We start from the raw sequence: 124,038 nt of genomic DNA on the forward strand, positions 1-124,038 counted from the left end.
AAATTAATTTTCAGTAGTCTAAAACACAGTGTTTTTTGTATGTTTTACATTACTTTATTATTTTTTTATTTATAGTTATCTGCATTTTTTCCCATCACTCCACCCCACCCCACTCAAACCCACCTCCCTCCCTTGCTTCAACCCTGCCCCTTGGTTTTTTCTATGTCTTTTATAGTAATCCCTGAAAATCCTTTTCCCCACTGTCCCTTCCCCCCTCCTCTGTGGCTATTGTTAAATTGTTTTTAACTTTAATGTCTCTGGTAGTGCCCATCAGCAAATGAGTATATCAAGAAACTATGGTACATTTACACAATAGAATTCTACACAGCAGAGAGAGAGAAGGAGCTTATATCCTTTGTGACAGCATGAATGGAACTGAAGAGCATTATCCTGTGTGAAATAAGCCAGGTGGTGAGGAACAAATACCATATGATCTCACCTTTAACTGGAACATAGTCAACAAAATAAAACACACTGTTTTAAAATAAGATTATTCTCTTTTATTTATCTCATACCATATTTAATTATCAAAAGAAATCTTTGAAATAAATGCTTTTTGACCTTAGCATTACAGATGAGAAAGTAAAAGACCTTTTAGACACTGTAAATTCATAACACCATTAATAGCACATCCAATTTTTCACCCAGGAACTGTCTGTTTCCCCTATCATCCATATTACATAATAAAACAGTGGGCAGGTGGTTGAAATAGATTACCAAAATGGATGGGAAGTATATTATGTGGCACTAGCAAGGGGCTTTGTTGCAGTATTTTTAGAACTGACTCTGTGGGTCTGAAATTGACAGTGTCTAGCCACAGGTCGTCTATATGGAACAGGATGAAGATGATACAGTTGATCATGCAAAGGCATTAGAAAAAGGCCAGCGGAGAAGGTGTAAAGAAATGACAAAGCAGCAAAAATTTAGAACGGTGTTGGACCAAATCCAGGGTACTTTGAGGCCCTTCTACCTCAAAGTGCCATTCTCTCCCCCCGAGGATATGTACTATAAAAATGGGAGATGCTTTCTCTGGATTCTAAGATCACTAACCTTTACCTATTGTCTTGTGATCCTTCACTCAATTCCACATTTGAAAAATGCCTCCAGATACAAAGAATGCTAAGAAAATACCACATATGACATATGTGGAGAATACATCAAGTGACATGCCATTCAATGACCTGATCCTCCGACCAAAACTGAAGATCAGTTGTTGTGTCTGCTCTTTTTATTGAGTTATGGTAAGTCTTTCAGGGTGGGCTTGAATGAGGTATATAAGATACAGAGTTGAATGTGTGAACTGCATCCAAAATGATACCACATATTTGAGTGGGTCTGGTGATTTTCAGCTACCCCCAGAAAACTTTAAATAGGCCATACCAAAACCAAATACCTGGACTAGAAAAATGGCCTCTGAAACTCCTTGATAGTTTGTTTTCCAGGTGTTTTTTTTCCAACTGTGGAAGGCCAAGGAAAGGGAAGATGGAGGCAGAAGGCCTTTTATGAGTGAGTGAAAATTATGAAGATTAACCAGCACAGTAGCTCCAGCAATGTATTCTGCAAACCAAGTACCAGGTAAACACCAACCATAACTGATTCAATATAGCCATTCAAACTCATATAAAATATATTTTGTAACAACTTTCACAGAAGCAAACCGAGGTTCAGAGAGATGAGGGTTTAGCCCCAAGACACATCCTAAAAATGGGCAGTGTCACTATGAGACATGGAGTTGGCCAGTTCTCACTTAGTGAAATACTGGTCCAGATTATTTTGGGTGCTGTTGAATGTCACAAAGGAAAAAAGGCAGGTAGTCATGTAAACAAAGGTCCTACATGTGAAGTTGAGTACCATGGACACTCTGGGCACTTCAGCATTATCCCTTTGGAGAGACCTCATTGTGCAAGCATCATCTACTGAAGAATTGATGTCATTCTCACAGTTAATGATATGAAAAGGGACATAATAGAGCTACATTACATTTAACAAGCAGAAGTGTAAACTTCCGGAGGTCATCCTAGAACACTTAGCACTTCAGAAATGTTTTGCAGAGACAGATGTGCACAAGATGGAAAACCTCTTATCTATAAATGTATAATTTGAGTTTAATGGTGAGGAAAATTATTCAATTATTGTTTTCAAGTCATTTTTTTAGCTGAGGAATAACTGACCCACCTTTTTGGGTAGTTTGTATCAAGAGCATTGTCTCAGTGAATCTGAAACCCAAACCTGATTATAGAAATAGAAATGGGAAACAACTGTACTTGAAGAAAAATCTTGAAATGAGTAAAATAAAATTAAAGATAAATAAATACAGAGTGCAATAAAAAAGAAAGGCTTAGAGATTATTAAATAGAAAAAATGAGAGGCCTCAATATTTCGAATTGCCCCTCAAAGGCTTACAGGCCAGAACTACAAAACAAGTAAAATCTGGGTGAACCACATTTTGTTTCAGCTCTGAACCTTCTTCTACCTGTGAAAAGCAGGAAATATCTGCAGAATGCATTTCCTTCCCAATCTGGACACTGTGTGCAGGAACAGCACACATAATGAGAATCTTCTTGATCTCAGTGAAGATGCTGATTGTTTTTGTTAAACTGAATTTTGATACTCTTATTGTGGAGATTTTAAATTTTAAATTTTTATTTATTTTTAAAAACATTTTTGACTTTCATTATTGTTCAAGTACAGTTTTCTGCCTTTCCCCTCCCCATCCCACACAGCACTTCAGCCTTCCCCACTTCTCTCCCCTGTTTCTAACCCCTCTTTGTTATTGTCCATGTGTCCTTCATACTTCCTCCTGTAAACCCTTCACCCTTTTTCCCTATTATCTCCTCTCATCTTCCCTCTGGTCCCTGTCAGCTTGTACCAGCTTCCATGTGTGTAGTTATATTTTGTTTGCTTGTTCATTTTGTTGATTAGCTTCCATTTATAGGTGAGATCACATGGTATTTGTCTTTCACTGCCTGGCTTATTTCACTTAGCATAATGGTCTCCAATACCATCTATGCTCTCTCAATGGGTAGAAGCTCCTTCTTTCTTTCTGCCATGTAGTAATCCATTGTGTAAATGTACCATAGTTTTCTGATCCATTCATTCCCTGATGAGCACTTGGGTTGCTTCTGGCACTTGGCTATTATAAATTATGCTGCTATTAACTTTCACGTGCATGGGTTCTTCTAACTGTGTGTTTCAGAATTCTTAGAATATAATCCTAGTAGTGGAATTCACAGGACAAAAAGCAGTTCCATTTTTAGTTTTCTGAGGAAATTCCATAATGTTTTTCATAGTGGCTGCAACTGTCAGCAAACCCACAAACAGTGCAGTAGGGTTCCCTTTTCTCCACAACCTAACACTTGTGTTTGCTGATTGGTTTATAATGGCCATTCTCACTGGTGTGAAGTGGTCTCATTGTGGTTTTAATTTGCATCTCTCTGATGGCTAGTGATACCATCTTTTCATGTCTCTGGGCCCTCTGTATGTCCTCCTCAGAGAAGTGTCTATTCAAGTCCTTTGCCCATTTTTTAATTGGGTTGCTTGTCTTCTTACATTGGAGTCATGTGAGTCCTTTATATATTTTAGAGATCAAATCATTGTCTGAGGAATCATTGGCAAATATGTTTCCCTATATGATTGGTTAATTTTTAATTTTAATGCTTTTTTAAGCCGTGCAGATGCTTTTTATTTTGATGAGATCTCATTTGTTCATTCTCTTTTAAAATTTTTTAAAAAGATTTTATTCACTTATCTTTAGAGGGGAAGGGAAGGAGAGAGGGAGAAAAATATCAAAGTATGGTTGCCTCTCGTGTGTCCCCTGCTGGGAACTGGCCTGCAACCATGGCATGTGCCCTGACTGGGAATCCAACCACAATCCCTTAGTTTGCAGGCCCATGCTCAATCTGCTGAGCTACACCAGCCAGGGTTGTTCATTCTTTTCTTTATGTCTGTTGCTCCAGGTGATATATCAGTGAAAATATTGCTGCATGGAATATCTGAGTTTTTTTGCCTATATTCTCCTCTAGGACTTTCATGGTGTCATGACTTATTTTTTGCATGTAGATTTCCAGCTCTCCCAACACCATTTGTTGAGGAGGTTATTTTTGCTCCATTTTATGGTGCTGCCCCCTTGGTCAAGTATTAATTCACCATAAAATCTTGACTTTATCTATAGGTTCTCTATTCTGTTTCATTGGTCCATGTGTCTGTTCTTATGCCAGCACCAGGCTGTTTTGATTTCAGTGGCCTTGTAGTACAGTTTGATAACAGGTACTGTGATCCCTTCTTCTTCATTCTTCTTTCTCAAAATTGCTGCAGCTATTCAGGTTCATTTATGGTTCCATACAAATTTTTGAAGTGTTCCTTCTATATCTATGAAATATGCCATTATACTTTGTCAGGGATTGCATTGACTCTATAAATCTCTTTGGGTAGTATGGACACTTTGATGATGTTTATTCTTCTGATCCATGAACACTGTATATGTTTCCATTTGTTTTTGTCTTTCTTACTTTCTCTCTTCAGTGCTGTGTAATTTGCAGAGTACAGGTCTTTTACCTCCTTGGTTAGGTTTATTCCTACGTATTTTATTTTTCTTCTTGCTTTGTAAAATGGGATTTTATTCCTGACTCCTGTTTCTGATATTTCATTGCTGATGTACAAAAATGCCTTTGATTTCTTAATATTGACATTGTATCCTGCTGTTTTGCCAAGTTCATTTATTAGGTTGAGAAGTTTTGGGGTAGAGTCTATAGGATTTTCTTTATACACCATCATGTCATCTGAAAACAATAAGTTTTGTTTTCTCTTTCCCAATTTGGATGCCCTTTATTTCTTTTTCTTCTCTGATTGCTGGGGTAGGACTTCCAATACTATGTTGAATAGAAGTGGCAAAAATGGACAACCTTGTATGGTTCCTGATCTTAGTGGGAAAGATTTTAGTTTTTTCCCATTGAGTATGATGTTGACTACAGGTCTCTCATATATATGCCCTTCAGTATGTTGAGAAAAGTCCCCTCTATTCTCACTCTCCTGAGTGTTTTTATCATAATGGGTACTATGCCTTTTCATTTGTTTCTATAACCTTTTTTATTTCTTTCTTCATCTCATTCTTGACCCATTCACTGTTTAATAACATGCTATTGAATCTCTATTAGTTTGAATATTTTGGAGTTTTTTCCTTGAAGTTGGTTTGTACTTTCAGTCCCTTGTGGTAAAAGAAAATGCTTGACATAATTTTAATTTTCTTGAATTTGTTGAGGCTTTTTTGAATCCAATAATGTGGTCTATCTTTAAAAATGTTCCATGTGCATTTGAAAAGAATGTGTATTTTGCTTCTTTGAGATGAAAGGCTGTATGTGTATACACACACACACACACACATATATGCTATATATATGCTGTATATTATATATATCAGTTAAGTCCATTTGATCATGGGCATTGTTCATTGCCATAATATCTTTTTTAATATTTTGTTTGGAAGATGTATCCATTTTTAAAATTGGGGTGTTGAAATCCCCTACTATAATTGTGTTTCTGTCAATATCTTTTTTGAAGTCCTCCAAGATTTTCTTTATGTATTTGGGTGCTCCTATGTTGAATGCATGTATATTTACAATGTTTATGTCTTCTTGATGGATTCTTCCCCTGAGTATTATGAAGTCATCTTCTGGGTCTCTTTTATGGCCCTCTTCTCAATGTCTATTTGTCACATATGAGTATTGCTACCCTGGCTTTTCATCCCTGTCCTTTGACATTGGTTATGTGTTTCTAGCCCTTCACTTCCAGTCAGCATAGTTGTTTTTTTCTGAGGTGGGTCTTTTGTGAACAGCATATGCATGGGTCATGATTTCTTATCCATTCAGCTATTCTATGTCTTTTAATTGGAATGTCTAATCCATCTAAGTTCAAGGTTATTACTGATAGGTATTTATTGATTGTCATTTTTCATACCTGTGTTCCTCTCTCTCTCTCTCTCTCTCTTTCTCTGTGTGTGTGTGTGTGCGTGTGTGTGTGCGTGTGTGTGTGTTTCTTCCTTTTCTTAAAGCAATGTCTTTAGCGTTTCTTGCAGAGCTGCTTAAGTGGAGGTGTATTCTTTTAGACTTCTTTTTTTCTGGAAGCCCCTTATTTGGCCTTCCATTTTAATTGCGTGCCTTGCTGATTTAACTAGCCTTGTTTGCAGTCCTTTGGTTTTCATTATTTGAAATATTTCTTGCCATTCTCTTCCAGCCTGGAGCATTTCCATCGAGAAGTCAGCTGTTAGTCTTATCAGGACTCCCTTGTATGTTACTTCCTGTCTCTCCCTTCCTGCCTTTAAGATTTCTCTTTGTCTTGGAATTTTGCCATTTTAATTATGACGTGCCTTGAAGTGGCTTTCTTTGGGTTCCTCTTGAAGAGAATCTCTGTGTTTTCTGAATTTGTGTGACTACTTCTCTCATGAAATTAGGGAAGTTTTCCATCATTACTTTTTCAAACAGGTTTTCTATCCCTTGATCATCTTCTGCTGCTGGTATGCCTATTATATGGATATTATTATGTTTTGTGTTGTCTTGCAGTTCCCTTATCACCTCTTCATTCATTCTCAGTCTCTTTTTCATTTCAAGCTTCTTCTGGGTGTTTTTTCCTACCTTGTTGTCCAGCTCGCTGGTTCCATCCTCTGCTTCATCCAGTCTGTTTGCAATTCTTTCTACTATGTTTTTTTATTTCCAAGATTTTGTTATTCATTTCTTCCTGGTTTCTGTTTATGCTTTCTATTTCCTTTTTCATACTGTTATCATTCTTGCTTAGTTCCTTGTAGTTGTCTGTGACTTCCTTGAGCATCTTTATTACCATTATTTTGAACTCTATATCTCATAGTTTGGTTACTTCCATTTTATTTAAGTCTTTTAGTGGGGAGTCTTCTATTCCTTTTGATTGCATATTCTTTTTTTGTCTGCCCACTTTACGTGACTGTTTTTGTTTCATTCTGTGCTTCCTGACATTTCCCTTTGCTAGCTGTCATTGTAGGATGAACTACCATGGTAGGAAGTCTATGGGATTCATTGGTATGGTCTCCCTGACTTTCTTCTCTGGATGCTCTAGATTTGCTCTTTCTTCTGTTTGTATGAGCTCTGTTATTGTACTTGGATCTTTCTCTTTTGGTGGTTCCTTTGTTGGTGGTTTCTCTCCTCCAGCAGGTATACTGATATTTGCAGCTCCCAACTATTCTCGTATGTGATCAGTGGCAGGGGTTAGGCAAACTGGATTAAGACAGCAGGAGAGTATTTTATGGGGTTTAAAGTACCAGCAAGTAGAGAAGAGATAGGTGATTCTTTGGACAAGTACAGCATTAACTGTGATATTTCACCCCACTTGCCACTTTTTATAAAAGGTGAAAGAGAGATAAGATTCTTGTTAGAGGGGAGGAGGATTGTGAGCTGAATCCTGAAAACAGAGCTTGTGCAAGTTTAGATGATGAGATATAGTGAGAGTAAAGAATAGAAAGTAGGTGTGGTGTGAGGGAGAATAGAATTAACCAGAACAATAATAGTGCTCAGGATTAAAGTGAAGTGGGCTAAGATCAGGGAGGGTTGCTGTGTAGTATGTACAATTATATGGAAAAATTATTTAAAATAATACTTGAACAACAATAATTTGACAAGAAATAGATAACCAGGGTAGAAAGTACTCCATAAAGAGTAGTATGTTACTGGTACATGAGTGAAGTAAAAGAAAGAAAATTCAAATACAATTAAGAGAGAATAATGAAAATAGTCAAAGAATGTAATGAAACAGAGAAATAAGATGAGGAAAACTAAACATAAGGAAGAGAAATAAAAAATTAATAAACTAAAAAGTGGTAAAAATAATTAAAAATAACACACATAAACAATAAAATGCCAGCTCTATTTGATAGCAAAGTGTCATTTGTCTCAGTTTCTCAATTTGGGGGGTTAGCCTTGTGTTCTCCTTTTGGATCTGTCTCTGGTCCCTTTGTAAATTCACATTTATTGTCTCCCTTGAGGGAAGAAGAGAAGGAGAAAAAGGAGAGGAATCAAAAAAATAAGCCTCCCGCTGACTTTAAACCTGTTCAGTGAGTTCTGTTCTTTCTAGATGCCACATTAAGAAGGGGGCTGGGATTCCCCTTACTCCCTTCCTATGGTTTTGTGAGGATGGTGGCCAGATCAGGGCCACTATATTCACACTTGCCCAGCTTCTGGCCCAGGTTCTCCATGAACTTCCAGGCTCAAACCAGTGACTCAGTTTATGGGCGCATAGCATGAGTCAATCTCAGGTGCATGTCTCCAATCAGCTACTCAGTCTCTGGGGGCACAGCAGGAGTCAATTTTGGATACTCAGTTCCACTCAGCCACTCAGCCTAGGCTGCACAAAGCTGGTCAGCCTCAGGCACACAGCTCCACTCAGCCACTCAGTCTCTGGGTGCATGCCCCTCAAGTCACTTTCAGGACAAGGCAGCTGCTACTTGAGATTTCTTTACAAAGCAGCTGCCCACTGTTCTTAATAAGTGTGTGGCTTTTCACACAGCCCAACTTTCCAACCAGTCTGGAGACTCTCTGAGTCAGGGTCTGACACAGACCTACTTTTCTCTTCTTCAGATGTCGCCCAGTGCCTGAATTTCTCTGGTGCTGTGTATACAGTCCCAGTGGATGTGTACCACCTCTGTGTGTCTCCCACTTCGTCTCTATTACCCTAGTGAGTTCCAGCATCCAGGTCCCTGCTGGTTCCAGGTAACTCTTCCTGCTCTGATATTGGAGTGGACTGGTGATCTATCTATCCTCCACATATCTTGCAGCAGGTGCAGGTTTGGGTAGCCTCTGCAGGCTATGTCCCTGAGCTGATCCCAGGGATCTTACCATCCCAGCCCAATCTCTTCACCATCTGACTTGCAATATCCTCTACAATTTTTTACCTCAAACATCATAAAATATGGGATTCTGTTGGCTGTTCATTCTGTTCCTCAGAAGACCAGCTAGGTGTTCCAGCTGGGCACAAGGTGGACTGGGCACCTCTCCCACCTACCTTGCTACCATCTTCTCTGAAATTTCTCAAGATTCCAAATTTCTAAAAGTGGCAAATACTTAATCATTTCACAAAGAGAAATAACACATCCCAACAAAAAAATCTGTATGATGACTCAGTTAGCAGAAATCTGTCTTGCTGGTGTACCAGTTTACATGTGCTTCAAAGTTTCATTGAAACAAATGCTCATCAATGACCAAAGGAAAAAAAACATTTGAGGACTAGAACACAAGGGTGGTTTTCATTTCAAAAATAATAAATTAACAATCATACTGTTAGCAATAAAGTAGCTAAAATCAGAGAGAGAGAGTGACATTGTGAGAGCTATAGCCTATTCATTTTGGAATCAGGCTATAACTGTAAAAATATATATAAATATTTCATATGCCTATCTTTCCATGTGCAGCTTCATTTCTGAGTGAATTTGTTGAGATAATGTATGATATGGTACCAGAGGAATCATAATGTATGGTATGATACCAGTCTTCCTCTGCACAGCCATTGTTTATGTGACAACCTACTCGCTCACTTATCCGGCATAACATCAAACAACACATTCGAGAACTGCTTTTCAGAAAGTGGGCACTGGTGATCCCCTTGACTCAAGGTGACTCTGCTAACATCTAGTTTGTTTTATGGAATTAACCTCTCACTGGTGTGAGACAGTTTGCATCTCTGAAAAGTGGATGGTATAAAATAAATCTTGTGTAATTTTAGATGGCTTAAATGGATAAGTCATGGCAGGTTTTCTCCAGGCACTTCTTCCTGCAGAATATGCAGCTGGCCCAGCTGTGGTTATTGTATTTCATGAATTTCTACCTTCCCTAAGAATCACTTTTTCTTAATTTACCTGTGGCCCTTATAAGTTTGAAAATTACAGGAAAAGCAAATTTCAAAGAGCTCATGATGCTGTTTATGGGGTCATCACTTGTGTTTTGGGATAGCCAGGTTAGGCATTCATGCAGGCAGCAAAAATCCCAAGGCCCACTCAGATTTTTTGCATAATTTTGAATACACTTCATTCATAAAACTATATATTATACACTTGGTAATGCAGGCATATTCTGAGACAACTTGCATCATTAGTGAAAGATGCAGACAAAAATTTGAAGACAGTTGTAGATGACATTACTTGAAATCTCTTTGCCATAGGTTACTTATGATATTTTCATAGCCTTTGTTGAAGCTGGTGGCATTATTCGAATGGTGACTGGAAGGATGGAGTAGGATGGATCACAGGACCATATACAAAGGGATTGATTTTTGTGTTCGGAAGAAAACCACGTTTCTACAGAACATAGGTGGTTTTGAAAGCACTAGTTTGTGGGTGAGGAAGGCATGGTAGAGTCCTAGATTTGCTCCAAGTCCATCCTAATTTGTGTCTTCTTCTATTGATCTCACTTCAGGTGCTGGGTCCACCGTGGTGTCCATCACCATTACCTTCATCATCATTGGTTTGTGCCATAAAAGGATATGTTTGCAGAGTCTGTAAAATCAAGTTCCACAGAGTCATTTGTATAAAACCTGGTTAGAACCACTGGCAAGAAAGCCCATTTATTTTTTCCAGGCTTATCTGAACTCTATATTTTTATCTACAATTATAGAGGATATGAAGAGCTAAAAAGGTACATAGGTATAAGTCTAAAATTTTGAAATTGCCAGAGATAGGTGGTCATTTTAATGTACAAAACTTACCTTTTCAGATAGAAATACCGAGATTACAATGGACTTGACTCAAAATGTCCTTGTGATAATATACGTGGAATAACATTTTTAATGAGCAGTAATTTTCGTGTATAATACTATGTATTAATAACTTAATAATAATAGACTTAACTGCCACTTTAAAACTCAATATTATAAATATTTATAAAACATTTTATTGCCCTAGCTGGTGTGTCTCAGTGGATTGAGCATTGGCCTGTGAACTGAAACATTACTGGCACATGTGTGGGTTGCATGCAATGTCCCATTTGGGGAATAACTGAGGAAAACAATCAACATTTGTCTCACATTTATGTTGCTCTCCCTTTCTTTTCCCCTCTCTCTAAAAAAATAATAAACACAATATTTTTAAAAGGCTTTTGTTAACAACTTACTATGTGAATCACTGTGTAAGATTTATTGCCCAAAAAAACCCACTTCAAAACTCCTGGCATTTGAATATTAATATTGTTACCGAACAAGGGGTCCGAGGGGGGGGCAATACTTGGCCCACTGAGGGATGCCAAAAACTGCTACAGAAAACAGGGGCCCCTCCCAAGGAGGATACACTAATATCTATTGGGCTCTTCTGTCCGCCGCCAATTGGAAACACATCTCTCAATGCCAGAGATTTGTGAAAAGGAAACAAAATGTTTATTTAATGCTATTCAGGCCTAATGCCTTCCTTAAAATATTAAAGTCTTTAAGGATATACACCTACACACACACACACACACACACACACACACACACAGCGCTCCCTTCTCCCACTGTCCCAACTCCGGGTACCGTAAATCAGGAAAAGAGCACACGTCCGTTTTCCACCCAGGCCGCTGGCACGTGAGCTGTGTCGTCTGCCTGTCCAGGCAGGATCTCCAATTAATCCAAAGTCATGCGGCACCTTCCACTGGCAAGAGTTCTTTGTACCAAGTTCTAGTCAAAGTCTCTCCTGCTTTCCAGGCTACTCAGCCAAAGGGAGCACGCCAAAGCCGTGTGGGCCTCTTCTACCAAAGCCGCGTCTTTCTTCTTCACCTGGCCGCAGGGATCTCCATTCTGGCAAAGTTGCGTGGTTTTCTCTTCCACCTGGCCAAGAGGGGGTCTGCACTCTGCTGAAACTGCATGGCTCTCCCTCCTAATGGCTACAGGGGTCTACATCTTTCCAAAACAGCATAGCTCTCCCCCTCACCTGGCCAAGAGGGGGGTCCTCACTCTGCTAAAGCCACATGCCTCTCTTGCAGGCACTCTCTCAGAGAAGCAGCCCCCGTTTTCTAGCCTGGTTAGCCGCCACTCTGCTAAAGCCACATGGCTCTCAAGCAGGCCCTCTCTGAGAAGCAGCTCCCAATTCCAGCCTGGTTAGCTACTCACTTCTCCCTGGCCCAAAACTTGGCCACAGCTATTTAACATATCTATGAAACCAGTTAAAGGTTATAGATATGCTAAATGACCATTCCAGAGGTTAGCTGCAAAACTGTTGCTATGCAAAACAGCTCTCAATGGCCCTGCTCCATTTATTCCTTCCCTCAACTGACACCTGGGGGCGGGGGGGGGGGGGGGGAGGACATCCTAATATTTCCTCCAATATTCCTGTACACTTTGAGTTCTGGACACCATTCTAAATCTTTTCTGGGCCCCCCCTTGGCTGCACCCTGTATCAATATGAGGTTTTAGTTCTCTAATAATTAGTCACATTGAGAATCTTTTCGTAATTCTATTTATTAACCTTTTATGGCTTCCTTGAATAAGTGTTGAATAGACCTTAATAGGGTTCTTGTTCTATATTTTAAATTAGATTGCTTGTGTTTTGGTGTTGCTTTTCTACATTCTTTAAAATTCTGGATGTTTTATCAGATATATTGGCAATTTCCTTTTTTTCTATTTCCAGCCACACTGATCTGATCATGGGCCAGTCTGCACAGTCACCTTATGCAAACCCAGTCAGTGAGGAAATAGAGGATAAAGCGTGAGGGATGGCAAAGCTCGCTGGCCTTCCTCCCTCCCTCAGAGGCATCACATTTCTCTGAGAGACTCTAAATGATTTCTCAACAAATTCTCTGGTGATCATTTACACATCCACCTGTTGTCATTTTTTGTGTGTGAGTTCTTTGCCCAGACAGGATGAGAATAAGGTCAAATTGCCATCTGGCTATTAACTTGGTCCACACCTATATGCTATGCAAGGTAGTGATCCTGTAACAGGGCGTAGCCAGGAGGGGCGGTCCCCCCAAAAAAGGATTTGGGATGGGGTCCAGAGCTCAGGGTGTCCAGGAAATATTAATATGTCCTCACCCCACCCCCCACCCCCACCAGGTGTCAGTTGGGGGAAGGGACAAATGGAAGAGGGCCACTGAGAGCTGTTTTGCATAGCAAGTTTTGCAGCTAACCTCTGGAATGGTTAACATATCTATAACCTTTAACTGGTTTCATAGATATGTTAAACAGCTGTGGCCATGCTTAGAGCCAGGGAGAAGGGAGTGGCTTCTACCCAGGATGTAACTGGGGGGCAGGTACCCTGAGTTACAGCACCTGCATGAGAGCTTGGAATTGATTGTCTCCATGCCATGGGGACACACCTGCCCAGACTCACGATGGCAGCCCAGTAAACTTGCAATAATGCGGGAGTCCTGGCAGGTGTAACTGATTGTAGGAGGAAACGGAAATGGGGCTGCAAAGGAGGACTGGTGTGAGGATTTAAAATCAGACACAGCAGCCATTGGAGAGAGAGCCACGCAGTTTTGCCAGAGTGGGAACCCCTTCAGCCAGGTGAAGAAGAAAGCCACGTACTTTTGGCAGAGTGTGGACCCCTGCAGCTTTGGTAGAAGAGGCCCACGTGGCTTTGGGATGCTCCCTTTGGCTGCGTGGCCTGGGAAGCAGGAGAGACTTTGCCTGGAAGAAGAGTGAAATAACTCTTTGCCAGCGGTGAGAAGGTGCCACATGGCTTTGGAGTAATTAGAGATTCTGCCTGAATGGAGACACGGCTGACAGTACCAGCGGCCTGAAACACAGACATGTGCTTCTTTTCCTGAGATACGGTACTCCGAATTAGGGCAGGGGGAGAAGGAAGCGCTGTGGGCATATGTGGTTATCCTAAAGGACTTTGATATTTTTATGGGGACATCAGGTCACTACTTTAAGTCTATATAGCTTTAAACAAACCTTTCCTTTCCTTTTTACAAATCTCTCGCATTGAGAGAAGTCTTTCCTCTGGCAGCGTACAGAGGAGCCCAGTAGGTTATTAGTATACTGTCCTTGGGAAGGGCCCCTGTTTTCTGTAACAGTTTTCGGCATCCCTGGGTGGGCCAAATATTGCCCGCCCCGCCCCCGCCTTGGACCTCTGTTCTGTAACAAGTTGACTTATCGGCTGACAGAAAGGTCATTCAGCAGCTCTTTCGCTATCAAACTTATCACAAAAGTGACATTGTAGAAAAATACTTCCACCGAAGGGGTAAAAACACCATTCGTTTCCACTTTTCCTGAGACTGTGGGGTGGGCCCCTCACTGAGAAAGTAGGGGACCCTGTTACCTGAACTCTGGGTCCTGGGAGTATGGGAAGGGGCCTCTCCCTGACAGGAGTGGAGTCTTGTCACAGTGAAGAGGGACCCGACCTGGGAAAGACAGGCGTCCTGCCTGACAACCGAGTCCTGTGGACATGGGAAGAGCTGCCGCCAGAGTAGGGAGCCCGTCACACTGGCTCTGTCCCCTGTGTGTCTGGAAAACAGTCCCACCAGGGAGAACAGTGCTCATCACCTTGGCTCTGCGCCCCCCCCCCTCCGCCCCGAGTGCAGAAAAATGTCCCTCCTGGAGAGCGCAGGGGGTCCTGTCACATCTGCTCTGCATACTGTGACGCTGGGCTCAGGTCACACTGGAGACAGTAGAGGGCACGACAGCTTCAGCTTTTGCTCCTGTGACTGTAAGAAGGTGTTTGTCTTACCACAGAGTAAGGAGCTGGGTTCCCTCAGTGCTGGGTCTTATCGGTATGGCCAGGGGTCTCACCTAAGAGAACAGCAAGGCCTGTGACACCAAATCTGGGTCCTGTGTGCGAGTTGGGAGCCCCACCTGAGAGAGCCGAGTCCTGTGATGACAGCTCTGCCTCCTCGGAGTGCTGGGAGGAGTCTGGTCAGAGAGAACAGGGGTCGTGTGAGTCAGCTCAGGTTCAGGGAACGTGGGGCGGGGTTTCACCCAGAGAGAGCAGCAGGTCCCGTGATGTCAGCCCAGTGCCTATGAACATGTTGAGGGGCCCAGCTGCCAGAGTAAGGGGTAGCGTCACTTCAGCTCTGGGTTCTGTGACTGAGGACAGGGGTCCCTCTCTGGGAGAATAGGGGTCTTGTCAAATTAGTTTGGGGAAAGGTCCCATCAGCGGCAGTAGTGGGCCCTGTCATATGAGCTTTGGGTCCAACCACGACAGGCATCTAAGACCTGCTGAGCTGCGGATGGTGTGAGGTGCCCTGGAGATTCAGTGTCCTTGCAAAATGATCCGAGCAGGGGCTGAGTAAACAGATGCCATCCCCAGGATGTGCACTAGATGGCAGCAGAGGAGAGCATTTCCAAGTAGTGGGCTCTGCCAGCACAGAGGGACCTATCCCACCAGCTCTGGGTTCTCTGAGTGTGAGGAGGGGTCTCACCCAAGAGAATATGGAGCCCTGACACATCGGATCTGGGCCATGTGATTGGGAGAGGGGCCCCACCTGAGAGAGCAGGGGTCCTGTCACATCAGCTCTGGGTCATGGGACTATGTGGAGGAGTGGAGCCTGAGAGATTGGGGGTGCTGGGATGTCAGCGCTGAGTCCTGTGTGTGAGAGTGGGGGATCCAGTCACTGCTGCTCTGAGTCCTGTGAGTGCTGGGAGGGGTCTCACCTGGGTGACCAGGGTCCAGCCACATCGGCTCTGGGTCCATATGTGGTTGTCTCATCTTTGGTTCTTCTGACTGACACAATTGTCTTCTGGAGTAATCAAAGACCTGATTAAAACAGTAGGAAACGGAAACATGTTTTAAGGAAATGTTGTACCTCTGCTTTACGGGCAGAAAATGTTTCACACCATCTTATCCAATGTGGCACAACACAGGATAACTTTGTCCTTTTAACAAAGTAAAATAGAACCAACTGTGCTCCTATGTCAGCTTACTTTTCACATTTACACTCATTTACTCAATGAAATGTGTTCCCATCATGTTCAGCTTTTCCACATAAAAAATTTCCCCTCTCTACATTTCCCTCCACAGACCTTTCACTTTCCTTTTCACATTCCACGTTGTCCTGCTTTTCCTCTCACTCCAGAGCAACTGGCCTCTCTTAGGACACAATTAATTCCCTTTCTCTGAAAAACACATGCCCAGACCTCATACCATTTTATTCAATCGCAACATATCTTGTTTTTCTTGTATGCACCATTCTTTTCTCTATTGCTTTTTTCTACCTTTAATATTCTTATTTTTTTAATCTTAATTTCTCATTGAAGATTAGAGTAAGAAATTGTGAATTCTCTGTTATGCCAGTATTTTTAGATTGATATTTATAAACAAACTCAATCACTTCTACAGATACATTTATTCATAGCACAAAATTTTTAATGTTCCACAAAAGTTTACCAATAGTGTCAAATATTCCTAGTTCCTCTATAATTTGCAGCAAAACACAAATAACCCTGTGTTCCATCAGCCTAACCCTCACCCAAATGCTCTCTTACACCATATACACAAAAACCTTTAAAAAGAAACCCGTTTTCCTCACCCAGCCGACCTCTGGGGGTCCTCTGCAGACTGGTGCTCCCTCTGCCGCCCTCCTGCCAGGCTGCTGTAGCCGCTTAAACCATCTCAGCAAAAGGGTGCCACGTGAAGCCATAGGCACCATCTCTGGTGGCTTCCAGATAGGACAGACCTGTCCTGGGCATCGGGACAGGCCATCACCCCCACAGGTGCACAAGGGCCACGTGGGCCAGAAGGCAGGTGGGGCTCCTGAGGGGCCCTGCAGCTGGCACCTCACAGTTCAGCAACTGCCCCGGGCCCCCTCCAGCTGTCCTGCTTAAATCCATTACATTTGGGGAAATTCCAGCAGAAATTGAGCCACGTATTCTGTGACTTCTCCTAAAATAGTTACAATAAGATTGGAAACTACAGCCCCCAGGAGAAGAAACGTCTTGTCTCCATGTCACTCACCGCTGGAAAATAAGGACAAAGGCAGCCAGCGCTGTGGTCCCAGTTACTCGATAACGACAAGTCGACAAGTCGCAGAACAGCACCAGCTCCGAGAACTTCCAGACACAGTGACTCCTGGCAAGAAAAGTCCCAAATTTAACCACCAGGGGGAAAGCAATTACCCTCTGACACCTTCTACCTGATTCCTCAAGACCATGCGGGACCCGCCCAATTTTGTTGCAATTAAATCGTTAACTTTCGTCTGTAGGAAGAACTGGTCACTGTGGCTACAGCAAAGACCCTTTCTATCAGTCCTGTCACTTGATCCGACCAGAACTGTCCCCAAATGCTGTCTCAGCCCTTCCCCTGGCGGAGCAGACAGTGAGAACCAGACGTCCCCTGGGGTGGTGTCCGCTCAGACAGGGACGTTTGTCTCACTAGGGGCATTTCTGATGTTTGAATGCCGACTCTCCCTGCTGGCTCCGAACAGCCAAAGAAAGGTATGGAGAGAAAAGCGCGCGTGTAATGAGCCCGCTGCCCGGAGGCTGCTGTGCGCGCAGGTCCCTGGCTCAGGTGTCCTGAGCCTCCGCGTCCGCACGTGGGGTCCAGTGCACAGTGAGATTCTGTCCCGGTTCTCGCACTGCGGAAAATGGGAGAAGTCCTTCGCCCCTTTACCACGCTTCTTCGACGCCTGTTTTCCCTTTTTTTGTCTTCTTTTCATAACCAGGAAAAGAGAAGGATGAGCTAGGCGGCCTTGGAGAGTGCATCCATGTGAACCTCCAGACCCGCGGGCGCACCGTCCCCTCCTGAGAGGCCTGAGGCCGGGCGCGCGGAGTCCTTCGCGCTGAGGCCTCTCCATTCAGCTCTCTCCTCCTTCCCACGGGGGAGAGGGTCCCCCAAACTTGTACGAGCATGAGGCCCGGGAGCCCGGCTCCCACTGCATCGCCCTTCTCCGAAACCCTCCTGGAGTCTCTCCCGGTCTCCGTCACCTTCGCCCGCCCGCAGGTCTCATCCCCAAACCTCTGTCCTCTCTGTTCCACCCAAATTCCGCTCGGGCCCTTCCCCATCCCGCCCCCCAACGCAACCCGTTCAGACCTCCCGCAGGTATCTCCGGTCCAACCTCCCCCCCCCCCATACCCACTGCTTCCCAGCACCGTGCACCAGGGTCCAGTCCTTATACCAGACATTCGCCGCCCTTCCCTTCTCACCAGGGCTTCGCCCCTGAATCTCGACCCTCCAGGATCACAGCTCCGCGGGCACCCCCGTCCCCCATGATACCCCTTCCCGGCCCCGCCCGGGCCCCGTTTTCAGCCCCAACCCACCTTTTGCTCCCTCTTGGGCCCCTCCGTCCCTCACCAGGCACACCCCGGTCGTGCAGCCACTGGGAGCGAAGAGAAGACGGGAGGGACAGGGGAACAGGCTGGACCAGAGAAGGGCTCAGTACCCGGCTGGACCATCCGGACCATCAGGACCGCAGGGAAGCAGAGCTAAGCGCTGGTGCTGCCCCACCTGGGCGGGGCGCGGAGGGTGGGGGGCGGGACGTGGCCCGGAGAGCGGTGTGCGGGTTCACTCGGTAAACACATGAGAAGCATTCACTGGGGACGGGCGTCTGGTGCGTTAATACAGGACACACACTGGTGAGAGGGACACAAGTGCCTTTGCGGGGCGCACTGCTCACAGGGGAAGGAAATAAATATGTTACTTTACATGCAGGTGGGTGCTGTGAAGAGAATAGAAGAATATTAGGACCAAAAAATGAGTGATTGGGAGAAAAACCTCTCTCTGAAGAAGCAGTGTGGGCTCTGAGACATAAATAGCAGTAAAAAGCCGGGCATGTGGCTGAGCCGCAGTGGAAGCGTCCAGGCTGAGCAGGCACCTGCCGAGCGCAGCCGGCGGAAGGGACCGCACACCTGGGGAGACTGAGTCACGGTGGTGAAGCGCTGCAGGCTTGCGAGGATGACAGCTTTCTGGTCATTGCTCATATGTCACTCCTTAATAACTGTTCTGTCAGGTCACTAAAGGTAAATACTCTTGCTTTCTACATTCCAAAATTCACCATCTAAAATCTCCCTTACCGAAAATGTGCACATTTGCCATATCGCGTGTTCCTCATATGCCCTACAGGGGGCGCCATTTCACTCACAAAATTTTGTTTTTTGTGAGTTTCTGATTTCTACAAGACCAGGGGTCCAAGCCCTGAAATCATTTAAAAATAATTGTCTTATTCCTATTTTATTTCGTCACTAATGAACTTACCACCAACGAAAATTTTTCCTCACTCCCCACATTACCCCGTTTCTTTCTGTTTTCTTGCAAGCTTTATGTATTACATGTTTTTATGTAGCTAAAGTAACACAATTTTATTATTGTGTGATAGACCATTTACCTTGATAAATCATGAAAACTGACTTACTACAAATAATAGGATTAATCACAGTGTGGGGAAATAACATGCAGAAATATCCTTTATATGTATGTAGAAACAGTAAGTTAAAGGTATAATTGAAGAAAAGAACCAATAGCAACAAAACAGATAAAATACCTAACATTAACCTTAGCAAGAATGTGCATGATCTGTATGACCAAAATTTTAGAACGACACCCTGTGCAAGACCCTTGAACAAGTGGAGAGCAACTTCATGTTCTTGGATTTAAGAAAAAAAAAGGGTGTCAATATCCCAAAGTTGTTTATAAATTTAATGTGATGTAGATTAAAATATCAACATCTTTAAAGCTAAAACAAAGTCATTTTCAGTTCCCCTGTTAAAAGAAATAAGTGAGCTATAGCTGGTGTGGCTCAGTGGGTGGAGCACCCACCCGCAAACCAAAGGGTCGCCTTCTAGTCCCAGTCAGGGCCCAGGCCCGGCTTTAAGGCCAGGTCCCCAGTAGGGGGCGCGAGAGAGGGAACCGCACACTGATACTTCTCTCCCTCTCTCCCTCCCCCTCTCTCTAAAAATAAGTAAATAAGATCTTTTAGAAGATAATTAAAGAATTAAAAAGAGAATTCTGAAAAGGTAAAGTAATGGACAGAAGCTAGCCCAACCAGATATAAAACTGTATTCACTGCTTGTCAGTAACTCCCTGTATTGTATTATATTGTATTATAAACCTACAGAAATTAGCCCTGGTTGGTATAGCTCAGTGAATTGAGCATGGGCCTGCGAACCCCACGAATGCGGTTCAATTCCCAGTCAGGGCACATGCCTGGGTTGCAGGCCAGTTCCCAGCAGGGGACTCACAAGAAGCAACCATACATTTATGTTTCTCTCCTTCTCTCCTTCCCTTCCCCTCTAAAGATAAATAAATAAAATATTTTTAAAAAAACCTACAGTAATTAAAAGAGCAGGGTAATGCCTTGTGACTACATGAATCAATGGGAATAGAAAATACAGTGATAAATGCAAAACTGGAGGAAACTTTCTATGATAAAGATGTCCCCTTAGATTAGGTGAAAAATATTCATTATGTAATAAATAGTGTCAGGACAGCTGAATGGGAAAAAATATTGGACCCTCTATATCATACCCTCCATCCAAATCAATCCTTATTGATTTTAATAACCACTCATGGCTAATATAAAACACTGAGAGCTATTTGAAACATACAAAGAGGTCAAAAGTGAAACAGTGGGAAAAGATATACTATTCAACCATTAACCAAGTGAAAAGTATATAATAACATATAGTACACTCAAAGGGAAAAAATTCACTACCACAAATAAAGAGCAGTACTTCGTATCAATAATTTCAGTTTACCAGTTCCAAATTTGCATTCACATAACACAAACTCAATGATGCAGAACAGAGCTACATGGGGAAATAGACAAATTCACAGGAAATTTAACATCTCTCTTATTCAGGGATAAAGCACATCTGTTTCAGAACCAATAAACCCCACCAAAAAATTAGTAAAAATATAAAAAATCACATGAGAAGCAAATTGGACTCAACATGCATAAATACTTCACTATTCCCCCAAACTGCAAATTATGGATGCTTTCCAAGCACCCTGGGAACTTTTTAAAAACTGACCACATTGTGATATACGGTAAGTTTCAATACAGTTCAAAGGACTGAAATTTATATATATAAAATATTTCTTGTTCTCATTTCCATTAATCTAGAAATCAAGTAACAAAAGATAACTAGAAAGTACTTTAATTTTTAAGTTATGGAATACATTTCTAAATAACCCCCCAAAATAAATCACAATTGGAATTAGAAAATAATTTTTGCACAGAATGATGATGAAAATGCTGCATATTAAGGTGAGTCAGGTTCCAAAGATGATCAAAGCTTCCAGATCAGTGGTTTTCAACCTAAATTGATTTGGTTGAAATCAACCCCTCAGGGTTGACTGTGCCCCTGAGGGGGCATTTGGTGACCTTTCAGATTGTCCTTAGGGTGGGGTTAGGCAGGGAGTTACTGACAAGCAGTGAATAGAGGTAGTGAATGCTAATAAGCACCTGCAATGCAGAGGAAAATCTTCCAGCAGAAAGAAGTAACCATAGCAATGAGAAACCCCACTCTATATGGAGCAGGATGAAGAGTCCATTAGCCTAGAAACAGCATGTGACTTTGCACCCTAGATCTGAAATCACACCTCTCTCAGGACAGGCAGCCTGAAGGCTGAGAGCTAAAGAACAACAACAAAAAGCAAGCCATCTTGCAAAGATTGGGGAGGAGTGTCCTTGGGGAAGAAGACAACAGCAAAAGCTCAGAGGCCAAGGAAGACTTGACACCTCAGGTTAAAACTTGACTCAGTTCTTCAAGGATGAGCTATGCAGAGGGTAGGGCTTCACCTGTGTTCAACCCTCACCTCTGCCCGTAGGAGTAAGAAGAACTGTGTGGCTATCACAGAGCCTGTGGTACCCAGACCAGAGCAGAGCATCACCACGGTAAGTGGTCTCCAGTCGTTACTAATGTCACAGGGAAAAGTAGCAACACCGGATATCATATTTCAGAGCTCAGCACGATAATGGGAAGAAACCTAGGCTCTGAGCTCTGGAGTCAGGCCCTGGAATAACAATCTCTGTGCACTTAAGCCTCAGTTCCCTTATCTATAAAACGGGTTTGTTGATAGTATTGTCTCAGAGAGTCGTCAGATAAATAGCTGTCCTTGTTTCTGTTTGGTTGAATCATGAAATTGCCTGGGTTTTGTTCTGTTTTGTTTTTGGCCTATATCGCCCGCCCCCCATGCTGCTGTGGTTTCCCTGGGAGGGAGGACAAGGCTTCCCTCTGTGTGGAGGGAAAGGGAAGCACATGTGGAGGGTGAGCTGCCTGTGGTCACACTGGCGAAAGGAAAGCGGCCAAGACACCAGTCCCTGGGCCTCGTTCTGCATGTGCATTCTCCACGGTCAAGGTCCCTTGGACCCCTTGAAGCTGGGTCCTCAAAGAGTAACCGTTGACACAGCAGTGTTTTTCATGCCCATGCCACTAGGGATGATTTATCCCTACTTTTTTAAACTTCAGCCTACAACTACTGTGCATGCTGGGTGAGGGGCAGAACAGGAATGAAATGTTCTCCAGTCACAAGAATTCCAAGTGGAAAAGCCTTCCGCTCTTCGTGAAGGACCTAAACTGATGGTATTTTGTGTTTTATAAAGGCTGATGATTTTATAAATTGATGTTTTATAAATCTGCCACAAGAGGTGAGGAACACGCAATCTGGCATCTGAACCTCTGCTTCCTGGCTGTGTCATTTAGGCAGGTGGCTTGCCCTCGCTGGGCCTCAGTCCCCCTCCCCTGTGAAACGTGCGCAGGGTGATTGTCTTGGAAATTACACTCTGACTACGGCGTGAGCAGCAAAAACGCTTTTTTTAAGAACAGAGTCCCTGATATCTGCATCCTCGGAGGGAGAGGAGCCAGTTTTTGAAGGTTTGTGAGAACTCAGAGGAGCACCACCTTGACCAGAGGACAGAAGTGGCTGCTTTCGCAGCAAAGGTGACAACAGCCTTGACCCACAGGAGCAGCGGGACACCCTGCTGAGCAGGGGCTGCTGGGCTTGGAGTTCAAGCCAGGCCCTTGTGGCAGGAGGCGATGCCATGAAAAGACAGATTTTTCTTTATTCCTGAGACGTGTCCCCGCACCTGCAGGCTGGCCTCAGTCTTTCGTGGTTTGAATATGCTGCCACCCGCCCTTTGTCCTCTTACCTTTGCTCACACTGCACCCGCTGCAGAGGACTTCAGCTGCTCCCTTGATGGGGGGCGGGTGTCTTGAGAGTGTTTGCATGATTAAAATAGCTGAAAGTACAATCTTAACACACTACAGTGTTTTACTTCACCAGTAGAAATTTTTAATGGGACACTTTGTTTTTCTGTAATTTTCAGGTCTAGTGTTTTGATGAACTCTGCTTCCCCCGTCAACCCTGGGAAAGGTAGGATTGTCTGGGTTTGGCAAGTAAGAAGATGGAGGTGGGACACTCACTGGAGGTTAGAACCAGCACCTGCCAGCAGGTGTCCAGGGCCCACAGCCCTACTTCGGGGGTGGGAGCCTTCAGAGCCACACAGGATGAGGATGGCCTGCATTTCTGCAGCCAAGCACAGATCACAGACGACTGCAGGCAGCACTGAGAGGTGTGTGTGTGTGGGGGGGGGGGTTCCTGATAAGGAGCAGCCACATCTCATGCAAGTGCCTGCCCCGCATGAAGGGCCCTCTGGAGGGTCTGCAGTTGTACTGGGGAGACGAGGACACACAAAGGTTTGTCTCAGAACAGCCTCTGCTCGCCTCACGTTCACCAGGGGTCGGTTGCTTTCATGCTGTCAAGGTGGAGGCTCCCAACCCCGCCACACATGCAAGGACACTGGGCCCACCCCCGGCTTCCCCAGTCCTCCTCAGGGGATCCGACGGGCAGCCAGTTTTGAGAACCGGGGCCCTGGACTCCACCTGCACACGGCATTCTCAGGGCCTGATTTGCAGGCACCACTAGGGGACAGGATGGTGGATGCTCCTTAGAGCTCACTCAGAGGGGACTGACCTTAGTCCTTGTCTGCCCCTCTCAGATGGCAAGGCATCGGAGGGGCCTGCTTGGTGGTTTGGACGTCTTTGAGAAGGTCTGTCCAGTGGGTCCGGCGCAGCCCAAAGGCTCACTTGGATTGGATAGTGTGCTGACCAGCTGGGGGCAACATTGTGTGATCAGGGGCCTCTGGGCCCTTGGACAGGCACAGCCAGGTGGGAACAGGGCCTTTATTCCCTGGAACTCACCAGCATCCAGCCTCCAGGAGGGCCACCCCACCAGCACCACCCACCTAGCTGTGGGCTTCAGAGTCAGCCCAGACCACCCCACTCACCTTGGTTCTCCTCGCAAAACTGACTAACCCTCAGAACTGACACTTGCTGTTCTGTAAACCTATGGCCTTTACACCATTCCAGGTGGTTCATTTTCCCCTCATAACGGACCCATTCTCCAAGAAGAATCGCAGAGCCTCTGAGCTCCACCCTGGACACTCAGCCAAGCCACCGCTGCACCTGAGTTAAAGCTCCATCTGCTGCCTTCTCATCCAGGCAGCTGGTGGGGCTCTGGCCCCGGGTCTCCCTCTCCACCCCCCTCCCCCGCTTTTAGGGCACAGAAGTGGCTTGGTTCAGTGCAGTAGGTCCCAAGGCAGCCCTGCTGCCTCCCGCTTTGGGGTGCTGAAATTACCCGGTCTCCTGATGGGACCGACCACAAATGCCCTGTGCCACACTGGGGCCTGGGGCTCAGAGCGCAAACTCCAGGGCTTGGAGCAGACAGGGGAGGGAATGGGCATCGTGTGCTGGCAACTGAGCCCTCACTTCCTGGTTCTCTGTGGACACAACTGTGGGCTGGCGCTGCCGCTGCAGGGAGCTCAGTGGGGAGGGCAGAAAAGCAGGTCCAGGCCCCCCGCCCCTCGGTTGGTGGAGTGGAAGTGGGGCTGCCACCAGAGGCTGTCCTGAGGGAGAAGTACCTATGGACAGGGCCAAGGGACGGTGGGAGGAGGCCCCCTTGGGTGCTGTGGGGGGGGAGGGGTCGTGGAAAGTCACCACTACCAGGATCGAGAACACCTTGGTGCTCTCTTCTGTGGTCCTGACCACACTCTGGATCAGATTTGTTGACATCTGAGGAACTCAAGATAGATTTATAGCCGAAATCTCTTTTTTCCCCACTACTGACTCAGAAAAAAGAGAAGGGATTTTTCTTTCCTGGGCGAACTCTTGTCGGGGAGCTGGGGAAAGGCACCCTATCAGGTTTCTAACACCAGCCCTGCTGGGTACTGCGTTTCAGTAAAACCAAGATAACGTCAATTACAGACACCGCTTCATTTATCATTAAGAAAGACAAGAGTGTCCTTTTGAAACTGCTGAAAGCTACGAACTCTTTCCCCAGAAGAAGCACACACCTAATTCTCAGGAATTTGATGACTGAACGCTAACTTGGACAATGGATAGACCCCCAAGTGAAGAACCCTGGATGAGCCAGGAATCCACACGGCTGGCTTTGCTGTTTCAGATTTCAGGAAGGGCTAGTGTTGGTTTTAAAGGGAACTGACCAATATTCCACAACTCTTAAGGTGTGTTTCCAGTGCCTCTGCGGGGGCCCAGAAACACTGGGGTGAACTCGCACACCGTGGGCCTGGGGTATTTCCAGGGGAGCTAACATCTTAACATTTGTGTTACTTAATCACCCAGAAAGATGAGCTTCTGGTGGCTGAGGATTACGTATGCTTTCTCAGCTTCAGAAGGGAAAGCATTTCCCTAAATTTATTATAAGATCAAGTTTCCCGAGTTCCAGTGCGGCTCTCTGCCCGTCACCTGAGTCCAGACGCTCACGGAACCCACGTGGGTGTCCCAGCTCCAGCAGGGGCCCAGGCCAGATGGCTCCTTCACCAAGTCTAGTAAAAGGAGTAAAGGACAGAGGGGCACCCCTGGTTACCTCCTCAGGGCTGAGTTTTCCTGAAGCCACAAAACACAGAGAAGAGGAGGCCCCAAGGCCTAAGTCAAGATTCCCAGCCTAGTGACACAGCTGGGACTGGGCTCTGAGGCTCAGCAAGGTGGTCTTGGTGCAGGCCAAGACTTTAGCTGGAGAATCAAGGTGAGAGGGACCCCAAATTCTGGCTCCAGTGGTGGCAGGTGGGCCCCGGTGCCTGGATGTTTGGTCCCAGGAGCACCGCAGTGAAATGAAGGGCTGGCATGCAGGGCTGGGCGGGGCAGGGCAGGATGCGGAGGCCTGGTGCTGAGGGCAACAGCTCCCGACCAGCTCTGCCCACACAGGTCCCCTGCTCTGGGCCCTGTCCTCGCCTACAGATTGGAACTATGATGGAGACACCCATCTGCAGCCACTGCAAAGACGTTGCCTCCATTTACCAGTGACCGCCTGGAATGGGCCTGCTCCCGGGGCCCACCCTGCAGCCCTCCCTCAGACAGACCTGGTCCCCAAGGAGGAAACAGGAACATTAAGGCCCAAGAGGAGCCGCCATCACTCTCACCCAGGTGGTCACTCGTTTCACAAACTTTATTAAAGTGCCTGCAGTGCACCAGGCCCAGGAGTGATGAAGGTGGGTAACACACAGCCCCGCCCCCAGGAGCTCACTGTCCAGGGAAGGGGCAGACTCAGGCCAGTCCCAAGAAGCCCCATCTGTGTTGGGGGGCGCACACAAGGTGATGCAGGGTATGGGGTGTGGCAGAGCGAGCAGGGTGGGGGTGGGGAGGGCAGTAACCAGGCGTCCCCACACTGGCACTCACTGATCCATGGGCACTGGAGAGCCTGTCTGCTCCTTAGGGCCCTTTCTGACCCCTTTCCTAGGGACCCACACACCCAGCTGCAGGGGTGGAGGCCCCTCTCTGCTCCAGGAGCAGACGAAGACACCCTCCTGCCGGGCGTCCAAGGGGCTGGACATAGCTCTATCTGCATGGGCCCTGGGGCCGCTCCACCCACTGCCTCTCTCTGCTGGTCAAGCTGTTTAGGACACGCCAGGCCCGCTTTTGCTTTTCTGCCTCCTCACACAGGCAGGGCACCGGCCCCAGGTGGACGCCCCCAGAGCAGCAGTGCTCACAGCCGTCTGACCAGCTCGATGAGCTGCTGGATGTTTTTGTTGGGGTTCGACAGGCCGTTCCTGATGTTCTCCAGCAGGCATCTCTTCAGCTCCAAGACGGCTTCGCTGTACCCCAGGCTCGCGGTGGCCATGGGGGGCACCCCGTGCCACAGGCCAGGGATGTGCCAGATGTGCTGCTTCTCGGGGTCGCAGAAGGCCAGGCCTGCCAGCGTCCGCAGACTGTCTCCCTGCTTGTCCACTTGGGTGGCAGCTCTGCTCCCATCCGCAGGCTGCTCCAGCAGCGGCCTCCTCTCCCGTGGCTTTGGGCCGGGGGCCGATGTGTCCTGCAGGTTCTGGTACACGAACTGGTAGTTGGGCATGTGCCCCGTCTTCTCCAGCCTCAGAAACGCATGCACAACAGCTGGCGGGATGTCCCTCGTCTCAGCTAAACTGACCACAGTGACGTTGCTCAGCCCCAGAATCAAAGTGGCCAGGGAGGCCTCCAGCTCAAAGCGTTCACCAGCGGCGGCCGGGGCACCTCCTATCAACCCGCCTGAGTCTATCACCAGAATGTGGTCACAGCCCAGGTCCTGGCTGAAGCTCTCAGCCACTGTGACAAGCTGCATGAAGGCCCCTCGAGGACCGCAGCCCCTGCCGCCTGTGGCAAACCGAAGCCCGAACATGGTGTTGAGGAGAGTGGACTTCCCCGTGCCCGGCACACCCAGCGCTGACAGCACCACCAGCCGTGACCGCCTCCCCAGGCGCCCGTGCAGCTCCTTCAGGAGCCCTGTGACCCAGCGCATGGGGGTGCTCAGCGTGCTCCCATCGATCAGCTCCAGGGGTAGCCCCCTCACCAGCAGCTCCAAGGCCAAGCCTGGGAAGTGGGCAAACTGCCTCTGGCCTGCTGGCAGCTTCCCCGCCTCCACCAGGCAGCTCTCTGCCTCGTAAAACTGAGCCATCTCCCTCAGGAAGTGTTCCACTCCCAGGGGCTCCAGCCAGAGGTGCTCTCGGAGGGCCCCGGCCCCACCCTGCTTCTGCCTCAGCGCCAGAACTGTTTCCAGAGGCTGCCTTGGCCTTGGCTGGGCTGCCCCTGCCAACCCCCACTCCATCCACCTCAGGAAATACTGCCTCTCACCCAGGGAGGGGCAGCTGACACCGGTGATGAACTCCTGCACGCCCGCCGCAGGGTCGTGGCCATTCTGCAGTGTGCGAAGTTCCAGCAGCCGGTGCCTCAGCTCTGCCAGGCGCTTGTCCGGAGGGTCCCCGGCCCACTGTGCCTGGCACAGTTCCTTCTCCACCCGGGCCACCTTTCGCCACAGCTCCCCCTGCAGCCTCAGTTCCTCCCGGCGGAAGGCGTCCAAGTCTTTGATGTTCCTGGTGATCCGCTCCATCCGGTCCTTCGCCCGCTGACACTCCTCGCAGTCCTCGTCAACCCTGAGCCCCAGCCTGCGGGCTGCATGGGCCATGTCCTCCACCGACACCCGTCTGCAGGGGGACCGGGCCACCTGCACCAGGATGGAGCGGACCCTGCGCAGGAAGCGCACGCCATCTGTGCTGCTGACCTTCACGAGCACGTGGGAGTGGTCCATCCTCAGTACGGGGACCAGCCGGTTCAAGAACCGCAGGTTCGAGTTCCGTTTCCCGCGGTAGGGGCTCAGAATGAAGTAGAACTTGGTGGCCGACCCCTTCACAGAGGACAGCAGTCTATACTCCTTCTCACCGATGTTGTCAGTCAGGATGAACACAGCCGAGGACACTTCTGTCAGGAGCCGGAACTGCAGCCAATGAGACCCAATGTCGCCTCTGAGGTTCAGAAAGGCCACAGGCTCTGGGAAAAGGTCCAGGTCCTCCCGGCCACTGGGCAGGAACCAGGATATCTCCACCAGCCCGTCTGCAATCTCCCGGGCACTGGTGCCCAGGCTGAGGTCCCGGTGCCAGAAGCAGTCGCGCTGCCGGTGGCCCGGGCTGAGCAGGGCATTGAGCAGCTGGGACTTGGAGTTGCTGCTGACCTCCATGCGCACAAAGGCGAAGGTGGGCGCTCGGGGCAGGACCACGCTGTCCTCCCAGAGGCTGCCCATGGCCCTCGGGGGCTGTGCCCACCACGTCCGCACAACACCCCGCAGGGCCCACAGCAGGAAGGTGTGGGTGTGGTTCTCTGAGTCAGGCAGGACCAGAGGGAGCGCGAACTGGCAGAGAGACATTCTCAGCAGGATCTCTTGCTGCAGGAAAGCGTCAGAGGAAAGCAGCAGGGCACAGAGGAGGTCCAAGGGGTTCACGGGCGTGTCAGGGGTAGGCAGCTCTGAGAAGGAATAGATGTCTGCAGAGATGTCATCGGCTGAGTCCCAGTAGATGACCTCCTCCTCCATCTGGCTCTCCTTCTCCGCAGGCCGGGCATCCGGGGGCAGGTCCAGCACCACAGTGGTGTTCCGGGCCTCGGCATTGAGAGCCTGCAGCTTCCTGAGGCAGCTCCAGGGCAGATCCCTGGGAGCCTGAGGAGCCCAGCTCCTCACACTGTCACTGCTGATCTGCAGGGCATCCTGAAGACCGAGCTTCTGCACCTGGTAAGTGTCGAGTCCCAGTAGGGACAGCAGCTCCTGCAGTCGGCTCCTCTCCACTGTAGAGGGAAATGAAGACATGAGTGCTCGAGCTTGGGCAGGGGCCGGGGCAGAGGTGGGGAGGGAACATGGAGGGTGGTGGTGCCCTTAATACAGCAGGATGCAGGACCCCTGGGCCATATGAGAGCAAGATATATGCAAATCTCACCACCCAGATGCAAACACAGGGGTCATGTGGGTCATTCGAGAGGACAGAGAACAGGAGCCGGGGCCCCTGCAGAAGTCTATGTGTCTGCCTCCTCTGGAAGCCTGTAGGCTCTGGCAGCACCAAGCCAATGGGCCGGGTGAGCAGCTGTGCGCCCGGATGCGTGGGCAGCCACTCTCCCCACCCTCACCCCCAGCACACCCTGTACTCCTGCACTCGGGCCAGCAGTGGGCTCCTGTCACTGGCAATGTCCCACAGGTGACATGATCACTGAATCACTCCGATCTTCCTGTTCCTGTTCTTTTCTCTTTACAAAGTAACCAGAGAATTTTGGAAGGAAACAGAGAGGTATTGCTAGGTACAAAGCACTGCAAACCACAGCTACACTGTTTTTGCGAGTCTGAAGCCAATAACAGGGGTTTAAATTTGTATTATGTCAGTCAGAGGTTATTGTAATGCTGCACTTATTTGTTCGGCTCTTCACGTAGGGCCCATCACAGTATGAACATTCCCAGACTGGCTGCTCACGGCAGCCCTGCCCTGCCAGAGGCTTCTTCTGCTTCCCTGTCTCAGCACGGACTCGTACCAATTTTCATACTACGTATAATCAGTACACTTCACATGCTAAATAAACAAACAAAATTAATAAAGATCCTGCCACTATCCAGGACTCTATTCCTTTCTCCAAAGAGGAAGCATCATGGCGGAGGCTTATGGGAAGGGCTCGGGCCGGCCCAGTGCCCACCAGCACTCAGAGCACCAGACACGCTGCCTTGCTCCCCGGGGCCACCCTCTGCCTGCTGTCTGCACAGGCGCTGGGCGGGTTCATGGGCCACGTGGCTGCACTCAGACCAGGGGTGGTGACTTGCTGCAGGAACAGAAGGACTTGGGGAGAGACACTGAAGAAGAAACTCTTCCTGCTCAGGTTTCTGAGTTTTGCCAGAATGAAACCAGGGGTGTCGTCTTATCACACATGGAACAACTGTGATTTTTTAAGTAGCTCAGTAGTTAAGTGCGATGGGGAAAAGCCAGAGCAAACCGGCCTGTTCACACACTCATGCCCCGGGTGTGACCCTGCACAGGTCTATCAGTGAAACCACCGGGCAGAACACGTGGTTCTCAGGCTTTGCTGTGTGCTTGAGAGTCCCTGAGAGAATGTTAGAAATAACACCCTAGAGTGCCAACTCCCTGCGCCACTCTGCACAGTGACAGCTCGCAGGGGGTTGTTTTCCTGGTGGTGTTATTCATATGTAAGTTGTCATAAAGCATGAATGCACTAGAGGCAATTCTGAGGCGGCCAGGGGTAGGGACCACCAGCACGGGTGCCGTCTCCCTTCCACAGGACTGGTCGCTGGGGCACAGAGAGAAAACAACAGAGGAAGCACCTACCCGTTGGGAAGCCGCTGTCCTGAGCCTCGTCCGCACCGTCTGCAACAGCAAAGGGCAGAGTGCGTCCCTCAGATCGGGAGCCTGGACGCACACCAGCCGGCTTAGGCCGGTCTCTGAACCTGCTGTTTCTCATTCAACAACTGTTCAGAAGATCGAACCCCAGCCCATGCTCACCTGGCCCACTCCCTCCTTCCTCCCCCCACCAGTCCATCCCCAAACCCTGGGGCTCCCACCTCCGTACTGAAGTTCACGGTCATCTCCTTCCATTTCCCTCCATTCCAGGTCTGGAAGAGAGACACAGACACCCTTAGTTTCACCCACACGTCCAGCAACGCCGCATCGGGCCTGGGCACCTGCACACAGGGAAAACGAGGTCCCCAAGAGAGACGTGTGCACCCGTGCTCACAACACCATGAAGCAGCACGGCAGCTGCAGCAAAGGGGCGGGCGGCCCTCGTGTCCATCAGGGGACGAAGGGGCAGACACAACGCAGCTGCACACACAGCCACACGTTATTGCGCCTTCGAAAGGAAGGGGGTCCTGCAGAATGCTGCAGCACGGACGGGCTGCATGCTGAAGAAAACAAGCCGGTCAAAGGAAGACAGCCCTGCAGGAGCCCCTCCCAGGCAGGGCCCGTGGCGGTTGGACCCCAGAGACAGAAAACAGAGCAGTGGGTGCCAGCAGTGAGTGGGCAGGCTCAGTTTGGTGGGTAGCAAACTTCTTACTTCCAGGGTGAGTGCAGTTGTGGGATGGCGGTGCCCATGGGCGCACAGTGACGGGAATGTTCCAAGTGTCCCTGAACTGGACACTTAGAACGGGTTAGGACAGCGAATATTATGTGTATTTTAACAAAAAAAGAAAAGAAAGAAACCTTTGGGGAAGAAAACCATTTTATAATGAATAATCCTGTGGCTGTTCATAGTCACAAAATCGTGCAATCTCCACTTATCTACCTATTTAGTTACAAAACATTTCTATCACTTGAAAGTTAAACTCCGTGCCCACTGAGGAATTCTCCCCCTCTCCTCCCAGCCCCTGTAGTAACCCCCCACCCTGTTTCCCAAGGCGGCTGCACCTTTTCACGTGCCTAAGGGCTCCAATTCTGCCACACCCTAGCCACCATGGGGTTTTTGGGGTTTTTGATAGTAGCCATTGTAGTGGCTGTGAGGTCATAACTCACTCAGTAAATATTTGTTTGTATTAATAAAACAAAAAGTGATTAACCCAAACTTATCTGCCTATTTTGTGGAGCTATTTTGCATAACACTATTACTAGCCAATAGAACACATTCATTTGGAGAAGCACCAAATTACTGACAGATGCGCCCAAAATGAGTGACTGAGAGAAACTAGGACTCCGGGAGGTGGCCACACCTTACAGCTGAAGTCACAAGGGGCAGCTGCCACCCCAACAATCTCCAGAGAAAGAACAACCAGCTTATGGGGACCATGACCAAAAAGACCACAAGCCCCAGTCTGCCAGGACAGTTCCAGTTTGCACCTGTGATCCCCACAAAATACAGCGGCCCCTCTCAGCCGTGCCCAGAGTGGGAACCAGTCAGTCACCTGGACACGTGTCACAACACTCAGACCACAGGGAAGTGTCCCGGCAGGACTGATACCTGTTTAACACGGAGTTCCATCTGGAATAATGTACAAGGGAGTTCTTAAAAGACCCGTAGACAGAATATGCTTGTAAAAGGAACAGCAAAGCCTTAGGCTTCTTGGATTTCCGGTCTGTGCTCCCCGGGTCAGGGTGGGGCTGGGGGAAGCAGCGCACCTGCCGTGCCCAGGGCCTGAGCCCAATCTTACCTGCACCGGCCACCGCCACTTGTCTCTCGGGGGCTTTTATTTCTGGGGCCACTTCTGCCAAATCTGACTGTCTGAAACAATTTCAGAAGAACATTATAATTAAAATAGTGAAATACCACTTTCTCCTTTCAAATTGGCAGCATATCAAATCTCGTGGGGCGCCTTTCAAAACTACAAATCCTGGTCGCAGCCCAGAGCCCTGATTCCAGAACCTCAGAGGCTCTGAGTCTGGGTCTGGATGTTGCTGCTTCTGAAGGAGCCCATGGTGGGTCTGGGACACAGCCACGTGGAGGAAACGCCAGCCCTCCCAGAAAAACTACCAACCAAACACAGACACAGCCATCCAAAAAGACATGAAAATATACCTACCCTCTGACCAGTAATTCCACTTCCGCCCTAAGGAAATAATTAAGATTCAGTTACAAAGATGTAGATGCCAGCTTTATATATCACAGCAAAAAACTGGACACATTTCAAAATCAAAGTCCAGTAACAGGGAATTCTGCTACAGTCATATTCTGCAACCATCACGAAATGGTCCGTGGGCCTCATCTCACAGACAAACGCAGGCTGGCTGTCCGGGCAGCCAGGCTCGGTGCGCCGCAAAATGCCGCTCCATGCATGTCTGGGTGGGGGGCGGGCACAGCTGCGGCTGTTCACTGGGAGTGGCCCAAGTGAGCAGGCAGGGATGGTCCCAAATTCTTCTCAGTGGGTTTGAGAAGCAGGCACAGTCCACTTCAGAAGCCACTATTTGAGGTGTGTCCCGGGAGGTGTGAGCACGGCACCATGGGCGAGGAGTGGGGGTCAGACGATGACTCACAGAGTTGCCCTGGATGCGCTTGTGCACACGCGTGTATGCAGGTTCGCGTGCACATGGTGCGGATTTCCTGGCTCTGGCCCCTTGAAAGGGCCACAGAAGCGCCCTTTAAAATCTTTGCTAACAGACAGCAGGTCTCCGTGGGGAAATGGCTGACGACAGGCCTGGTGTAGGGAAAGAACCAGAGCAGCTCAAGCATCTAATTCCAGACACCACACCGTGCACAGAAAGGGCACGTCACTGGACACAGCAGCCAGCGTGAAGGGTCCCGCCATCATGTCTGGGACAACTGGAGCCTGAACGACACTGAATGCAGTAATTAATTAGAAGCCACTAAGAACAGAAAGTACTGGTGCATGCAGACACTGCACAGACGAACAAGCGGGGGGCGGGCTCTCGTCCAAGCAGAACGGCAGTGGGGCTGCGGCGGCTGGGACAGCACCACCTGCAACTGTCACCACCAGGACACACCAACCAACACCAAGCTGCAGACAGAAATGCAGACGGGGAACAAGGTCTTAGCTGGGTCTTCAAAAGTCTCCTCACAGGCTGCTTCCCAGGTGCCAGGGAGCAAACCAGCAACTCTGCCTCAGTGGGTGGTCAAAGCCAGGGACAATGGGGACAGAGGGCCATTGTGTGAACCCCCACCCTGAGAAAGGACCAACATCACCTGTGCAGGATTCCCACTGAGAGTACAGAACCTGGATCAGGTCACGTGGACAAACTCAATATGAAACTTCAGGCTACATGGGGAGAGCACTGTATTTTCCCAAAGTGTGAATATCATCACAAACAAAAAAGGTGGGGAAATGTCCTAGATTAAGATGCTGATGAGACAGGAAAACAAAGTGCCACCCCTCCCTCTAGACTGGATCTGGGAGCACAGGGACAAACTCCAGGGCCCACTGACCACACTACAGTACGGGTTTTGTCCAAGCTGAGGTCAGGCGCAGGGGTGATGAAAGAGCATCTCCACTCTCAGCAAACAGATGCAGAGGGCACAACAGGGGGAGGAGGTGGGCAGAGTACTCTGTGATGCTTCAGGACAATGGCATGCCTGTGCATTCACATGGGTATGTGTGCACACCTACACACACGGAGACAGCAAGGGAGAGAAAGAATGAGAAATGAGAATAGTAAGAGCTAAAATGCCAAGAATAGGGGAATTTTCATTTTTACAGTTGATCTCTCAGCACAAATTATTGCTAAATAAAGTTTTAAAAGTTAATAGTGGTTAATTACATCTGGGTGGCATATCAGTTTACTCTGTCTTATTTGAAGTCTTTGAAGTAGCAGAAGCATGTACTTATTTAATGAAACTAAAAGGGCTGTGAGAACGATGCTGTGAGTGGGGAGTCAGGGCCACGGTACGACCTGGGAGGCCTTGTGGAGCCCGACAACCAAGGGCCCCTTTGAGCCACGGTCCACTGTAGTTTGGAGCAGGTCATTCCAAGACAAGCAATCGCACTCTGCTCACTTTACCAGCAGGACAAACTGTTCACCCAGCCCTCCTCCCCAGACCTCCCTCACGGTTCCACAGTTCCTGGGGCCCCACCCTCGGCCCTCTCTGGGGGAAGGCCCAACTCACTGGCAGGCACTCTGAACATGGCTGTTCAGTCACTTTCCTACAGAGCACTAAGAACTCTGACTTCATCTGAGCCCACTGCCGATAAAAACAGGGGTTTAGCCCTGGCTGGTGTGGCTCAGTGGACTGAGTGCTGGGTTGCAAACCAAAGGGTCGCCATTCGATTCCCAGTCAGGGCACATGCTTGGGTTGTGGGACATGAGAGGCAACCACACACTGATGCTTCTCTCCGTCTCTTCTCCCTCCCTTCCCCTCTCTAAAAATAAATAAATAAAACCTTAAAAAAAAAAGGACCTGCCACATTCCCCTCCAGCTCCACATCTGGGCCCCAAAACAAAACAAAACCCAAAGCTAGTTACTTCACCCACAAAGCCTCAGGTTCCTACAAACACTTTCAAATCCTCCCAAACACATGTGCAAGTCCCAGCCCAGTGCCAAGGATGGGACTTCATTTGGAATTAAGTAAATAAAGATGAGGTAACACTGGGATCAGGCAGCCCAGAGCAAGAGCTGGCACCTTTGGAAGAGAGACATGGGGAGGCCGGGGCCGCAGTGACGCATCTACGATGCCAAGACACTGGACGCTCGGTGAGGCACAGATGTCCTCCGAGCTTCCAGAAGAAACCAGCCGGGGACGCTCAGGTCTGGATTCCTGGCACCCAGCACTTCGAGGGAAGAGATGGCCTTGCTGTAAGCCCCCGTCTGGGTGTCATCCCAGCACCGGGCGGACAGACACAGTGCGGTGGCTCTGGACAGTGGGTCTGCGGGCCCGCCCCACTGTGGGCTCTACCCTCAGGCATCTGTTTCTTCTCTGCGTCTTCTGAGGACACCAGTCACTGGATTCAGGCCCAACATTTACACCTCCAAGAGAGGACTGAAGACATAAAGTGCAGTGAACGGGACGGATGGACAGCTGGAGCCACGGGTGCTCCCGGCAGGCCTCCTGGAGCAGGGTGCCGGCCCACACAGGCTTGGCGGGAGGCGAGCACACCAGCCACATAGCTCTCCAGGGAGAGAGATCAGGAGGAGGTGCAGGCCAGGACCTGGGGGCTCGGACGGAGTGCGCAGCAGGGAGGCCGTGGGAGGGCAGAGGAGACAGGGCTGCTAGGTCAGGAGAAAGGACTGGCTCTGGTTCTGGAGGATGCCCTGAGTCCAAGGCGACACGCCTGTCCCATGCTGACAACAGATGAGAGATGACCAAGATCAGGCTGGGGCAGCAGCACCTATGGTGACAGCAGGGGGTTGGGCTCCGAAGTCTCTGTGCAGGGTTTCAACAGACTGGCCAGAGCGTGTGAGGAAGGCGGAGTGCAGGGACCTCCACGTGCCCGGCTCCAGGGGCTGCACCACCTGAGGTGGGAGGGCTGAGAGGGGTGGGAGCTGCCAGTGCTGGGTGCCCACACTGCTGCACAGACACAGGGCTGGGAGGGGCTCGCTGCAGGGCCCAGGGCCATCTGCCCTCCACCACATGCAGCTCCAACCACAGTCAGCTCCTCCCCTAGAGACAGACCCTCTACCCTCAACAAAGGCAGCATTGACCCGCTGTGGGTCCACAGAAAGACCTGAAAACCCAAGATGGATTGGAAACCAACGGCAAAATCGGGGGAACGGAATGCTGGGGGCGCCCGCCGCCTTCCTGCCCACGAGCAGCACGTCAGAAACAGGGAGACTCCCACTCACAGCGTCCACAAGGGGCATGTACGGTACAGTCTGCAAATGTGCAGCGTCCACAGGAAGAGAATCCCTCAGTGCCAAAGAACAAGGGGCTTGAACTAATGAACAGGCAGGCTGTTGGGGAAACGAGGGCTGGATATCATTTTTGAAGACAATTCTCCCTCAATTAACATATATGTGAATTTAGGTTGAAAAATTCACTTATAGATAAGCTGATTCTATGGGAAAATATCTGCACAATAATAATCAGGAAAATTCTGGAAAAGAACAGTAATGAAGGAGGAAAAAACCTGCAGGACAGTGACATGCAGCCCAGCCTCCCACACAGTCAGGCACGGTGGGTCTGTGGACACGGCCCCTGGGGAGGAAGGCCCAGAAATGATCCAGGGCCTGGGGGTTTTCCCACTGCAACCACCTGGAGAAATGGAGGCGACCCCTAGTACTCCTTTCACCAGAATGAATACCAAACGGGCCTACAAGTCAAATTAGAAAATGAACCAAACAAAAAAAAACCTGAAAGGAAATATTAAATATTGTTAAAAATCCTCCCTGGCTGGTGTGGCTCAGTGAAGTGAGAGCCAGCCTGAGGACCGAAAGGTCGCCGGTTCGATTCCCAGTCAGGCACAGGATGGGGTTGCAGGCCAGATTGCTGGTAGGGGGCACATGAGAGGTTGCACATCGATGTTTCTCTCCCTCTCTCCCTTTCCCTCTCTAACAATAAATAAATACAATCTTTAAAAAAAAATCTCAGAGTAGCGTAAAGTCAAAAGGCAAATGCCAGAAGGATGGAAAGTACTTGTGACCCAGGTGACAAGAGGCTCAGTCCCTCCGTGCTCACAGACCAGCGCACCTGTGAGACGGAGCCGAGGGCAGCTCCCCCACAAGTTTAGTCAGCACAAAACAAGGACACGGCAACTCACTGTGCGTGCCCCTTGAGGGATACAGTCTCCCTAAGGAGCAGGGTGCAAGGGCCCTGATTTTTCACTTCAGTCCCTTCTACACCTTTGGAAATGTGAACGGGGCACGGGTATTGCTTCTTTTTAAAAATAAGGCAACTACCAATTTTATAAAAAGCTACAATGTAGAGCCCTGGCTGGGTGGTTCAGTTGGTTGGAGTGTTGTCCTGTACTCTAAACAGCTGCAGATTTCACTCCTGGTCAGGGCCCACACCTAGGCTGTGGGTTCAATCCCAGGGCTGGGTGTGTCCAGGAGGCAAGCCATCAATGTTTATGTGTCACATCCATGTTTCTCTCCCTCTTTCTCTCTCCCTCAACAATAGAAACATATCCTTGGGTAAGGATTTTAAAAAGGCTACAATGTAGAGAACCCTACAACAACAGAACCTACAACCACCACCACATCTGGACTGCAACCGAAAAGGCCTTCCTGACGGACCCTTCCTGGGTCTGGGAAAGCACCTCAGACTGGAACCCTTCTTTCAAGGAAATGGCCACTTCTAAGTTATTTCTTCATTTTCAGCCATCTTTTGTAAAACCATAGCCAAAGGGACAACTGCTCTGCTAACACTGCTTCTTGCCACGATGAGCGAAAGCATATCCTGACTTCAGCATCATGCTGAGCGCGCCTGGGGGATGCTGCAGGTGCTCTGTGGTCAGGGCAAAGCACAGAGTCCAACAGTCCAGCCACCAGCGGAGCTTAAACCAACCATCCTTGATGGGGTCGTTTTACATGAAGTTTTCACTCAAACTCTTAGCTGGGCCTCAGTTTCCTTACCTGCACAATGGGGTAAGACAAGACTTCCCGAATGACCAGGCGGTTGTGAAAATTCCATAATTTGATATGTGCAAAGCGCTTGGAACAGGCTCTACAACACACCCCCCGGAAGTAGGTTCAGAGGCCCCTCCGGACGCAGCCCAGCAAAGATCCCAGCGTGCTTCCCACCCCCGCCCAGACCCCAGTCTGCTGGTAGGCTGACCCACAGGGGCCAGAGGGTCTCAGAAAGCCAAGTCCAGAGGTGTGGACTGTCCCCAAATCTGTACAGAGTGTGAATGCATCATTCTCTATGAAATGACATCCAGTATACTAAAGATTCTGTGACCTCAGCTTTGCAGGGGGTACCCCTCAGAAAATGACAGGTTTGTGCCAACTTCAGACTCATGGGGTTATTCACAAAACCCTGGAACTTCTGGAACTGCAGGTATCAAGTCTGTGCCAATGCCACCTTCCACAGGGGAACCATTTAGGGCCTGCTGCCTCACAGAAGGACACACCAGCCTGACACTAGGTCCACTTCCGTCAGGTCTACACAGTAGTGAGCTTGGATGCCAAATGCACCATCACTTTTTAAAAGGCCCCAGGGCTTCCCCACACAGGCTCAGCACCCTGCCTGCTGCTTCACCCTTCGGGCTGGACGCAGTGGGACGTTGGCCTCTGGGTGAATCAGCCAGCATGTGAGAGATGGGCCCTTGTTTATTCTATTTATGAACTCAAAGTACTGGGGAGTCTGACCACTACTGCCCAAGCCTAGAAAGGCAGCCAGTGGATGGGAAATGCCATGACAGCTAGCGTCAGACCCAGCTGCTGTCCCCACAGCCACCTCCACCTCCTGTGACGTGGGGACATGGGCAGCCTGAAGCCCCTCACACCCAGCAGGAGGTCTATACGCTCAGCCAAACGACGGTTTTACCAACTGCAGCGGTGACCTTGAGTCCAATTTCCCTCCTCTGGGACATGAAGGGAGGAGCTGGACTGTCGTTCCCCAGCTTTCATGACTACTTACATTACCAAAATAAAAAGTAATCATATTGAATTAATGAGGTTTTATTTTGCAAGTAGGATATTTAAAAAATTGCAAACTCTGCCTGGCACCACCGTTTCCTAGAAGAAGAAACGTTTAACACCGAGTCGACATTAGAGAGTGAGGTCAAAACGAAGCACCCGCCCCAGCAGGCCCGCGGCCGCCGGGGCCCAGGAGGGGCCAGGGGTGCCGGGCGCGCGCGCGTCTCCCCGCCCTCGCCCCTGCCCCTCGAGCGTCTGGGCGGCTTCCGGGCGGCGGGCGAGCGGACCACTGGCAGGCCCGCCCTGGGGGCGCGCTCTCCTCCCCTCCCCCGCGCGGCCTGGCCGGGCCCCACGGCGCATCCGCCCAAGGTCGGCCAGAGGGGGCAGCGGGGCCTGGCGGGCGGAGGCCCAAGAGGGGAGCGCGCCCTCGCCCCGCGCCCTCTCCCTCCCCGGCCCAACAGAGGCCCCGGCGCCCGAGCGCCGCACTCACCCGGGCGACGCCATGAGCGCGGCGAGGTCTCCGCGCTGCCGCCGCCGCTGCCGCCTCCGCTTCCTCCACCGCGGGCTCGGGGAGGGGCCTCGCCGGCCACCGGCTGCCCGCCGGGCGCTGCGGGCGGCGCGGCGGGGCGGGGCGGGGGCGCGGGGTGGGGCCGTAGTGGGGGGCGAGCGAGGAGGCGCAAACCCGAGAGGACCGGGGCTGGGAAGAGTTTTGGGGAGCGGGCATTGGAGTGAGAGAGGTCGCATAATTTCTTTAAATTAATGTTGTTGGTCTTAAGATAGAGTTTACAATAATTAGTAATATCGGTTCACAGAAACTGAAACGAGCTCTAGTGGGTGTGCGGCATCCCACCGCGCGGTGGGCCCTGGTCCGTGTAGCCGGCCCCTCGTGCGCTACTCAGGATCCTGAACCCTGTGGACGGCTACCGTCCTCGTATCCGAAACGTCCCCACGTGCCATGATTATTAAGCCAAGTTTCTAGAGTTGAATTTCTCGGTCAGGTGATACCAGTGTTTTTAAGTCTTTTCCCACACGGACGTCTCTGTACACACACAAAATACTGGCGCACGTCTGTACCTGTGCACACACACACCGCTCTCCCAGCACAGTCTCCAACACTGCGCTGGGGGCTAGCTTCCCAAAACCCTTTGTAAGTTTCACATCTTTCCTTGTGGCCAATTTGATGGGTTAAAAACCAGTATTCCGCAAAATGGCAGACTAGGAAGTGCCACGCTCTCATTTTAGGGGCTTTGAAAACCAGTCAAAGTTTTACAGCAACCAAACACTCAAGCAAGAGAGAGCCGTCTTCGAACCGGCAGGAGAGTTCTCCGGTGTCTTTCCCTGCTCTCGCCACCGCCCCTCCCAGTGCAGTAGTTGATGGCTCTGGCCTAGAGCAGGCTGCCTCCCGTCTGCTCTGCTCCCTCTAGTTCAAGGCGGTGGGGATGTGGGGACTGGGAAATTGGTCGGGGAACAGGTTTGGGAAGCACAGGGAAGGCCAGTGCTACCTGGAAGAGCTTGACCATTGGTGGCCAGGGTGTCAGCATAAGACCGTCCTCTGCTTTTGAAAGGGTTAGGGTGTCCCAGTTCCTGGTGACCAGGTTCTTTGCTGGGAGGCACGGGGATAGGTGGGGAGGGAGCTCCTTTGGTTCTGGTTGCAGCTGAAGGACATTTAAAAGAATAGCAAAATGGCAGTAAGTTCTTTCTCCTCAGCAATTATTTTAACTAAATGGGTTAAACTATTCAATCAAAAGGCAGAGATTGGCAGAATCAATTTTTAAAAAAATTATTAAGATTGTATTTATTTATTTGTAGAGAGGGGGAAAGGGAAAAAGAAAGAAGAAAGAGTGGGAGAGAAGCATCAGTGTGTGGTTGCCACTCATGTGTACCCAACTGGGTAACTGGCCTGCAACTCAGACATGCACCCCAACTGGGAATCAAACCAGGTTCACAGGCTGTCTCTCACCAGCTGGGGCTGAATTTTTTTTTTCAATTTCTGGCTGTGTGTTGCTATCACATAGAAATATGGCTGTTGTCTACTAGTCCTGCATCGCAACTGAACTGTGAGTGGTTCTAGGAGATGTTTGTAATCGCCCTCGGGTTTTGTGTGGGGACAAGCATGTCACCTGTGAATAAAGACATTTTTACTTCTTTCCCCTCTGCCTTTTAATTCTTTCCCCTGCCTTGTAGACATGGCTAGAGCCTCCAGTACAAGGCAGGACAGTAGCAGTGAGAGCAAACCTGCCTCATTCCTGATCCCAGGTCGGGAAAGTATGCAGCCCCTCACCATTGTTGGAGACTGGGTTTCTTTCCCTCTAAGTTCATACAGTGAAGCCCTAACCTCTAGTGTGGCTATACTGGGAAACAGGGCCTCTGAGAAATAATTAAGGTTAAATGAGGTCCCATAGGACCGGTGTCCTTAAAAGAGACACCAGAGAACTAGCACTCTGCCCACCCACCACCCCCTGTATGCATGCACCAAGGAAAGGTTGTGTGGACATAAAGTGAGGACAGTGCTATGCACACACCAGAAACCATGGCGGACAAAACCCTGCTCTTGGACCTCTGCACTCCAGAGCTCTGAGGAAACATGCTTCACCGTAAAGTCCCCAGTTGGCGGTGTTCTTGCGGAAGTCACAGCAAACTAATCAAGTTCCTCTGGCTCAGGGTTTTTCAGGGGATGGTAGTCAAATTGTCAGCCAGGATCATCTCAATACACGAACAGGGAAGGATTTGCTTCCCAGCTCGTTCAAACTGTGTCAACAGGATTAGGTTTTGAGGGGCTTGGACTGAAGGCCTCAGTCTTTCCCAGCTGTTTCAGGGAGGCCTCAATCCGTTCCGTGCTGCAGGGCATCTGCAGAGGGCAGCTCACAGCATGGCCGCCAGCTCCCATCAGGAGAGGAAGAGAAGAGAAGTGGCTAAAAGTGGAAGCCGGTCTTCTCTGTACCCTCATCCGAGAAGTGACATCTCATCACCTTTCCTAATCACTACAAATACACTATGCCCAGCCCCCACTCGAGGAGCTTACACAGGGGCCTGAGCATGAGAAGGGATGGCTAGGGGCTGGCTTCCTTCTCCCCAGTGCAGAGCCATCCCAGAGGCCCTCTCACCACCTCTCAGTGACCAGATCTGAGAGACGGGTGGAACAACACAGGTGAAATGACACAGACAGCACAAGTACCCAGGAGTCCATACTTACATAAACAATGTAAGTAAATGGGGGAGAAAGGGCAGCTCTTCCTTTCAGTAACATGCCACTTAACAAATGTGGCAAGTAAATTAGAAATAGGAAATGACCACCTGGTAAATATCACATTAGTCACATTAATCACGGTAGGCAGGAATGGCATCTAAAATTAGTGGATGAAAGTATGATAAAAAATAAGGTATTTGCTGCCCTGGCTGGTGTGGCTCTGTGGACTGAGTGTTGGCCTGCAAACCAGAGTTGCCGGTTCGATTCCCAGTCAGGGCACATGCCTGGGTTTTGGATCAGCTCCCTGGTGGGGGGTGCATGAGAGACAACCACACATTGATCTTTCTCTCTCCTTCCCTTTCCCTCTCTAAAAATAAGTTTTAAAATCTTTTTAAAAAGATATTTATTAGTACAAGTCTTGAAGTTTCTTTCCACAAGCTACTTATTTAAAATGAGATTTTTAAAACTTTACAATGGAGAAATCTGAGAAATACCAACAAAGTGGTCAGACTTACCCAGCCATACTTGTCGATGCCATGCACCCTCTGAACCACCTGACACACCAAGAGGGGCACTCGTCACTGCTGCCACAGTCTCCTGTAAACACGTGACTTCAGTCTCCTCAACCAGAACACCCAGATGGAGGGACATGCTACAAAATGACTTTCCAGTACTTCAAAAGTGTCAAAAGACAAAGAAACAGTAACAAATTGTTTAAAATTGCAGGAGGCTAACGTGGCAGGATGAACAAATGCCTCATCCTCCAAGAAAGGACACAGTAAGTTAGTGAGATTGGAGTAAGGTCTGTCAACGGTTCATAGCACTGTACAGATATTAATGTTCTGGATAATTCTGTTAGAGTCCTACAATACAGTAGTGTGGCGGTGAGCTGGGTAAAGGATGTACGAAAACTCTGTGCGTTGTTGTTCTTACATTTTAAAGAGCTTCACAGATTTTCGCGCGAGTAATCACTGACTATTCCCCAACTCCCTCAGCCCTAAGCAACCACCAAACTACCTTCTGTCTTTATAGAGTTGCCTATTCTGAATATTTCATATAAACGGAATCATACAATATTTGACCTTTGCATAATGTTTTCAAGGTTTATCCCCTGTCATATTTGAACTGTGTCTCCCCTCCCAAAAAGAGATTTGGAAATCCTAATGCCATCTTTGAATGTGAATTCATTTGAAAATTAGGTCTTTGCAGACAGCAAGGTAAGATGAGGTAATGGGAGGGCCCAACCCAACGTGACTGAGTTCTTATAAGAAGGGGGAGCCTGGACACAGAGATGGACATGAGGGTGACCTGAAGACATGGGAAGAACACGGTCTACAAGCCCAGGAAGCCCTGAGGCCCAGGAGCTGAAAGAGAGATTTGCAAGAGTCTCCCTCCCAGCCCTCAGAGGGGCCAACCCTGCCAACGCCTTGATTTCAGACTTCTAACCTCCAAACTGTGAGACGGTATCTTTCTGTTAGGCCACAGTTTGTGACACTTGGTTATGACGACTCCAGTAATCCCATATATCCATGCCGTAGTGGTACTTTATTCCTTCTTATTGACAAAAAGATTCCATTGTGTGAATATATCACATTCTTGTTCATCCAGTCAACATTTGGGTTGTTTTGACCTTATTGACTAGAATGAAAAATGCTTCTTATAAACATATGTTTTTAAGTTTCTGTATGGACAAGTTTTATTTTCTTTTGGGTATATAGCTAGAATGGAACTGCTAGGTCATACAATTGTTTAACTTTTTTTAATAAAGATTTTATTTATTTATCTTCAGAGGGGAAGGGAAGGAGAGAGGGAGAAAAATATCAATGTGTGGTTGCCTCTCGTGGGTCCCCTGCTGGGAACTGGCCCGCAACCCAGGCATGTGCCCTAACTGGGAACCGAACCGCGATCATCTGATTCGCAAGCCCGCACTCAATCCACTGAGCTACACCAGCAAGGGCACAATTGTTTAACTTTTTAAGGAACAGCCAAACTTTTCTGAAGTAGCTGCACCATTTTGCATTCCCGCCAGTAAAAGTGTGAGGGCTCCGTCTCTGCATCCTCAGCAAAATTGTAATTGTCTGTCCTTCTGATTACAGCCATGATAGAGGATGTGAAGTTGTATCTAACTGTGCCTTTGATTTCCATTTCCCTAATGGCTAATGAAGTTGACCTTTTTTGTTTAATGTGCTTAATCACTATTTTTCTGAAGAAATTTCCATTCAGATCCTTTGCCCAGTTTTTTTCCTTTTTTTTTAAGTTCTAAGAGTTCCTTTAAGTATTCTGCTCACCAAACCCTTATCAAATATATGATTTGCAAATGCTTGCTCCTGTTCTGTGGGATCTTTCTGTTTCCTTGATGGTGCTGTTTAAAGCACAAAAGTTTTAATTTTTTTTGAAGTCCAATTTATCAACTGTAAAATCTTTTTAAATATTTGCAACAGTTTGGTCCATCTAAAATTGCTTCCAGCCCTGGCCAGGTAGCTCAGTTGGTTAGAGTGTCATTCCAATCGCCCAGGTTGCGGGTTGGATCCCTGGTCAGGGCACATACAAGAAGCAACCCATAGCCCTTGCTGGGTTGCTCAGTTGTTTAGAGCACCGTCCAGACACACCTGGGTCATGGCTTCCATCACCAGCCAGGCACACGTGCAAGGAGCAACCCATGAATGCATGGGTGCGTGGAGCAACAGATCAATGGGGGTTCCCCCCTCTCTCTCCCCCTGCTTCCTCTCTCTCCCCCTGCTTCCTCTCTCTCGCTCTCTAAAATCAATACATTAAAGAAGATTTAAGAAGCAACCAAAGAATGCATAAGTGGAACAACAAATCTGTTTCTCCTCTTCTCTCTAAAAAAATCAATAAAAACTTTTTAAATAAATTTATTTCAAAACAGAACACTATGTACTAAAAATTTAGAGAAATATGCACTAGACTACCAACAGAAAGTAGAAATGAAATTTTCATTGCTATTCCACACAAATTTCTTTCCTTTCTCTATGATAAACAAGTATTGCAAATTCTCTGAGTAAATTTTGGAAGTTAATATCATTAGTAAAGTCATCGTCCAGAGATAACCATCATTGAAATTGAGGTCTATCTTCAACAGGAATACGTAAACACATGGAAATGTAGGATCATTTGTTCCACGGGGTCACAGCTGTATAAACAAAGTGTGTGTGATGAGTCACGACCGACAGGAATTTGTGTTGCACAGTAACAAGGAAAGGAGCTCTATCAGAGCCATTGCAGGGAGAGGAGATGGGGAGGGGCATGGGTGACACTTGAACTGGGTTTGCAAGGTGAGTGATGGCTCTGTTTTAGGGGGAAAAGGAGGGGCTTTCCAGATAGAGGGCAGCCGCAAATGAAGGAATGCAGTGGGGGCAGTGGTGGAACTGCTGATAGTTTCCTAGCCGGGCAAGACAATACTGATGCTGAAGGGCCTTAGATGACGATGGATGCGATCCCTGTAGGCCATAGGGTATCCTTGTAGTTTGGGACACGGATGCAACATGATGTACCTTTTAGAGGGACAGTTCACGAAGTTGTGTGTAAGAGGTTGGAGGAATGAGAGAATGGAGGCCAGGGACTTGGCCAGCAGCCCATGGACATGTCTGTATATTGAGTACACACATGTAGGTGACCACATGTCCTGTTTGACAGAGGCAGCCTCAGGGCACACTTCTGGTCCTAGTGTAGTAGCATTGTACCTCACTTCAGTCTCAAAAGTGTCTAAGTTCAGAGGACCACTATCTATACTTATACAGAATAGAACTCCAAAATCTTTACAACATGAGAGCCACTGATTTTTGTACTCTATTTTATATTTATTTTTTAAAGATTTTATAATGTGTGGTTGCCTCACAAGCCCCCTATTGGAGACCTGACCTGCAACCCATGCACGTGCCCTGACTGGGAACTGAACCCATACCCTTTGGTCCACAGGCCCATACTCAATCCACTGAGCCACACCAGCCAGGACTTGCTTTTTTTTCTTCTTTTTTAATGTTGGCTGCAACCCATTGAACTTACTTGGTGACATACTAATTGTTCCTAACCCAGTTTGTAAAGTTCGGCCCTACATGCCTGCAGGTGCTGGGAAACGGGAAAGGGGACAGAGACCTAAGTTCGGATTTGGTGGGTATACGGCAGCACCAAAATCACCTACACAGGGCTGGAAACGCGCACCTCCAGGCCCTCTGAGTACTCCGCGGAGTTCTTTGTGTTTCTATGGCAACTGGAATACATTTGACACCTACTACTTAAAAGGCTGTGAATACTTACAGAATCAAGTTCAAGGCAGGGCCGAGAACCACACTAGGTGACAGCCGGGGAGGATGCCCAGAAGCGTGCACCGAGAGCACAGCTGCCGCCCCGTTACTCCCCACCCACCTCCCCTAGACCGTAGGCTCCTCAGTGCCCCGCGGCGCCCCCGGGCGGGCGCCGACCCACATAGCCCCGCGGCGCCCGCGCTCGGGCGGCCGTTCCCCCGACAGCGCAGCGCGGCGCGGCGGCGGCAGCGGAGGCGACAACGGGCAGCCTCTGGCAGCCCTGAGCCGGCTGCCCGGTCCCCGGCAGCAGGGAAAGAATGGCGCTGAAGCGGATCCAGAAGGTCAGGAGCCTTCCGGTCCTCAAGCTCCTTGCGAATGTGAAGCGTCGTTAGCGGGCCGTTGGTCACCGTCGCTCAGCGACCGTTGGCTGTGGTGAGGGAGGCGGAACCGCCGCCGGCCCAGCCTTAAGGGGGCGGGGCTAGGGCCCTAGCCTGGGGATCCGTGGGTTGGAGCTCCGTCTGTTTACCCCGAAGTTGCGGGTACATCCCTAAGCAGGGCACAAACTAAAGCAGCCGGTGAATACGCAGATAAGAGGAACTGCAAATCAATGTTTCTGTCTCGTACTCCCCCTTCTCTCGCTCCCTCTCTCTCCATAAATAAGTAAATAAATAAGTAAATTTAAAACGGTTCGGCGTGGGGGCCGGGGCCAGCAGACGTGATGCTCACGTCATGCTGGGGGCGGGACCTGTGTCACGTGGTGCCTGCGTACGTGGGGCGGGGCCAGCAGGCTGCCGCCGCGCTCTTCTGCGTTCCGGTGACTGTCCCTTTTACGGCGAGCGCGGTAAAGTTTGGGTCTGTATTTTTCAAATCACAGAGTGCTTTCTAAAAATCCCAGTTAGCATTTGAAACTTCTCCGTGCTGGTTAGAGTCTATCAAGACTCACAGTCTTTCAGGAAGCCCCATCTTAGTAACTACTCACCACACCCCTAAAGAGGAACGAGCGATCTAAAGACGGGACAGCCCGTGCACCCGCGCAGAGGCGTGGGGGAACCTGGTGAGTCGGTTCTTCCTCTGCAAGTAGTCTAACTAGGACTTGCCCTGATAGCCTTTCTCTCAGCATTGCATGTGGTGGTGGGGAGCTGAGGTCTGTAGCCACCCTGTATAATCCTGTCCTCTGGTCCCCTCATGTGACCTTAGTTGTTGCCCAAGTTCATCTCTGTTGTGACAACTACTAATGCTGCTTAGTACCTGCCTACCAAGGGCAACATACTTGGACACATTAGATGGTGAGAAGTGGTAGGTGTTTGTAAACCGACCCCCCAATAAAATGTAGCCCTGATTTGTATTGCTTGCTGGCTAATGTGGTGTAAACACTACGTCATGGCTAGTATTTCAGGGGGACTGGGGCAAGCTCAGGTGGCCAGAGAGCGGGTAGGGGGGCGACTAGAATAGTCAGCATGCCCCGAGTCATCAGGTGGGATCAGAAGGCTCTTTGTGGCTGAGCTCATTTTTAGGCTCATTCAGGTAGGAGTGTCCCCAACCAGGTTTGAAATGTGTGCATGTTTTCCAGACCCTGGAGTTTTCATCCCCTGAAGAGTCTCCCTGCCACCTGATGGACTGTGGTGGGTGCCTCCTTCCTGTGCTTTAGAACCTCTCTGGAAATCCCCAAAAGTTTACCCAGATCTGTCTGGAACCTGGGAGTATGGAGAATATTAGGAAACATGTTCATATATGCAAGCTGAAGTTTATCTGAGAGTTTCTGCCCAAAATCTTGGGCTTTGAGGCTCATGCTGGACCAGGGTAACTTGGGCATTGAGGCCAGAAGTTGGTGTCCCATAAAGGGAACTAGCTACAGTGTCATTCCCTTTTTTTATGCAGGTACATGGGGTGGCTATGCTACCACTCCAAAGGCTATCATGTCCTTAGTCTCCTACTCAGAGCCCTGGGTCAGCCACATACCCAGTGGTGGTTCGGATGGGAGGGAGAAGGAGATTGAAACACAGGAGTTCTGTCCTTAATTGAGCACCTGCTCTGGGATCAGTGCTTCCACGCACTAATTCGGGAGCTCAGAGCTAAAACCCTGCCCTTCTCCACCTGAGTGGGTAAGGAAGGAGATTGAGGGGAGGCATACATACAGGACTCTTTGCCCTCTCAGCTTTGTGACCTTGCATTAGCAGCTTAATCTCTTTACATTTCAATTACATATCCTGACTTACGGAATAGAAATGATAACACATACTTGTCAGGTGTCTTCTCAGCCATGAGCAGACCTTCAGGGCTGTCATGTTCATTAGCCAAGCCAGCCCGCTCCTGAGGCCTAGGAGCCCCTCCCACCAGGAGAGTGCACTTCTGTCCCACAGGTGTGGGGTGCACAGCATCATCCCAGCACACACCAACTCTGGGCCCACTTCTCATGTTCCAGGAATTAACAGACCTGCAGAGGGACCCTCCAGCCCAGTGCTCCGCAGGACCTGTGGGAGATGATTGTAAGTATCTTTCAGGCTCCAGGTCTCAGGAACTTTCAGTCAAGACCCCCAAATTGATGAGTCCAACACTTTTTAAAGAAAACCTGTTGCTTTCCCTCATTCGCTTGTGAACTGATTTTTCATTAGATGCGTTGAGTTCACAGTCTGGCTGATTAAGATGGTGCCTGAAATCACCACCTCCCTCTACTGGATCACTAGAAAGCCAGCCTGACCTGAAGCACATTGGCTTTTGCAAAGTGCCTCTGACCAACAAAAACGTGTGGTCTTGAAATGGTCATGAATGGTCAAAACAGTCATGAAGCTGGTGGTAGAGGACCTGCTGCTGCATGAGGCATGACCCTTGCCTCTGCCAAGGGGAGGGCAGTACCGGAGCTTTTCTCTCACTTCTGCTCCTTCCAGTGGAGCACCAGCCGGCCCCTGCTCCCCTTTACAGCTGACCGGTCAAGGCCATGCTGCACGGCACGTGGGCTTTCCAAGTGTTTGCTCTCTTCGTATCCCGCCTCTATACTCCCTTGTCTTAATTGTGAGCTGGTGTCAAAGAGGGATGGTATGCTCCATGGACACCCAAGACCTGAAAACAGGGACTCACACAGAAGTCGTGTGCCAACATGCATCACACCCTCACTCACAGTCACCCAAAGGCCTAGGTGCCCATCCTCAGATGAACGAGTGAACAAATGCGGCATAGGTATACAACAGCGTGCAGTTTAGCCATAGAAAGGAAAGAAGTTCTGATGTGTGCTGTAACAAGGGTGAGCCTTGAAAATATGCTTGTCATACAAGTCACACACAAAAGGATTAGCATGTGGTTCCAGTCCTATGACATCTCTACACTAGGCCAGTGCAGGGAGACAGGAGGTGGACTGTGGTCCATGGGGCTGAGGGGTGGAAATGGTATAGGATTTTTGCCTGGAGCCATGAAAGGCTTCTCAGAATGGGTGGTGGTGGTGGCTGGACAGCACTGATTCACTTCAGTTGGCCAAGATGATGTTTAATGGTTTTTCTATTGTGTTAAAATGCACATTACAGGGTTTACCATCTTAACCAGCCTCTCATACACAGCCTTGTCAAAAACATTTACGCTGCTGTGCAGCCACCACCACCGCCCGCCCCTGTGGCTCTATCTTGCCCCCATTTTGTGACGCCTGTGTTACTGCAGTAGAGAGAGAGCAGTCCCACAAAGCTGGAAGGAAAGGGGGTGGTGTCACATGCACGTGCTGTGGGCTGTATGCGGCTCAGAGCCCCTGGGGTGGGTAGGAGGGGCACTGAGAGGGGAGGTGGGAAGACGTGTGACAGTCTGATGAACAAGATGGCTGTGGCACCTCTGTTTCCTGGTCCTGCTTGTTACCTGATCCATTGTATCTTTCCAAGTACCTCAGATCTCTGTAGTATATTTCTCCCTATTACTGGTGATGACAATGCCGAACTAGGGTGGCTGGTAAGACTGAGCTGGTCCTGACTCAGCCCAGCTTCCTAGCAGCCTGCCCTGCACCGAGCTTTCTCCCATTCACAGTGGCTCCTGCAGGTGGCAGCAGCATTCCTGGAGGGTGCCCAGGTCCCCTCCCTGCTCAGCACCTCCAAGGACGAGCTGTGTGCAGTCTTTGACATAGCTCACCTTTGGGGCTATTTCCTGCCTCCCTGTGGGCAAACAGCCCCTTTCCAAGAGCCATCTCAGTTTCCTCTCTCTTGCTCTCTTTTGGGGCCCTCTCTTCTGACCACACTACCAAATCCTGCTTAGCCCCCCACACCCTCAGGAGTTCAAGTGACAGGACCAGAGACTCCCAAACTGTTCACCAGAAGGAACCACCTGTATTACCTACTCTCCAAAAATCTCTAATGTGGGCTCCCAGTCTCCGGTATGTTAGTCATCAAAATCATTTAATAAAGGGTTCAATCTGTAGTATTATTAGGGAAAGGTATGTCTACCTGCCAACCACAGCTAATAATTAGCATGAGTTGGCAAAAAAAAATAGTCAAAAGCAAAAATAGTGACACTTTGGTCAGCTCATGCAGCCTTGTTGCAGGTAGAAGTGTGCTCTTTCATACTACTTTCTTGAAGGACTGAGAAGGTCCTGGGCTGCCCTGACTGTCTTTGAGCCCCTCTAGGAGTCTGGGGAACCTCCCCTTCAGTCTTTGCTCTCGCCCATCCTTACGCCTTGGTGATTTCCTGTCCTGCTGTTGAGGGACAGTCTGTCGGGTATTTGGCCAGGTGGCAGGATCCCAGGGCAGGTCTGAAACCTTGGGCAACTTCCACACCATCACAGAGCCATAAGACAGAATTCCCTAGAGGGTAACAAACCCTGCAGGTGGTCTCAGCAGCCCACTCATGGGGCAAGTAGGCACTTGCCACAAAGACCATTGTCCTGGGAGTTTGGCAGTAAGTTACTGGTCCCCCCCAGGCCAGCTTTGAGGAATGCACAAGAGCTCCTCCTCCAGGGCTGGGTAGGGCAGTACAAGCAGCCTGAGATGCCAGAGAGAGCTGCGGCCTGACGTGCTGCAAGAGAAGGGAAGCCCTGACCAGTGTGTCTGTGGGTTGGAGCATAGTCCCACAGCCCAAGGGTTGTGGGTTCGATCCCTAGTCCAGGCCTGCACCACAGGCAACCAGTTGATGCCTCTCTCTCACATTGATGTTTCTTTCCCTTCCTGTCTTTCTAAAATCAATGAAAAAATGTCCTCGGCTGAGGATTTTTTAAAAAGAGAGAGGAGGGAAGGGAGAACAAGAGAGGCTTATCATCGGCTTGTCATCAAGTCCCCAGACCCTGGGCACTGCCAGGGGTGGTGTGAGAGAGGACAGCATGGAGGGTAGCCTGTCAAGGCCCCAGGGCCATGGGCATTAGCACCTGAAAGGAGAGCCTTGGCTTCAGACCGAACCCAGGGAAAAAGGAAGGAGATACATGAAAAGTAACATGGAAAGTGGCTGAAGCCAACCCAAGGCTTAATTCTGTGCAAAGAGAAGAGAGAACTATAGGTTACTGGCACTTTGGTAGTGAAGAATTTACTGTCAAAAAAAAGTCTGGCTTTTAGCCTGGCCTCTGGGAGGGGATCTCTGAGATGTTCTGCCTGACAGGGCAGCCTGTTTGTCCAGGGGCTCTGACCTACACCAGCAGCATGGTTTAGGGAGACCAGCCACATGGTTTCTGCCAGGGGTTATAGGTCATGCCCAGGGGGACTAGATATAGATCAGCTTCATGGGTGGTCCACTTATCAGTCATGCTCCATTTATCAGTTTGGGCTCCATCTGGGTGTGTCTGTGAGCTTCTCCCTCGGCCGATGCTCCTCTGCAGCCTTCCTACTGATAAGCCATTGACTGCACACAGATCTGTGGAGCATCTGGGAGTCTTGGCGCTTCTGGGGGCCCCTGAGCCACACTTGTGTCAGGAGCAGCTCCTGGGGTGAGGTGGATACTTTGTGGGGAGTCTCTGACACCCACCCCTCTTTTTCTTGTAGGGTTCTACTGGCAGGCTACCATCACCGGCCCGGTACGTAGTAGCTGCTGAGCACCACCCCATCCACTTCCTCCCTGGACGCTTCTGTGCTCGCTAATCTGCCTCCTGTCTCATCCTTCCAGAACGACAGTCCTTACCAAGGAGGTGTTTTCTTCCTGAACATCCACTTTCCCACAGATTACCCATTCAAACCCCCTAAGGTGAGTATGGTCGGAGTATAGCACGGGGCATCCGAAGGCGCCAGTGCAGAAAACTGCACGTGGACTTCTGAGGGCTTCACCCACTCGCACGGTCACAGCCCCCAGGACATTATGCCCTAGACTCCAGGCAGTCCTGGCGGTGGGGCCTCCCCTGGAGCCCTGGCTGGACAGTGCTCTTCATGGTTGTGGCTGAGTCTGGTCCCTTTCTCTGCATCCCCATCAGTCTAGGACAGAGGTTCTCAGCCCCTTCCCAGGGACATTGGACAATGTCCTGAGATGTGTGGGGTGTAAAAATGGGGGGGGCAGTTGCTGCTGGTTTATAGAGGGTGGAGCCCAGGAAGGATGCTCATGCCCTACAGTGTACAGGACCCCTGAACATCAGCAGGACCCTGGCAAGTCATCTCCCTTCCTACACACCCCATCCCAGCAGCAGAGTCTCCAAGAGAGGACAGTGCCACCAACAGGAGGGAGAAGGGAGGGACCTTCTCCACTGTCCCGGCCCAGTAGGATCACTGCCCACCACTCGCCAGAGCTGGACCCAGAGGGGCCCTACCTAGTAAGGGAGCAGTCCTGTCTGTGTGGCTGGTGCTCTGGAGAAGCACAGAGCGGCAGGGGATGGCAGGGGTGGAGGGTCACCCTGAGCATGTCAGGGATCACAGAGCAGGGAGCAGGCCAGAGGGGCCCCAGGAGTTAGGCTCTAAGGTGGAGGCTGACAGCTGGTGGGTGCATGGGGCTGAGGAGAAGAGGTGGGTTCTGGATGCTCCACGATGGAGCCAACAGAACAGGCAGCAGGTAAGAGGTGGACACTGTGGTGTGTGGGGGTTCACATCACTTTAAGTTGTTTATATGCCTGATTGCAAAACTGGTAAGTTGACTATTTTAAAATTAGGACATTGGGGACCTAGTGTGCAGATGGACATTAGTCTTCTATAAATCTACCCATGGAGAAGACCACCGCTAACTGCCTGGTATACATTCCTCCAGGTTCTCTCTGCAGACACCAATACAGGGCAGGGCAAAAGTAGGTTTAGTTGTTCGTATGGAAAATAGCACAATACTTAATAATACATGAATAAACTCTGGGTTTTGCATACTCACAACTGTAAGCCTACTTTTGCCCCACCATGTACATATCTTTATTATTTTAAAATAAAAATATCAATTCTGGCTATTAATGAGGAAATTGATGCATTAGCCAATTCTCTTAATTTTTTTAAAATTAGAGTTAACATTCAATACTGTATTTCATGTGTATAGCATAGTGGTGAGACTTTTTACACAATTTACAAAGTGTTTCCATTACTTACGAAGTGTTCCCCCCCGATATGTCTAGTACCTGCCTGGCACCATACTTAGTCACTCCAGTATCAGTGACCATGGTCCCCGTGGCCTGTGGCTGTTCCGTAGCCACCAGTCTGTGCTTCTCAGTCCTTCCACCTCCTTCACCCCACCCCCAACACCCGCCCCTCGGGCAACCTGCAGTGTCATCTCTGTGTCTTATGAGCCTGTTTTTGTTTTGTTGGTTATTTTGTTTCTTAGATTCCGCATATAAGTGGAATCATTGGTATCTGACTTTCTTTGCCTGATTTATTTCTTAGCAAAAAAAAAAAAAAAAAAACCCTGGGAGCCCTGACTGGAGTGGCTCAGTGGGTTGGGCATCATCCTGCAAAGCAAAAAGTTGCAGGTTCGATTCCCAGTCAGGCCACATGCCTGGGTTGCGGGTTAGGTCCCCCGTTGGATCATGTGTGAGAATCAACTGATGGATATTTCTGTCTCCTTCCCTCCCTTCTCCTCTCTTGAAAAATAAATAAATAAATAAATAAATATTTTGAATTATATTTAAAAAACCCCTAGGTCCATCCACATTTTCACAAATGGATTTCATTCTTTTTATGGCTGAATAATATTCTATGTAACATACAGTGATCCCTCACCTATCACAGGAGTTACGGTCCAGAGACCGAAAAGTAGTGGTGTTATATTTATTTTATTATTTATATATTTTAAGGCTTTATAAACCCTTCCCACACTCCTATAAACCTTTCCCACTCTCTTATTAACCTTTCCCACATTCTTATAAACACTTCACATGCTCTTGAACACTTTCTACACTCTTAAACCTATGTAAATTTAACAACATATACAATTATATATGGATACTCACCAGTGAAGTATACAACTTGAATGATGAAGATCATGAATTATGTAGCTGTGCAGTACTGATGGTGATGAAGGTGATGACGATGAGATGAATGTACTGCACAGCCAAGAAGAGCATCACAGCTCTTCTGAAGGCACCACTTCATCAGGAGCTTCATCAGGTGGTGCAGTGTCTTCGCCCTGGGCTGTAACTTCTATTTCCGCTAAAGGCGGAGGCGTAACTGATCTCTTCATCCGAGTGATGAACATAGTTATGGGGAGTTGCTGGCACTGCTTTTTATCTGCAGAGGCAGCTTCTCCATGCAGAGAAATGCTCTCGAGTCCACAGCATCTCTGAAATTTGTCAAACCAGACCTTGCTGGCACTGAATGGGGTTGGTCTGGTGGGAGAAGCACTTAACGGTCCTGCTTCTGCGTCGTTGTCTTCGTCTTCATCCTTGTCACCTTTGTGAATGTCTGTGCCTTCTGCAAAACTATCATCAAGTTTCTTGACCTTCATCCAGATAGTGCTGGTATCCAGCGAGATCTTCCTGCAGTCATTTATCCACAGGGCCCATGCAGACTCCATCCTCACAGTGGCCTTATTTCTGGAAGTGACCACCCTCTTTGCAGTCTTGTTAAAAGTCATTGTTGCCATAGACCTAATATTCTTCTCATCTTTCTTTATGTAGTGAACAGTAGAGGCATTGATCCCGTAATGGTGGCCTACAGCCACGCAGCTTTTGCCTTCCTTTAACATGTCACAAAGTTTCACCTTTTCTTTGATGGTAAGAATATTCCTCTGGAGCTTGGGTTCACTGCCTTAGAAGGCACACAACGTTTGCATGACATCATAGGGCTTGAAATAAATTCAAACTTGTACAAAAATTTCACAAAAACACAACACTGCAGAGCAACACTACATGCAGTGATCAGACGTCCATGTAAAGTGAACAAGGAGAGACGCTGAACATGCGGGCACTGCGGGAGAGCAAACAGTCACTAAGCCAATCAACGCCCAGGATACAGAACACAGCGCTATGGTTGGTCACCTTCCATTCTATCAGCCAATAGTATGCCATGTACAATCTCAAGTTGGCAAACTTGTGCAAGCGGTAGTGGCGTACTGCATTTCCATTGTGTACAGTACAGGATTCATCCGGTGATGAAATACATACTGAATTTTATATCTATTTAATATTTTAATATGTTTGAATTAACATTTTATATTGTTTAAAATTTTTAGGCAAAAATATAAATATTATATAAATACCTATATACCGCAAAATCCCCTGATAAAGCAAAAACTCCGATACAAAATTAGATATATATTTTTTAAAAACCCATGATACATTGAAGCTGCAATAAGTGAACTGCAATATAGCAAGGGATGACTGTATGTCCATTTTTCTGATTTGAGCATTAATCCATTCACATTTAATTTTTTTGCACATGGAACAGTCATTTTAATAGCTCTTTAGCAATCAAACTTACCACTGAAGCGATATTACACAAAGATACAATAATTATTGATAGGTATAGAGTTATGGCCATTTAAATTTTTTCTTAATTTATTGGTTTGAGAGAGAGAGGAAGAGTGAAACATTGATTTGTTGCTCCACTTATTTTCACATTCATTTGTTGATTGTTATATGCGCCTTGACGAGGATCGAACCTGCCACTGTAGCATGTTGGGACAGTGCTCCAACCCACTGAATGACCCCACCAGGGACTACAGTTCTGGCGATTTTACTGTTTTCTGACTGTGTAGTTTTTTTCTGTTCCTTTCTTATTCTCTTGCTCTCTTCTCTTGTATGTTGATGACTTTCTGTAGTGTTGTGTTTGGATTCCTTTTTCTTTATTTCTTGTATATCTCGTCTATTTTTAGCTTGTGGTTTTTTCCATGTGTTTCATATGTACTAAGCTATGTTTACAGCTGATCTTTGTCCGTGGATCTTTGAGAGATTTTAGGTGAGTCTGTGGTGCAGGCCAGGCTGGCCCTGCATGTTAGCCTCTGAAGGAGGTCTGGGCTGGGCATGTGAACTGGTCGGAGTGGTGTCTCGGGGACTCACAGGGCAGGTGAGAGCAGTGTTAGCCAGCGTAATGGAAACTCAGGTTTGGTGCTGGGGTGCACCTGCCAGCTGTGGGAGGGTGCAGAATAAAGGAACGATGGCTTCTGCTGGCACTTCAGTCCCAGAGAGGGCTGCCCCTCTGGCCCTCACCCTGAAGCCAGAGTTGCTGCCCCTTCTCTGGAACTCAGAGCCAGTGTTTGTGGCTGAGTGGGTCTGTGCTAAGGCCCTTGGAGGAGACTCCTGGGTCCACAGCAGCCCTCCCACTGTCTCACTCGGAAGGATTTTGACAGTCAGCTGCTGTGTGGACTTCTCTTCCTGGCACAGGTGCTCCAGGCTGGGACCCCTTGCTCCTCAGGAGGGACCCCAGTTCTTATCTGCCACACATGGGTGTTGGGTGTTTTGCATCTGTGCCCCTTCTACCAATCTCTGTAGTTTGTTCTTTATAGCCTTAGCTGTGGGAGCTTTGTTGAGCTAGTCTTCAGGTCGCTCTCAAGGGTGGTCGTCCTATACTTGAGTTACAATCTTGATGTGGTCATGGAAGGAGGTGGGTACAGCATTTACCCACTCCACCTTCTCTCCAGGAGTCCTCTCTGAGTCAGTCTTTTTTTTAACCTATAACATTGTATTTGTTAAAAGTGAACTGCTTCAGAATAGATCTAAATGTAACTTTAAAAAAAAACACCAAAAAGTACAGGGTAAAACATCTCCTCATTAAATACAAACTTTCATTTTGTGATACATTAATGTTTTGGATACACCTCAACACAAAGGAAACTTAAAGTTGTATTCTGTTTTATAAAAAAAAAACCTTTAAGAACTGGTCCTGGCTGGTGTAGCTGAGCAGATTGAGTGGTGGCCTGCGAACTGAAAGATCACCCGTTCGATTCCTGGTCAGGCCACATGCCTGGGTTGCGGGCCAGCTCCCCAGTTGGGACTGCCCAGGAAGCAACCAATCTCTCGCACATCGAGGTTTCTCTCCCTCTCTTTCTCCTTCCCTTTCCCTCATTCTATAAATAAGTAAATAAATAAAATCTTAAACACACTTTAAGAACTGAACAGGGATGACTACAACCACAATCTGAGAAAGGACATTATCCTCCAACAACACATGTTCTTGTGTTTATGTACACCAGGCTAGTACTGAAGAATTTTAAGTTAGTTGTAACAAAAGCAAAGGTTTATATTTAAAAAGAAAATGAAATTACAGATGCATGAAGAACAAAAGTCTAATATATACCAAAGACACTGTGTTGCTTGATATACTTACTGTCAACATTTGGAGCACTTTTCAGGTTTTGCAAAAAATGCATTAGCAACAGTTCTGTACAATATCTAAAACAACGAGAAGATGAAAACATCGCTGTGCCAGACTCTCATGCCCTGGCCCACAGGCGGCAAACTTGCATGCAGTGGTTTCCTCTGCTGGAGCGCGCATTGCCGGCAGTTCTCAGCCAGACTCAATGCGCCACTCGTGTGCCAGATCTAAGCTTTCACACCACCGAGAGGCTCTGCGGTGAGTCCACGGCCAGTGCAGAACGGAGACTGACATTTGTTTCCAAATTGCATGACTGACTCCCAATAATCCCTTATCAGTAGACACACTGGAAAAATATCAAATATTAAGGATCAGATTTAATTGTTTGGTATAAGCATGAAACTATTTTTGATAGCTATCATAAACCAAGTAATCCAAGAAGCATGGGATGTGTCAGCTTCTTTTTTTAAGACTTTTAAAAAATTTTTAGACTTAGAGAAAATCACAAACATAGCAGAGTCCCTTGCCCAGCTCTCCCTGACACCAGTCTCTTCGTGACTAAAGCTCCATCGCCTGGCCCAGGAGTCTGCCGTGGCCTCAAAGCTCTGGACCAGGCTGACAACACTAGTCATATTTTCCCTGTTTGCACTAAAGTCCATCCCACTTGCCTTATCTTGTTCCTTCACTGGCACAGTCTGCCTCAGTTTCTCCTGGGCTCCCATGACCTTGATGCTTGTGAAGAGTGTTCATCCGTTATCTTACCAAATGTCCTTCATTTTGGGTCTGCAGTGTTTTCTCAGGATTGGACAAAGGTTATGCCCTTTGGCAAGCTGTGGGGCCCTGTGTCAGGGCCCCATGGCTCAGGGCTCATGCTGGGTCTTACTGCCCAGAGTGGGCCTTGATGTCTGAGTATGAGTCATACCCTTGGCCCTGCATGGGCCCTGTGTCTGAGCTGAGTGAAGAAGCTCCTCCGGGCTCCCCAGCCACAGCTCTGCCATGTGTGGGATGAGAACAGGTTGTGGAGCTGCCCCCGCCTCTGTCCTGTTAGGTTTCGGGGGGGGGGGTGCCCTGCTCACCCGGGACTATGCAGAGCCAGATATAAGCCTAGCAGCAGCCACTTCTGCCTCACTTGGTTCTTTTTCCAGACACTGTCTAGATTTAAGGTCTAAAATGTCCCTGTGGCCTGACTGACTTGAGGTCTCTCAATCTGCAGGTTGCTTTCACCACCAAAATTTACCACCCCAACATCAGCAGCAACGGCAACATCTGCCTTGATGTCCTGCAGTCCCTGTGGTCTCCATCGCTGACCGTGTCCAAAGGTAGCTGTGTGCGCCAGGCTCTGACGTGCTTCACAGGCCCAGTCCAGTGCCTGCAGCTCTTGCAGCAGCATTTCTGCCCCATGTCCCTGGAGGAAACAGGCTCAGAAAGAGCAGGTGGCTTTCCACAGCTCCTAGGAGAGGGCGTGGGGGACCTGTTCCCACCCCAATTGCGTCCACACAGACCGGTTGCTGTGGGGGTCCGGCCAGACTGTTGCTTGAGTGCAAGGAGAGAATACTGGTTTTATGAACATGTTTCTCTAGAAATAAGAAAGGAAAATACTGCATTGCTTTCTCTGTTCCCTCATTTCTTCACCTACCCATCACAAATTCTGACCTAGGCCTCAAAAGGAAGGAGAGACAGGCCCCTCCCCCACCCCCCAGGGCTTCACAGACTTGAAGAATTACGCCCCACCACCACCACCAAGCAGTGTGCTGAACGCATCTCTGCCTGCAATTAAAGACACCAGTCTCAACGGGACTTCAGAAATACAGATATTCCTTCTGAATGAAAGGGCTAAACCTGGGTGTAAACAGCATCAATCTCCTGACAGTGGGGTAGATGAGATGGTGAAAAAATCTGCCCAAGAGAAACGGGGCCCACAGCCCAAGACACAAGCTGAGGTGGGTGTAAAGCAAAGCAGGCAGAGCAGAGCTTCCAGCAGCCAGCAAGGGGACGGGCAAGATAGGCCACTGGAAGGATAGGCTTTGAAGACTGCATGATGAGTCCAGAGGGAGAGCTGCCCACCCCACATACCTGAATGTTCTGGGTCCCCATTTCCCAATAAGCAAACAGGCCCCCCAGACCCAACACCAAAGGTGTGTGGCCACTGTGGGTTCCCTAGAGCAGAAGGCATAAAACTGCCATTCAGCCCATAGATGAGCCAAGAGAATACTTTCATGACTACTGGGGAGTCAATCAGAATAATTCAGACGGGATGTTGAAGGGAAGATACTCACTCTGTCCATAGAGAGCTTGAGCTGGGGGCTCTCCAGGCCCGGAGCGGCTGGCTGTCTCATGGCTGATCGGGCTTTACTTCTCTTCCCAGTGCTCTTGTCCATCTGCGCCCTGCTCAGCGACCCCAACCCTGACGACCCTCTGATGCCAGAGATCGCCCACACCTACAAGGCCAACAGAGAGAAGTATGCACCCTCCTTGGGCTCCTTTGAGCCTCGGGGGTACCCACCTTGCGCTGGTGCCTCTTGGCTGACCAGGTTCTGGCAGACCTCTTCCTGCCCGAACCTGGGCCTTGCGGTGGGTGTCCCTGGGCTCAGATTCCCACTCTCTGGTGAATATGCCCTTTGGTTCTGAGAAGAGAGGAGATAAAACCTGTTCACCGTCCTTGGCAGCTCATCAGCTGCTGGTACTAAACCCTAAAGTATTATTGCCAAGCCTGCCCTTGAGGTCAGCAAAGCCAGTGATCAGCCAAGAATGGACTAAGAAGAATGTAACAAGAAAATTCTCGATTAAATTCTGAAGTTTGCAGGGTAAGCCAGAGTATCTTCTTAGAGACGCAGGGTCAGGCCAAGGCCAGTCAAGGCAGGAGCACAGCCGGGGTCGGTTCCCAAATGAGGCTCAGCTGTCAGCAGCGCATTAGGGTTCCACCGGCAGACCCTCTGGTTATTTTCTTGTTGATTCACTTGTTTTCTTAAGATTCAGAATATAAGTGAGGTTACAGAATATCTGTCTTTCTCTGACTTACATATCACTTAGCATAATACCCTCCAGTTCATCCATGTTGTCACAAATGGCAAGACTTCACTATTTTGGATGGCCAAGTAGTGTTCCATGGTATATATACTACACCTCCTTTACCCACTCATCTGTCCGTGGACACTTGCGCTGCTTCTGTATCTTGGCTATTGTAAACAATGCTGCAGTGGACATGGTGCTTAGGTATATCTTTTCAAATTAGTGGTTTTATTTGGATAAATACCCGGAAGTGGAATTGCTGGATCGTATGACAGCTCTAATTTTTTGAGGACCCTCCATACTGTTTGCCGCAGTGGCTGCACCAGTCTGCACTCCCACCAACAGTGCGCCGGGGTTCCCTTTTCTCCACATCCTCATCAACACTTTTTTTGGTTCATTTACTGATGACAGCCATTCTGGCAGGTGTGAGGTAGCATTTCATTGTGGTTTTAATTTGCATTTCTCTGAGATTAGTAATGTTGAGCATTTTTTCATAGGTCTCTTGGCCATCTGTATGTCCTCTTTGGAGAAAATGTTTGTTCAGGTTCTCTGCCCATTTTTAAATCAGATTTTTCTTGGGTGTTAAGTTGTATGAGTTTCTCACTGAATGTAGCATTGGCAAATGTCTTCTCCCATTCAGTAGGTTGTCTTTTCATTTTGTTGATGGTTTCCTTCACCGCGCATAAACTTTTTAGTGTGATGTAATATCATTTGTTCATTTTTCTTTTGTTTCCCTTGCTCAAGGAGATATATCCAAAAATATATTACTAAGAGGCATGTCAAAGAGCTTACTGTGCATGTTTTCTCCTATGAATTTATGGTTTCAAGTCTAATATTTAAGTCTTTAATCTATTTTGAGTTTATTTTTGTGTATGGTGTAAGAAAGTGGTCTAGATTCATTTTTTGCATGTTATCTGTCCAGTTTTGCCAACACCACTCATTGAAGAGACTGTCTTTACCCCACTGTTTATCTTTGCCTCCTCAACTCTGTTCAAACTAGTGACCAGACCCAGAAGAGTACAAGCCATTAGGCCAGGCACAGTCACACACACTGGAGCCTAAGGGGATGGATGGCTTTGAGGGGGAAGCACAGACAGTGTGGGAGAAAGGGCCTAGCCTGGCCCTGGAATCAGAGCCGCCGCCTGTGAGCAGTGCTGGGTCTCAGTAGATGATGCAGGGTGGGGCAGGGAGTGGTAGTTGCTGGTTCTTCCAAAGAACATTTCCAGTGAGTCTTAATTTATGAATTCTCTTCTGTCTGAAGAGATTTCAAGAAGAGAACGGCAAGTGGTTCTTTTCAACTTATATTAATCTTGAAAGTTTGATAGATGTCACTATTTCCCTCATTGAGTTTTCCACAATGACAGCATAATTTTTAACTGACTAGATTATAAACTGTACTTATTTATTTTACCACTTACTATGAGATACTTTAGACATACCAGAAGTGGTTGCTTCATTGCCCTCTGTGGCTGCAGATCTGTCTTATAACCTCAGTGCTCCAGACCTCACTCAGTACTGGGAATAAACACGCACACTTCCATAGCCATCTGTGGGCACCAAGTCTACTTGGGGCGGGAAACTCCAAAGCCTGTGTGCTGGCGTCTGTGTGTTGGGCAGCCAAGGCTGCTCCTGGCTGACCACCGTGCATGTTTTCCTGACCCTCCTCATCCATGCTGCAGGACAGGAGGGAGGAAGAGAAGGCACATTACTGAGTCTTCTGTAGCAGACAGTTATGGAGAAGTATCAGGACTCGGAAAGTAAGGGGTTCATGGTCACAAATGACACATCCTCCCACCAGTACCTTAATTTTGCCCACTCGTTAGTCCTTCCTGTTTGCCAAGAGACAGCAGTAGTCCCCTGTGTCAGTTCTGTTCTCTACTCTGAGTGCAAAGGAAGTGACCGTTTTGAATGAGGGTGTCACACTCTCTGCTTTTTTCTTCCAGATACAACAGACTAGCGAGAGAGTGGACACAGAAATATGCCATGTAAGGGCCTCGGACGTTTCACAGCAAAGAGGCCCTTCCTCGAAACTGAGCTCCTGGCCAAGCCACTCCCAGAGCGCCCTCTCTTACACAAACGCTGGCCACACTTTCTCCAGCCGCAGCCCGTTGGGGCCACTCTCCGCTGTTGTGGCTTTGACAACATCAGATCTTTGATGCCAACTTAGTAGTCACTGTTGTGATCTGCAGCCTTCCCGGCCACACTGGAATCAGTCCTTGCACCTCAACTCACCACTGGTCTCATGGGGCAACAATGTGCCATGGACCTCCCCTGCTCATCCTTGAGTGGCACCCCTCGCCATGGCACCACCCAGGACTCTGCCTTGCCCTCACCTCTGGATCTCAACTGCAGCCTGGGTGCCCCAGGCAGAGCGAGCACCGTTTGCTTCAGACCTTGTCCCAGGAGGTCTTCACCCATCCCAGGAGTCAGGAGCACTGTCACTGGGACAGTGTCCCTCTGTGTGCTGGCATCCCCCCTCACCAGGCAGCAGCAGCACATAGAACACCCTGGGACAGGTGGCTGTCTTTTTAGGGGCCAGACCTGCAGAGACTGCGGTCCGCTTTCCCACCTGATGAGGATTTTCAGTACCCACCTCCCCCCGGAGCCAGTGCTCAGCTCAGTGTGAGCCGCCCAAAGACCAGAGTGCAGGCGCAGGGAGAGGCCTCGCAATGTGAATAAAAATGTGACTCACTGATCACACTGAATGGTCACTGGCATTTAAGCCTACCCTTTTTTCCAGGCAAAACAGAAGACATGGAAACTTTTAGCAGGTTCCTTGAACAACTTGTTGAGTGACTGGCCTCTTCTTAGGTTTCTGAGGCAGTGCATTTGAAGGGTTACCTTTAGAGTTGCAGCTTTGAGATTAGGTTAGCTAGAAGGGCGGGTAGGTTATTCTAATTAAACCTCCCAAGAGGGAGGGAAATTGAGGGTCTTCAAACCTCTAAAGTCAAATCTGACCTGGTCTTTTCTAAGTGGTCTCCTCCCAGGAAGCCGTGGGGCGTGACACTGGGGTGAGTAGCAGCTGGGGATGCAGCGTGAAATTCCGCCCCCCAGTGGCCCGATGGGGCCTTTGCAGTCAGATCAAGGAAAGAGGTTACAGTAGGTCCACCTGCTCCAGGAGCTGAGTTGTCAACTTCACTGCTGAGGCCTCCAGGCAGCAGTCTGAGCCCGGCCTGCATTTCCTTTGTGGGGGGTCCCCATGTAAGACCCTGAGGCCATGGGCTACTTTTGGGGTTCCATGGGCCCCATTCCCTGCCTGTCACCACACTGACAGCTGCCTTTTTAATTTTGCTCTTTGCTACCCCTTTGGTCTTTGCTTAAACAAAATGTTAGACCTTCCTAGACAGGCAGAGGCCATTAGCATGTCACTTGGGAAGGCTCTCAGACAGTGATCACAATGTACCTTGCAGCCAAGTGTCACAGAGCATGGGGAGGGGGGCCAGGGTCACATTTCAGACACAAGTCAGGCTTAGAGAGAAATCCCATTGCAGGCTGGTGTTGAGGCTGTGGGTGCTCTTCAAGTGTAATAGCTTATGATGCCCAGAAGCTGATGAATTTCCTGAGTCCAGACAAAATTTCCCCACACCTGTTTTCTCTGTTAGAGACACATGGTAAGAAAGTGAAATCAGCCCTTTGGGATCACCAGTGTCAATCGTCCTGGCCCTTTGCCAGCCTGAGTTGGACTCTGTACCCTTAGCCAGACAGACCCCTTGAACAAGCCTGATTCTGGCAAATACCCACGCTGTCTGCCCCTGAGAAACCCACCTGCTTGTTGGCCTGAAGAACAAGATCCTTGGGTTGAAAACCTTACTTCAGGGTGCACTGTGGTGTGGGAGCTCCTATGTAACCTTTGTGTACAGGCGTCATGTTTCCAAGGTGAGTCCCAGGAGGGCAACTGGACAGTAGGTCCAGAAAGCCAACTGTGGGGTGACGTGGCTTTTCCTCTGGACCAGAGACAACAGGGAGAGACACAGTCTTAAGCAATTGATCCACTGTGAACAAATAACTATTAACTGCGGCCAGAAGCACCTGAATTTGCTGGATAGCACTGGGATCTTGATCCTTTGTCAGGCTCCACAGAGTTCCAAGAATATGGCAAAGGGACTTCCGGCCAAGACGGAGGCGTAGGTAGTCACACTGTGCCTCCTCACACAACCAAAATAGGACAATTAAAAAAAAAACCCAGAACTGACAGAAAATTAAACTGTATGGAAGTCCGACAACCAAGGAATTAAAGTAGACACATTCATCCAGACCTACTGGTGGGGTGGAGTCGGGGAGCCTGACCAAGAGGGCTTGTGGCAGAGCAGCTGGCTGACCCTGGGCCCACAAGGTGGGAGCAGGCGGACCCAGTGAGGCAGTGGATGGTGGAGGGGCACAGTGCACGAGGCGGCTGGCAGACCAGGCAGTACCCCATTCAAGCACAGATAAACCCAGTGAAACTGGGGAGCGAGACAGATTGCATAACCCAGGGCTCCAGCACCGGGAAATAAAGCCTCAAAACACCGACTGAAAACACCTGTGGGGGTTGAGGTGCCGGGAGAAACTCCCAGCCTCACAGGAGAGTTTGTTGGAGAGACTCACAGGGTCCTAGAACATACACAAGCCACCCACTTGGGAACCAGCACCAGAAGAGCCCAGTTTGCTTGTGGGAAGTGGGGGAAGGGACTGAAATCCAACAGAGAGCGGAGCAAGCGCCATTGTTCCCTCTCAGACCCTGACCCCACATACAGCGTCACAACCCAGCAACTGGGTTGCCCCACCCTGGTGAACACCTAAGGCTCCAACCCTCACTACTTTTGAAGGCAAAAAAAAAAAATGGCCCAAAGGAAAGAACAGATCAAAGCTCCAGGAAAAATACAACTAAGCTACGAAGAGATAGCCAACCTATCAGATGCACAGTTCAAAACACTGGTAATCAGGATGCTCACAGAATTGGTTGAATTTGGTAGGAAATTAGATGAAAAAATGAAGGCTATGCTAAGTGAAATAAAGAAAAATGTGCAGGGAACCAATAGTGATGGAAAGGAAACTGGGACTCAAATCAATGGAGTAGACCTGAATAGAGTAGAAGGTCTACTCCTCAATAGAGTAGAAGGAAGAAACATCCAATCAGAAAAGAATGAAGAAACAAGAATTCAGAAAAATGAGGAGTGGCTTAGGAACCTCCAGGACATCTTTAAACGTTCCAACATCCAAATTATAGGGGTACCAGAAGGAGAAGAGGGAGAGCAACAAGTGGAAAAGTTATTTGAACAAATAATAAAGGAGAACTTCCTCAGTCTGGCAAAGGAAATAGACTTCCAGGAAGTCCAGGAAGCTCAGAAAGTTCCAAAGAAGTTGGACCCAAGAAGGAACACACCAAGGCACATCATAATTATATTACCCAAGATTAAAGATAAGGAGAGAATCTTAAAAGCAGCAAGAGAAAAGGAGACAGTTACCTACCTATAAAGCAGTTCCCACCAGACTGTCAGCTGATTTCTCAAAAGAGACCTTACAGGCAAGAAGGGGCTGGAAAGAAGTATTCCAAATCATGAAAGGCAAGGACCTACATCCAAGATTGCTCTAGCCAGCAAAGCTTTCATTTAGAATGGAAGGGCAGATAAAGCACTTCTCAGATAAGTTGAAGTTAAAGGAGTTCATCATCACCAAGCCCTTATTATATGAAATGTTAAAGGGACTTATCTAGGAAAAAGAAGATAAAAAAAAACATGTAAAGTAAAATGACAGCAAACTCACAATTATTAACAACCACACCAAAAACAAAAGCAAACTAAATAAACAACTAGAATAGGAAGAGAAACACAGAAATGGAGATCACAAGGAGGGTTATCAACAGGGGATTTAGAGGGGGAGAGAGGGGCAAAAGGTACAGATAATAAGTAGCATAGGCGGTAGGTAGAAAATAGACAGGGGGAGGGTAAGAACAATGTAGGAAATGTGGAAGCCAAGAACTTATATGTATGACACATGGACATGAACTAAAGTGAGGGGATGTGGATGGGAGAGGGTGTGCAGGGTGGAGGGGAATAAAGGGGGGAAATGGGACAACTGTAATAGCATAATCAATAAAATATATATTTTTTAAAAAGAATATGGCAAAGGGTCTAATATCCTGACCAAGGATAAGACGCCACAATGCAAATGTCCCAAGCCTGGCAACTCAGAGCTGAGAATATGTCCACACCACCTCACTGAAGGTGCTCAAGGAGAGGAGGTTTCTGTCTCTGAAATTCAGGAGACAGTCTCCTTAAGTGCCAGAGTGACAGGTGCTTGCAGGATAGCACCTGTCCTGAGGTCTGCTTCTGGTACCCAGTCGGGGGGGGGGGGGCAAAGAAGCCTCAAGATCAGCGTGGGCCCCTTTTCTGTCCTGCCACACCAGCCACTCCTTCCTGTGCCTCTTGTCACTGTAACACATGCTTCCTCCGGGCAGCGCTGCCTAAGGGCTGGGCCTGGATTCAGTCTAGTCATGCATGCTGGTCCTTCCAGGCGTGGAGGACAGGGCAGGCAGCACCCTGTGGCGGCAGGAGTGCTCCCTTGCCTACTGTCCAGTCCTTCCTGGCCAGTCTGCTGGTCTCCTTGTCCCCACCCAGGTTTCCCCCTATTGAGATTTTATTAATAAAATCACAAAGCTATAAAGAATCCGCAAAACTTGGACTGGCTGGTGTAGCTCAGTGGATTGAGCACGGGCCTGCGAACCAAAAGCTCACGATTCAATTCCCAGTCAGGGCATTTGCCTGGGTTGCAGGCCAGTTCCCAGCGGGGGACGTATGAGAGGCAACCATACATTGATATTTCTCTTCCTCTCTCCTTCCCTTCCCCTCTAAAGATTTTACTTATTTATCTTTGGCCTCTCTGAGGCCTTGTGAACGGCTAGGTGGCCGGGAACTGGGAATGGACGCCCTCCTGTTCGCCCTGATCCAGATTCGGACCCTGCAGCGCCCTCCGCAGGACCTGCATCCCAGTTGGGGCTGGGGACTCCGCTCGCCCACTGACTGCCGCTGCGACTTCCACTTATTGTGCAGCGAAAACAAGTTTCCCATTTAGTGCAGAAGTGATGACTTCATTTCTCTACCTCTGTGGTGATGGGACCACCTGCAGCCAGAACAAAGACGTCATCCCGGTGGTTTTGAGAAATGGTTTGCCTGGTAATTGACACTTCTGCTATAAATAGCCATCAGTCCTGGCAGGTGTGGCTCAGTGGACTGAGCACGGGCTGTGAACCAAAGGGTCGCCAGTTAGATTCCCAGCTTGGGTGGAGGGCCAGCTCCATACATTGATGTTTCTCTCCCTGTCTTTCTCCCTCCCTTCCCCTCTCTAAAGATACAAAATAATAATAAATAGCTATCCTTCCTCATGGATGGCTTCGGTCTGAATGGTTGTCTCCTCGGACTCAGACTGAATTCCCGGGTGCCAGGCGAGGATGCCCAGGGCCGAGTTCGCTGGTGGTGGAGTGGAGTCGCGCAGCTTTCCCTCTCCCGGCGGCCCATTGATTCACCTCCAACTTTTGCTGAGGATCCACGCAGAGACCCGGGGGCCCCACGCGCAGGAGACTGTCGGGACCCCAGATTCTGCAGCAGGAGCGGAAACTGTGACCCGAGTCCGAAGAGGGCGCGCACGCGCTCTGAGCAGCATCACCCCACAGCGGCCCTGCCAGATCTCTCCGCGGGGTCCCTCTGCCGGGTCCCCTAGGAGCGTCACCACGCTCGCTGCGCCCCACCCACCCGAGACCCGGGAGTCGCAGCCCCGCCCACCTGCGTCCGCTTCCGGCCGGTGGAGGCGGGTCGGGCCGGAAGCGGCGGCTAGAGAGCTAGGCTGGGCCATGGCTGCAAACCTGAGCCGGAACGGACCGGCGCTGCAGGAGGCGTACCTGCGCGTGGTCACCGAGAAGTCCCCGACCGACTGGTGAGCGCCGAGGCAGGCTGGGGCGGGCAGGGGCCGGGCAGAGGCCGGGCGGGGAAGCCAAGGGGCGCGACCCTCGCAGCCACGGGCAGATCGGGACTCACCTGCGTGCCCCACACCTGCGCCGTGTCCTGATAGGTGCTGTCCCAACCTTGTCGCAGCTTGCCCCGCCGCGCGTGACCGCCCCCCCCCCCGCCCCCAGGGCCGCTCCATCTCTCGATCTGCGCTTCTGTGAGGGACTCTGTGCCTGGCTACCCTTGGTGGCTTCGCCAGGTTCTGCTTTGCTGCCCGGGACCTCGCAATCTCCCTGAGAAAGCGGAAGCCACGCCCGGCTTGTTGCAAACGCTGCGTCCCGGGACGGGCCTCAGAGCGGCCTTCGGGCTGGCTGGCTGCAGGAACAACACCCCTGTTCCCAGAGGCGTCAGACTAGGGGGTTCTCTCTGCGTATGGATTTCAGAACCTCCCTTCATCCAAGGGAGCCCCTTTCTTTCGGGAGCCTCAGGGAGATGAGTGTCTCACGGCTCGGGCTGCCGTCATCTGTGCGCCTCCTCGTGCGTTCTGTGCTAGGTGGCCGTGGTTAGGGCCCCTCAGGAGGATAATGGGGCTTCACGGCCCTGCAGTCCTGGTCCGAGGGCTCTGGCATGACCCAGGCAGTCCTGCTTAGGGTCAGTTCACTGTTCTGCAGCTAGTGGTGGCTGTGGGTGGGAATGCTCTGTCACTGTCCGGTTCGCTTGAGCCATTTTCATTGACTGGTTTCGAGCACTCTCGGTTGTAAGAAATGCTGAGCAGGGAAGGCTTGGATGACCGGTTTAGGAGAGCAGAGCCGGCAAGTGTGACTGCGCTCCTGGGACTGGCCCCCACTTGTCAGGTGCTGCTGCTTTCTCACCTCTGCTTTCCCTGGTGCCCAGTACAGTGACTTTTGTCCCGTGTACCATTGTGACACTGAGGGAGTCAGGGCCTTTCACTGCCTTCAGCCCAGGTCTTGTGGGCAAGACCTTGGTAACAGCAGTGCCTGATCTGCACGCTCCTGCCCTGCCGGGGCTTGCCATTGGGGCTCCGAGTGGCACTGGGCCATGCTATGCAGGACAACCAGGTGGTGCGGCCTCTGTCCGGAAAGCATCTCTTCTATCAGGGAATGGTGTCTGGTAACTGGCAGTCTCTCCCCATCTCTTCTTTTCGATCAGTCCTCAGGAAGTACACCCACACACCTAGTACTGTTATTTCTTTCAGGGGGGCGTCCAGATGTCCGCCCCCACCCTCCTCTGTTCTCTGGCAGCCTTCCAACCTCTGATGACGTTCTAAACCTCGCCAGCAGCATCTCTACACACATCCCATTTCCACTGGACTAGAACCTGGAAGCATCACCGCTCTGTAGTCCCTCCCCATTAGAGTTGACCAAACCTGGAAGATTCCTGGGTGTCCTGCCCAGCCTTCCCTCCAGGCCTCTCTCTCTCTCTCTGTCCTCAATCTTCTCAGGACTGTCCCTGGTCAGGGGAGATGTCGTTCAGGCCTCCCATGTTTCAGCCTGGCCTTGGGCTGCTTCCAGGAGCTGCCTGCTACCACCCCATGGTCTCTCTGCCCTCAGGAGGGCAACAAGCCTCCTCTTTCCTCCCACCTGGTCAGTGCACCCACCTCTCCAGCCTCAGCAGCATGGGCCCCCGGCCTCTGCCCCGTCAACAGATACCACGTGGCAGGTCCGCACTCACTATGATCACTTCCTCACCTGTAACGCTGCAGTGACTTCTCATCACTCTTTCCATAAAGGCCAGGCTCCTCGTCTGGCTGACAGGCTCTGACAGCCACTCCCACCTCCACGCCTGTGCCCCTGCCCCCATTTGCCACACTGCTGCCCTTTTTCTCTTCCTCAAACCTGCAGGCTGGTTCCTCCTCGGAGCCTTTGCTCTGGCTGCTTCCTCTGCTGGAGCATGCCTCCTTTTCGTCCCAGGGGCCCCTCCACAGCTCGGGTCCCAGCGCCGAGGTGGCCCTCTTGCAGGCCTTCTTCACTGCCTCACTCCCTGGCTGCAGGCATATTCCCCAGACCCAGGCCAGCACCCCGCTGGTTTTGTGTCACCTTTCTCTCTTTTCCAGAAGGGGCAGGGGGGTTCCTGTCCCCCTGTCTCTTTCCCTGGTGCAGGGTTGTGGTGCATAGTAGATGCTCAGGTAAAGGACTGACCAAGGGGGACAAGAAAGGTGGTATCAGAGCAAGAGGTGGTGTCTGATGTAGGTGCAGTGTGGGCAATCTTGGATGGGGTCCTGAAGCGAGGTGGGACGAGAGCAGCCACATCAGCTCTGCGCCTGGGGTCTTCCTCTTGGATCTCTCTGGTCCTTCTTCCCTAGAGCATGGCCTGGGCCCAGCTCCCACAGCCCTGGCACCCAGGCCAATGTGTGTGTACTTTCTATGTCCCGTTGGCGGGGGTGTACTCGGCCCTGTGTTCCACCCCCCCAAGCAGCAGATTCTTTGCATGTGCATTTGGAAGGAAGGACTGACATACGAAATGCTGGTGCCCTACGTGTGTCGTGCCCAAGCCAGAGCACCATTTTTCTCACGTTGATATGGAAAAGGGCTGGGTTAATGGGTCATGGGAAGGAGCCTCTGGGGAGGGTGGGACCCTCGAATGGCCCCGGGAGAAGAGGAAGAGGTCAGAAGGTGGGTGGCTGATACGGAGCTTGGCTTTCAGTAGCTGCTGGATCCCTTCTCTTTTTCTTTTTCTTTTTTTCCTTAGAGAAAGAGAGAAACATTGATTTGTTGTTCCACTTATTTATGTATTCATTGGTTGATTCTTTTTTTTTTTTGTCCTCACCCAAGGACATGCTTACTGATTTGAGAGGCGGGGGTAGGGAGAAAGAGAAAAACATGGACTGAGGACCAAACCCAAAACTGGCAAATGGGGACAACGCTCCAACCAACTGAGCTACTGAGCCAGGCTTCTGGGACCCTTCATACAGAGCTGGGCTGAGCAGCCCTTTTGTCCCTGCTGCTTGTCCAGTGTCTCTCTCTTCTGTGTCTTCAGGAGGAAGGGGCTTCTTTCCTGCAGCAGGAGGGCAGCCAGGACTCTGAGCAGCAGGGAGGAGGCGACGGTGAGACCAGGTTTCCCTTTGATTTGCTGTCCAGTCAGTGGTCAGCCAGGGCCTGGGGCTGTAGTCAGTGCTGGTGGCTACACTGCTGGGAAGCCACCTCATCCAGAATGTTCTCCCCAAGGTCCACTGCCTACCAGGTCTTCTTTCTCCATTTCTCGCCTTCCATATTGTTTCTCCTCTCCTGGGAAACTTGTTCTTTCCTGGCAGCCTGTCCTCCCTGTCAACCAGGTCCCCTGGGCTAGGGTCAGATCTCCTTTTTTTCCATCTTTCTAGGGCACAGGCCACTCTGCCCAGTGGTGTCAGCAAGGCCATCAGGAAGCCAAGTGGAAGCTGATTAGGTTCCTGTCAGACTGTTTACCCTGGGGCCCCCGGCTGGCTGGCTCAGCAGGCCTGTGCTCCAAAGTAACCCTTGTTCTTGTCGAGTGCCCTTCCCTAGCTATGTCCATGTTTAATGAAATCTACCCTAGTTCCTAAACGTCTCTGGGACACCAGTTTTTAACCCCAAATCTGTTCCAGAAGTGTCACAAATAATTAGTCTTGCAGGAAAAGAGGTGAGGCTCTGGTTGATTCAGATCTCACCCCACCAGGAGCCTGCCCCTGAAGACCCAACATCATACTGGGTGATGGCCCTCGTGGTTTGTGGTGCTGCACAGCCTGGGAAGGTCTGTGTTTGCCAGGGCAGTCCCTACCCAGACAGACCTGCCCTGCCAATGCTGCAGGCTCTGGCGCTGGTTCCTCCTTCTTGCTTCTCCTTGAGGTGTTTCAGGTTCAGGAATGTGCGGGTGTCTTTGTCTTCTCGAATTCACATGCCTGGTAGCCAGGTGAGCGTCTCAGAAATGAATGTGTAAAATGTTGCCATGAAACTGTACAGCTTAGTTTTCCTCAAAGTACATGTGCCCACCCACCGCCCCATCATAGGTTTATCACTCACAGGCCCTGTGGTCAGTCAGGCCAGTGCCATTTCAGCATCCGAGCTGAGAAGGCCGCGCTTCAGCAAGCCCAGCAGGTCATAGGGGCCTGTGTCGGCCCGCAGTGGCTCCGTGCTGAGCTCCTGGGGCGAGGGCAGAGGATACCACTCACTGGCTTCAGGCCCCGCCTGTCTATTGCAGGGCTCTCTTCACCTACGAAGGCAACAGCAATGACATCCGTGTGGCTGGCACTGGGGGTGAGTACAGCCGAGTGAGGAGCCGAGCAGGCTCTGCGGGGAGAGAGCATAACTGTCATGGCTCCGGCTCAGGTGGCAGTTGGACCGTCACAGTGGGAGGAGGGGGCTTCAGTCAGTGTCAGCAACGAGGCTTTCTTGGAACATGGAACAAGCAGAATGGGGGGTTGCAGGTGTTTCCAAGTGAAAGTAAGTCCTCCTTGGTGTCCTTGGCTGGAGGTGCAAGGTAGTGCTGCCCGGCATTGTAGCTGGGAGAGCTGAGAGGAGCGTGGGACGCTCCCCACTTACAGTCCTGGGCTGGTAGAAGAGGCGGGGCAGGCATACCCTCCTGCTGCCCACACCCCTGTGGACCCAGTACACGCAGCTGTGCACACCATCAGTGCATGTAGTGACCTGAAAACACTGCTCGGGTACAGGGCGGCAGAGGTCTCTGCAGGGAACACAGGCCAGCCAGCCAAGGTCCTAAGAATGGTGGGGTATAGTCTGTGGCACCCCAACTCTCTGTGCTCAGGGCCAGCTCACCTGACCTGAGCCAGGCATAACCTGGTCACCCAGTGACTGCTCGCCACCCACATGGTCTTGGTGACTTGGTGGAGAGCCCCCACTCTGGAGGGCCTTCCCCGATGGTGCTCTTTCTAGAAGGACTGCCACCACAGTGGTCTCAAGTGCACTGCAATGCCCTTAGGCAGCAGTTGCAGAGTTCAGCATCTTCAGTCCCTGACTGCATAGACCATTTGAAAGGCTGATGAGGGCAGCAAGGCCCAGTGCAGGCAGGGTCAGGAGACAGCGGCCTGGCAGCCCCTCCTGTGCCCTGCTCCCTCCCTCAGAGTCTGGCAGCTGAGCCTGTGCAAGACGTTCCCATCTGCCCACGGTGCTCCAGGGGCCCCATAGTCTGAGCAGGCAGCTGGGCAGGGGTCCTTGGGGGGGGCCCAGGCCACGGAAGCCTTGTTGCAGAGGGGCCTTCCTTTTCACAGCTGGGTGCCTGGGCTGTGCTGGAAATGACACTGCCATTTTACAGTGATGGTGTGTAGACTGGTGTGAGTGAAAGCCACCAGCGGGTGGGCTGGCCCAGGGCCTCCTTCTGGTGCAGGCAGCTCCCTGTCCTGGTGGACGAGGTGCTGGGTGGTCAGGGGTGCCTGGCGCCTCTGACACCCCCACGGCTGCTGCAGAGGGCGGCCTGGAGGAGATGGTGGAGGAGCTCAACAGTGGGAAGGTGATGTACGCGTTCTGCAGGGTGAAGGACCCCAACTCCGGCCTGCCCAAGTTCGTCCTCGTCAACTGGGTACGTGCACCTGGGGACTCCAGGGCTCCTCTCCGGGGAGGCTTGAGGACAGCTCGCAGCAGATAGGTTAGTTCATTGTGGCCCAAAGGTGCCTGGGACCTTGGCCACTCAGAATTTACCCTCAGAGCCCAGAGTTACGCCCACAAGGTGAAGTACCAGTGGTCACTGGACACCTGTGTGCTCATCCCCTGAGGGAGCAGAGGGCTGGGAGGAGGGCCAGGGACTCTGCCAGTGCGGAATGGGGCAGGGCTTGGGACAAGGGGCTTCTCAGGTGCCCCCACCACCTCCGTGACTCAGAGGTGGGCCACCTGGTCCTGGGCTTTGCGGTGGCTAATTTCTCCTTCTGGGGACACAGGGAAGCTGTGAGCCCCCGGGAGGGCAGTGACTGTGAGAAGTGGGTGGCGGGTCATGCAGGGTGTGTTGTGTTGCAGACAGGGGAGGGCGTGAACGATGCGAGGAAGGGCGTGTGCGCCAACCACGTCAGCACCATGGCCGGCTTCCTGAAGGTGAGAGCCGCACCTATAGGGCCTCGCAGTTCCCTGGGCCGAGTGCCCGAGTGAGGGAGTGGGGCCTGCAGCCAGCATCAGGAGTGGGTGCACACCCTGTGCTTTGTCTGGGCCCTGGGTGTGACTGATGCTGCTGTGCTGCTCTTGCCTGGGTGTGGCCCCGGGGGTGGGGGTTGGGGGCAGGATGAAGGGCTGCCAGGGCCCCGGGTGCAGCTGCTCCTGGGTGGGGCCGGCCTCCCACATGCTGCGCACACTCAGCAGTGTCCTTGGGATTTGAGGGTGGGGGGTGCCATGCCCTGAGTAGCAGGTCTCATCTGACGCGTTCCTTTCTGCCTGTGTCTGTGTGTCAGCCATAAAGGGAGCCTTGTGTGGTTTCCAGGGCATTTGTCATCACGTGTCAGGTGACTGCATTCTAGGTCACTGGCAGGGAGACTCAGAACTTCAATTTCTCATTCTGCCAACACTTCTTCAGATCTGCCTCAGTTTCTCCATTTAAGAGCTAAAGGGAGGGTCCCAGGCTGACTGGGTGCTGAGCGACAGTGTGTGTGGCCACAGGCCTGGCTTAGCAGACCAGGCTCCCATAGAAAACACGCTTGTTCCCAGGTGTCTGTCAAGTTTAATGGTCATTGATTAGAAAGAAACCCTCTAGCACCTGAGCCATCTGGTGAAGGGCTGGGCCACAGAATGTGCCATGGGCTGCAACAGCCCCACACACAGGCTGGCACAGGCAGGCGCATTTGCATGGTTCCCTGAAGGATCTCCTGAGCCTCCACAGACCGGGTGTGTGGCCTGTCCCCGCCTGGAGCTGCAGTGCCTTCCCTGACACGTAGCTCTCGCTGCAGGGGGCCCACGTGACCATCAATGCGAGGGCCGAGGAAGATGTAGAGCCCGAGTGCATCATGCAGAAGGTGGCCAGGGCCTCAGGTGCCAACTACACCTTCCACAGAGAGAGCGGCCGCTTCCAGGACACAGGCCCCCAGGCTCCAGTGGTGAGTGCTGCTTGTCCTGGGGGCCAGGGCACTTCCCAGGGTCCAAACCAGCTGCCTGCTCCCCCTGCTCCCCTACCTCGGCCCGTGCTTCCCTGTGGGCTGGCTCCCCTGCCTGGCTTCAAGCCCCAGAGCCAGATTGAGGCACAGATGGCAACTCACGGCTGACGGGAGCCGGAGCCACATGCAGTTGGCATCAGGAGCAGCCCTCGACCCCTACTTCTGATTTGACAGACTGTCCTGGAGCCTCTGGTGCTGGCTGTGTGTGGTTAGGGGCTCCCTGCAGGAATAGCTCATACACCCTCAAGGTCATGGCACCAGCGAGTCCTCCATGACCCTGGGTGGTGGCCCCCGTGGAAGAACTTCAAGTAGCGGGCAGGGCAGGCCCCATGGTGTGGGCAGACACATGCAGGCCTGGTGCTGGGTGGGGAGCTGAATCCACTGACACAAAGTAGGTGTCCATGGGGATGTGGTAGGTGCTGTGTGGTGGTCTGCTGTGCGGCTGGTGGACCAGCCTTGTAGCAATGGCCCCTGGCCAGAGGTCAGCCTCACACCTTCCTGGGCTCTACCCACAGGGCCTGGTGCAACCAGAGACCCACCTGCTCAGCAGTGTCTGTTTTGCTGTCAGCCTCTGTCAGGTGACAGGGCTGAGGGACACTGCACCCACCAGGCGCTGTCCCCATAGCTCCTGCTGTTGGCCCAGCACTGCGTCCCCTGTCCCCACAGGGCTCTGTGTACCAGAAGACCAATGCCGTGTCTGAGATCAAGAGGGTCGGCAAAGACAGCTTCTGGGCCAAAGCGGAGGTCAGTACAGTGGGCCCGCCGGCATCATGGGTGTGTGGGGGGAGGCCGGCTTGCACCAGGTGAGCAGTGAGTGTTTTCCTCGCTGTCTCTGCTTTCTCATGAGCTCTGAGAGCCATGCTCTGGTTGGTGCCATGCACAGCCGAGCACCCCAGAGAGAGAGGCCAGGAGTGTCACTCAAGCCACCGCTGTACTGGGTGGGGGCTGAGCGCACTCCCTGCAGGTGGAGGAGGAGGAGCGGAGGGCTGCGGAGAAGCGCCGGGCAGAGCAGGAGCGGCAACAGCTTGAGCAGGAGCTGCGGGAGCGGGAGCTGCGGGAGGCCGCCCGCCGGGAGCAGCGCTACCAGGAACAAGGCCAGAGGTGCGCCAGCAGGGAGGTGGGGCTGCCCTCGGGGGTCAGGGGTTCAGCAGGTAGAGGCTCAGCTGTGCCCTCTGCCTTCCCAGCAGGAAGTATGAGCACCAGGAAGTGGTTTCTAGGAGCAGAGAGGAGCAGGTGAGACCCAGAGGGCCTGTGGCACGTGGCATGGCGTGGTGGCACCCGGGGGAGCTGCCGTGGCCTGAGGAGGTGCCTGGGGTCCTGAAGCAGCTGGGGCAGGTGGGGACCTGGGTACATCAGAGGTGGCCTTAGAGAGGGCCATGAAGGGCAGAAATTCCCAGCGTGGCCCTCAGCCCAGTCCTGGGAAGCCTGTGAGCCCCCACTGCTATGGGGCCAGGCAGGCTGCAGGCTTCTGGGTTCCCGCCCATGTGGGGTCTGTGTGTGATCCCCAGGAGCCTACTCAGCAGTCAGCTCACCCACGGGAGATTTTCAAGCAGAAGGAGAGAGCCTTGTCTACCACAGCCACTTCTAGCCCCCAGCCAGGTGAGATGCTCTCTGTGCCCCCTGGGAGTCACAAGGTGGTGATAGAGACAAGTGAGCCAGGAGAGCCTGTACACCTGCGACCAGCTTGTGGGAAGGGACCCAGGTGTTCCCTCCTGCCCCTGACCTTGTCCTGTAGAGATCTGGAGGGAAGGACTGGAGACCCCGTAGCCCTGTCCAGCTTGCACTGGGCTGTCACCTGGGTCCTGGGGCCACCATCATTCACCTCTCTGGCCCTGAAAGGACATAGGACTAGTCCTCCAGGCCAGCTCTCTCATACTGCATGTGCCCCAGAGGGGCTGCTGAGAGCGTGAGGGGTGTGCATGCTATCCCCACACCTCCCCGTGTGCAGCCACTGCCCTAGCACACGCCCACCCTCTGGGCAGGGCACAGAGAAGTCAGGGGCTCCTTGGTCTTCTGTCTCCTGCTGTGAGATGCCCTATCATTGTCGGTTTGCAGGCAAACTGAGGAGCCCCTTCCTGCAGAAGCAGCTCACCCAGCCAGAGAGCCCCCTTGGCAGGGAGTCAACTCACGCCACCTCAAGGCCCAGGGCAGGCAAGACTCTCTGCTGCTCTGTGGGGGCCAGGGTGGGGGAGGCGGGGTGGTGGTGGTGGTGTCCTCTCCCCTCCCCAGGGCCAGAGCCAACGGCATCCTCCTGTACAGGCCTCCATGAGGAGCCAGTGCCCAGCGCCCCTGCTGGCCCAGTGCAGGCAGAAGAGGAGGCTGTGTATGAGGAGCCTCCAGAGCAGGAGACTCTCTACGAGGAGCCCCCGATGGTAAGTTCCTTGCAGCAGGGCAGAGCTATGAGGGCCTGTGCCCTCACACAGCCTCCTGGGCCTCCCCTGTGAGGTTCACTCCCTGCGGGTTGTCTGGAGCTGCTTGTGCAACAAGACGTGTGGCAAGCGCCGTTGTGTGGGAAGGGTGGGTGGGGAGCACCCTCACCCCCACATGCCATGCCCTCCCTGCCGCTTGACGGGAGCCCTGCCGGGCTGGCCAAGGTAACCAGGACCCGACTTCTTTCCTATCTATCCATGCCAGATGCAGCAGCCAGACGCCGGCTCTGTGCACGTGGGCCGCTACTCGGGGCCCAGTGGGAAGGGGCTCTGTGCCCGGGCCCTGTATGACTACCAAGCAGGTAATGTGCCTCCGAGACCACAGAGCCTAGGACAGGAGCTGGTTCTCGGGGTCCTGGCGGGGCTGCCCCAGGGGGTGTCAGAAGGACGGGAGGATGAGAAAGGGGTCCTTGCTGACCACAGTGTTGATCCCAGTTGCCAGCCTAGTTGTAGAGCCTGGAGGTGGGAGCACAGAGGCAGCTCTGGGTGGTGGCCTCAGGGCACAGGCTGACATAGGGAAGGAAGTACTGTCTCCAGCCTTTTGCTGGAGAGCAAGCCCAGAGCCAGACCCTGCAGGAAGGTGTGTTGGGGGAAAGGCCACTGGAGCAGCTTTGGGACAGGCTGGGCTGGGGGCTGGTGCTGGGTCTACCAGGACCCCTGAGCCCCTAGTGCAGTGTCTGGGCTCACCCTCCTTACAGCTGATGAGACCGAGATCTCCTTTGACCCTGAGAACCTCATCACGGGCATCGAGGTGATTGATGAAGGCTGGTGGCGCGGCTACGGGCCCGACGGCCACTTTGGCATGTTTCCTGCCAACTACGTGGAGCTCATTGAGTGAAAGCCTGCCTCCCCTATGCCCATGGGGCCTCGTGGCTGGAGGAGGCAGCGTGATGGCTGCACACAACACTCTTCCAGGAACAGGCCTCAGAGGCAGCAAAAACCTGGGCACCCCACACACGCTTCCTGAAGCCCCAGCTGGCGGGGCACCTGCCTTTTTCCTGTTCCTCGAAGCCACCACTGTCGAACCTAGGGACTGTCGACTCAGCAGTCTGGGAGCAAAGTCAGGGTCAGGCTGCAGGACCTGGTCTTCCTAGGCCCTGCTTGGTGCTCCGGCTGCTCTATTGCTCTGCATGGGCTGTGGGCCGTGTGTGGCAGGACATGGACAACAGGGCCTGTCTGGGTGTAGAAGCACTCTGGCCTGCTGCCTTTCTCAGGTCCCGGCCCACCACCATGTCGGGTCAGAATTGCCCCACACGGGCCCCAGCTCTGATACGCCCTCTTGTAGCCTCACAGACCCATGGGGAACAAGCCCTTCCCAGTGTCTGGCAGGGGTGGCGGGTTGGGGTAGGGTGTGTGTGTGCATGCATGCACGCACACAAGTACGCACCACCCTGGCCTGACCAGCTGCAGTGACCTGAAAGAGGCATAAAGATTCAGATGTGAGTGACATGAGCCTCCTGCACTTAGTTCCCTGGGAGGGGCCAAGGGCTCAGGGTGCTACTTCCTGTAGGGGTAGCCGAGGACAACCCATCAAAAGGCAGTGGGTTCCTGACTACTGCGCTTATTCACTGTGGGGACAGCTTGGTCACTGGGACTCAACCTGGGTGATCCCAGGCACCTGGTCTTCGGTTTGGGGGGTCACTATAGGGACTTGTCAGGAGTCACCTGATAGCCAAGGGTGGGAGGCCATGGGCATGCGGGCCACACTGAACTCAGGTGGGGGGAAGGGCCTTTATTGCCAGATCCCACTCGTCACTTGGCCTTGCCCTGAGCAGCCACGGCTGCCATTGCCTGGCGGACGGTCTCCTCATCACCCAGGAACCGCATGGGCTTGGTGGGCTTCAGGGCCTGGTCCAGCTCGTAGACGATGGGGATCCCCGTGGGCAGGTTTAGCTCCATGATGGCCTGGTCAGACATCCCTGCACCAGAGAAACCACAGGCCCTCAGCCCCTCCTGGCCCAGCCACCAGGCAGCAGCTGCTCTTGGTTCAGCAGGCTCTGTGACATTTCCAAGCCATGGCTGCTCAGCCAGGCTCAGCCCTCCCTCCCCAGCAGCCAGGCCGAGAACTGTGCCTGCAGAAGGTCAAGGCAGAGCCGAGGCCTCGGGTAACAGAAATAGCCACCCAAACTGAGGGTTGCTGTGCCATGGGCCCAGGCCTGGGCCCAGTGTGACCTCTGGCCAGATGGAGAATGTCTGGGCTTAGGCAGGGTGCTAACCATTTGGTTCTGAGGGGTGCTTAGCTGGGGCACCCTGAGCAGAGGAATAGGGGTACTCAAGAAGTGGGGTGAGTGAGGGACAGCAGGGTGGCCAGGAGGCTCTGCCAAGTGGAAAGCACTGTTTTCTGAGGAAACTTGACCCACCAGCCTCCTGCAATCCCCAGCCTGGAATAGCTCACCCTTTGATATTTCCCCGAGTTCCCTGGGCAGTGGAAGCCCTGAGGCATATTCACAGTGTGCTGAGAAGCATGTAGGCTGTAGAAACCCCAGGAAGGGGGCATGGAACATGGCCTGCCCACCCCCTGGGTCCAGCACCTGCTATAAGGTGTCTGTGTGGACCTGGCATTCTGGGGCGGATGGGCTGGCCAGTCCTCAGGGGGCCTGCCTGTCTGCTCTGGCCAGCTGCCCATCAACCTGCAGGGGCAGGAGGTTTAGGGCCTCTGCCTTCCGCTCTCCCTGACCCCACAAGCTTGAAGGCCACTCAGGTGCTTACAGACTCTCCTGCTGCCTGAAAGCCCTGGAGCCCACATCCTGTCCCTGCCTAGCTACAGGCCAGGGTCTCCAGGCTACCATTCCACCCTGCATCCTTTAGAGTGGTCTTCCCTCTGCCTGGAGGGGTGAAACTGTGGGTAGGGCTCTGCTCTGGGCCCCCTTCCAGCAGCCAGGGGAGCCACGAGTTGCCTTAGGGTGGTTGAAGTCCTGAAAGTGATGTGACTTGACCAGGGATACACAGCAAAGCAAGACTGGGAGCCAGCCGTCCTGACTGGGTAACTTGGCAAGGCACCACTCCCAGCATCCCCCACCCCCTTGCCCAGGGCTCGCCTCCAGGAAGCTGGGCCAGACCCATGCCTTAGGCCCTGTGCAGGGCCTGGCCCAGGGTCAGAGGTGGCCAGTGTTTTCACCTTAGTCTTCATAAGGAAACTCCATAGTGTCTCAGGACACATGGAAATGAAACCCAGATTCTACAAACTGTGTCTCAGTTTGTCCAACCCTCCCAGTTGAATTGTTTGAAAATCCAACCTCAGCACTGGCATTGGCTATGCCACCTCAGCCAGGTGGTGGGCACTTGAGATGAGCAGGACAGGCCCCACGGCTCACGTTGCCCTGCCCGTCTGCCCCCACAGCCCTCCTGGGGTGACCTCACCTTCCAGGTGCTTGACAATGCCACGCAGGCTGTTCCCGTGGGCTGCGATGAGCACTCTCTTGCCAGCCTTGATCTGGGGGGCAATCTCCTCGTTCCAGAAGGGCAGGGCCCGGGCGATGGTGTCCTTGAGGCTCTCGCAGGTAGGCAGCTCACCGGGCTTCAGGCCGGCATACCGACGCTCCTGGGGGCATCTGTAGGTCACATCCAAGACAGCCCCCTACCCCCCTTTCCAGCGGCCCCTGCCCCCAGTCCTTCCCTCTGGCTCCCCAAGCTGCCCACCTTGCTGATGGTGCTGTAGTAGGGGTGCTTCTCATCCATGGGGGGTGGCGGGATGTCAAAAGAGCGCCTCCAGATCTTCACCTGCTCCTCTCCATGCTTGGCGGCTGTCTCTGCCTTGTTGAGGCCCGTGAGACCCCCATAGTGCCGCTCGTTGAGACGCCAGGTACGCACCACAGGCAGCCACATCTGGTCCGTGCCATCCAGGATGGTCCAGAGGGTGCGGATGGCCCGCTTCAGCACTGATGTGTAGCAGATGTCGAACTCCATCTTGGCTTCCTTGATGGCCTGGGCCCCCCTCTGGGCCTCCTGGGCCCCCTTCTCACTCAGCTCTGCATCGAACCAGCCGCAGAAACGGTTCTCCTGGTTCCAGGTGCTCTCACCATGCCGGACCATCACAAGGCGGTGAGTGGACATGGCTGCGGTGGCGGGGACCGTGGCAGGTTCCGGACGAGGACAGCTGCCTGCTCTGTGCCACTACCTTATAACAGTCCACCCCAGCCCCCACCCTGGCCAACTGCCAATGGGCATTCCAGGCCCAGGCCCAACAGGCGGCAGCAGGTGGCCAGTAGCAAAGCCTTTCGGGGAGGATGGGCTGAGAGAGCGACTTAAAATAGTCACAGCCACTAGTCCCCAGTTGAGCCCAGGCTGGGGTGTTGCCAGGCAAGGCTGGGCAGGAAGGGCAGACGTCCTGGTCTCGATGAGCCCGAGAGGTGGATGCTAGTAGAGAAGGCTCATCAGGGAAAGGCTCCCCAAGTGTGGGACTCCAGCCCCATCAACCCCTCCTCCCAGGGGGCCCAATGCAAAAATGTCAGCTTTCTCCTCATCACTCAGCCAGGGAGAAGCCTGCATGTCCGTGAGGAGACACCTGGAATCAAGGGATGCTTGTATGCACATGTGTCTGTGCACCTGTATCTGCCTCTGTGTGAATGGGCATGTGTGTGTTTCACACATGTGACTCCTGTGGCTCTGCTCACCCGAGTGGGAGCTACATATCAGGACAGGGGCTCCCTCAGGAGTGTGACCCTCCCCTGGCCCTGCATGTGGTGGCCCTGTGCCCCAGCTCTACCCACGGGAGGAGCCCTGCAGGAGCCAGTGGCCAGCAGCTGGGCTCAGAAGGGCTGCAACAGCATCTCTCTAGTCCAGTTGGGCTAGGGGACCAGCCGGGGGCTGCAGCCCTGGGGAGACATGTGGCCTTGCAGGAGGGCAGCAGGCAGCAGTGTGAGCAAAGGGCTGAGGCCAAGGCGGGCAGAATGTTGCCAGGACAACCAGGGAGCTGGAGGCCTGGCTTCCTGGGCCAGAGGGGAGCAGGGGTCCCTTCTCTGCTCTTGGGTCCCTTTGTCAAGGTCTCATCAACATCTGCCCCATTCTCCCACCCAACCTGCCTTCACCCAAGCCAGGCTCGCCCCTTCCAGCTGAAGCCATCTTTAGAAAGCAAAAGTAATCCAAGATTTGTGCCCCTGAGAGGCCTCCAGCATCAGAGGGGCTGGCTGTCAGGTGCGTGCCCACCTTAGCACATAGGCAGACCAAGGCTGGGGCTAGGCCCAGGGCTTCTGCATTCACTTTTGGGGCACACGGGCCACAGGGACAGGGGTTGTGAGGAAACCAAGTCACAGATGCGCCCTCCTCCCATCCTACTGCCCCAGTGACCACACCCTCCCCTACCAGGAGGCCAGCAAGGGGTCAGCCACTACCTCGAGACTTGGGCCTGAGCACGAATCGTGCCTCCTCCTGCACGCTGCCCACCCGGACACAGCCCTATGTGCAGAGTCACATGAAGTCCACCAAGAGGTGATTATATTTAATACAACGTACACCAAGCTTCCACAATACAAAAATCAACTGTATACCTACACATCACCAATGAACAATCAGAAGATAAAATGAACAAAATTCCACTTAAGTAACATCAAAAGAATAAAATGGGAATAAATTTAACAGAGATGCAAAACTTACATTCTAAAAACTGTAAAACATCAACAAAACTAAAGAAGATCCAAATGAGTGGAAAGGCACCCCAGGTCATGGACTGCCTGAGGGGCAGTGCCCCTCTGCGGCTCTGCAGACTCAGAGCAACCTCTACCCAAGTCCTGAATGACTCCCCAGCTCACCAACAGGTATGGGGCAGACCAGCCAGCCCCACCCAGCAGCACTTTCAGAAGACAGCCTGGTTTGCTCAGTGTGCTCACCTCATTGTGTCCTGGTGGGCTGTGTGTGAGGGAGTGGGGCTAACATGGGGGGCTCCACCCAGGAGGGTGAGGGCTGGGGCAGTGTCTTCAGCCTGCAGACGGTCAGTGGCTTGGGGCATCCGTGGGCCTGGCTGGCTGAGCAGCCCCCTTTCCCAGAGTGTCACAGGGCTGGCAGAGGGGCTCAGGCGTTTCTCTGCTCTGGGGGAAGGTAAGCAAGGCCCAGGTGCCTGAAGATGTCTTCCTCTGCAGCTGCACGAAAAAGTGTCTTCTGCAATGAGAGGGTGAGCCTTGATGTCTGGGACCCTTCAGCCATGGCGGGTTCCCTGAGAAAGGTGAGGAAAGCCCTCCTAGGGTGGGGTACCCCTCAGGGCCCTGTCTGTGGGTTCCAGGCTCCCCCACCTCCTGCCCTGGCAACACACCTGCTTGGGGTCAAACAGCCCATGGCTGTTCAGCCAAAGCCCCCTCTCCTTTCGGCTGAATTGGCGAAGCTCCCGCTCAAAATGCTAGGGAAAGCAAGGAGTCAGCAGGGCTGCAGCCTGGGCTTGGATGGCCCCAGCAGCTCACTGCCTACCTTGGAACCAGTCCAGCCCAGCAGGGCAAAGGGGAACTGGCTGATGGGAGCCACCACCAGGTCCACGCGCACAGCCTTCCAGGCAGCCCCTGGGGGTCTTGGCAGGCGGAAAATGCAGAAACTCCGCTCAAAGGTGTCCATGGTGTGACTCCTCTGGGTCAGATGGGTGGGGTCTCTGCTGCGGCTGAGCTGGTGCTGCTGGTACAGGACAAGGCCCTGTGGGGTGGGTGGGGGGCGGGGCATGATGGGCACTCTCCAAGCCCTGGGAGGGCAGGACCCAGCAGCACCCTCAGGAGGGGCAGCCCTCACCTGTTGCTTCAAGGAACATATCACTCTGAGCAGCAGCCCTACCTCCTGGCCCTCCTGGGGGTGGGTGATGAGCAAGTCCACGTCGTGGCCCTGCAACTTCCCCCTGAGAGGCAGGTCTGAATTTCAGGCTGGCCCAGGCCCTTCAGAGCAGGGAGGCCCACCTCAGCAGCCCACCTTGGAGCTGAGCCAGAGCCAACCTCAGGCCCCTTACCTCCGGAAGCCACCAGCCAGCGTGACGGTGGCCCCAGGAAGGGCCTGCACCACGGCTGTCTCCACCACCTGCTGGAGGGCCTCTGCGTCAGGCCGCTGCACCGGCATGCTCAGGTCCCAGTGGTGCTGGAGTCCTGCAGGCAACACGGACCTCCCGACCAACCTGCCCACCATTTCTCTCCACTATCCCCTCCTCCCTCTTAAACATCAGTCCTCCTGCTGAAAGGATTGAAAGAGACAACAGAGGTCCCTGTGCCCTAAGGCCAGCTGCCCCCACGGAAGTCCTGAGACTGCTGAGCCAGAGCCCGCCAATGCCTCGTCCTCCCAGCAATGCAGTGGGGCCAGGAGCCGACAGAGGACATGAGGAACCAGCGCCACTGCTGGGGGACAAGCACCACTTCAGCCTGAGTGCATGGCTACCTGTCAGGAATTGCTGCCCCTCCACCCATAGCAGGAGGGCTTCGAGTGGGCGGTGGCAGCTGCTGGCAGCCACAGTGAACGCTGGCTCCCAGAGGTGCTTGCAGCCTCCCACCCTTCACAGAGAACAACAGGGAGGTGGGACTCAAACCCAGGCCTAACCAGCTCTAAAGGTACTGTCCTTCCTACTGCACAGGTCCCTGCACCATTGGCCGGCAGGCCAGAACACTGAGCACATGCTATTCAGGAGTAAGAGGCCCAGGCCTGGTCCAGTCCGAGTCTAGCCAGGAGGTCCTGATGTCACATTAGTGGCTGTGACCATCACTGTCCACCATGGGTCCTGACTGCAGCTGGTGGGGCCCCAGAAAGCCCTCCATAGATGCCACCTCCCACTGGGTCACTCTGCCCCAATGCCCACAGAGGCAGCCTCAGCACTGGGTATGGGAAAAGCACAGACTCAAGTGCTCTGGGGGGCCTGAGGCGAAGCCTCCTTGAGGGTCACCTGCTTTCTGCTGCTCAGTCAGTCTCTGCACCTGCCCCCGGACGTCATCCAATGTCCGTAGCCCTTCCCGGTACCAACGGTCAGCAGTTCGTACTCCGACCCCGAAGATCTGGGTGAACAGCTGCTGGGAGGGTGGGCATAGCCTGGTCAGGCCCCGGCTCCCTAGGAATGGTTTCCCCCAGCATGTGTGCAGCTTCTGCCTCCAGCAGTGATCTGACCACATGTCCTGTCCTTCACACATGCAAACACGACAGGCTGGAGGGAATGCAGGCCTGGGCGACTCCCCCACAGCTTGCCTCACTGCCCAGCCATCGGTCGGTCCACAGACACCTGAGCGGGGTGGGGGAGGTGGTGGCCCTCCTGGAGCCGACCTCTCCCAGGGTGACTTTCTGTCTCCCACAGCCCTCCCTGGTGGAGGCAGTAAAGTGTGGTAGGAGCACCTTTGGGGGCCAGGCCAGACTGGTGGGGGCAGTGGCAGCAGAGGAGGTGCCCAAGCCCTGCTTCCTACAGACCAGACCTGCTACAGACTGCCCCCCGGGCTGTGTGGACCCCCCTTCATCCCCTTAGCCAACAGCATGGGCTGGGTCACTGTCACCAACAGAGTCCTCCCAGAAAAAGTGCAGAGAATAAGCCAATGGCATTGTTTATAAAAGTAAGTAATTGTTAACATACTTCCCTACAGGTTTGAATGCCTCCCGGGACATGGGGTGCCCAGGAGGAGGAGGCAGATGGCCCTGTCCTCTGTCCATGCTTCCCCACTCCCCAGCTCCTCAGTTGCCCCCACACCCCATTTGCCACCTACCTGAGCCCCTCCATCTTTCATACATGGCTCCTCCTGTCCTTGACTCCCCCCATCCTCACAACACCTGGCAAACCCCCAGGGAGGCCCCACGGCCCCACAGGTCACCCATCCGACGACCTCCAGCACAAAAGCAAGGTGTCACAGCTGCAGGACAGGGTACTGGGGCACAGGCAGCTCTGCATCAGACCCGAGGTAAGAGGGCAGAGGAGGGACGTGCTGTGGATGCGGGTGCAATGACCCGGAGACATCAGAACATGAGGTCAGGAGGACAGAACAGTGCACCGCAAGCAGCCAGAACTCAGTTGTCCCTGGGGCACATTTGCCAGGCGCTCTGCTTAAGGTGACAGAATAGGTAGCACTGCAGACTATTCCATCAACAAGGACAAGTAGAGCTGAGTGATCTAGAACACTCTTGTGCTCAAAACAAATTTCTCCTCATGGTCTGCTTGGCTGCCTCACACATATCAGACTTCCTGAGACTGCCTGACCCCAGGCAGTTCCTTTTGGAGAGCGATGAGGGGCTGTGAGCCCCGCTGGGGTCTGCCCTGTGCATACCTTCATGCTCTGGTACCTTTCTGAGAGCCGGACTCTCTCCACCTCCTCACACATTCCGTGGTCCAGCAGCTCCTGTGGCCAAGACAAACCAAAGCCCAGCCTGACCACAGAGCAGAGCAGGGATGGGGCCAAGGACCCACTGACCCCACCCTCAGCGGGGGGCTCTGAAGGGAGGGACTTGAAAATGGAGATTGTCCCCCAAAGCTTCTGGCCTCATCTCTCAGGTAAGTCCCAGTATATGTAAACACTTCCTTTTCAAAACAGAGGTGACGGACTTCCGGCCAAGATGGGAGGCGTAGGTAGACACACTGCCTCCTCACACAACCAAAAGAAGGACAACAATTTAAAAACAAAAACCACCAGACACTGAAATACAGAACAGGCTGACAGTGACCAGAGGGAAGAGGGGAGGGAATTTCAGGAGAAAAGGGGAAGGGTTTACAGGAACAAGTAGAAAGGACACATGGACAAAAACTAGGAAGGGGGTGGAAATGGGAGGGAGGTAGGGAGGGCTGAGGGGGTGGGCTGGGATGGAAGTAAAAGAAAACGGTACTTAAACAACGATTAAAATAAAATAAACAGAACCAACAGAAAATCAAGCTGTATGGAAGTCCAACAACTAAGGAGTTAAAGAAGAAACACTCATCCAGACCTATAAGAGGGGTGGAGACAGACAGCCAGGTGGAGAGGACTCTCGGCAAAGTGGTGGTGGAGGCTGGTGGAGCCTGTGGTCCCACATTCACATGCGGATAAACTGGGAGGAACACCTGGGGAACAAGACAGACCTCACAACCCAGTGTCCCAACAGGGAAATAAAGCCTCAAACCACTGATTGAAAACACCTGTGTGGGTTGAGGCTGCAGCAGGAGAAAATTCCCAGCCTCACAGGAGAGTTCACTGGAGAGACCCACAGGGTGTTAGAACCTACACAAACCCACCCACCTGGGAATCAGCACCAGAAGGGCCCACTTTGCTTGTGGGAAGTGGGGGAAGTGACTGAAATCCAGCAGAGAGAGAAGAAAGCACCACTGTTCCCTCTCGACCTCTTTCCCACAGACAGCGTCACAACACAGAGACCTGGGTTGCCTGCCCTGGTGAACACCTAAGGCTCCGCCCTTCATACATAACAGGTGCGTCAAGACAAAAAAAAGAGTGGCCCAAAGGAAAGAACAGATCAAAGCTCTAGAAAAAATACAACTAAGCTATGAAGAGATAGCCAACCTATCAGATGCACAGTTCAAAACACTGGTAATCAGGATGCTCACAGGATTGGTTGAATTTGATCACAAATTAGATGAAAAAAGGCAATGCTAAGTGAAATAAAGGAAAATATACAGGGAACCAATATACAGGGAAGGAAACTGGGACTCTAATAAATGGTGTAAACCAGAAGGAAGAAAGAAATATTCAACCAGAAAAGAATGAAGAAACAAGAATTCAAAAAAATGAGGAGAGGCTTAGGAACCTCCAGGACATCTTTAAATGTTCCAACATCCAAATTATAGGGGTACCAGGAGAAGAGGAAGAGCAACAAATTGAAAACTTATTTCAACAAATAATGAAGGAGAACTTCCCCAATCTGGCAAAGGAAATAGACTTCCAGGAAATCCAAGAAGCTCAGAGAGTCCCAAAGAAGTTGGACCCAAGAAGGAACACACCAAGGCACATCATAATTACATTAGCCAAGCCAGGCAGTGAAAGACAAATACAATATGATATCACCTTTAACAGGAATCTAAACAACAAAACAAACAAGCAAGCCAAATGTAACCAAAGACACTGAAACACAGAACGTGTTGACAGGGTCCAGCGGGGAGAGGGGAGAGAATCACAGGGTAAAAGGGGAAGTGCTCACATGAACAAGTATAAAGGACACATGGACAATAACTAAGGTGGGGGGCAGAGATGGGAGGGAGGTGGGGAGCACTAGGGGAGGGCAGGGCTGGGAATACAAGAAAGAAAACTGTACTTGAACAAGAGTTAAATAAAAAAAAATTAAAAAAAATAATTACATTAGCCAAGATAAGGAGATAAAGATAAGGAGAGAATTTTAAAAGCAAGAGAAAAGAAGGCAGTTACCTATAAAGGAGTTCCCACAAGACTGTCAGCTGATTTCTCAAAAGAAACCTTATAGGCAAGAAGGGGCTGGAAAGAAGTATTCCAAGTCATGAAAGGCAAGGACCTACATCCAAGGTGACTCTATCCAGCAAAGCTTTCATTTAGAATGGAAGGGCAGATAAAGTGCTTCTCAGATGAAGTGAAGTTAAAGGAGTTCATCATCACCAAGCCCTTATTATATGAAATGTTAAAGGGACTTATCTAGGAAAAAAGATTAAAAAATGTGTAAAGTAAAATGACAGTAAACTTGCTGTTATTAACAACCACATCTAAAACAAAAACAAAAACAAAAGAAAACTAAGCAAACAACTAGAACAGGAACAGAACCACAGAAATGGAGATCACATGGAGCATTATCAAGAGGGGAATGGGAGGGGGAGAGAGGGGCAAAAGGTACAGAGAATAAGTAGCATAAATGGTAGGTAGAAAATAGACAGGAGGAGGTTAAGAATAGTATAGGAAATGTAGAAGCCAAAGAACTTATATGTATGACCCATGGACATGAACTAAAGGGGGGAATGTGGGTGGCAGGGGGTGTGCAGGGTGAAGGGGAATAAGACAACTGTAATAGCATAATCAAAATATATTAATAAAAATAAAATTAAAAAAACATAGGTGATGAATTCAATGCAACTTCCTTTAAATGCATAACTGAATTCAAAAGTCTCATTTGTTATGATGTCCTGTCCCAGTGACATGGACAAAACCCCAACTTTCCTCAAATACTCTGCACTTAAAACTTGTGCCCAGCTTGGCTTCTTGCCACATCCCAGACAGTCTGGGAGGATGCCAGCAGGGCCAGCTACCGTCCTACAGCGGGAGTCCTCTCAGCCCCACCGGAGCAAGTGGTGCAGCCCTAACTTACATGTGGTGTCTGGGTGCAGGGAGGCTTGTGCCCTCCTGGGATCCTGCGATCTCCTCCCCGGCCAAGCTGAACCAGACCCACCTGCAGTCACTGGGCCCCGGCTCCTGGACACCCACTCGGGTTCACAAGTCTGCCTTGCTGAGGGTGGGGAGCACCTACCTGGACGACCCTGCGGGAATGTTCTCCAAAGTGGGGCAATCCCTGCAGCTGGCTCAGGGCTGTGACCTGGCAGGGCAGCGCCTTGAGCACAGAGGCTGCTCTGCAGAAGGCAAGGAGGCAGCCCTCCTTGCCCTCGAAGCCCGCTGCTTCTGCCAACACCTCCAGAGCCTTCTGCAGGGAGGAGCCATTGTGAGTCGTGACAGCAGGACTGGTGGGAGCCTCACCCATCCCTCCAGCCCCAACCCACCTGCCCAAGGGTGGGACACAACAAGGCGAGGAGGGGAGTGCTCACAGGAGCAGGCGGGACCATGGCTCACCCAGAGGCTGGTATTGTGGTGTGTGAGGGGTGTGGGGCGCTGGCAGGCATAGGGTGGCATCCTCACTGGGCTGGGCAGCCTCTTCCTAGGCACAGCCTCCTAGGGATAGGCAATTAACAGACCACTTTGAGGTGCAGGGCTGGCAGCTCCTGAAGCCTCGCCTCTCCTGGGCAGTCACCTGGCGCTCTCCAGCACACAGGACAGAAGGAGCCGACTCTGATGGGACAGCACTACCAGAGGCCTGGGCCAAAGGCAGCACTGCCCTACAGAGCAAACTGACGATGATCCTTCAGGCCAGAGGGGTGGTAGTGACACTACCTGCCACCCTCATGGGGCACTTTTCCTGCAGAGGCACATGCCACATGTGCCCCACTGCCATGCCCCCCTCAGACAGGGACACTGAGGCCTCATGGCTCATAGGCCAGGCCAGGAGCCCTTGCCTGCCTCCCCTGTTTGGCTCACCCAGGATCCATGGGGAGAGGAAGAGGTCTCCTGCTGGCCCTTGGGTCATTGCACTTAGGGGTCACAGTCATGTGCTGGGTGAACAAGACAGGCCTAACTAAAGACACTAAGAACAAGTGGACCCAAGGAAGTATGCAGCAACAGTGAGAACAGGTAGTGGGCGGCCTGGCCGTAGGGGTGGAGACCTGTCTGCCAGCCTCCTCTGGACCCTGCTGCCTGCTACCTGTCTCAGCGGAGCTGCCCCCTACAGCAGGCCTTCCTCTGTGGCCCTATGCTCCTCCTCTGCCTAGCTCACCTCCAGGCAGTGCCGGCTCTCCACAGGGACTGGCTGCCCAGCTGCCATGCTCTCTGTGAACCAGCTGATGTCCAGCAGCGCTGGGCGGGCACAGCCTGGGGCCAGGGCTGCCCTTCTCTCCTGCCAGCAGATGGCCTCCTCCGCTGAAGTCTGCTCCATCACCACATGTGTCACTGCGGAGCTGGGCAGGAGGAAGAGAGAGTGAAGCCTGGAGCCCTTGCCCAGTGGGCCCGCCCTCCTCCCTGCCTCACTCCTCCTACAGGCCTTTGCTCTGTCTGGTGCACACCGTTCAGTCTTCACCTTCTCCGAGAGACCTGCCAGCCCCTTCTGGCGGCCCTCGCTGCCGGGCCGCGAGCTGCCGCACGACAACGCACCTGTAGGCGTCCAGCACGTGGAAGCCCTTGGACCGCGCCAGGCGGGTGAGGAAGGCCCGGCGGCTGCGGCCCATGCGCGGTTCCGCCAGGTAGATGGCGACGCCAGGGAAGTGCACTTCGGAGGAGAAGTTGCTGGTGTCCTCGACCCGTGCCCGCCGCCTTCGGGGGAGCATCGTGCCTAAGCCTCGGGCGGCGCCGGCAGAAGGCAGGCGGAAGGCAGCAGGGCCCAAAGGAAGGTGGAAGGAAGGCAGAAAGAAGGCGCGAGGAAAGGGGTAGGGGAAGTAGCCCGGGGCTTCACGCCCGGAGGCAGGCCCCGCCCCATGCAAATAAGGGCTTTGGTGGAGGTCCCAGGAGATTGGGTGTCCTGGTCGCTCGGCAAGAAGCCCCGCCTCTATGCAAATGGTTCAGAGGACTCGCCTTATATTTAAATTACTCTCAGGGAATTCGCATCCGCTCCTGGACCTCCGGGTCGAGAGAACTAATTGGCAAGGGGTCCCGGGTGGGCAGTCAGGGGCCGGTCCTCGGCGGGGTCGCTGGGGGCGGACCTAATGGTTTGACTCCGGCAGAGCCGCAGGCTGCAGAGACCTGGCGGCGGGGATCCCAGGACGGCGCAGCGGGGCAGACGCCGGAGCCTGAAATGTGCTGGTACCGCCGCTGCTTCCAGCTGAGAAGGTTTTCAGTTGATTTGCGTTGGGACAGCTGGCCCGCCCTCTGGAAAAATAGAAGTCTGTTGCCTCGGCCCCCACCCTCACTCCTTGACATTAAAATAAAATCCAGATGGGTCAAACCTTGAAATCTGAAAAAGAAACAGAGTACGTACTGGGAAGGCGATGAATGTTTTTATAGTCTAAATATTAAAATAAACCAGAAACACCGAAGGAGAAGAATGATAGATAAACGACTACACACAAATTTAAAATGTATTCGGGGAGCCCTGGCTGGTGTGGCTCAGTGGATGGAGCGCTGGCCTGCGAACCAAAGGGGTCGCTGGTTTGATTCCCAGGCAGGGCACATGCCTGGTTTGCCGGCCAGGTCCCCAGTAGGCAGCGCGAGAGGCAGCCACCCATTGATGTTTCCCTCTCTTCCTCCCTTCCCCTCTCTAAAAATAAAATATTTTTTAAAAGTAAAATATTTAATATTCAAACGTTAAAATTAAGAATCAAACCAGAGGGGAAAGTGACATATTTTGAAATTAAGTCTAATTCATGTAATTAAGAAATTGTCAGATAAATAAGGAAAAGGCAACAATCTAGTGGAAAGATTGGCAGGAGAAACAACGGGCAATCCACAGAAGACACATAGCTCATAAACTTATGCCATGTGTCCCAACCTGTCTAATCATTACAGAACTGAAAATACAACTGGGACTTCTTCTCCTGTTGCGTTGTCAAACATTTAAAAAATTGATCACACTTGTTGAAGGTGTAAGGGAATTGGCAATTTGTAGAAAGGACTTTTTGGAAATCAGTTTGAAATCATATCCAACAAAAACAAAAATCTCACCCAGCAATTCCTTTTCCAAGGTTGGGGTTGTGCTGAACGTGCTGATCAGGTCGGGAACACTGACGTCTGGGAACTACTGAATGTCTCTGTGTGTCTCACTCATTCTGAGGCCCTGTATTTGGATCTACAGGGCCTACACTGATCTCAGCAGTGTAGCCGTGCTCAGACAGGTGGGACAGCCAGGTGTGGCCCCTGTCCCAGCCCTCTCCTCCATCACCGTATGTGTGGTGGGCCCAGGACTCAGCCCCCCACACCAGCTCCCAGCCTGCCCTCCAGGGACCCAGGATACACTCCAGGATGCCAGAATTGTGACCTCTCCCTCACTGCCCCCTGCCATATCTCCTCTTGCCTTCAGGGAAGGAAAAGGGGGAGCTCCCAGGACCTCTCCCCCATCTGTGGGTCTCACCTCTCCAAGGGGAGCAGCCCCCTATCCCCTGAGACCATTTTCTTCAAATGCCCTCTGTCTCTGGCCAGGGCACCTGGCTTCTGTCCTGGGGTGGCAGAGGCAGCTTTTAATGGCTCATCACACCTGAGTACTTAAAACACCAGGCAACTTGCAAAAATGAGGAATATGGGGCCTTGCACAGGTGCAGGGAAGTTCTGTGGAGGGGCGGGGCGACCACCAGTGCCCAGCACCAGCAGGCAAGGCCAGGGGCATGTGCTCCTCTCCTCTCCTGCCTGCACCACCAGGTCGATGTCCAGCCAGCTGGGAAGCAGAGAGAGACCTCAGCCCTCTATTTCTAAAACCCCTGGCTTGGGAGTCCCAGATGCCTAAGCCCCAGCCTCCTGCTCCCCACACCAAGACCACCCCAAAAAGTCAGAGAGGCAGCAGAGATGAGCTTCTGGCTGAGCCTTCCAGGCTGCCTCCCCATCCCAGGTGTAGGAGCTTACATTTTTCCAAGATGAATCTTATCTGTTTCCTGCTCCCACTTCCAGCTCTACAAAGTCCCCAGAGGTCACCTTTAAGTCCTCATGACCTTTGCAGAGCACTTTCTTTGATGTTCCCTTCAGTGCCGTTTCCACCTGTCCCTGGCTTGTGGGGCCAGAGCTCTGCCTTGGCTGGTGGGCTGCTCCTCTGGTCAGTTTCAGTCTTCTGAGGATTGCTTGTCAGCATTCTGGCAAGCCTGCGGTCAAACCGCTGACAACGCTGGGCTGAGCTCCTGAGGGCCACTGGCCCCAAGGCACTAGCCTGTAGTGCTGGCCTGGGCCTTCCTGAGCTATCCCCAGCATCACTGTGGGTTTGGATGGCTTGCTGTCATAACAACAGAAACTTATTTCTCACAGTTACCTCCTACGGCTCCATCTCCAAATGCATTGCGGGGTAAAGTTCAGCACATGAATCTGAGAGGACACAGTCCAGTCCTTGGTGTCTGGTATATTTTTGTTCCGTGCCCACTGTAACAAACTACTTCAAACTAGGTGGATTAAAAGAACAGAAATGTATTCTCTCCCAGTTCTGGAGACTAGAGTCTAAGACTGAAGCGTCGACGAGGGGCTGGGGGAGGGCGGGGGGAGGGGAAGATCCTTCCTGCCTCTTCTAGCTTCTAGGGGCTGCCAGTCTTCCTGAGCTCTGGCTGTATCCCCCAACCTCTGTCCCACTTCCAATAGGTGCCCTCCCTCAGGATCTTCTCCATTCCGTATAGAGGCACCAATTGCAGGATTTAGGGCCCATCCTACTTCAGGATGACATCATCTTGGCACTCTTGATTACATATGCAAAGATCCTTATTCCAAATAAGGTCACATTCGAGGATCCACATGAACCTGAATTTTCAGGCCACCATTCACCCTGCTACCTTGAGTCCACAGCTCTGACTCAGGCTCAGCTCTGGACTCTGACAGATTCTGTGACCCGTGCCAGGTGGGTCACCTTCCCGCCTTCCAACCTTCCCTGATCTGCAAAGACCCATCAGTGGATAATTAAGATGCTAGTGATGGGCAGAAGATTCAGGGTACACCCCCACTTCTGCACATGCTTGGAATTTTAATAAGAACATGTTTTTATTTAATTTTTTAAAGATTTTATTTAATTTTAGACAGAGAGGAAGGGTGGGAGAAAGAGGAAAAAACATCAATGGGTGGTGTGCCGTGACTGGGAATAGAACTGGAGAACTTTTGGTTCACAGACTGGCACTCAAGCCACACCAGCAAGGGCTTAATAATAAAATGTGTTTAAGCATGTGCACATATATGTAATGTGATTGGTGCTGTCTACCAGGCACTGTTCCAGGCACCTTACAGGCACTGTTCCAGGCACCTCACAGGGCATCATGAATGCCCAGGGCACTTCTGTCAGTGGACGACATCCTGGTTCCCATCTTGCTGGGGAGATGATAGAGACAGAGAGATCAAGCAACTTGCGTGAGTTTGCACAGCTAGTAAACATCAGTCCTGGGATCTTGNGCACATATATGTAATGTGATTGGTGCTGTCTACCAGGCACTGTTCCAGGCACCTTACAGGCACTGTTCCAGGCACCTCACAGGGCATCATGAATGCCCAGGGCACTTCTGTCAGTGGACGACATCCTGGTTCCCATCTTGCTGGGGAGATGATAGAGACAGAGAGATCAAGCAACTTGCGTGAGTTTGCACAGCTAGTGAACATCGGTCCTGGGATCTTGTCTTGGAAAACACTGCTGTGTCCTCCTTTGCTCTCACCCAGCACCGTGACACCGATGTGTGGGTTTCCACACCAGCTGGGTGTCCTAGGGTTCAACTCCATCCCCTCACACACACACACACACACACACACACACACACTTCAGATGCCAACCTTACATTCCGGTCATCACCTCTGCCCCTGACTGACCAGCTATAAACTGGGGTTCCTATGATCCCTCCTTGAATTTGACCTTTGTTAGAATGGTGCACAGGACTCCCTACTAGAGAGGTTAACAGCTTCTCTCCTAGATCACCAGCCCATTACAAAGGACAAGGAATAAACAGCTAGATAAAGAGATCAGAAGGGTCCCAAGCCAGGAGCTTCTGTCCCTGCAGAGGTGGCTTCATGTGGACATGTTTACCAAGCAGAAGCTCCCCGTACCCTGTGGTTCAGGGACTGTTGTGGAGGCTTCCCCATGCCAGTGTGGCCCAACATTACCTCTGAGTCACCGCTGAGAATGGGGACAGGGCTGGAGGCTCCCCACTGCTCCCCGTGGCTTGGGCTTTGTGGTGACCAGCCCCATCCAGGAGTCGCCCTGAGTCAGCTCATTAGAACAAAACACACTCTCTTCACCCAGGACATTCCAAGAGGTGTAAGAGCTATCAGAACAAAAGCGACTCCTCGTGCTCTTTCCACTTAGGGAGCCCTGTGCCAGGATAGTGGGGGGGGGGGGTTTGCAAAGACCAATGGGTATGCGTTCTGTTATTTGTGGGTATGACCCAGCATGCATGACTGTCACGGACTCCCTGTCCATGTGCTTCTAAAATGCCCGGAGGACTGTCTGACAAACTTACTTGTTCTCTCTGGGAAGTGGGGTGGTCTGAAATTCAATAAAACTTATCCTAAGTGTTTTATTTTGTCTATTTTCTAATTCTTCTACAATCAGCACACACCACTTGCACAACAAAGAACTTTGACATAAGAAGAGTGTCCCACCTGGCTGTTCAGTGGGCCCACAGCCAGACAGGTGCTGAGCCAGGGGTGGGGGTGGGAGTGGGGCAGGCAGCGGGCACTGGGGGCCCTGAGGCTTCCCAGTCCCCCCTCCCCAGCCCCCGCTGTTCCTGATAACCCACAGCTGGCAGAATTCCAGACCCTGCATCAAGCTGGCAGAACCGCCTGGCACTCAGCCCACACAGACACGGGCCACACACAGGTGTGTACACCTGTGGCCCTGCAAGCCCAGGAGCGTAAGCTCAGGTAGGAAGCAGCGTCTAAAATGGCGTCAGGAGGCCAGCAGGGGGCGCGCTCAGCCTCCGCGGCTCTCTGAGCCACCGGGAAGCGCTGTCCACACACAGCTTCCCTACTCTTCCCCTGGCCCCGCGCATAGTGAATTACCGTTCTCTGTTGTGGACTCCCATTAGCTGCCACGGTGGGTTTCTGTTCTTTGCAGCCAGGCGACCCTGAGCCACAGCGGTTTCCCAGCCCCGCCCACACCAGGGCGTTTTCTCATCTTTGAGGATTTGACATAGGAAAACTAGTACTCAGTATATTTTAATTTGCATTTTCATGATTTTTACTAAGGTCCACACGTTTGCATGTATTTATTGTCTCCTGATGTTTCTTCTTTTGTAACTTTCCTGAGCAGGTCTCATAGTTCATTTTTTTTAAAAATGAAAACAAAGACAATCTTTAAAAATATATAAATTAATTAATTAAAAAAGGGAGACAGTCAAATTGACTTGAAAAATGTATATACTTTACTTAACAGCTTCCCTTTACCAAAGACTTACTGTTTTCCAGGCGTGGCTTCCCAGACTCGGTCAGGGAGCCCTCCTGTTTCACAAGGGAGCCACCCCCTGTGCAGAGGAGGCACACTGAGGCTCAGGCATGGCAGGCTCCTGGGTGTCCACTTCTGACCTGGGAGCCTGGCAGCTCCTTTCCCAGTGGTTTTGTTCGCCCTTTAATTTCACTTTCAGTCGATTTCAAACAGAGAGCTAGAACTTTTAGAAAACGCCAGGTCTTGCTCCTTTCTCCTACAGCCTCCACTCAGAACATAAACACAGCTTCCTGTTTTCTTCCAGAGCAGGGATGCTATGTCAACACATGCACCGAAGTTTCTGCAGCACGTCCAGGTGGGTGACAGTGGTGTGATCTTTTTTCCAGGAGACCCCGTTCGGAACTGAGTGGCCCTCCTTTCCCCTTGGACTTTCACACGGTCTACACCGCGCTCCCTCCCGCACCCCTCAGTCTGCCAGCTGCAGAATCACTCGTGGCTGGAAGCCTGCCTCCCGCCCCCTGAGCTGCCCCCGTCCCACGGCTGCGGTCACCCCCAGTCTCCCCAGGGGCTGTGTCCTGTGGTGAGTGGAAGGAATTTGGGTGAACTCTGCTTGCTCAGCAGTCTGGGCCTGGGGAGCAGGGTGGAGGCACTAGACGGTGGAAAATCACATGTGGTTTTCCCGTTGTCAGAAACGAAGCAAACTGTCCTGCCAGTCATGCACACGGCAACACCTTCTGGGAGACCCCAGGCCCCTGGCTCTGGTACCACCTCCTTGTGGGCCAGAAGAGCCAGACTGCAGACAAGGGGTTGCTTCTAGTCCCTCCCCTTCTGAGGGAGGAGCAGAGGGACAGCACAGGCCCATGTCCTTCCTCTGTGGTTCCTGGAGGTAGACCCAGGACTCCGGGAGACCAGGAGGGGCTGGGGCCTGACCCCAAAGCCTGCAGTCTGGAGCCCAGGGTCCTGGGTCCTCCAGTCAGACCACACCCAGCAGCCTTGCTGGCTGGTAGGGCCATAGAGGAAGGCACCTCCAAAGCCACCCTCCAATACTCAGCCTTCTCAGTACTGGGGCTTCCCCCGACTCAGCCTGGTCTCGGGTTAGACTGAATTGCTGCCTCAGCGGCCCCAGAGCAGCCAGTGTGTTCTCCCCCAGGCCTCCCAGACCCTGCTGTTCCAGATGGTCCTGTCCCCGTCCTGTGGCTGCCCCAGCTCGAACTTGGGTGCACTGGTCCTGTTGGCTGCTGAATTCCCACCCTACCCAAGTTGAGGTGCTAGCAGGAGGGGCTGGTGCCCGAGGCCCAATGGCCAGAGTCTAGGGAGCTTAAGAAGCCTCCGCTGAACCCTCCCTGCCACCGATGTGCTGTGACCTGGTCACTTCTCGCTGGGCCTCAGTTTCCTCACTTAGATGTGGGGAGGTTAGTGCGTGTACTCAGCAAGCATCAATCACTACCCAGCTGCTGCCCACGAGCCAGGACCCTGCACGGGAGTCTGACTTCAGGAGTCTCAGCCTGGGGGCAGGAAGCTGAGCTATGGTGTCCATGGGTGCAGAGATCTCTGCTGGAACCTTTAACAGGGATGAGCCCCTGAGAGACCCACACGGCTCTTCCCCTGTGTGGGACCAGGAGAGGGACTTCACAGGCATGCCACTGGGGCTCAGGACGTGGCCCTCCAGGGGCCCCTGCATCCCCTGGATGTGGGGAGGTGGAGGTTCCAGGATCGGGCGCCAGCCCTTCCCAGGTCCCTGGAGCTGAAGGCTGGGTGGGACTAACCCTCAGGCCTCCCAAGGCCCAGGCCAGCATCAGCTCCAGGTCCCAGCTGTCTGTGCAGCAGAGAAGATGCCGAGACTCTTCTGGTTGATGGGGGAGCTCAAGAGTTAACATTTTTTAGCTGTATAGTTAGCAGGGTTAGTGATTCATGAAGGTAGAAAACCATTGTTTCAGGAACTGGAGTGCGTGACCGGACCCACCCTGACTCCAGGAGGCCACAAGCAGTCCCACCTGTGTGCCCGGGAGGACTGTGAGTGGTCACGATGGCACTGGAGCCATCACACTCCTGGGGGACATCCCCCAGATGTCACCGGTCAGCAGGAGAAAGGATGGGGATATTGCTGGGCTGCAGCTTTTATCTGATTAACCTTTTCCCCTGAATTCCAAACTGCTTACCTACACTTTACTTCTCCTTATAAAAAGGGACAACCTGAGATGAGATGTTAGGACGGTTTCTGAGGATACAAACCCGCAGTCTTCTCAGGTCACCAGCATCGGAATAAAGCGCCCAGGAAGACTCCATCTTCATCTCTACTTATTGGTTCTGGTAGTGACAGGCAGCACGAACGCCAGCTTCTGGTTTCACTATCAGGGCAAAGGGCCCACTTCCAGTCCTTTGAAGGAGCCCTCTCCCCGCTTACAGATGAGGGGAGGGATGTTCTCCTCACAGCTTCAAGACAGGCTTCTGGGAGGGGGAGGAAGCAGGAAGCCCTCTCCCAGGGGTAGTTTGGGGGTGGGGGTCCCATCTGCCACCATTAACCAGTCAGGTTGCTCACAACCCCTCCCTCGACCCCACTTGCGCAGGAAGAGGGGGTTCCAAAGCTTCTCACTCCTGATCCAGCTCCTCACCCCCTTCCAGTGTGGGAGCTTCTGGCTCCCTCCAGGGCAGGAGTGGGGCATGTGCCGACCATGTGTCAGCTTTGCCTACAGATGTGCCTGGCCCCCCCATGCCTGCAGGGCCTCCGAGTGCACTGCCTTCTGATCACACTGCCCTCCACACCTACACCGCCTTCGGGGGCCGTCCCTGTGTGGGAGCACTCTTCCTGGTCTCTGTCCAGGCAGCCTCGCCCTGGCAGGTGGCACTGGGGCCTCAGGGGTAACAGTGCAGGCCACATCCCTCTCTCTCCTTGTGAGTGGGTTCCACAGGCCTCAGCCCACAAAGCTTCAGGGGACTCCACATAACCCCCTGGCCTATGGCTGGTTCCCCCTAAGAACTCTCCTTCCCCACTTTAGAAGCAGCCAGGGGGCACCTGCCTGGGTGGCCTGTCACCATCCTCCTTGTCAAGCCCAGTCCAGTCCTGCCACAGCCCCTTAGTAGGTTCTCAGTAAAAGGGAGGAGGATGGAGGGGTGTCTTGCGGACCCCAGACTAGCTCAGAGTCCTTGGACATGCACACAGATGTCCGGCCTGGTGGGAGCACTGGACGCTGGGAGGGTGAGCAGGAGCCACAGGCAGTGTGGGCCTTCCACTTGCCACCTGCTTTGCCCTGGGAGCTTGCTGCCTCCTCAGCACACAGGATCTCCTGACCAGCCCTGGCTGCCGCCCTGTGCCCAAACACAGTCCCTGCCCAAGTTGAGGGACTTCTGTGGTGCAGCCTTAAAGCTAAGCTGGGCTCCAGCTCCACCCACCCAGAGGGGTTTGACCTTGCATGGAGAGCAGTCAGTCACCCCTCCACTCCACCTGGCCAGACCCTCAGGGTGAAGGGCCCCCGCTCCCTGGCCCCCACCCTGGGGCCCAGCTCTGCATGAGGCCATTGCTCATGTTCCTGGTGGTGACTCACTGTGGTGAGCGAAAGGTTCTTTCTATCCCTTCTTAATGTTTTCATGGCTTCTATTTTCCCTGGCAGAGGGTGCTGGGCCCAAATCTGATCCATGTGTGAGCCAGTGGAACTGGCCTCTGTGGGGAAGTGACGCTCCATAGCCTCCAGCCTCCTTGCTTCCCACTCAGCTGGGGGCTAGAGAGCAAATTCCAGGGCAGTCCCAGCGGCGTGGCGCAGGCCATTTATGGAGAAGAGCTGGCTTCGCCTGTCTGCTGGCAGACCAGCCCAGAGACACATGGCAGGGACAGCCGAGAACAAGGAGGCCTGCTGGGGGCTGAGCCCAGGGGGTGCACTTGTCTCCTGGGGAAATGGGTGCTGCCACTGTGCCAAGCACAGCTCGAGCAGGAACTGCACTCCAGGGCTGGAGACACAAGTGAAGGGCAGAAGGTGACATCGAGACCAGATGGCCTAGGGGGCCCAGCTCTTGACGCAGTCCCACTGCCTTGTTCAAGACAAGGCTGAGCCAGTGGGAAGTGAAGGAAGGGCCTGAAAAGGAGGGGGTGAGAGGAGGCAAAGGCTGAACTGGTAGCTTCCCCCTACCCCTGGATCCCCCCGGCTGCTGCCCCCTCAGGCTGGCCAGGGCTGTGCAGGGCCCAGGGTGTCCTGACCTGCGTTCTGGTTCTGGAAAGAGGAGAAGAAAGAGATAAGGGCTGTCTGGCACCTCAGCTGGTGGAGGAGCAGTGGGTTCCTACCACTGTGGGCAATAGAGAAATGACAGAGGTGGGCGCAGCCTGTGCCTGTTTGGGTGGCAAGTGGCTGTTACGTCTGTGGTGCTCGCACACAGCTCTGTTGAGTGGAAGGCACACACCCTCTGCCCAGCTGGGCAGCATCTGGCCTCCTCTAGAGGCCCCACATCTTCCACGTGGAGCTGAGCTCACAGGTACAGCCCCTGCAACTAGCCTTTGATCTCACCTGGGTGCACCATCTGCTCCAGGGGCTAGGGAAGCGTGCTGCTGCCTGCTACCTCCCTGCTAGGTTCTTAATAAGCGTCAAGGTACCCTCCCTCAGTGGCTGGGAGTGCAGGCGTATGCAAGATACCTTTGAACTTCTATGGAAATCTCCGTACCCCTGATAGCCCATTCCTGTGACTTACACAGACAGCTTAATGAAAAGTCTCCTCCCAACCTGCTCCATCTCTGCCCTTCTCCAAACCTGGCCCAGTGCGCCAAGACCTGGGAGGGAGAGGCACTTTTCCTGGGGCTCCTGCCCCTCGTAGAGCAGCTGGCCTGTCCCAGACAGCTTTGCTCCTGCCCCACCAGAGCGTGGGTTCCCAAGGTCCCGCAGGAGGCACAGGGCGGGTTCATCATAAGCCTAGGAGGTTGGCTGGACGTCTGCATGACAGAGCTGCCGGTCCAAGCCCCCAGAGAAGGAACCGCGAGTTGGCCAGGTGCCCTCAAGACCCTTCCGCAGCCGAAATGGGGAAGGTCCCGAAGGCCACAGTCCCCGGCTTGGCTCCGCTACCAGCGTTCCCAGTCACCTCCAAGGGGCTCGGAGGCATCTCGCCTCCTGGTCCGGGCTGGCTGGAGACAGGGAGGTGCTGTGGGCGCACCCGCGGGACTTCCCATCCACTCCGACTCTCCCTCCCCACAGGCCTCCAGCACAAGACACCGCTCCGGTCCCGGCTCCGGGAAGTGCCCAGCGTGCGGAGCCCGCCGTTCGGCCGGCACCACCCCCGCGCAGACCCTCTATCCACGCCCAGCTCCTCCTCTACCTCCTCCTCCTACCCTGGGGGTGGGGAAGCCGGTTCCGGAAGCCCCGACGCCCCCGCTCGGGCCGCCGCTGAAGCTTTGGAGAGGGCGGTCCGCACCAGAGCGCGCCACGCGGGGCCGGAGCTCCCAGCCGCAGCAGCGCCTCGGAATCTCCTGCCACCCCTGCTTCCCCACCGACCCCTAAGCCACTGCCGGGGCCGAAGCCCCTGCGCCCCACCTCCGATTCCTCCCGCGCCTCACCCCGGAGCCCCCCGCGCCCCACCCCGGCTTCCTCTCGCGCCCCTCCCCATCCCCGCCCCCATCCTCGGCTTCTGCCCCCTGCCCCCCACGCGTGTCGCTGCCATGGCGGCAGTGCGGGGGGTGCCCCTGCTCGGCCTCCTCCTGGCGCTGCTGGCACTGTGCCCCGGGGGGCGCCCGCAGACTGTGCTGACGGACGACGAGATCGAGGAGTTCCTCGAGGGCTTCCTGGCTAAGCTGGAGCTCGAGCCCCGGGAGGACGACTTGGAGCCCCCTCCGCCTCCTGAGCCCACCCTGCGCGACCGCAAAGCCCAGACCGGGGGCAAGCAGGGGGCGCGCCTAGGGGTGGCTGGAGAGGGTAAGAGCCGAGCAGGGGTGGCCCCGACTTGATGGGGGCCTCGGGCACCCCGCACCTCAGGTGAGAATGGCGGGCCTCTTCAGGGTCTGGTCGCTGTCCAGTCCGCTTGGCTGAGGAACGGCGCTGTAAGGCACGGGACTGCCCAGATGTCTGCCAGACACCGTGCCAGGCCTCGGTTAGTGCTGGCTTGTGGCCCTTTGGACACCAAGACACATGCAGCAGGTCCGCTGGCCAGTAGCTCCCATCGTCCCTCATTCCCAGCGCTCAGTGGCCTAGGGGCACTAGACTTAAGCCAACAGGAGGGGACTTTGCTGTCCTCTCCCCAGGTTGGTGCTGAGAACCGCCCTGCCACCCCAAACAGCCACTCAGCCTGTCTGGCTCATGCTGGCTGTGCTGGAGTCACTGCCAGAGTCCGAGCCTCAGCCTCCCCAGGAAGGGTCCCCAGCCCCTCCTGCCTGGCTCCTGCTCCCTGGGCACAGAGGAGGAGAACGCCCCCCCCCCCAACAGGAGGGCTTGTTGTGAGAACTCAGTGAGATGATACATCACGGAAGCATGTTGTCCAGCCTCTTACGTAACCAGTCGTTGGTGCCTCCGTGGCTCCTTGTGTCTTGGGGAGGAGGGCAAGGGTCTGGCTGGTCTCTCTCCCAGGAAACTCCAACCCACCACCCCTCATTCCTCAGGCCAGCAGTTCTTGCCCCTACTCTGGAGCTTTCCTGGCTCCCCCACCCCATCCTGGGTGGGGGCTGGTCCTGGGACCCGCTGAGTCTCCCCCGCCTCTAGCTCACATTCCAGGCTTGCTGTTCTGGCCTCTCGCTGTTGCTAGGGCTCCCAGGTCTGCGTTCTGTAAACTTCCCTGGGTTCCCACCACTTGCCCCCCACCCCCCTTTACATTCTCTGCCTCATGCCCCTGCTCCCTGCCCGACTCTGAGATGGGTTAGCAGCTGCAGTCCTGCCGGCCCCTGTCCCTGTGCTCTGTCCCATGTGCATTGAACGCCAGGACCCCCTGTTGGTTGCAGCTTCCAACCACCCCAGACCCCTTCCTTCTCAGCAAGGCCTCACCCACAGGTGCCCCTGACTTTGGAAGCTTTTCCTGCCCCTGCAGGGGGCTTCTGGAGGTCTAGCCCTGTCCCTGCCCTGTACCTTTTACTTTGCCTGGTAGTTGTCAGGGATGAGACCACCTCCCCCTGGAGACAGGGGTATTCCCCCTGCTGAGACCAGGATGGCTTAGTCACCTGGGTGCCTCCCATGTCCAGCACTGAATGGCCATGTCAGGAAGGGGCACACTGTAAGGGGCCTCTGCTCCTCCACAGAGACCATCAGGAGGGCACGGGCCTGCCATGGGGGCGGGGCCACCATGGCGAGGGCGGGTCTGTGGGCCCCTGAGCCCAGATGTGTCACTGAGGCAAGTGACTTAATCTCCCAACCTGAAAAATGTGGGGTACACAGGAGCCCCTATGCTCAGCTTGTTGGGAGCCACATGGGGCACAGAGTGGGCTCTCCATCAATGGGACCTACATCTGCCTCTTGGACAGCACCTCCAGAAAAGGCCAAAGACAAGGGGAAGAAAGGGAAGAAGGACAAAGGCCCCAAGGCAACCAAGAAGCTGCTGGAGGGGTCCCCCAGACCACCCAAGAAGCCCAAGGAGAAACCACCCAAGGCCACTAAGAAGCCCAAAGAAAAGCCACCCAAGGCCACTAAGAAGCCCAAAGAAAAGCCACCCAAGGCCACTAAGAAGCCCAAGGAGAAGCCACCCAAAGCCACCAAGGGGCCCCCAGCAGGGAAGAAGCCTCCCACCCCAGCCCCCTCAGAAGCCCCATGGTGGCCACTGCCCCCACCCCTGAGCCCCAAGGAACCGCCACAGGAGGAAGGTGTGTGTTGGTGATCCTGGGTGGTGGGCTCTGCCCTGCCTGACTGAGGGGGAGCGAGATGGGAGGGGGTCCCTGGTGGGTCCCCAAGCCCCTGCTTCCTGCAAACCCTTGGGCCCCCAGGTGGTTGGGTTGGAGCTCCCTCAGGTTGCTGGGGAGACTGGTGGCCTCCCTGGGGGCTTCCTCTCCCCTGTCCTGGAATCTCTCTTGGACCCTGTCCAGAGCCGTCCCTCATATGTGCTGGATGCAGAGCCTGCCAGGGGTCCCCATACTGGGGCAGCTTGGTGGCCGGGCCTCCTCCACAGCAGGGCCTGTGCTCCCCAGGTCACCTGTCCGGCCACCTGGCCCCAGCAGTGCCAGCAGGGTGCTGAGGGCAGGGCTGCCCAGGAATCCTGGGAGTGAGCTGAGGCTCTGGGGGTGTCAGCAGGGCCCAGAAAGGTGGGGGCTCCTGGAGTGGCCCTTGGTCAGCACAGGCCTCCCGTTGATCTGTGCTGGGGTTTCTATTTCAGGTGGGGCCCTTCCGAGTCCCTGGCAGGGTCCTACAGGCAAGGCTCGTGCAGAGCGCCAGCCTGGTGAGTAGGTAGCACCCACCTGGTTGGAAGCCCAGCCACTTGGGCTCACTGGGTTTCCCAGATGCCGGGACTGGGGTGTCAGGGAGTGTCTTCACAAGCCTGCCACTGGCATTTCCCCCAGAGCCAGAGGAGGAGACCGAGCAGCCCACACTGGACTACAATGACCAGATCGAGAGGGAAGACTACGAGGACTGTGAGTAGGAGCCCACTGGGCAGCCACCACCTGGCCTCACCTCCTCATCTCGACCCAGATGCCCAGCCCCAGGGTTCACCTGTCCTCCCAGATCTGACGCCCTGCCCCATTCAGCCCACCCTCTCCCCCAGTTGAGTACATCCGGCGCCAGAAGCCACCCAGACCGCCCCCCAGCAGGAGGAGGCCTGAGAGGCCCTGGCCTGAGAACCCCAAGGAGAAGACTGAGCCCCGGGGGCAGGGGGTGGCTGCCCCAGAGAAGGAAAGGACCGGTAGGATGGGGCAGAGGGGGAGGGGGAGGTCAGGTGAGAGGCTGTGTTCCCACCCCTGATTCCCACTCCCACAGAGCCGCCTTTGAAGCCCCTGCCGCCCCTGCTGCCCCCCGACTATGGGGATGGCTACGTGATCCCCGACTATGACAGCAGTGAGTGCCCTGCCCCCTGCCCACATCACAGGGCCTGCATGGTGGCAGTGACCCCTGTGTCCTCACATGCCACCAGCTGTGCTGCCCTAGTCTGCTCCCCTTGCTCAGGCTGGGCCTTCCTTCCACACCTTCCTGGTTCCTGACTCTGCTCTTCTTCAACCCCTCCCTCCCCCACCCTCTCTGTCGACCTTTTCTTTCTGAGACTCCCCTCCGCTCCCCCGTCCCCTCTCCAGGAGGACAGCCCCTCCTCCTGAGCCCCTGTGGTTTCTGAGCTCCAGAACCCCGAGTTCTGGCTGCACTGTGGGGACCCGGGGGTTGCATCAGCCATCTCAGCAGGGCTCTCCCTCCCCCAGTGGACTATTACTTCCGGCCACCCAAACCCCAGAAGCCTGACACTGGGCTGGAGACCGATGAAGAGAAGGAGGAGCTGAGTGAGTAGAATCCTACTGCTCCCACCCCCTCCACCCCCACACCCCCCACCTCCACCTACCTGCCCCGGCTCAGCCTGCTCCCACAAGCCCTTCAAGCCCAGGGCTAAGTGACAGGCCCTCCCACTGTTCAGAGAAACCCAAAAAGGAGGGCAGCAGCCCCAAGGAAGAGGAGACGGAGGACAGATGGACACTGGAGAAGGGCAAGGACCACAAAGGTGTGTGTGGGGGGCAGGGTGCTGGGCCCTCGCAGCCTGGGTGAGTCCTGGGTGCTCCTGGACCCTCAGCACCATCCTCCCTCCATTGTCCCCAGGGCCCCGGAAGGGCGAGGAGGTGGAAGAGTGGGCTCCAGCAGAGAAAATCAGTGAGTGAGGGGCCTGAGGGTGGGGGGCAGAGGGTGTTTGAGGGAGCTGGGGCAAATGACCCCCCACCACCCAAGGCCACATGTGGAGAGGGGAGAAGGCTCCAGGGCCCCAGTTCTGCATGTGGTGGAGGGAGGAGTGGAGCCATGGGCGGCGGCCTGGGGTGCCATGTCTGCAGAGTGCCCCCCGATTGGGATGGAGTCACACCGCATTGAGGACAACCAGATTCGGGCCTCCTCTATGCTGCGCCATGGCCTGGGGGCCCAGCGTGGCCGGCTCAACATGCAGGTGGGTGCTGGGGCGTGCCCTCTCCCAGCTGGGTGGGCTCCTGCACCCACTCAGCCAGCCCTGCTCCTCAGGCTGGTGCCACCGAGGACGACTACTATGACGGGGCCTGGTGTGCTGAGGACGACGCACAGAGCCAGTGGATCGAGGTGGACACCAGGAGGACCACCAGGTTCACTGGTGTCATCACCCAGGGCCGCGACTCCAGCGTCCAGTACGTAGGCTCACAGGCAGTTGAGGGGGGGCAGCCCCAGGCCTGGCTCCGAGTCCCATTGGAGAGACTTCAGTGAAACCCTCGGGGCCCCAGCTCCCGTCCCAGCTGTGACACCGTCCAGATAAGCCAACCACCCATCCATGGCCACACAGTGGGCATAGGAGCTGCTGCACCACACACCCCTGCTAGCTCTTAAGTTCTTGGACCCAGGTGAGGGGCCTCAGCCAGCTGAGGGCCTGAGACCTGGGCTGGAGACCCGCCTCACACTGACCACCGACCATCGTCCACTCCCCAGTGATGACTTCGTGACCTCCTTCTTTGTGGGCTTCAGCAACGACAGCCAGACGTGGGCGATGTACACCAATGGCTATGAGGAAATGGTAGGTGCCTGTGCCCTCAGCACGGCCCCTAGCCTCTGGGCCTCAGGTGGGCTGGCCCAGGGTGGAGTGCTGCTCTGAGGCCTGCTTCTCCCCAGACCTTCCATGGGAATGTAGACAAGGACACCCCGGTGCTGAGTGAGCTCCCGGACCCGGTGGTAGCCCGCTTCATCCGCGTGTACCCCCTCACCTGGAATGGCAGCCAGTGCATGCGCCTGGAGGTGCTGGGCTGCCCCGTGTCCCGTGAGTGTGGGGGTGGGGGATGGCAGGGCTGGGGGGGTGGGGCTGGGCTGGCAGCTTGCCAGCTCAGGGCCCTTACGCCCACCCTCTGCAGCTGTCCACAGCTACTACACCCAGAATGAGGTGGTCACCACCGACAACCTGGACTTCCGGCACCACAGCTACAAGGACATGCGCCAGGTGAGGGGCCCATCCCAGGGCAGGTCATCTGTCCAGGGCTCAGGCTTGAGGCTAACTGGAGCTTATGTGGGAGCTCCGTTCTGCTCCCATCCCACACACAGTCTCCTAAGGGCAGACCCTGCAGGGGCTGCACCTATCAGCGAGGTTTTCTCCTGGGCCCTGTCCCCCACCTCCCCACAGTGAGGCGGCCGTGCTCCCTGCTGGGCTGTGTGACTTGTGTCCTCCCCCACACAGCTGATGAAGGCGGTAAACGAGGAGTGCCCCACCATCACCCGCACGTACAGCCTGGGGAAGAGCTCTCGGGGGCTAAAGGTCTACGCCATGGAGATCTCTGACAACCCTGGAGATCATGAGCTGGGTGAGGCCCCCTGAGGCCCCCTGAGCCCCCAAAGACCTGGCCTCCCCCCCGACTGATCAGAGGCAAAGCCCACACTGTAGCTTAGCCTATGCCTTAATGTTCCCAGCTCACCACCTCTGCCTGTCCTTGGAACTCCTCTGGGGGGTCCCTGTTTGTCTTGCTGGGCCCTACAAGCCTCAGCCACATACACCCTCTGAATGAGGAGGACAGTTTGGTCCTTCCTCGATCTCCCAGCCTCAGTGGGCTGAGTGGCTGCTGAGGATCCTGCCCTTGCACAGGGGAGCCTGAGTTCCGCTATACAGCTGGGATCCATGGTAACGAGGTCCTGGGCCGTGAGCTGCTGCTGCTGCTCATGCAGTACCTGTGCCGCGAGTACCGCAATGGAAACCCCCGCGTGCGCAGCCTGGTGCATGACACGCGCATCCACCTGGTGCCCTCGCTGAACCCCGATGGCTATGAGGTGGCAGCACAGATGGTGGGTGTAGGGTAGAGGGACTTGGGCAGTGGCTTGTGGTGGTGGAGGGTAGGTGATGTGGAGCTGGTGGGGGTGGGGCTAGACCACCTTTTGCTGACACCCCACCCCTACCTTCATGCACCCAGGGCTCCGAGTTTGGGAACTGGGCACTGGGGCTATGGACTGAGGAGGGCTTCGACATCTATGAGGACTTCCCAGATCTCAACTCTGTGCTCTGGGGAGCTGAGGAGAGGAAATGGGTCCCTTACCGGGTCCCCAACAACAACCTGCCCATCCCTGAACGCTACCTCTCCCCAGATGCCACGGTGAGGCTGCCGCCTGGCCAGCAGGGCCTGGGGAACAGCCATGGCCCAGGCCCTAGAGTTCTGGGCACTGACGCAAGGTGTTGGTGGGATGGGGCAGGAGGGCCGGTTCCCAGTCTCTGTGGAGGGTGGTGGAAATATGGCCCAGGCCTCACACAAGGCTGCCCCCAGGTATCCACGGAGGTCCGGGCCATCATCACCTGGATGGAGAAGTACCCGTTCGTCCTGGGGGCGAACCTCAACGGTGGCGAGCGGCTTGTGTCCTACCCCTATGACATGGAACGCACACCCGGCCAGGAGCAGCTGCTGGCTGCCGCTCTGGCGGCCGCCCGCGGGGAGGATGAGGACGAAGTGTCTGAGGCCCAGGAGACCCCAGACCACGCCATCTTCCGATGGCTGGCCATTTCCTTCGCCTCCACCCATCTCACCATGACTGAGCCCTACCGGGGAGGGTGCCAGGCTCAGGACCACACCGGGGGCATGGGCATCGTCAACGGGGCCAAATGGAACCCCAGATCCGGGAGTGAGTTGGCGGGGGAGGGATTGCGGTAGATGCTCAATGTGGGGCAGGGCAGGGCTGACTGTGGTTCCACCTGCTCCCACACAGCCATCAACGACTTCAGCTACCTGCACACCAACTGCCTGGAGCTCTCCATCTACCTAGGCTGTGACAAGTTCCCACACGAGAGCGAGCTTCCCCGAGAATGGGAGAACAACAAGGAAGCCCTGCTCACCTTCATGGAGCAGGTGGACGCTGGGGAAGGACAGGCTCAGCCTGGGCAGTGGCTGGGAAGGGCTGGGACAGGATCCTAGGGAACTCCAGCCCAGAGAGGCCTGGACAGTGCTGGGAGTGGGCGCAAGGGTCAGCGTGTGGACACCCACCCTCATTGCCTTCTTGCAGGTTCACCGTGGCATCAAGGGAGTTGTGACAGATGAACAAGGCATCCCTATTGCCAATGCCACCATCTCCGTGAGTGGCATTAACCATGGTGTGAAAACAGGTACCTATATGTACACCTCTACCCTACTAATCCAGGTGGGGGCCCAAAGCTGTGTTGGTCTTGGCAGGCCTGTGCCAGCAGGTCCCGCTCCATCCATGACTCCAGAGAGGGTCTAGGGTCCGCCCCAGGCAGAGGGGGTCTGGAGCCTGGGAGGGGGTGCCCTGGCATAGCTGAGCCCGTCTCCCTTGCAGCCAGTGGCGGTGATTACTGGCGCATCCTGAACCCAGGGGAGTACCGGGTTACAGCCCAGGCAGAGGGCTACACACCAAGCGCCAAAACCTGCAATGTGGATTATGACATCGGGGCCACTCAGTGCAACTTCATCCTGGCCCGCTCCAACTGGAAACGCATCCGTGAGATCTTGGCCATGAACGGGAACCGGCCCATCCTACGTATAGACCCTTCACGCCCCATGACGCCCCAGCAGCAGCGCCTGCAGCGGCGACGCCTGCAGTATCGGCAGCGCATGCGTGAACAGATGCGGCTCCGCCGCCTCAACACCACTGCAGGGCCAGCCACCACCTCCACGCTGCCCCCCACGATGCTCCCCACCCCCTCCCTTGCCCCCTCCCCTACCCCCAGCTCCACCCTGGAGCCTTGGCACTTTCTACCTGAGACCACAGCCAACTGGGAGGAGTCTGAGACCGAAACCTACACGGAGGTGGTGACAGAGTTTGGGACTGAGTTGGGGCCGGAGGAGGAAGAGGAGGAGGTGGTCACAGGCCTGGAGTTCCCCTTTACCACAGTTGAGACCTACACAGTGAACTTTGGGGACTTCTGAGAATGCCACGCCCATGCCAAGGGCCATGTCGCTGGGCCAGCTCAGCAGCCATCTGCAGCTAAGGCCCCCTGTGTGGGCGTGAGTGTCACCAACACCTGAGAGCCAGGGTTGGCCTGGCTGTGGACCTCAGAGAGGACACATGCTGCAGGGGGTGGGGTGGGGTGGGGCGGCCCAATGAGCTCAAGGCAGACTTCTCCACCTGCCTAAGCCACACAATAAACCAGCTCACGGCACACATGTCGCTGACCACTGACCCTCCTGACTGGCTTGGGGTAAGGGCAGCAGGAGGGAGCCTCAACCTGTGGGGTCTTCCTCCGTGGGAGGGCCCAGCCCCAACCCCAACCCCAGGTCCACCCTGCCCAGCAGATCAACACTAGCTAAGGGTCAGGCTTTATTTATTCACAAAGACAAGCTGCCTCAGTGCTGACACAGCAGGAACAGTGGCCGGGGCCTGCAGACAGGCTGTGCCCTCCTGGCTCAGGGGCCCAGGCCTCCTAGGTCATCGTCCTCTGCCCCAAAGCCTGAGAAGCTGATGGGCTGGCAGGCCAGGCTGCGCAGGTTCACAAGGCAGGCAGTCTGTGTGGCGCTGAAGTCCGGCACAGCTACGAGCAGCACCATCTGGTCCTCAGGGCCTGTAAGCGAGTCATGCAGGGACCCACTTTAGGTTCCGGGTAAGCCCTGTTTCAGAGGGAAGTTACCCAAGTACCCAGGAGTAAACACTGTGGGCATGCTGACCACATAGCTCCTTTGGACCAGAAATGGCAAGAGCTGTGGGCACCACAGAGGTCAAAGTCTCAGGTGACGCTGACCAGAGGTGAGCTGACCCCACCACGCCGGCAGGGACGATGCCAGCCCCTGGCCAGCACGCTCATAACATCAGCGCCAGCTGGGCCTGGGGCTCCAGTGTGGGTTGTCTTCTCTGGGAGAGTTGTTCCCAGCTGAGAGCAAGTCCCTTGTACCAGTGCAGGCCTGGGGTCCCCTGAAGACCAAACTCACCTCGGATGATTTTGGAGCCAAAGCTGGGGGTGTTGCCGCAGAAGTAGACATGTGGGCACTCCAGGAAGATGAACGGGTCGGTTTTGTAGAAAGGGTAGCAACCTGGGGAAGGGGCCTGTGGCTGAGCCAGGGCTGTGACTCCAGGGTGGCTTCTGGAGCAGCATTAGGCCCTGAGGCTTTTCCTCAGAGAGGCCCTGCCAGGACAGCGAGTGCAAACCCTCGCCGAGGACCCTCCAGGCACCATGGGGACCGGCAACCTCCCTGCTCTTTGGTCCCACCCCACGTGGCAGAGTCCCATCCATTACCCAGTGTGTCGGGGGCTGTGGGGCTGATGTGACGGACTTGCAGGGTCCACTCTAGGATTTCCAAGTGATCCTCCATGCTGCTGTACCGGAAAATGTCACTCACATTCTGTCCCGCTGTGCCCAGGAACCTGCAAGGCAAGGCAAGCTAACCCCTAACCTGGGGGGCTGACACCTACACTCCTCCCACACCAGCCAGGAGCTCACCTGGCACTCTTGTGCAGGGTGGGTCCCCAGCCACCCCTGAGAAAGAGGCCAATTGAGGTGGGTAACTCTCCCCTCCCAGTGCCACTGAGACAAAAGGCCAGGGATCAGGGTGGAGTGTGGCTGTGCTGGTACCTGACTCCGTCGATGGTGGCCTGGTAGGGATTGGTGACCAGCTGGAGCGTGGAGTAGGCAGTGGCCAGTGGGAACATGCAGGGGTGCAGAGGCTGCTGGGGGAGTGTGTAGTTGGTTGGGTCGAACTCACCTGGCATCACATCCACGGGCACCGAGGCCTGGAAGGCACAGGGCAGGGGGGCCTCAGGGCCTGTACCTCCACACAGCCCCACAGGGGCCCTCCCATCTGCCTTATCCTGCCGGTGCCCACTGGCAGCCTCGCCGTGTCCAGCCCCACCCTGCCAGCCCCGATCTCTCACACTCAGCTGCAGAAGGATCTCGTCTAGCATTTTGATGGCCTCCACACTGGCTGCCTGGGTTTTCTTGGTCAGGTACTTGGCCTAGGAGTAGAGTCCATGCAGGCTGTGAGGCCCCAAGCAAGCGTCAGAGCAAAGGGACACTGAGCCCCTGACCTGGGTCCCTGGGTTGGGAGCACAGCAAAGCCCTCCCCATGGGGGACAGAAAGCAAGGCCTGAGTCAGGGTGGGCCCCAGGCAGAGATGGTCCCAGCACCGCTGCAGGGCGCTACCCACAGGCTGGGAAGAGCTTGTGCCCGACTCGGGGGGAGGGCTGCTGAGGCAGGTGGGTGCGCACCTTGTTGATGGAGTCTCTGCTCTGGGTGCTGTGGCTGAGGAGGTTCCCAGCAAGGATGACCCGGGAAATGTGGGCGGCACTGCACTGCTCCCCCTCGTCCCCCAGCTGCCCCGTCACCACATCCACCAGCAGCTGGGTGCCCAGCAGGCTCTCGCCCCCGCCTCCACCCAGGCCTAGACCGGACACCAGCAGCACAAACCTGCAGGAGAAGTGGGATCCTCCTGGGGGCTGTGACAGCGGGCAGCCACCGCCCCCCAGGTGGGCCACATGGAACCACCTATGAGCCCAGTGACTGAGAGTCCCCTGGGCCATTAGCCAGGACCCTAGCACTCACTCACCTGTCCAGGTCGAGGGGTGGCATGGGTGTCTGAAAAGCCAGCCCTGCAAAGCAGTGGTCCTCCACCAGGAACTTGCCGTCATCTCCCACGGCACCCAGCACGGCCAGCACCGTCCCTGGGAACAGCAGTGTCAGGCCCCAGAGGGGAGCACAAGGGACCACCTCTGTCATTATCCGAAAGGCAAAGCCCACCAGTTCTCTGCTATGCTGGAGAATTCCCACTCAGGACCCGCTTCCCGGGATCACTGCCTTCAGGCAGAGGAGGAAGGACTGACCCCTTCCCGAGTTTCACCGCTGCCTGCACCCAAACCCAGGGATCCAGGAATGCAGGTGTGCACCAGCACCAAGATGCATGGGCCACCCCTCCCCACCTGTGACCAGCTTGGACACATCGATGGTGCCTTCCAGTTTGATGCGCTGCAGTTCATCTTCCAAGACCAGCTCGTCATCCGGGTGGATGTACTTGTTCCTTGGAGGCTGGGGGAGCAGGTTGTGCTGGAACACAGGGGTTAGAGGCAGTCTTGGAGCCAGAGCCCTCCAGGGCCTGGTGCCACCTCAGCAAGAGGGCCCCACGGCGCAGCCCCTCATGGGCAGAGGCTTGGCCCCAAATCCTGGGGCTCAGGCAAGTGGCCCGTTGGTTTCCCCAGGGGCATATTCCAGAGGAGGCACCTGCGGGCTTCGGCCTCACCTCCTCGCTGACCTCCCGCAGGATGGATGGCTGGAGCGGCATGGCCTTGAAGAGCGTCCCCACCACACAGCACTTCTCCCCGGGCTGCAGCTCGCACAGCTTCTTTACACAAACACCACCACCTGGGCAGGGGGACTGGAGCTCAGAGACCACTCCTGTCCCCTGCCCCAGGGCACCGAATTAGGGCTCACCACGCACGGCAGCCTGGCAGCCTGGCAGCCTGGCAGCCCTGTTTCTGCTGGAGGGAGAGACCAGAGGGCAAGGACAGCTGAACCTAAAGGATCCTTCGGCCCCAGGAGGACAGGGCACTGGGGATGTGGATGGGCTCTGGATGGGTCCGTCTGAGTGAGGCAGACACACAGAGAAGGCAACAGAAGGACAGTGCCAAGACCGCAGTGATGTGGCCCCAAGCCCGGAACATTGGCGGTCACCAGGAGTTGGAAGAGGCGGAATGGACCCTCCCCCGGAGGCTTCGAGGGGGTGCGGCCCTGCCGACACCAGCATTTCAGACTTCCGCCTCCACAGCTGGGAGAGAATCGCGCCTGTGTTAAGATGCCCAGTTTGTGGCTGTTGTTACAGCAGCCACAGGAAACTAGCAGAGTATTCCCTCACTCACAGCTAAATTACTCCACTGGTTCTTAGAGAGATATGCTGAGTTCTTGACATAACCTGTCCTAAAAATATAACAAGTTCCTTTAAGAGTTTGGATTCCCCCATGCGCCCCACAAATGATACATCCTCTGAAAACAGAGGTCCCTCAAAATCAAACTTTGCACCCACACCCACCCCATCCTGCTCCCTGTAGAGCTGGACTGCCTAGGGCCTGGGGCCACCAGGGGGGAAGCAACTAGGGATGCACGAGAACAAGGCTGGTTCTCAGGGGTTGCTGAGGCAAAGAGGAGGGTGCAAGTTCCTGAGGGCCCATGGCTTTGCCAGACCCCTTCTTCCTGCCTGGAATAACCAAGAACATGCCACAGACCTGCACCAGAGGAGTGGAGAAAAGTAATTCAGAACAAGATGAGGATGGTGCCAGCACCAGACACTAATGCCAGGTGCCAACAGGGACCAGAGACCTTGAAGCCACAGCATCCAAGCCTGCACTCAGCCCCAGGCGGCCGTGCCCAACACTACACGGAGCTCCCTCAGCCCTGACAACACGTCAGAGTAGAGGCTACCACCCTACTGTGTACTTTGGGGAAAGTGATGACGTGACGTGTCCTGAGCACCAGGCAGAGCCACAGAACCCTGTGCTGAGGACTGGACGCGTCCTTCCAGGCGCGTGTGGGCACCCATGTTCACTGAAGGGAGCGACTACAATAATAAACAAGGGATCAGCCACTATGACAAGTGCCACAAACCGCAGCTGAGACAGAAGACACGGAGAAGGCCCTGATGGCCAAGGTGGCCCCTTGAAAGGCATGGCATTTAAGTTGAAGTCCTGAGGTGCCACGTCCAATGCTAACCAGGTTGGCTGACACAGTCACGGCTTGGGGACAAAGGCTTCACAGAAGCATTTTCTAGCCATGTCGGTTGACACAGTCACGACTTGGAGATGACGGCTTCACAGAAGCGTTTTCCAGCAGGACGGACGTGGCATTAATAGATATATGGTGTTGCTTTTATTCTTACTGTTTCTTAGTATTCTAACCTTTACACTTCTGATAATTTGGAATCTCCTAGAATTAATGACCACTCTCAGAGAAAAAACAACAGTTGGCTCAAGTCCTAAGCAATATCACCCTGGCTGATTTAGGGCATTGTACTTTACTTATTTGTTCCTGTGAAAGCCACCCAAGAAAGAACAGTTCAGGGAAAAATATGTATTCCCACAGAACTGCCTCATAGAATAGCAAAAACCCCTTTAGAAAATAGCCCCTGATTGTTAAAGAGTTGTTAGAGTAACAGCCCCTCCTTTACCTTGAATAGGAATATATATCAATTAGAATTAGACAGGCATAAAAACAGAAGAAGCTGGTTAGCTATTACAAACTAAGCACTTAGAAACAACTACCAAGGAGTCAGAGTCCTCAGTATACAAAAAACATTTTAGACAGCAAGATAGATAGCTAAGTTAGATATTACAAAGGCTTATAATGAATTTCCTAACCTCTGCTCGGTCTAAGCGTACCTGTTGCCAATGACTATTTCTGAGAACTTTAATAAACAATAAGACATTTAAACTGTATACATAGAACTATTTCAAATTGTCTGATTAATGGTTTTCCTGGTCAAAATAACTTTTGTTTATCATAACTGAAACTATGGGAACTTTCATATTTTCCTGGTTATTTTTGTATTGATTTTTTCTGCTTAACTGATCATGCTGTACACCTGTAAATGTTAACCTATGCCAAAAATGAAAATATAAAAAATCAGCTTGTACTTGCAATAAACGGAACAGTGCTTCACCTGCCTTTGAGCTGTGTAGTCGCCTGTTACCCAGCGCCGACGCCTACTCTCACCTGAGGACCCTTAGATGGGCTGCGGCTGGACCGCGGCACTGAGGGAGCAAGCTGGGCGAAGGGAAAGAAAGGGCCCAGTGCGTTCAGGAAACACCAGAATGCAGGGTGAGCCGCGACTCGGGCTGAACTCCAGTGGGGACTCCTGGTCACACCAGGAGTCGCAGGGAGGTGTTTGGGGTGAGGCCAGCATCAGCAGCCAGGCAGATGAGTGAGACACTGTCGACCAGACCCCGTTCCTCAGGGCCACTGTGGGAGTTCCTGACTGCAGGCTGTGAGCAGAATGAAAGGGCCGATTCCACTTCCGGGGAGTTCTGTCACCAGCAACATGGCTGGAAGAGAAATCTGTACCAGAGAGGGTGCTGCTATAAAGCATCTGAAAGGTGGCAGTGACACTGGGCTTGAAAAGGGTGTCCCTGGGGCTTCCAGGAAAGTGAGGAAAAGGCCACTGAGAGCCAGAGGAAGGGAGGCCCTTACGTGACAGGAGGTGAAAAAACATTTCGCAGGTAGTAAAGAAAACAGAAATTGTCTTTAGTGGATATGATGAACCTGGAAGACCCAGACCCAGTGTTCTCTGGCTGCCAGTTGTCCTGGTGAAATGGGCCTGGGCACCCAGGCTTCCAAAGCCTTCCAGGTGGGCCAGATCCGGCCAGGGCTGAGACCTCCGAGCCTGGTGCTGGCAGCAGCAAAAATGAGTAAGACAGCGTCTCACCTATACAGTTTCAGTTTAGAAACATTAACTGATTGATTGAAAACAACATGGAAAGCCACTCTTATGAACAGTGAGAATGGGGTAATGCAGCATCACCCAAAAGTTGAAGGTAGAGCCCTGCTTCACCACTAAGAATAACTTGACTGCAGGAAAGATCGCCAAGGATGAAATGTGTTTTTTTTTAAAAAAGAAGATTTGCATTGCCCAAGCCACGTACTTAGGAAAGACAGAAGAGCCCAAAGGACAGGAGTTTCACCCCCAACAACACAGGAGGCCAGGTGTAGAAGTAGAGACATCAGTGAGCCTGGTCCCCTCCAGGCCTCGGCTCCAGCAGTGGTGCCTAGCCTACCACATGGGGGGGGGGCGCTGCACAGAAGATAAGGAAGGACATTTCCCTGTGAATTATTACTGTTACTACTAGAACCAAAGCCACTGAACCATGGATAACTTCAAACCCACCAATTCCTTCATTTAATCTTCTTCACTACCTGAAGGAGAAACTGAAGCTTAAAGAGGCTAATCTCCCCGAGGTTCCTGGGAAGTGGGATAAATGAATTCCACCAGGTCACTCAGACATTTCTAAAATACCCAGGTACCTTCTGGGCTGATGAGGAGGACGCACTTCTCCACATGGGCCACTTACCCCACTGCTGCTGGGCCCGGGTCACTAGGAAGGGCCTCATTTGGATGAGGCGGGTGGCATAGATGTGGGCATACTGCCGGCTGAAGCTACGCTCCCCCAGACGGAAGGGCTGTGAGGCGTTGGTGTACGTCGCCACAGGCACACGGGCAAAGGTGGCATTGCTGGCTGATGGTGGGCACAGCAGCGTATGGGCCCTCTGGGCAGCCTGCTCAGAGAACATGGTGCACCAGGAGTCCAGACCGCTGGCCCAGGCGGAGGAGGAGATGGTCACTGTGAGGGCACAAACACACTGCTGCAACCCTTGCCCACCCCCACGCAGCTACACTCCTGGTATGTCTGTACCAAGCTGACCATACGGCACCCACAGGCCGCCCAGGAAGGAAGGGAAGAGCTGCAGCCCCACCAGGTGAGGGCAGAGCTGCTCCCGGGAATCAGCTGTGTGGTGGAACCTACCGAGGTCCCACCCTGCAGTCTCTTCCAAAGAGGGACAAAAGGAAAGCTAGGAACATGTCTCCCACCTGACGCTCAAGGTCGACTGCCTGCTCCACACCTCCACCTGTGCAACTACCAGGGTCTCAGATCCACATGCCCCAAATGAATTAGTTTCTCATCTGCCCCATCCACCTCAGGCCATGGGGCCATATATGCCTACCCCAAATAAGCCTATTATTAAATGATAAGAATAAAACAAACGTCAGTCCTCTGCTCAGAACTCTCCAAAGATTTCCCATTTCACTGAGATCTGCCCCACCGGTCCTGCCCTTACGCCTCCCGTAAGATGATCCATTGAGTGGTTTACACTCCCTGTCTTTGCTCACATCTCACCTCCTGCAGCTGCAACCCTCCCTGGCACTCGGCTTCTTCAAGGTTTGTTTTTCCTGGCATTTACCTGCGAACAAACGGTACGTTTTAACTTTATTGTCTGCGTCTCCTCGAGGAGAACAAGCCTCCGGGACAGCAAAGGCTTCTGACCCCGTCCCAGCAGCAGCCACAGCCCCTGGAGTGTGCTACAAGCGTTGGGTCCCTGGGCACGCTAGGAGTGGCCCCGCCACGCACAGGCCCAGACCGGGCCCCACACTGAACTCTTCCTCTCACTACAGCAATGAGTGACTTGTGTTCGACTTCTACCGGGCAGATCTGGGGGGAAATCTGAATCTGAAACTTTCAGACCAAACCTGCAGACTCGGGGGCTGCACCCCGGCCGCAGTGCCGGATGGAGCCCCGCCGGCCCCCAGCACGGCCCGCGCTTTGGGAAAAACAGCAGAAACCCAGCGAGGCGACGCTCAGTCCGCGATGCCCGCGGGACACCCACAGACCCGGGCTCACCTGCCCCCACGCCGCTCCAGCCACTCAAGTTGCCTCTCACCTCGCGGCGCGCCGCATCCGCCAATTTGCACGCCCCACCCGCCTGTCGCTGCATTCCGCCAATCGCCGGATGCCCCTCTGTGTCCGTCACTGCGGGACTCGCCCACTGCCGCGCGCACATCAGCCAATCGGCGCGCCCCGCTTGCCTATCACCACCTCCCGCCAACCGCGCGCACCGCCCTCCACCATTGCATTCCTCCAATCAGCGCACTCCACCCTACTCAACGCCTTGAGCCTAGTCCCCGCGAGCTGAGCGTGCGCAAAGCCACGCCTCCGTCCCTGGGGCAACCAGAGGCGGGCCTGTGGTGGGACCCGTGTGCGGGTGTGGGCGTCTAGCACAGTCTTGGGGGAGGCTAGATCCTGTCGTCCTCGTGCCTTCAAGCTGGTCGCCGCGCTAACCCAGGACCCTCGGGGCTGCAGACTCTGTTGCGGCAGCCCAGAGAGGGCGCTCTGAGTCCGCAGGGGAGCCGGTGCTCCGCGCGGGGCCTAGGCAGGCTGGGTCCTGTACCGCGGAGTGGGGCGTGCCGGGGGGGGTGGGCAGAAGGCCCTCCTCGCGGGCTATGGCTCTGCCAGTCTCCGCGTGCGCGTCCCAGCCTAGTCCTCAGCTCCCTGGTTGTCCATACCGTTTCCTACCGCCAGCGTCCTCTCGGCCGCCTAGCTGCGGGTGCCGTTCCCAACTTCACTGACCTGCTGGTTCCTGAGCGAAGAGGGCCCCTCCCGGGAAGCCTGGCGCCAATCCCGCCACGTCCTATGTTCATTCCCAGCCCCATGTCTACAAAGTGGACAATGACAATGGATGACACATGAAAGCCCTTGGTATAGACCTGCCTTGTTCTAAGTTCTTGGCACATTAATTCATCTAATACACAAATAACCTTTTGATGAGGAGGAAACTGAGGCACAGAGAGGTCACACAGCTGGTGAATAACAGCTGGACTCACACGAAGGCTGCCTGACTCTGTATAACACGCGGGTTGGGCCCTCGGAGGTCAGCTGGTTACACTCCCTCCCTGACAATAAACAAGGCATTTGTCAAACGCCCAGGCAGTGGAGTCTGCCCTCCGAGGGCACGTTGGAACCAAAGTGTCTGGCACAGGAGAGTGAGTGTTAGTTCAGCTACTCTTTTTTGCGGGGGTGGGGTGGTGGTGCAGGCAGTGAGCTATGTGTCCTGAGAGCAAAACATTGCATTATTGCATCCTCCCACAGCCCAGTATGGCAGGTGGTATTACCATTTCCCTTTTACAGAGTGATTCATCAGGGCACAGGGTCCTGCAGTCAGGAAACTGGGGCCCAGAGCTCGGATGTGGAGCTGGAGCTATGCGGCCCCTCCAGGACCTTCGCTGCTGGCAGGCCTGTGTTGGGCGCACAGCCACGTCGGGCACCGACGAGGGTTGCTCGAGGGCAGGGAGACCAAGAGTCCTCTGCACTGAGGGAGGGGGTGCGGAAGGGGGCGGCTAACAACACACCTCCGCTAACCCCCTTCGCCTTGCTGTCAGCAAGGATGGAAAGTCTGTCTACGTGTTAACTTTCCCAGTCTCCCTGGCGGCCATGTGTGCTGATGAGATCAGATCTGGCAGAGACTGGAGAAGTCTGGCAGCGCTGGGGGGCTGGGCTTCTGAGAAATAGGCTTTTGTGATAAAAGAGAAGGATACAGCCAGCTGGCTGTCCACGTCTCTCTGTCATGCCCCCGCACACGAGAGAGTCCCAGAGACACTGCCCGAGGACAGCTCAGCCACTAGACCAAGAACAGCACCTGCTTGCCTCTTATTTCACAGCAAAGAGTGAACCCCATCTGCTTTTTCCACTTTGGGTTTTCTGAACATGAAACCAAAGACATTCTGAAATAAAACGTGTATGTAAGTGTATAAAAGGGCAAAGGGCTCCCAGGAGGCTTAATAGGAGTGGTACCTCTGCCTCTGGGATTGGGCCCCTCAAAGTAAGTGCAAGGGCCGGGTGGGTCCTCTGTGATGCTTCCTCGTGCAATTTCATTTTACATGTTTTTGTTGTGGTAAAGTGTGTATAATGTAAGAATCACCATTTTAACCATTTTTGAAGTATATGGTTTGTTGACATTAAGTACGTTCACATAGTTCTGCACCAGAATGTTTTTATTTTCCAAACTGAATCTCATTAAATGCTAACACCCCTGTTAACCTCTAATCTACTTTTAAAAAAAGATTTTATTTATTTATCTTTAGAGGGGAAGGGAAGGAGAGAGGGAGAGAAATATCTAAGTATGGTTGCCTCTCATGCATCCCCCACTGGGAACTGGCCTGTAACCCAGGCATGTGCCCTGACTGGGAATTGAACCTTGATCCCTTAGTTCGCAGGCCCACGCTCAATCCAGGGCTCTAATCTACTTTTTAAAAAACCTTTCAAAAAATTTTAAAAGGTTTTATTTATTTATGTTCCTGAGAAAGGAGGAAGAAAGGAAGAAAGAGGGAGAGACGCCACTCCGTTGCCTCTCACACACCCCCAACTGGGAATCAAACCAGAGACCTTTTGGTTTGCAGACGGACACTCGACCCACTGAGCCACACCAGCTAGGGCTAATGTACTTTCTGTCTCTATGAACTAGTCTATTCCAGGAACCTTCTAGGAACCTCATGTGAGTGGAATCATACAATATTTCTTTTTTTAAATCTGGCCTATTTCACTTACTATCCTCTAGGTACACCCATGTTGTGGCACGTCTGAGAAAATTCCACTCCCTTTCAGGACAAATAACACCCCGTTGTGTGTGGACACCAATTGATGCCTCACCTGTCAGCAGACACTTCGGTGAATGAGGCTGCTGTGCACACAGTGCGCAGACACCGCTCAAGGCCCCGCTCGTCTTTCTCTCACACGTGCACCAAGAGTGGAATTGCTGGACGGACTAGTGACACT

At 52.9% G+C, this 124,038-nt stretch overlaps 7 protein-coding genes across 21 annotated transcripts; 3 read left to right on the forward strand and 4 right to left on the reverse strand.

Annotated features, from left to right (window-relative positions):
* Window positions 1–26,299: 26,299 nt before the first annotated feature.
* URGCP (upregulator of cell proliferation) lies at window positions 26,300–47,118 on the reverse strand. Of its 4 annotated transcripts, none has more exons than XM_037040980.1 (6): window positions 47,072–47,118; window positions 33,167–33,193; window positions 32,798–32,868; window positions 31,220–31,270; window positions 30,987–31,025; window positions 26,300–29,451 (listed from the first exon to the last, which is right to left on the reverse strand). In XM_037040980.1, exons 4-6 carry the CDS (start codon window positions 31,251–31,253, stop codon window positions 26,855–26,857), a joined length of 2,670 nt encoding a protein of 889 aa, XP_036896875.1. In that variant the 5' UTR covers window positions 31,254–31,270; window positions 32,798–32,868; window positions 33,167–33,193; window positions 47,072–47,118; the 3' UTR covers window positions 26,300–26,854. The 4 variants fall into 4 exon arrangements, with proteins under 4 accessions (XP_036896875.1, XP_036896874.1, XP_036896872.1 ...); XM_037040979.1 differs by lacking the exon at window positions 47,072–47,118 and adding an exon at window positions 40,100–40,207 and having other exon boundaries at window positions 32,798–32,864; XM_037040977.1 differs by lacking the exon at window positions 47,072–47,118 and adding an exon at window positions 40,100–40,207.
* Window positions 47,119–47,279: 161 nt separating this feature from the next.
* Window positions 47,280–65,815, forward strand: UBE2D4 (ubiquitin conjugating enzyme E2 D4). Of its 2 annotated transcripts, XM_037040981.1 has the most exons (7): window positions 47,280–47,399; window positions 49,481–49,544; window positions 52,992–53,023; window positions 53,113–53,190; window positions 59,869–59,974; window positions 61,021–61,114; window positions 63,608–65,815. In XM_037040981.1, exons 1-7 carry the CDS (start codon window positions 47,376–47,378, stop codon window positions 63,651–63,653), a joined length of 444 nt encoding a protein of 147 aa, XP_036896876.1. In that variant the 5' UTR covers window positions 47,280–47,375; the 3' UTR covers window positions 63,654–65,815. The 2 variants fall into 2 exon arrangements, with proteins under 2 accessions (XP_036896876.1, XP_036896877.1); XM_037040982.1 differs by lacking the exons at window positions 47,280–47,399; window positions 52,992–53,023 and having other exon boundaries at window positions 49,494–49,544.
* A 3,609-nt stretch (window positions 65,816–69,424) lies between these two features.
* On the forward strand, window positions 69,425–80,519 carry DBNL (drebrin like). 5 transcript variants are annotated; one of them, XM_037040992.1, is made up of 13 exons: window positions 69,426–69,572; window positions 73,757–73,812; window positions 74,979–75,091; window positions 75,523–75,597; window positions 76,440–76,586; window positions 77,310–77,387; window positions 77,608–77,744; window positions 77,828–77,876; window positions 78,152–78,242; window positions 78,699–78,794; window positions 78,903–79,015; window positions 79,278–79,374; window positions 79,771–80,519. In XM_037040992.1, exons 1-13 carry the CDS (start codon window positions 69,490–69,492, stop codon window positions 79,908–79,910), a joined length of 1,275 nt encoding a protein of 424 aa, XP_036896887.1. In that variant the 5' UTR covers window positions 69,426–69,489; the 3' UTR covers window positions 79,911–80,519. The 5 variants fall into 5 exon arrangements, with proteins under 5 accessions (XP_036896885.1, XP_036896887.1, XP_036896888.1 ...); XM_037040993.1 differs by having other exon boundaries at window positions 77,831–77,876; XM_037040990.1 differs by having other exon boundaries at window positions 69,425–69,572; window positions 77,614–77,744; window positions 78,699–79,015.
* Window positions 80,520–80,766: 247 nt separating this feature from the next.
* Window positions 80,767–83,545, reverse strand: PGAM2 (phosphoglycerate mutase 2). The gene is made up of 3 exons (XM_037040994.1): window positions 82,712–83,545; window positions 82,433–82,613; window positions 80,767–80,991 (listed from the first exon to the last, which is right to left on the reverse strand). The coding sequence occupies exons 1-3, from the start codon at window positions 83,123–83,125 to the stop codon at window positions 80,825–80,827; spliced, it is 762 nt and encodes a 253-aa protein (XP_036896889.1). The 5' UTR covers window positions 83,126–83,545; the 3' UTR covers window positions 80,767–80,824.
* A 943-nt stretch (window positions 83,546–84,488) lies between these two features.
* Window positions 84,489–93,557, reverse strand: POLM (DNA polymerase mu). 5 transcript variants are annotated; one of them, XM_037040984.1, is made up of 11 exons: window positions 92,854–93,556; window positions 92,480–92,660; window positions 91,723–91,821; window positions 91,406–91,576; window positions 88,264–88,335; window positions 86,907–87,030; window positions 85,989–86,121; window positions 85,778–85,880; window positions 85,469–85,684; window positions 85,317–85,400; window positions 84,489–85,165 (listed from the first exon to the last, which is right to left on the reverse strand). In XM_037040984.1, exons 1-11 carry the CDS (start codon window positions 93,024–93,026, stop codon window positions 85,079–85,081), a joined length of 1,443 nt encoding a protein of 480 aa, XP_036896879.1. In that variant the 5' UTR covers window positions 93,027–93,556; the 3' UTR covers window positions 84,489–85,078. The 5 variants fall into 5 exon arrangements, with proteins under 5 accessions (XP_036896879.1, XP_036896880.1, XP_036896878.1 ...); XM_037040985.1 differs by having other exon boundaries at window positions 86,907–87,027; window positions 92,854–93,555; XM_037040983.1 differs by having other exon boundaries at window positions 85,469–85,880; window positions 86,907–87,027; window positions 92,854–93,557.
* Window positions 93,558–103,953: 10,396 nt separating this feature from the next.
* On the forward strand, window positions 103,954–112,922 carry AEBP1 (AE binding protein 1). The gene is made up of 21 exons (XM_037040995.1): window positions 103,954–104,622; window positions 106,155–106,490; window positions 106,997–107,059; window positions 107,181–107,252; window positions 107,384–107,521; window positions 107,596–107,673; window positions 108,027–108,104; window positions 108,236–108,319; window positions 108,415–108,465; window positions 108,642–108,751; window positions 108,823–108,962; window positions 109,258–109,342; window positions 109,438–109,582; window positions 109,674–109,759; window positions 109,994–110,117; window positions 110,396–110,592; window positions 110,718–110,897; window positions 111,066–111,417; window positions 111,502–111,641; window positions 111,796–111,895; window positions 112,087–112,922. The coding sequence occupies exons 1-21, from the start codon at window positions 104,370–104,372 to the stop codon at window positions 112,674–112,676; spliced, it is 3,402 nt and encodes a 1,133-aa protein (XP_036896890.1). The 5' UTR covers window positions 103,954–104,369; the 3' UTR covers window positions 112,677–112,922.
* Window positions 112,923–113,054: 132 nt separating this feature from the next.
* POLD2 (DNA polymerase delta 2, accessory subunit) lies at window positions 113,055–121,207 on the reverse strand. 3 transcript variants are annotated; one of them, XM_037040998.1, is made up of 12 exons: window positions 121,151–121,207; window positions 120,610–120,673; window positions 119,785–120,054; window positions 115,971–116,092; window positions 115,654–115,777; window positions 115,284–115,398; window positions 114,946–115,144; window positions 114,613–114,693; window positions 114,314–114,471; window positions 113,978–114,105; window positions 113,673–113,774; window positions 113,055–113,308 (listed from the first exon to the last, which is right to left on the reverse strand). In XM_037040998.1, exons 3-12 carry the CDS (start codon window positions 120,002–120,004, stop codon window positions 113,154–113,156), a joined length of 1,404 nt encoding a protein of 467 aa, XP_036896893.1. In that variant the 5' UTR covers window positions 120,005–120,054; window positions 120,610–120,673; window positions 121,151–121,207; the 3' UTR covers window positions 113,055–113,153. The 3 variants fall into 3 exon arrangements, with proteins under 3 accessions (XP_036896893.1, XP_036896891.1, XP_036896892.1); XM_037040996.1 differs by having other exon boundaries at window positions 121,111–121,206; XM_037040997.1 differs by lacking the exon at window positions 121,151–121,207 and adding an exon at window positions 120,960–121,104.
* Between the last annotated feature and the right edge of the window lie 2,831 nt (window positions 121,208–124,038).

The sequence above is a fragment of the Sturnira hondurensis genome, unplaced genomic scaffold, assembly GCF_014824575.4.
Source record: "Sturnira hondurensis isolate 20B ecotype Veracruz unplaced genomic scaffold, ASM1482457v3 Scaffold0002840, whole genome shotgun sequence".
Lineage (NCBI taxonomy): Eukaryota > Metazoa > Chordata > Mammalia > Chiroptera > Phyllostomidae > Sturnira > Sturnira hondurensis.

Coding starts and splice junctions, on each gene's coding strand:
- URGCP (XM_037040977.1), bottom strand. Junction 31,271..32,797: donor AGTGGCGGTGGCCGGTGCAG/GTAAGATTGGGC, acceptor TCTCTCTTCCAG/ACCTGGAATGGAGGGAAATG. Junction 31,026..31,219: donor CCGTGAACTTCAGTACGGAG/GTGGGAGCCCCA, acceptor TTGCTGTTGCAG/ACGGTGCGGACGAGGCTCAG.
- PGAM2 (XM_037040994.1), bottom strand. CDS start 83,125: ATGTCCACTCACCGCCTTGTGATGGTCCGGCATGGTGAGAGCACCTGG. Junction 82,614..82,711: donor ACTACAGCACCATCAGCAAG/GTGGGCAGCTTG, acceptor AGATGCCCCCAG/GAGCGTCGGTATGCCGGCCT. Junction 80,992..82,432: donor CATTGTCAAGCACCTGGAAG/GTGAGGTCACCC, acceptor TCTCTGGTGCAG/GGATGTCTGACCAGGCCATC.
- UBE2D4 (XM_037040981.1), top strand. CDS start 47,376: ATGGCGCTGAAGCGGATCCAGAAG. Junction 53,024..53,112: donor AGGCTACCATCACCGGCCCG/GTACGTAGTAGC, acceptor TCATCCTTCCAG/AACGACAGTCCTTACCAAGG. Junction 59,975..61,020: donor ATCGCTGACCGTGTCCAAAG/GTAGCTGTGTGC, acceptor TTCTCTTCCCAG/TGCTCTTGTCCATCTGCGCC.
- DBNL (XM_037040988.1), top strand. CDS start 69,490: ATGGCTGCAAACCTGAGCCGGAACGGACCGGCGCTGCAGGAGGCGTAC. Junction 77,745..77,827: donor TACCAGGAACAAGGCCAGAG/GTGCGCCAGCAG, acceptor CTGCCTTCCCAG/CAGGAAGTATGAGCACCAGG. Junction 79,016..79,277: donor TCTACGAGGAGCCCCCGATG/GTAAGTTCCTTG, acceptor TATCCATGCCAG/ATGCAGCAGCCAGACGCCGG.
- POLM (XM_037040983.1), bottom strand. CDS start 93,026: ATGCTCCCCCGAAGGCGGCGGGCACGGGTCGAGGACACCAGCAACTTC. Junction 91,822..92,479: donor AGAGCCGGCACTGCCTGGAG/GTGAGCTAGGCA, acceptor GCCTATCCCTAG/GAGGCTGTGCCTAGGAAGAG. Junction 85,401..85,468: donor TGGGCTGGACTGGTTCCAAG/GTAGGCAGTGAG, acceptor TGCTTTCCCTAG/CATTTTGAGCGGGAGCTTCG.
- AEBP1 (XM_037040995.1), top strand. CDS start 104,370: ATGGCGGCAGTGCGGGGGGTGCCCCTGCTCGGCCTCCTCCTGGCGCTG. Junction 109,343..109,437: donor CCAATGGCTATGAGGAAATG/GTAGGTGCCTGT, acceptor GCTTCTCCCCAG/ACCTTCCATGGGAATGTAGA. Junction 110,593..110,717: donor ATGAGGTGGCAGCACAGATG/GTGGGTGTAGGG, acceptor TCATGCACCCAG/GGCTCCGAGTTTGGGAACTG.
- POLD2 (XM_037040998.1), bottom strand. CDS start 120,004: ATGTTCTCTGAGCAGGCTGCCCAGAGGGCCCATACGCTGCTGTGCCCA. Junction 114,694..114,945: donor GCAGAGACTCCATCAACAAG/GTGCGCACCCAC, acceptor CTCTACTCCTAG/GCCAAGTACCTGACCAAGAA. Junction 114,472..114,612: donor AGATCCTTCTGCAGCTGAGT/GTGAGAGATCGG, acceptor TGTGCCTTCCAG/GCCTCGGTGCCCGTGGATGT.